A 121,933-nucleotide genomic window follows, 5' to 3' on the forward strand; every position below is an offset into this window, starting at 1 on the left:
TGATGATTCTCTGTTATATTTTATGGTAGGTCCTCCTGATTTCTGATGCTATTAATACTTTTCTTTCCTACCGTGGTTTATCTTTCAATATCTTTTTTTGACCTTGCCTTGCTTATGCTGGATAATATCTGTCTGATATGCTGTCTCCTTAACGTTATGGATGTATATTTCAAAAACTGTTAAATAAAGAGTTAAAAAAAAAATGTACACAGGGCAGCAAAATTTCTTTCCTCCAACCCTGAATGTAATCCTCAACCAACATCCACTGAAACAGAAAAACCCATGTAAGAGAACAAAATAATGTCACAGAAAAACTGCATAATTAAACAGTCTTTAATAAGTTACTTTACTATGATTACAATAATCAAATATATGATTTCCAATCTAAGTTAATTGTGAATAAACAAAAATATAAGAAATCTTTAACCAGTTAATCAAATAATTGCATTATTCAAAATCCCAAGGAATAAAGAATTTAATCAGATTTAGAATTCAATGCACTGAAAATAGACCGTGTAAAACAAAATAAAGGTGCTCCTTGGAGCCTGATGGAATCAATGTAAAGGTCCCCAGTGATTCCTTCAGCTCATTACTGATCCTAACCTCATTCCTGTATCTCAGTACACGATGGGCAGTGTGAGGATTTCCTCAAGCGGATCCAGACCTTGGACTTTTGTTAACTATGGGTTCTGTTTCATTCCATATATAAAGGCCTCTATACTGTCAAATTCAGTAATGGGTGAATAATAATTCCCAGGATTAAATCTGCATGGGACAGACAGGAACATCCCGACAGCCAGATATCCTTCTTGCAGCAAAAGAAAAAATGCCACGAACTGAGTATCAGCAGATCCATGGCTCAAGAATTCTGCAAAACAGAGACCAGTGGATTTTGCCAGTTTTTAAGGGGTCCTAGGAATCAATCTTTGAATCATTTCCCAATGTCATTTAGGAAGACCCTCAAACATCTATTCACTAACCATCACTGGGGCCGATGCAAACCACTGCGCTCAGTTAACGAGCGTCCATTTTCCCAACCCGTGGCTGTGCACCGGTTAGGAACATGGACGCTCGTAAAACTGAGCATCCGTTTTCCTAACCCCCGGACAGCCGACCTCTGCTGGGCGCCCGCTGCGAAGGAGGTGCAAGGGTTGCGCAATCGACCCCTCGTTTAAATATCGCATCGCGCACCCAGAAGAGGCGCGTGGGTGCACGTTAGAAAAGCCGGCACTCAACACAGAGCGCCTCCTTTCAACGCACTTTTATTGCATCTGACTGATTTATTTGGTTACGCTTAAGCGTTAGGAATGAGTACAGAACTGTTCTAAGTTGCTCTGCCATTCTGTTTTGCCTCTTCTTGTAGGGGACAATCCTGCTTCCTCTCATCTGCCTTTACATTGTAATTCATGTTCATTAAAGCAATTGTGTTTGAAGCATAATTTATCTACAGAGATATTTCCTCAATGATAGATCTATAATGATTACTGTTTGCATGCAAACTCCTCCCGGTGCACTTTAGCACAATCCCTTTCATGCTATCAATGCAACATACCTAACAAAGTATGTCATACCTTTCACTGGGCGAACAGTCTAATACATCTCAACCAGCCATTAGTCAAATACATTTTTTTTTTTTTTAAATAATTTGAGTTTCAGCTGCATCTTGAGTCTGCACGTGGTACCTAATGTCCTGAGAAATGTTTGAGTCCAGGTAAGAGTTTGTAAGTTGGCCTCTGACCCTGAAGCAATCTCGCCGTAGAACTGAAATGCATGCTGGGAAACCAGAAATTGTTTTCTGAAAACATTTGACAGATCGCTGTTTTTCAAGGAGTTAACAGAAAAAAAACCCAACTTTTAGAGACTAGATCTTAGTGATAAAGCATTGTGGTAGTGCCATCACTCTACAAGCCGGTGCACATGATACCCCCAACAGTTGTACTCTTCCACTACAAGCAAGCAGGACTGCTGCACATGAGAATATTAAATTGGATACAACTGTAGTAAAAAGATAGAATTAGATTGGCATTTTACTTCAGTCTGGATTGGGAATATATTAAAATTTCCTTTATTGTTTGGCTCACGATGGCCTTTCTACATGACAAAGATTTGCTGTATAGTGCTCTTAAGGCTGACTCAGTGTCTCCTCAAACATGCTGCGGACTTCACAGAGCTCTTTAAAGCCTTCCTCCAGATCATCAGCTGCCTGTCGGATCTTGGCTGCAGATTCTGTTTTTGCCCCTTTGTGCAGATCTATTGCATCTTTGGTAATGTAGATGGCATCCATCACTAGGAAGATCCCTGCTAAAACACCTGTAGCTGCAGCTGCGATTTGGACGCCTCTGGCAGCACTTCCAGCCACTTTTGAGAGCTGCGCCAACCGCACGATCTCCACAGCACTGACAATTCCTCGCCCCACCCTGGGCATTGCCGATATCATGACTGGCTCAAGATCATGCAGTGTGAATTTGGAGAAATTCTCATCATTCCTTATCCGCTCCACTAACTGCTGAATACCCTTCAAGCACTTATCGATATCCTTCATGATCTTCTCGTACTGCTGTAACAGCTCCTCCACTTTCTTCCTGCCCACTTTGTCCTTCACCGTGTCGGAGATGGTGGCTGTGGCACTGGTGACTCCCCCAGCTGCTGCAACCCCAAGTCCCACTCCTGTTACAATCAGAGAGGTCCCGAAGGTGAATGGAGCCAATATGAGGCCAACGATGGTGGTTATACCTCCAGCTGCACTCACGGCGCTTCCGGTGATGCTGGCAACAGTTGCGCCATAATGGAAGCCATCCAGGTTATCGGCAATTTGACGGAGCTCAGCAATGCTCTTCTCAAAGGAATCAGAGTGCTGCTCCATGAGCTTGATAAAGTACCGCATACCGTCCCTCGTTTTATGGGCAGCTTCCACAATATCTATAGGTCAGGAAGGAGAACAAAAGGGTAAATGCAAGCATCTTCTCAAAAGGAGCCACGTGTATAGTATCCTACCTGAAGCACGTTACAGTGTTTATCATCTTCTGCTTTTCCTACAGACACAGAACTAATGTGTAAATCCAAACCCTGCTCATCTATCTTAAACACAGAATATGACGACATATAAAGATGGCAAAGCCCATCAACGCGCACATTATCATACCTACTGCAATACAGCCAGGGCCGGTGTAAGGGCATTCGGCACTCTAGATGAATCGTTAATCTTGCACCCTCCCCCCACACCACCACCTATTTTGGCAGCTTTGGCCCAGCATCCACTTCTCCCTCTCTGCCGTATCCTGCATTCTCTCTTCTGCCCCCTCCCCACAGTGCCCAGAATCCCTTTTCTCTAGTCCTCTATCCAGCATTTCTCTTCTCTTCCCTCCTAGCATCAACGTTTCTCTCCCTGCTCAGCAGCATCACGCCAATATCTGTGCTCCCTTTTTGCAATGCCAAGTATTCTCTTTCTCCACCCCCTACATGTTACTTTCCTGCGCGGGAATACGCGCAGCCGCAGAGACTAAAAAGCCAAACCTCTGCTTAATAAAGCTCCGCCTCCCGGACCTGATTGACAGATCCCATGACAGCATGGCTAATTCATCCTACTATCTACGGAAACACCGTTTACGGTAAGCAAACTTGCTTTTCAGCTTATAGTGATTTAAGTGTGTGTTTTTATTTGTATTATATAACGAGTTATTTTTTAGAGTAACTGTTTTTGAAAAATTTTATCTTGCCTAAGTTTTAAGAGTTGTTGAACTGGAAGAGCAGATGTGAAGGAAGGAGAGCAAGGCCATGAAAATAATAATAATGTAAGCCGGAGAGTATTTCATACATTGGATAAATATAACCGTGTCTGAAAGGCGGAATATTGTTCAAATAATATCTTGTGGTGGAAACCTCCGGATGACATTCTCAGGGGTGGTACATAAGCAGCTTGGGGTTATTTTGTTCACTTGTGTGTTTTTTCTTATGGGGATACTTTAAGGATGTTTTGGAGGCTAACGACTGTGGAACAGGAGTGCGTCCCACCCCACTGTCTGAGATCACAGACCCATAGGAGGCCCAGGCTGCTGATGTGACCCAACTGCAGAGTGCACCATCAGCTCCAAACCCCTGATACCAAGGGAAACTTACCAAACTCATCCGATTCATCCTCCGTGTATTCCCACTCTAGCAGTGCAACCTGCGGGCAGAGAAACGTTCAGTTAATAATCTGCACTGGCGGGCAAAGGGAATATTAACGTGCGGTTATTACAAGACGGAAAGTATATTCAGGTGTGTGTGTGTGTGTGTGTGAGTGTGTGTGTGTGTGTGTGTGTGTGTGTGTGTCTTCCTTTAGTCAGTTATTTTTATACCTTTATCCAGAGTGGATGCAGCCACGCACTCAATACCCCAGCAGAGAACAATAAGAACATAAGAAATTGCCATGCTGGGTCAGACCGAGGGTCCATCAAGCCCAGCATCCTGTTTCCAACAGAGGCCAAAACCAGGCCACAAGAAACTGGCAAGTACCCAAATATTAAAGAAATCTCAAGCTACTATTGCTTATTAATTGACTAGCCATTAAGCCCGTAACAACGGGCAACATTTAAAATAAATTTTTCAGTCCATTTCCTTCCCACACGCTCCCCCTCATTCTCCCCCCCCCCCTCTCACCTCCCCCCTCTAGTCTCCCTCCCCTCACTCTCACCTTCCCCCCTCCGCTCACCCTGTCCTTCCTCCCCCCTCACTCTCTCCTCCCCTCCGCTCACTCTCTCCTCCCCTCCGCTCACCCTCTCCTCCTCTCCCCCGCTCACCCTCTCCTCCCCCCTCCCTCTCCTCCCTCCCCTTCCTCTCTCCTCCCCTCCCCTCAGCTCCGCTCACTCTCTCCTCCCTCCCCTCACTCCCTCCCCCTCTTTCATATGCATATGAGTTCTAGCCCAGAGAACCAATTCTGTCACTGCTGTAAGCAGGCCCAGGTTGTAGGCGCTCTGGACATCCTGGGCTGTCTCGCTTTGGTTTGTAATCTGACAACCCCCTCTGGTGTTATGAATACTTTTCCTATCTTTGTGTCAACGTGCTCTCCCAGATAGCTGTAATGGGATTGCTTGGCTTAGGATATATTCAGACGTTAGGCCTCACTGGACTCTGCGTTCTCAGACCGACCTCACATCACGTGACTGTAACACAACAATGAGAACAGGGGAAGTAAACACCAGAGGTGCAGGCTCTGTGGTGAGGAAGTTAGAATCACAAGAGAATGCAAGTATGTTTTGGGAAATTGTATGTGGTGTCTCTGAAAACATGCAGACGAAAAGGGTAAAACTAAGAGGCAGGGGAGGGAGATGGCAGAGGGAGACAGAGAGAATCCCCTCCTAATAGCAAGTATTTGCACAACATAATTGTAACTATTGTAATTGCTGTTATCTGTATCTACTGCCTTGCTTTCTGGGTTGTAACTTAGCTTTGGTAATAAGACACTGCTTATCCTGGCATCTATAGCTATGCTGTCTCAAGGTGTGAGTGTGATGTGGAGGTTTTGGGTAGCTGCAGGATACTGGCTTTGTTTGTGTTCAGGGCAGAAAATCCTGCGGAGGGGTGCCCACAGGACTGCGCATTGCCCCTGTCAGGAAGGGAGTCTGCTCTTGTGTTTTACACCCACAGAGTGAACCTTTAGCAATAGCCCAGTAACTTAGGGATGACGTTGACTCTTGGGCAATGTTTACCACCAAGTCCAACTTTTCCAACACCTGAAGAGCTCTCAGGCCAATGCAGCAATCTGGACATTAAGATCAGGCTGCGCTGGATTGCAGTGCACAATTTCAATGGTCAGATTAAACATTTTTTTTAAACTCCTGATGCAGCAAGCTAATGATATGCTAATGCATCTGGAGTTTAAAAAAAACAAAAACTAGTGGGTAGCTTGTAAAATGTGTGTTCGGCACAGTCTGAACGCAGATTGTAACTCGAGAAAAGGAGGGGAGTCGTCCCCCACAGGCAGATTGGCTCTGAGTAAGTGGCAGCAGCCGCTGGCACGTGGCCAGATTAATACTGATTTATCCAGCTGTCTGGCAGCGGGAAGCCATTGCCAGATGAGTCAGCACTTATCCGGACATTTTAAAACCTATTTATTTGACTTTTTCTCCCCTTTTTTTAGGGGTTTTAAGTGCCGGCGCAGTAGTGCTGGAAACTTAACTCCAGCTCTGACCCAGGGGTTAAGTTTCCGGTGCTAAGAAAGCTGCGTTGGCCAAATGCAATCTTCTCTGCTTCAGGGAGTTCTGCTTATTGCCCTCATTCACATGGATTTCCACGTCGGGGCGCTAAACAGAAACCCCATTTGGGAACGTGCATTTTCTGCATCAGCAGTAAGTTTTGCACCCAGGAAATGTAGGTTCAGATGCAGGCAGAAAGGTGCGATCAGCTGAATGCGCCTTTCTGCGCTGGCCTGATGGCTCTCCTGCCATGATGTGACTTTGATAAGTCAGGCGTGCAGAGAGCGGTGCATCCGAATCTCTGAACACAAACGCTGCCACCACTACCACTACTCTGGTAAAAGTGCAGGGTGCTGCGGCTAGACCACATGCTAGGGCTCTGAACTGATAATGTTTTTCCTAAAACTGTGAACCAGAGAAAAATTTGCTGTTCCAGTCTGAAAAGTATATGTAGGTATGGCTTGGATAAATCCAACAAAGTCAGAAATTCTCCTTTTCTTTCTGCCAGGATTACTGACCTCGGAGTTTCCATCAGAAACCGAGACACTTAACGACTTGTTCGCTCTTTTCAGATTGAACACTGGGTAGAACGTACTTTCCTTCTTGGGGACCCCAAAATAAAAAAAGTTATCGCCTGTCCCCCTTTTTGTCTGGGGAACTAGAATCACTGCTTTGAGTTACAACAGACGGTCTATTGTTTCTTGCATGGCCGTATCCCAGTCATGAGAATCTGCGGCCATACCGGGCTATAACTTGTTAAGGAACGACAGAAAGGAGACAAAAGGGGTAGGAGAAGCACTTTTATGTCTAAAATAATATCCAAGCAGCCGTACTGCAAGGAAAGTGGGGTAGAGAAGAAGCATTAGGGGCCGTCCTAAAAAAGAGATGACTGTACATCCCTTTTCACTGGAGTGGTGTACAGGCCTCTGACTCAAACGGAAGAACTAGACAGAGATCTGATCAAGGACATTGTAAAGGTGGGAAAGAAGGGAGAAAGCGTTGATTGTTGGTGACTTTAATCTGCCGGACATGGACTGGAGGATCCCTTCTGCAGAATCTAATGGACGTAGAGCGATAGTGGATGGCCCTGCAAGGGGCTCTGTTCAAACAAATGGTAATGGAACCCACGAGGGAGGGAGTTTTACTTGACCAAGTGCTCACTAACGGGGATAATGTGTCTAATGTCTGGGTGGGTGCCCACCTCGGCACCAGTGATCATCAAAGAGTGTGGTCTGAGATTGCAAATAGGATCCGGAGAAGCGTCACAAAGACCCGAGTTTTGAACTTCAAAAAAACAGACTTTGTAGAAATGGGGAAATATCTGGAGGCAGAACTTGAAGACTGGGAGAAAATGGGTGAAGTGGAACAACAGTGGGCCAAACTGAAAGTAGGAATTACAAAGGCAATAAATCTGTATGTCAGAAAAGTAAACAAAAGTAAGAGAAGTAAGAATGCAAACTGTTTAACAAAGGAGGTGGCTGTTGTAATAAGCTTTTAAGAAATATAAAGAATAAAAAAGTGGAACACAGGGAGCATTATCTGGCAAAACTGAGGGAGATGAAAAAAGTAATCAAGAAAGCAAAACGTCAGGTAGAGGAAAGGATTGCCAAGGGGATAAAGCGAGGTGACAAAACATTTTTCAGATACATCAGAGAAAGGAGAAAGGTGCAGAGTGGTATAATGAAACTGAAAGGGGGATAAGGATCAATGGGTGGAGAGAGATGATGAACTAGCAGAAATATTAAACAAATACTTCAGTTTAGTGTTCACTAAGGAAGACCCTGGAGAAGGACTGTCGCTTGTTATCAAGACTCTAGAAGGGGTGGAGTAGATGAAAGTGGACAAAGCCATGGGGCCTGATGAGGTTCACCCCAGAATACTGAGGAAAGTCAGAGATGTGATGGCAGGTCCACTGCACGACCTGTTCAATAGATCCCTGGAAAAGGGTGCAGTGCCTAGTGACTGGAGAAGAGCAGTGGTGGTCCCACTTCACAAGAGAGGGAGCAGAGAAGAGGCTGGTAACTACAGGCCAGTTAGAATCATCTCGGTGGTGGGAAAATTAATGGAGACTCTCCTGAAAGAAAGGATAGGGAACTATCTACAAACCCATGGGTTGCTTGATCAGAAGCAGCATGGATTCACCAGGGGAAGTTCCTGTCAGACCAATCTAATTGATTTCTTTGATTGGGTGACTAGAGAACTGGATCAGGGAAGAGTGCTCGATGTAATTTACTTGGATTTTAGTAAAGCTTTTGATATGGTCCCACATAGAAGACTCATCAACAAAATGAGAAGCTTGGGAGTCAGCTCCAAGATGATGGCGTGGATTACAAACTGGTTGTCGGGTAGATGACAATGGGTGATGGTAAATGGAACCTACTCTGAAGAGAAAATTGTGTTGGAATGCCATAGGGATCGGTGTTGGGACCGGTTCTGTTCAATATCTTTGTGAGCGATATTGCAGAAGGGATAAAAGGTAAAGTTTTTCTATTTGTGGATGATACTAAGATCTGCAACAGAGTGGACATGCCGGAAAGGAGTGGAGACAATTGAGACTGGATTTAAGGAAGCTGGAAGAGTGGTCGAAGATATGGCAGCCGGGATTCAATGCCAAGAAGTGCAGAGTCATGCATCTGGGGTGTGGTAAGATGAAAGAACTGTATGTGTTGTGGGGGTGAAGGGCTGATGTGCACGGAGCAGGAGAGACACCTTGGGGTGATAGTGTCTAACGATCTGAAGTCAACGAAGCAGTGTGACACGACGATTGCCAAAGCCAGAAGAAAGTTGGGCTGCATATACAGAGGAATATCTAGTAAGAGAAAGGAAGTGATGATCCCCTTGTATAGGGCCTTGGTGAGGCCTCACCTGGAGTACTATGTTCAGTTCTGGAGACCGTATCTCAAAGGAGACTGAGACAGGATGGAGGTGGTCCAGAGAAGGGTGACAAAAATGGTGGGTGGTCTCTATCGAATGACTTATGAGGAGAGGTTGAAGAACCTAAATATGTACACCCTGGAGGAAAGGAGGAGCAGGGGTGATATGATACAGACTTTCTGATACTTGAAAGGTTTTAATGATCCAGGAAATATTTCTTCACTGAAGGGTAGTGGATGCCTAGAATGCCCTTCCGGAGGAAGTGGTGAAGACTAAAACTGTGAAGGATTTCAAAGGGGCATGGTATAAACCCTATGGACCCTAAAGACTAGAGAATGGGAATAAATAAAAAAGCTTGGGGGTGACCTGCAGTTGCTACCCTTAACAGAAACATGGGGGTAACCTGCACAGGGCGACAATTACTACCTTGGGAAGCTTGCTGGGCAGACTAGATGGACCATTTTGGTCTTTTTCTGCCGTCATTACTATTTTACTGTGCTTTTCTCTGTGACCTGCACGGGGAAGTCATAAAGGCTTCTATAATCAGTCTTGCCAGATCAAGCGTGTATCCTAGCCCGATTATCTCCAGGACCCATCAGTCCCTTGTTATGTGCAACCACTCTTTGTGGTACCATTTTAAATCGCCCCCCTACTGGTGGGAGGGAGAAGTGCACCATGGATCCAGAAGCACGGTCCTACTGGACCTTGAAATCTTCCCTCTTCTTCTGGTCCACAAAAGGGCTGCAACCTGTAAGCCATCTCACTTTTTGAGAAGTATATGGTCTCCCCAGCTTATACTGCTTGGAGTTACTTGAGAGGTTTGCCTCTGAACCTGTCAGGAAATCTCTGGGGCTTAGATTCCTCCAGCTCTTTCACAAGCTTCTCTGGCTTTTCTGTGAACAGCAGCCACCCTTTAAAGGGAAATCTACTCAGCCTAGCTTTGGATGCTGGGTCCACCATCCAATTTCTGAGCCTGAAGGAGCATCATCTAGCCATAGCTCCTTTTACGAGCTGCTTGGCTGATATCCTTATCAAATGATATAGGGTGTCCACCAGAAAGCCGCCCCCGATTCTAAGCGAGTTACCTCTCCTCTATGCACCTGCAAGTCTTCATTTTCTGATTCTGGCTAGGTCTGCTGAATCCAGAGAGTCATGGTGCAGGCCACATTGCCCTCACATTTGGCTGCCTGCAGAGATAAGCTAGCTAGTTCAAAATCTCTCTCTAACAATGCTTCTACCTTTTGGTCCTGGATGTCCTGTGGTGTTAACTCCTCTTCCAGTGGGATGCTTGTCTTGCGCGCAACTTCCTCTACTGGTACATCCATCTTGGTATCCTAAAGAGAGAAAGAGAATTTGCATTCAGGTAACAATCAAAAAGGACTGAACTTCACAATCTGGGTAAACAAATAAGAGTGGGGGTAGCTTGTTTATTACGGCGGTTACTACCTTAAACCGATTAAGCCTAATACATCACTACACCATATACAGCGTTGCTCTCTGCTTCAACGTTAGGGGGAAAAAAGGATTTACATTCAGACAACAGCCAACAAAGCATCGATCTGTGCAGTCTGGGCAAACAAGCATCGGGGTAACTTGCTGGATGCGGCAACTACTACCCTTAACGATAAGCCTTATGCTCACCATTGATGCAACTCCAACATTGCTCTCTGCATCAATGAAAGGGGATGGCAGGAAATTTGAATCAAACAGTTACCAACAAGGTTGGTGAAACAGATAAGTATGGAAAATAAGTGTGGGAGCTTGCTGGGCAGACTGGATGGGCCGATTGGTCTTTTCCTGCCGTCATTCTCTATGTTTCTCTGAGCCAGCCTCTTGCTATATTGGGTACAGTGTATTCGATGCCTTTTGCATTCTCAGGATGGCATCCAGAAATTCCCACGCAGCCATGATCATCTCCTGAATGGACTTTTTAATTCCTGCTAGGATTGGGTCAGGTCTGAGCCCTGATTCCTTCACCTGGTCCTTAGGTAGTAGGCGTGTGACGCTCTGTCAGTGAGAGGCGTCAGCTCCTCCTTCCTGAATAGTCCGAGACTCACTTCCCCCCCCCCCCCCCGAACGAGGTTAGTTCTCCTTCCTCTGGGTCTTCCCGGTGCTCCCTCTGGGTACTAAGGGACCCCCATTGACCTCGCAGGTGGAAATTCTTGCTTCCAGTCTTACCTCGGCCTTTTGGTGAATGATTCTGTAGGGCTTGGGGGCCAAGTGGGTAAGAACTTGCCTTTGACCCCCAAATTACCAGGCACCCCCATTTCTGAACACCCTTTCATATCCCAATAAGCTTTGTGTATTTTTTGGACAAATTCCAGAGTAAATATTGGGGTTCATGCCTTTTCTGAGGAGACGTTTGCTCTGAGAAATGTCGGCCCCTAGAACCCCCCGATAATTTCCCCCAGCAGCTGCACCTGACCTGAAGGGGTCTCCGCTGCCCAGGGTCTCCTCTCATGCCATCCCAGCCCTTTTTGTCGGCCGCTTTCCCCTTAACCTTTCCCTAAGGATGCAAGGCCGTTGCCACCTCTGGGTGCCTGCTCCATGGCTGGGATGCAAGGCCGTTGCCACCTCTGGGTGCCTGCTCCATGGCTGGGATGCAAGGCCGTTGCCACCTCTGGGTGCCTGCTCCATGGCTGGGATGCAAGGCCGTTGCCACCTCTGGGTGCCTGCTCCATGGCTGGGATGCAAGGCCGTTGCCACCTCTGGGTGCCTGCTCCATGGCTGGGATGCAAGGCCGTTGCCACCTCTGGGTGCCTGCTCCATGGCTGGGATGCAAGGCCGTTGCCACCTCTGGGTGCCTGCTCCATGGCTGGGATGCAAGGCCGTTGCCACCTCTGGGTGCCTGCTCCATGGCTGGGATGCAAGGCCGTTGCCACCTCTGGGTGCCTGCTCCATGGCTGGGATGCAAGGCCGTTGCCACCTCTGGGTGCCTGCTCCATGGCCGGTAACTCCTCCTGTCTTGCTAAACAAAAAGGAGTCTACTGTGCTGTCCTGTCAGCGGGCCCTGCACCACATGCACTTCCTTCCCTGTTCTATCATCCTCGTGCCAGACAAGGCAGCGGGGGGGGGGGGGGCGAGGACAGCCGGAATCAGACAAAGTCATCATGGCGGCCCGCTGCTCGCCACAGTTCAGAGGGCGCTCTCCCTGCTTTTCCTTTTCTGAAACTTTATGCCCCTGCAGCTGAAGACAGACGCTGGAGGCTCCGTTTATCGCTGCATCGTACGTGCATGCGATGAAATGAGAAGGCCGGGTTCAAGGGATCCAACGTTCCACACAGGGGAGGAGGAAGAGCCGGGCTGCCTGTCTTCCAGTCCTTACACTTGGTCTGGGCTGGCTCACTCTTGGGAATCAGCCGAGCTAGGTTGGGGCCCTGAAAGCTGTTCCCTACGTCTTCTGACCACACCGGACACCCGCCGAGTGCTGCATGAAGAGAACTACTGAAGGCTTCTACTACTGCAGCAGGCTACACAGAGGAGAGTCAGCACAGAGACTGCTTCTCTGCCTCCCCCTGCTGGGAGGAGGAACATGCCCCAAGGGTCTGAGCTAGTCTAGCTGGCCGACAAGGAAGCTTAATTTACAGCAGCAACCAATTATAAATGCCCATCTCGCATCTGTCTGTGCCATTCCTCTGCCACAGCTGTGCGAAGTCCTGGACAGCTCAGTGCACTGTGTGAGTAAAGACCAACGTTTACTAAAACAAAAAAACCCCAAAACGGACAAAGCGTTCTTTTATCTTGTTGGAAAAGCTTTGAGAGAGGGTTGTAACTATGCAGTGAACCACTGCAGTCGTTCTATTATGCCTAATACAGAGGAGCTCTGGACATGTTGAAAGGCAACAAGGTGTCCCAGAGGAGTTTGGTATTATCTGTGCAACGTATTCAGAGCTAGGCAGAGATTTCCTGAACCCCAAAATATTACACACACAGACAAATGCTTAAGGAGATACCACATACCGGTGCAGGCGGATAGGGAGTAGAGCCAGGGGTTAGGAGGCAAGGCTGGCAAATTTGCGCACTTGCCTAGGGCAGCAAAAACGCTTGTGCCAGCCTTGGGCATCAGCACCGCTGCTCTCTGGTAAAGACGGCCCCAGCAATGTTTCCAAAATGAACTGCAATACCTGATTCCCCATGGCTTGGCTTCTTGCAAACCTCCTCGTTCCCTGTAAACGCAGGCACTGAAACTGAAAGTCACAGCGAGATCAGTTATCGGTCAGAGAAACGATGACATGAAACTGTAAGCAAACAGCAGAGGGACTGTGTAAGAGGTTGTGCAATGTGCTTATCTGTACTTCTCCTGAGCTCTTAGGGCTTTCTGCCACCCCTCTCAAAGCTCTGCCACCCCTCTCAAAGCTCTGCCACCCCTCTCAAAGCTCTGCCACCCCTCTCAAAGCTCTGCCACCCCTCTCAAAGCTCTGCCACCACAGCGCGCCTGCTGTGACTCGTATGCTACAAGGCAAGCCACATGCATCACTCAGAACAGCAACAGCGACCACTGGGAAGAAGGTAAAATCTGACGTAGCGATGTGGTTTAAGGGGGGCTGCTCCTGGGGTTTGGGCCAGAGCACCTCCTGTGCTCTGGCCCAAACCCCAGGAGCAGCCCCCCTTAAACCACATTGCTTCTTTGGCAGGGACCCCACAGTGGTCCCTGCCAAAGAAGGTCCCACAGTGGTCCTTCTTAAAAGCAGGGACCACAGTGGTGGTCCCTGCTTTTAAGAAGGACCATCTGGGAGGAGGCACCACTCCCTCTCTCAGACTGGGGAGGGTTTTGTCTAGAACAAAGGAGGAGGGATAAAGCTGGAAAATACCAAGAGGCGATTACTGGCGCAGCCAGGATCCACCATTTCTAAGATATTCCAGGTAGATGTTTGGGAAGGGGTTTCCAAGCCCAGCGGTTTCTTCCAGCTTCTTCCTATTGCACCTTCACAACTATCTGAAGACTATTTCCCCCCTCCTACCTAGTCCAGCCTTTGCAATGCTAGTCCTTGGCCGGAGCTCGTGCATGAAGGCTCCGTCTGGAACGCCGACATCATGGATCCTAAATTCAGCCACTAGATGTCACCATTACGCGATGACTGGGACGTCCTCCCCCTCACCAGAGGTCGGGTGTGCTGACTGCCTGGCATCCCCTGCCCCGGCCATGGAAGGCCTCACCCAGGAATCAATCCAGGTCTACTGCAAGGAAGGGACCTAGCACCTGCCGCCAATGAGTCGCTTAAATACCTCCAATGATGGAGATTCTACTACCCTCCTGGGATACGAGCTCCAGTGCTAGACTCCTCTCACAGCTACAACCTGCTTCCAGGGCCAGGCTTTTAAACTAAAAGTGTTAACATAATAAATAGTTTGGCACATTCTGATTTTCAAACAGTAGTGCAGGCTTTCCTGTTACCACCTCCTGATTCCTGTAATTCCCTTTACGTGGCACTTATTTTAGGGGATCACCATGCTCCGGCATTTGCATCAGTTGCCAATAACACAACGAATGCAATTTAAAATTCTGATTTGAGTTTAGAAATCTACTGGTCACAATGCTGTGATTTATTTACGAGGTAAGCTCCCTTGTTGTACCATCGGTTAAACCGGCCCGTTTACACGAGACCCATCACAGAATCTTTTCACTGACAGGTCCGATCCTTTGCAATGTTTTGCAGATGGAGTTTTCCATCCAGCTTGGATTTTGTTTTGTTACAGTTGAAAGCATATCAGGAGGCCTTGGGTCACATCTGAGAGCAGGGGCTTCTCAAACCTGTCCTGGGGACCGCACAGCCAGTCGGGCTGTCAGGACATCCACAATGAATATGCATGAGATAAATTTGCATACCATGGAGTCTCAATGGTCTGTTATGGGCAGAACCGAAGTATTTTAAATAAAATAAGTGTCTCACCTAATCTCCCCTTCCTCTAATTTAAACTCATTACTTCTTGTCCCTTCTCCACTGGAGACAAAGAATATCTGATCCTGGTTCTCTTTTATTTATTCATTCAGATTCCAGTAATTAAATCCAAGGAGCACCTGAACCGGTTCCCTTGATAATGATTTGCTGTTTCTGCTCAAGTTCCTTCAAGGTGTTCTTGCAGTAATGGAAGACACCAGGGGACACCGATCCCCGGGCTGAAAACACCTGTGAGCAGCTGTTGTGTTCCTCCCAGCTCAGATCTGCTCAGGTGAAGGATTCGTCCTTTTCATTTATCACACACAGAGAAAGGAATATGAAGCTCAGAAAGTGTTTTTTCCCCTCCATACTAAGTAAAAGGAAAGATGATTTTAAACTGAGGAAATTTGTGCTGAAACACAGGGAGCAACCAGCCTTGACGCGGAGGGTGAATAGCCAGCCTGATAGGCGTTCGTTTATCTCAGCACCAGAGTCCTTGGCTTGCTGCAGAGAAGGTGCAATCCTCCGAAAGTAAGAAAAATGAAGTTAGTGGCACTGACAGTGAATAAAACAAAAACCTAGAAGAGATGGCAGAAAAGGACCCAATGGCCCATCCAGTCTGCCCAGCAAGTTCCCACAGCCATCAGCCTCCCACAGCCATCAGATACTCAGACTGCCAAGGTCAGGGCTCCCGTTGGTCTCCACTTTTGAGTCCAATTTCCTTTCACCCCCTGCTGTTGAAGCAGACAGCAATGTTGGAGTTGCATTAAATTGGAGTAGGATTAAATGATCAGTTTTCTCAGTGGAAAAGGGTAAACAGTGGAGTGCCTCAGGGATCTGTACTTGGACCGGTGCTTTTCAATATATTTATAAATGATCTGGAAAGGAATATGACGAGTGAGGTTATCAAATTTGCAGATGATACAAAATTGTTCAGAGTAGTTAAATCACAAGCAGATTGTGATACATTACAGGAGGACCTTGCGAGACTGGAAGATTGGGCATCCAAGTGGCAGATGAAATTTAATGTGGACAAGTGCAAGGTGTTGCATATAGGGAAAAATAACCGTTGCTGTAGTTACACGATGTTAGGTTCCATAATACGAGCTACCACCCAGGAAAAAGATCTAGGCGTCATAGTGGATAACACATTGAAATCGTCGGCTCAGTGTGCTGCGGCAGTCAAAAAAGCAAATAGAATGTTGGGAATTATTAGAAAGGGAATGGTGAATAAAACGGAAAATGTCATAATGCCTCTGTATCACTCCATGGTGAGACCGCACCTTGAATACTGTGTACAATTCTGGTCGCCGCATCTCAAAAAAGATATAATTGCGATGGAGAAGGTACAGAGAAGGGCAACCAAAATGATAAGGGGAATGGAACAGCTCCCCTATGAGGAAAGACTAAAGAGGTTAGGACTTTTCAGCTTGGAGAAGAGACGGCTGAGGGGGGATATGATAGAGGTCTTTAAGATCATGAGAGGTCTTGAATGAGTAGATGTGACTCGGTTATTTACACTTTTGAATAATAGAAGGACTAGGGGTCACTCCATGAAGTTAGCAAGTAGCACATTTAAGACTAATCGGAGAAAGTTCTTTTTCACTCAACGCACAATAAAGCTCTGGAATTTGTTGCCAGAGGATGTGGTTAGTGCAGTTAGTGTAGCTGGGTTCAAAAAAGGTTTGGATAAGTTCTTGGAGGAGAAGTCCATTAACGGCTATTAATCAATTTTACTTAGGGAATAGCCACTGCTATTAATTACATCAGTGGCATGGGTTCTTCTTAGTTTTTGGGTACTTGCCAGGTTCTTGTGGCCTGGTTTTGGCCTCTGTTGGAAACAGGATGCTGGGCTTGATGGACCCTTGGTCTGACCCAGCATGGCAGGTTCTTATGTATCAGAAGTGTAGTATCAGGCTTTTTGGTTAAGGGCAGTAACCGCCGCATCAAGCAAGGTACCCCCCTGCTTGTTTGTTTTCGAAGACTGTACAAGTTCAGTGTCCTTGTTGGTTGTCTGAATCCATTTCCACTTTTCCCCCTGCTGCTGGATGGGACAAGCTACGGCAAGTAGAAGGGCAGTGGGCACTTAAACCTTTTCGTAGGAAAATAAAGGTGAGAGGAAAACGAGACAGCTATGGTTTTCTAAAGAAGCTGCTGAAAGGGACTGCAGAAAGACAGGCAATAATCTCTAGAAAAATGAAGAGAAGGGCGATCAAAATGGTGGTGGTGGGGGGGGGGTCTCCATCAAATGACCTATGAGGAGAGGCTGAAGGACCTGAATATGTGCCCCCTGGAGGAGAGGAGATAGGATACAGAGCTTCAGATACCTGAAAGGTTTTAGTGATGCACAATCGACAAATCTTTTCCATTGGAAAGAAATCGGTAGGACTAGGGGTCATGAAATGAAACTCCAGGGAGGACGACTCAGAACCAACGTCAGGAAATATTTCTTCACGGAGAGGGTGGTGGATGCCTGGAATGCCCTTCTGGAGGAGGTGGTGAAGACAAAAACGGTGAAAGATTTCAAAGGGGCATGGGATAAACACTGTGGATCTCTTAAGGTTAGAGGATGGGAATGAGGAAAAGAGCGCATGGGGGTAACTTGCTGGTGAGGTGGTTACTACCCTTAACCAATAAACCTTCATGCTGTTGATGCAACTCTGTCATTGCGTTCTGCTTCAACGGCAGGGGGATATGGATTCAGACAACAACCAACAAGAACCCTGACTTTTACATTCTGGGGGAATAAAATATGCCTGGGGGTAACGTCTTGATGCAGCTGTTACTGCCCTTAACCAATAAGCCTGACACTTTTGATGCAGCTCCAACACTGCTGTCTGCTTCAGCAGCACGAGATAACGGGGAATTGGACTCAGACAGCAATAAACAAGGGCCCTGACTTTTCCAGTCTGGGAAACTGAAAAGTATGGGGGGGGGGGGGGGTGACCTGTTCGCACGGCAGATGCTACCATAAGCTTGTGGGGCAGGCTGGATGGACCGTTTAGTCCTTTTCGGCCGTCATTTCTATGTTCAGAAGCTGGGAAAGCAGTCAAGAGAGCAAAGATTCAAATGGAAGAAAAAAAAAGACCAGGCTATTTTGTTTTTTTAAATATGTTAGTTCTAGGAGAAAGTACAAAAATGGCATTGTGAGACTCTGAGGTGACGGCGAAGAATATGCAGAGGTAGATGAGGAAAAAGCAGAATTGCTTAACAAATTTTTCTATTCAGTGTTCACAGAGGAAAGCTCAAAAGTAGGACCACAGACAAAGGACACAAATAAGATTGGAAGAGAGGTAAACAAACAATTTTCAGAAAAACGTGTTTGTGAGAAGCTAGCTAAACTCAAATTCCTAACGCAATGGGGCCAGATGGGATAAAGCCAAGGGTTTTAAAGAAGCTCTCAGTTCTGGAAGCTTCCTCCTTCAGAATCGGGAGTAGTTCCGGAGGACTGGAGACGGGCGGACGTGGCTCCTCTTCACAGAAGTGGAAGTAAGGAGGAGGCTGGGAACTACAGGTTAGCCTGGCATCCGTGAAGAGTAAATTTATGGATGATTCTGGAATCCAACAGATTACAAGATCCGAGGCAGCGCGGTTTTACTAGAGGTTGGACTTGTCAGACAAATCTGATCAGTTTCTTTGACTGGGTGACCAGAGAATTGGAACAGGAGAGGACGTTAAGATGTGGAGCACTGAATTTCAGTAAAGGCCTTTGCCACGGTTGCACACAGGGGACTTATGAATAAATTGAGCGCCCTTGGCATGGACCCTAAAGTGACTGACTGGGTTATGAACTGGTTGTGTGGGATGCGACAAAGGGTAGTGGTAAATGGAGTTCATTCGAAGGAAAGGGGCGTGGCTAACGGTGTGCTGCAGGGGTCAGGCCTTGGACTGGTGCTTTTCAACATTTTCATAAATGATATAGTGGAAGGACTATCGGGAAAGGTTTGTCTGTTGTAGACGATACCAAAATATGCAACCCTGAAGACAGGCAGGAAGGTGTGGAAAACAAGAGGAAGGATTTAGAAAAGCTTGAGGAGTCTGGCAGCTAAGATTAATGCTAAAGCAGGCAGAGTCATGCATCTGAGCTGCAGTAAGCCAAGGGAGCAGGCTAGGGGGTCAAATTCTTCTATGCACAGAGCAAGCGAGGGATCTGGGGCTGACTGTATCCAATGAGGTGGATAAGGTGACAGCAAAAGCCAAACAGATGTGTGGGTGCAGAGAGAAGAATGGTCATTAGAAGAAAGAAAGTGATATTGCCTGTGTATAAGTCCCGGGTGAGACCTCACTTGGAATAGTGGGTACAGTCCTGGAGACCCCACCTTCGATAGGATATAAACAGGATAGAGTCGGCCCAGAGGGAGGCTACTGAAATGTCAGTGGTCTTTGTTCTAAAGCATATGGGGACAGAAAGCTCTAAATATATAGAGGAACGGTGGGATAGGGGAGATATGATAGACAAATACCTCAGGTGGGTCTCAACAGAAAGGAGAATCTGGGGTCATGACATGAGGGTGAAAGGTGATAGACTGAGAAGTAATCTAAGGAATTATTTCTTTGCAGAAAGGGTGGGGAATGCACTGAGCAGCCTCCCGGTGGAGCTCGTGAAGACAAGGCCAGTTTCTGAATCCAAGAAAGCACGGGACAAACACAGGGGATTTGAAGGAATGGGAGGATTGGAGAGAGGAGCAGTTGTGTGAATAAGCAGACAGGATAGGTGTACGGTCTTGTTTATATACAAATCAAAATGCATTAAAGTAAGATTTGCTTCATTGATCTAAAGGCAGCAGAATGTGAAAAATGGACAAGGGGGTGAAGGCTTTAACAGGGCACTGTAACTGCTTTCAGTTTTGGTTTCCATATCACAGATCAGCAAGACGTTCCTCTCAGAACAAAGGCGTCTACCTTCCAGGAAGCCAAGCATCAACCCCCGCCCCCCAGATGTTCCTGTCAGAAATTTGGGGGGTTTTTGGATGCAGCTTCCTTTGTTCTGAGAGGAACGCCTTGCTGATCTGTGATATGGAAACCAAAACTGAAAGCAGTTACAGTGCCTTGTTAAAGCCTTCACCCCCTTGTACATTTTTCACATTCTGCTGTCTTTAGATCAATGAAGCAAATCTTACTTTAATGCATTTTGATTCCTACATAAACATGATGCGAGAACAAGACCGTGCACCTATCCTGTCTGCTTATTCTCTACAATTCTTTCTCGTGTCCCTCCCTGCTAGGACACCAGATACAAAATGTATAAGCAGGGGGAGAGAGATACAGACCCCACCCCTCCCGCCTGCTGTCGTTTACTAAACAGCAGCATAGAAATGGAATAACAAACAATACCAGGGCTTCCCAACCTTTCACGCCCAAGCCACAAGTACATTAACAAAAGTGTTGTAGGGCACACCAGCCCTCATGGGACACACAATGTGGACAAGATCAAAATCAGAACATGGGAAGCACCGAATGCCCCACCAATCTCTCTTCCAAATTTTAAAACAAAGAGAGGGAGGGGGCAGGGACGCATCTGAACTTGCCACAATGGACCAGCGCCGTCGGCTGGCTCGGTTTGTTACCTGCCAGATCCTCTCCACTCTACTGCTCCCAACACCCAGGCAGGCCGATGCCTGGGACAAGATGCGTGCAGCCAAGCACACGGTTTCACGTTGAGCACGCATTAGGCGAGTGTAATAATAACTGCCGCCAATGCAGCACGGAGGTTAACGCACCTAAAATGCATGCAGATTCCATGCAAGTGAAGACATCATTAGCTATTACTTTCTGATGCAGGGAAGTGAGCTCACAATGCTCAATGCACATTTTTTTAATACAGGGATTTTAACTCCAGCTCTGGAGGTGGGGTACAGGTTACTTACAATCTAGCAGCTAGCGTTGATGAAGGCGTCTTTGGCATTTTGCAGTGTATATTTCGACCACGGACAATACTTCTTGGATTGCCAGAGACAGATGTGGTGTGAAGGTATCATTTGAGCTGAAGGGCAATTTTGCTCCTTTATGAGGACTTTCGTAATGACATAGATCCCTTTCATGGCTCGCGGCCATGCTATACCTGGTTTGGCGAAACTGCTCGGTATTTTACATTTTTTTACCACTGGAAGTTTCCAAAATATAGTTGGCTTAGCGGGCAGGATGGGCCAGTCCTCTTTGTCAAGACACTTCAGTCAAGTACTACAGGCAATGATGAACTGCACAAAGGATTATATCAAGTATCTGGGGCAGCAAAGCACCACTGCATGAGATAAGGCCTAGGTCTTACGACATCACTGGGTTGGGATGCCAAATGTGATTGGTGCTAAAGATTGCAGCCATATTGCTCTCAACCCTCTGTCAGAGCAGGAGATGGTGTTTTGCAACAGAAAGCGCTTCTACACAACGTCAGGTCGTGAGGGATGCATCTCTTACACAAGCCTTTATATAGCCTGCAGGCTTCCAGCACCAGGTGGGGGTGAAAGCATGGTTTTTAAACCCTTTTTTATCCCGCTCCGATTACATCATCATCAGAATACTGCAACGGCCGCACAGGGGATGTGGCTGCACGTGCGTTAGGAAAACGCGTGCTCTATAATCAAGCACACATTTTCTGGTTGCGCTTTACTGCATGAGTCTGAGAATGAGTCACACTCAATGCTCAGTGCATGCTCTCCCCATCTCACTCAGCCTAGGGTTAAGACAGAGGCTGGACGAGTCAAACAAGGAGTCTCAGGCAGGGAAGATGAGGAGGTGCTGTATGCAGCGGGTGCCCCTGCAGGCAGCCCATTAATTACCACACTGCAGGGCTCATGGGGTAGCTAGGAACACGATTACCCATGTTCTCAGAAAGGAGCTCCTACATGTTTTAAGAACCACCACCGTTGTGGCTTGTGGCTGTGAGGCTCTGAGCAGAGCCCAGGTGCTGACCTGGATTGCATCAGGCAGTGGTGACACTTCTGTGGCACAGCTGATCAGGAATGAAGGCACACCGGTTGGGAAACACTGAACTACACACACACACACACAGCAATCTGTAATCCTTTTCCTTCAGAAAGTAGGCAATAATAAAAGGTCCAATCGGGTCACCCAGAAAGCAAAGCAAGAGAGATATGGTACTGAAAGAATAAAGTGACAGGGACTCTTTTAGGAACGCTTCAGATGTAAACTTTACACTCAAATTAAGAAGTGCATACATTTTTATCTAATGTAAACTTTATGTAAAAAGTGTGCCCAAAATCCCCATACAAGCGTCTTGGTGATACAGTCAATTTAAAAAAATAACATTCTTCCCAGAACAGAGAAAACTAAACAATCTGAATCCATACGGTGGAACATCACCCTGTTTGCCCCACAAGCAAAATCAGCCCTTAGAAAGAGGGCCCTCTCTACAGCAGGACCCCATCAATGGAACGCACTGCCACCAGACCTCAGGCAAGAGCAGTGTCCATCTACCTTCAAAAAAAGACTTAAAACATGGCTATTCAGCCTCGCCTTCCCGGACTCCTAATGCTATTCTTCCCATACTCCAGATTCCAGCCTTTATAGTCTCTTAGTTCTGGCAACCTCCGACTGTTTATTCCCCCTCTCTTTCCACCTTAATTGGCTCTCACTTTGTTTCCCACCCACCTTTCCAAAACTTTCCACCGATACATATTTACCAGAAGTTAATTGATAGGATAGGATATGTTCTGCTTACTATATATTAAGTTAAAATTCTTTGCATATTTTGATGCCTTCTTTGTTATGTTGCTCTTTGTTATATGTTATATGTTATTTGTTATATGTTATTTGTTATATGTAACACTCCTAAGCAAATTTTGTTGTTATCATGTAAACCGGTGTGATCTGTATTCGTACAGGAACTTCGGTATAGAAAAAAAATTTAAAAATAAATAAATAACTAAATAAGTGCAACTTTGCTTACAGTTCCAGCTTTTCTTTGAAGACTTAGGCTACTTTACAATTGATCAATACTTCTGGTTTCTCTGAGCGCTCCCTGAAATCGCTGCTATTCTTTCATTGCCCTCCCTCCACCACAGTCTTACAGGCATCCCCCACCCTCCCAGTAACTTCCCATTTCCTGGTTATTTTCTTGCCCTGAGCCGGATCCCAAGACCTGCCCCCCCCCTCCCCCGTGCTTGCAGCCTGTGCACGGATCTCAGCTCCTCCAGCATTTCCTGATCGGGAGCCTGAGGAAAGCCACAGGGTCCGTGAATCATTAGGTTTCCCAGTTACCTTGGCTGGAGCGGAGCCCTCCCTGCTCCTTCCCCCTCTCGGCGCGAGGCTGCCCGGGACTCGCCGTGGGCGGGGCCTCCTCTGACTCACGGAGCCAGGGAAGTCCGAGAGGGCTCAGCCGTGAAAAGCAAACGCTGCCTTTCCAGCTTTCTCGCGGGAGCAGGAGGGCTTGGTTGTTGTTGTTGTTGTTGTTTGTCTTTCTTTGGGCCTGCGGCTGCCACGTTCTGTGTCATAAGGGACGGACGGATTCCGGGCTGGCTTTCCGCCACGTTTTAATTTTAGCAGGAGGTTAGCTCATCGGGTCGCCAGTGTGCCGGGGGCAGGGCGTGAACCTCCCCATCATGGTCAACAGCGTTCAGTCTCAGCCCAAAAAGGCCGAGAAAGCTGAAAACCCTTTTTCATTTTACACTTCACCTTAGCTGAAAGCCTGGTTTTCTGCTACTGTGTCTATGAATTTTTAAGCCAGTTTTAGAGAAGTTGAAACTAGAAGCCTTAGGGCAGTGGTTCTCAACCTTTCTAGTGCCGTGACCCCAAACCAAAAAATAATTTTGGTGGCTACTTCAAAACTGTAATTTTGCTACAGTTATTATTCGGAATGTAAATACCTGATATGCATTATGTATTCTCATTGCTACAAATCAAACATAATTTAAACATAGTGATTAATCACAAAAACAATATTTAATTATATGTTGAAAAATATTTATTACTAATTCCAATAAATAACATTTCACCATGGCATAGCATGGGTTTAAATATAACAACAGTAATATAACAGTAAACAGTGCAATATTTTGCAACAGTAAGCTGCCAAATTCAGTGAGATGGTTGTGGTTGCTTCTTGCTTACCAATTCAGAAATGATTACACACAAAGCACCTTACACTTACACAGTATTGTGTGTATGGTGTGTGTACTGTTTTTACATTATTAACCTTTTTTACACCAGCAGGCTGTCTCGCAGGCTCTCTTGGCTCTCCGCCTCCTAGGCTTCTGTCCTCCGGCGCTTGCTGCGTCCACCCACTGATGACATCAGCAAGCGCCGGACACATGTAATGCGCTGCTATGGACTGTGGAGCGTTCCCCCCGCTTCCCCCACCCCTTAGGCCCCGCACGGATGATGCAATCACGTCTGCGCATGCGCGCAGGCATTCAGTTTGGAACACGCATCCATAACGGCGTGCGTTCCAGCTGAATAGCGCTGCTGCAGATGGTAGCGCGACTTCTCAGCGGCTAAAGCCATCGGAAATATGTATTTTCCGATGGCTTTAGGCGACCCCTGTGTTTTGGTCGTTCGACCCCCGCCGGGGTCGCGACCCACAGGTTGAGAACCGCTGCCTTAGGGATACCAGGGGGTAAAACCAGGACTGGCTCAGCTTCTATTATGACCTGGAGCTTGTCACAACTCGCGTGACAACCAGGGATTGTTTTTCTCCAGGTACTCACTAGTACTTAACTCAGTATGACACAACTCTCCCCCTCCCCCGCATCAGGGGTGGGGGCTACATTAGGGATCAGAATAGCACTTCTCTCCTCTTATCTGTTCACTCAAGCCTCACCTCCTGTTGCCTGCAGCCGCCAGGGAGGAGTAGGGGGGCTGGAGCAGGAAGCAGAGGGCAGTTTTCTCCTGAATGAGATTTGGGCATTGGCCAATAGAGTTGAGACACAAGTCCTGTCTTTCTATGCCACAGGATGGGCCCACAGAACTTCTGCCCTAACTCTATTCACCAATGCAACAAACCTCACTCATCAGAGAAAAGCCCTCTGCTCCCTCCTGCAATTGCCACTCCCCCACAGCTCTCTGTACTCCTGGGGATCAGAAATCAGCTGCTAGCAGGTGAAGTGATAAGCAGTTTTTATTTATTTATTTATTTGAAAGTTTTTGTATACCGACATTCGTTAAGAAAACATCACATCGGTGGGCTGGACGTAAGCAGTGAATCACAAGCTTCAAAGGCAGGGGGATGAAGAAAAGAGGATTTATATTAAGACAACCAACAAGCACTAAATTGTACAGGCTGGGTAAACAAATAAGCGTGGGAATAGCTTGCTTATCGCAGTGGTTACTACCCCTAACCAATTAGGCTTGATACTTTTATGCAGCTCCAGCACTATCTTTGAGGAATTAGTAAAAGAAAGATACTGCAATTTCCTTACTTAATTATCAGATTAAATTTCCTAAGATGATAATGCTCCTGATAAACTCCTGAGTTCCTTATATTACTTTATAAATAATGATTCACAGAAGAGTAGTTTATATTAAAATGTGATGTTTTACTAGGTAATTACCTTTGATTATATATGATATAAACCTTTTGTTTGATGTAAAGGAAAAAATTGATAAATAAAAAAAAAATTTGTTTCGAGAAAACAGCAACATCTGTTACACCTTACACTAACACACGCCACACTAATCGTTTCGCCAGTCCAGGTCCATGTTTCACTTCCATTTTAACATATTCGCTCACTTTTTTCTCCAGAAGATAACTATTTCCTTTACAGATAAAATACACCCACCGCCCTCCTCACACCCCCCACACACATGCCAAATTGATTTACTTCCCACAGCCTCCCAACACACACAAAACCTGACAGAAGTCTGGGAAGCTCCAGCGGGGGGCCAGGACCGGTCCGGGACACATCTCCTGCACTACGGCCATCGGCTGCCAGCAATCAACATGGCGCCGACGGCCCTTTCCCTTACTATGCCACTCGGGGACACCAATGGCGGCAGTAGCCCATGTGACATAGTAAGGGCCCGTCGGCGCCATTTTCAGGACTGGCAGCCGGCGGACCTTTGCCCTTACTATGTCCGAGGACCTACCGCTGCCATTGCTCCTCCCCACTGACATAGTAAGGGCAAAGGGCCGTCGGAACCCGTTTCAGTGCTCGCAGCCAACGGACCAACGCCAATACGTCGCTCCCGGACCACTCCTGAACGCCCGCTCCACCGACTGACATTTTTATCAGGTCTCGGGGGGTCTGGAGGATAGGGGGTGTAATGAATTTATTGTGAATATCTTGGGGAGGGGTCACGAGGGGTGGCAGGTTTCATTCATTCAGCAACTCAGGGGGGGGGGCTACTGTTTTTCGCATGACTGGGGGAGTTGGGGCAGGAGAGTGTGGGGTGGCTAGTTTAAGAGAACTTTTCTCATAGGGTTGTTTTTTGGGGGAAGGGGGAGGTTCACACACAGATACATACACTAAACTTGCACGATCTCGGGAACGCACCAAAATAGCCCTCCCCAGACCACAAAACAAATTTGGAAGTGCAAATTTGGTTAGGCACTCCCCTATTTGGCTACAAAACACGCACAGGCGCCCAGGGACAGACCACATGTAGCACCAACAATTTTAATTTCCCAGGTCTTGGGAGGGGGCAGGAGGGTGGGGGGTTATTATTTGATTTAAAGGGTTGGGATTGGGGGTGGGGGGTTCCCACAGAAATAGAAAGACAAAGGTTTTCTGATCTGACGGGTAGGCAGTAGGCGGGGGGAGATGACAGTGAGGGGAGGGAGAATGAGGGGGGAGGTGAGTGTCAGGGGAGGGAGAATGAGGGGAGAGGGGAGTGTGAGGGGAGAGAGTTGGAGTGGGGACAGGGGAGGGAAGGGGGGGTGAGTGACCAAGGGGGAGGAGGATGAGTGACTGAGGTAAATGAGCAAGGGGAAGGGGGAGGGAGGGTAAAGAACCTGACTCTGCCACTGCAACGCGTGGCCGGGTACCGCTAGTTTTGAATAATTTTGTGTCATTTTCAAATGTGATCACGTCTCTCGTTGTTCCCATTGCCAGGTCATTTACCCTGAGGTATCCCACTAGTCACCTTTCTCTAATAAGAAAACTGACCACTTAGCCCTATCTTTTAACCAGTTCCCAATCCACAATAGGACATTGCCTCCTATCCCATGACGTTTTAACTTCCTCAGAAGTCTCTCATGAGGGATTTTGTCAAATGCTTTCTGGAAATCCAGATACACAGTATATTAGCTGGCTCACCTTTAGCCACATATTTACACCTTCAAAAACATGGAGCAGATTGGTGAGACAAGACCTTCCTTGGCTAAATCCATGCTGGCTTAGTCCCATTAAACTATGAATATCTATATGTTCGGTAATTTTGTTCTTTATGATAGTTTCTACTATTTTGCCCGGCACTGATGTCAGACTCATTGGTCTGTAGTTTCCTGGACCATCCCTGGAACCTTTTTTAAAAATTAGTATTATGTTGGCAATCTTCAGGTACCGTATTCTAAAGATAATATGTCTGCAATTTTATCTTTCAGTTTTTTCCCCACTGTACGATGTATACTATCTGGTCCAGATGATTTGCTATTGTCAATTGGCCTTATTATATCTTCCAGGTTCACTGAGATTTGTTTCAGATCCTATGAATCTTCACCATTAAATATAATTTCTGGCATGGTTATCTCCCTTATATCTTCCTCGATAAAGACTGAAGCAAAAAGTTAATTTAGTCTCTCCGCTATGAACTTGTCTTCACTAAGTGCCACTTTTACTCCTTGATCATCTAGCGGTCCGAGTCCATCGCAGGCTTTCTGCTTCGAATGTACCTGAAAAAGGTTTTTATTATGAGTTTTTGTTTCCAAAGCAAGCTTATTTCAAATTCTCTCTTTGCCTTTCTTATCAATGCAATGCATCTAGCTTGTCAGTGCTTATGTCAGTGCTTCCTTCATTTCGATCCCGTTTCCATTTTTTTGAAAGCTGTTCTTTTAGCTACAGTAGCCTCTCTCACCTCACCTTTTAATAGTAGTTGTTTAGCCTTCTTTCTACTTTTGATAATGAGTGAAATATATCTGCAATGGGCTTCCAAGAGGGTGTTTTTCAACAACTTCCATGCCTAATGTAAACTCTTAACTTGGCAGGTGCTCTTTTCAGTTTTTTCCTAACCATTTTTCTCATAGTCTCCTTCTTGAAAGCTAAAAGCTGTCACAGTATTTAATTATTGGACTTTATATAGTGCTTGTAAACCAAATTATCCAAGCGGTTTACATAATAACATACATAATATAATCAACAATTTAAAAAAAATTGTAAAACCATCTGCATTAAAAAAAAAATACCAAAACATAAAACATTCACAACTATAGAGCCAAACTGCCACTATAGTAAAAGTTCATCTTGCATTTGTTAAACTGTCAAAAGTCTGTGAAAATAATTAGGTCTTTATAACTTTCCCGAATTTCAGGTAGTTGGTTTCTGCTCTTATATCCATGGGATATTAGTGATCTCCCTCAAGTTATTAAGTCAAATTTGGTCACTGTTGCCAAGAGGCCACCAACCATTACCTCTCATACCAAATCCTGTGTTCTACTAAGGAATAGGTCTAAAATGGCAATTCTCTTGTTGGTTCTTGTACCAGCTGCTTCATAAAGCAGTCTTTTATTTCATCTAGGAATGTCACTATCTTATCATGTCTTGATGTGACATTTACCCAGTCAATACTAGGGAAATTGAAATAATCCATTATCACTGCTACTAATTTTCGGGCCGATACAGTAAAGTCCGTGGGAGAGCAGATGAACGCCTGCTCTCTCGGCGCACGCACCGGCCACTCACCGGTGCGCGCGATTCAGTATTCAAACTGTTTTGCTTTTATGTTTCTGTTTTTGTTTATTCTGCTCAATGAGACTTGTTAGCTAATATGTTTACATTACAATGTTAATTTTGATCTAGTTTACCCTGTTCCAAGTTCTACAACCTTGTTCTATGTAATGCCTCTAGGCAAAAATTAATGTTCAGTTTCAATGTAAACCGATGTGATCTGTATTTCATACAGGAACACCGGTATAAAAAAATCTAAAAATAAAATAAATAAATAAATAAATTAGGTGGCGCGGTAGAAACGGGGAAAAGGAGGCGCTAGGGACACTAGCGCGTCCCTAGCGCCTCCTTTTTGACAGGAGCGGCGGCTGTCAGCGGGTTTGACAGCCGACGTTCAATTTTGCCGGCGTTGGTTCTCGAGCCTGCTGACAGCTACGGGCTCGGAAACCGGATGCCGTCAAAATTGAGCGTCCGGTTTTCGGCCCGACAGCCGCGGGCCAAAATTTTTTTTTTTACTTTTTTTACTTTTCGGGACCTCCGACTTAATATCGCCATGATATTAATTCGGAGGGTGCACAGAAAAAGCAGTTTGCATTTGCATGTTGAGGGCACTATTAGGTGCTGCGGGTTGGACGCACGTTTTCCTCCCCTTACTGAATAAGGGGTAAGGGAAAATGCACGTCCAATAGCAGGCTAACAGTGCACTCCGTCGGAGCGCACTGTACTGTATTAGTTTCCTTAATTTCTGTTAGTTTTTCATTGTCTGCCTATTCATTCTGGTCAGATGAACAGCAATACACCCCCAATACTTTTCACATGGATTTTCTATCCATAAGGATTCTACAGTACATTTTGTTTCCTGCAGAAATTGTATCCCGTTTAATTCAATGCCCTCTTTAATATATAGTGCCATCTCTCCACCAGTTTGAACAATCCTGTCATTGTGACTTAATTGTACCCTAGTATCCCACTGTCCCATTGGTTATCCACCTTCAAATAGGTCTCTGAGATGCCAATTATATCTACTTCTTCATTCAGTGCTAGAGTTCCAACTCAACCATCTTATTTTTAAGGCTTCTAGCATTTGTATATAGACATTTCAAATTATGTTGGGGGGGGTTGTATTAACAACCTGCTTTTCAGTTAAGAATTTGGGGTAATTTGGAATCTTTCAAAGCTGTCTGCACATTACTTAGCTCCAAGGCCACTTTTGCATTTATTGCAACTTCTCTATCGGGAAGCCCTACTGTCCCTGTGGTGTTAGTATCCTTGTCTTCTGAGCGACTGTCAGCTTTCCCCTATCATCTCGTTTAAAAGTGCACGCTCTCCTTTTCATAGGTTATTGCCAGCACCCTGGTTTCACCCCGCCCCATCGCTCTCTTCGCCCTCCTTCCTCTCAGGTTGTCCCTATTACTCAATTTTCCTCCACTGTTGTCCCCCTCAAACTCTTCTCCCCCCCTAATGTTGTCCTTATCACCCTCTCCCCTTTTCCCCACCCGGCCTCTGATTCTTCATTTCTCCAAATTCCCAAATCCGTGCAGCCCAATAGGAATGCAGCTACCGCAGCCTTCTAGCCTACGGCGGAAAAAAAAAAAAAAGACCCATGGGGAGAGGATTCTGTATTGCGCAAAGCAGAATTTCCCTTGGCAGGAACCAGGGTCAAGGGGGATCCGGAAGAAACCGGAAGCTGCTTCAGAGGACGGGCTGCCAGGGAAAATGCCCCGATCAAAGATGGCCGCCAACACAGCGCGCCGCTGATTGGACGGAGGTTTCTGCCTGGTAGGAAGTGTCTCGGGGACACATGGCGGCGCCCAGAAGACCCGTCTGCCCCGAATAATTATCCTCATATTCGTAGGACATTCCCGGGAAACCTCGCGCGGATGGCCTTGCTGAGAGGCAGCAGGCGGCTGCTCGGTGCGACTGGCAGGCTGCAGGAAGCCAGCACGGGTAACCTTTTTCTAGCTGTTGATTAGGGGAGCGCTTTCTGCTTGTTTGAAAGCTGATTATAGAGGCTTTTGCGTAAATAAGACCCCCCTGCTCTTCTGCAAGTTAGTGGGAAGGTAACCGGTTATGCCTTTGTTTTCGGGGGGAGGCGGCCTACGGCTGAGAGAACTGTCCTGAAAAATATGAGATCTCAACTGGGAAGCCAAATCGTCCCACTCGGAGCCAAATCTAGCAAAGGATGCAAGATTTCCGGGTGCCTGACCGTCGAGGGGGAAAGGAAATACCTACAGTACCTGAATGTGCCAAAAGATAAAGAAAGCATCGCTCTCCCGGTGCCCCATGTCTTTCTGGCTAGTATTGTTCCTTACCCCTGCCAGAACAGCAAGAGAAGCAAAGGAGAAAAATGAGAATTGGGGGGGGGGAGCTGTATGTAGAGTGCGACAAGCAGGTGATCGTTTAGGGGTAGAGCCGAAGGATGCTCCTGGGGTGGAGCTGGGGCTGAGAGAGAGGAGGAGGAATACTCCTAGAACTGGGGGGTACATGGCTGAAATTTTATCTAGGGCATCTAATACCCTTGGCCTGTTTGGGGTTGAGTAGAAATTCGTGGACCTGACCGTGAATGGAGAGAGTGCTTTTCTTATTCACATTGGGCTACTTTAGTTATGATTTTTTTTAGGTCTGGAAAGTATTGGAGGGGACCTGTACGTTTGTTCCTAGAGGCAGAGGAGGAGCGTTATTTTATTTATTTAGAGAAATTATATTTGGATGAGAGGCTTTTGTATTGGAAGCTGAAATGTGGCACAGGGAATATTGAGGGATTTAATGGTGAAAAGCTGGGGACTATTTAAGGGTGTGGGAGGGCAGAGAGAGGGGATGAGGGGAGTGTGGAAGAGTGGAGAGTCTGTTTTTCACATTCACATAAATGTTCATTTTAGTTAGCATGAATATTTGCTTTAATTGGCGTTTATATTAAGGTCTAGAGGAGGGCTGTACAAATGTCACAGCTAAAGCCGCAGGTGAAATATATGAAAGATTTAAATACATATTTGTAAAATCTTATTTTCAAACTTCATTTTATAGATTTGGATTTAATTATTCACCCTTCCAAACCCATTATTAAAGTGAGCTTCGATTCAGATTCTAAAGTTATTTCTTTGCTCCAGAGGGCTCACAGTCTGTTTGAACTTGAGGCAATGCAGGTTTAAGTGATTTGCCCAAGGTCCCAAGGAACAGCAGTGGGATTTGCACCCTGGTTTATAGCCTCCTGCTGTAACCATTAGGCTGCTCTGGTCCTTGAGGGCCATTGACCGGTTGGGTTTTCAAGATAATCCTAATAAATATGTGTGAAATAGATTTACATATTTATTTATTTAAAACTTTTCTATACCGTCATATAGTAGAGCACCATCACAATGGTTTACAGTTAGGCACAAATATGTGGTTTCTAATTTATCCAAAGGGTGCCATTATTATACGGTTACATAGTTTGATAATATACTCTAAATGGGAAAGGGTGTGATTACCATTTACTATTAACTGTCTTTATAATTTTATACTTAAATTGTGAGAAAATAACAAAAGTAAGCAATACTGCTTTTTCTTGGTGAATTCCTGCTTTGTGTATGTGTTGTTCCGTTACCTCACTGTGAAATGCTTTTTTGAAGAGCCATGTTTTTAAGCCTTTTTTGAAGAGTTTTATTTCTTTCATTAGTCTTAATTCTAGTGGTAATGTGTTCCGTAATAATGGTCCTGCCAAAGATAGTGCTCTCTCTCTAACTTGGGTTAACTTTGCTGTTCTGACTGAGGGTATGGTTAGTAGAGCTTTATTGGCTGATCTGAGGTTTCTTTGGGGGACATGTAGTCGTAATGCGGTGTTTAGCCAGTCCGAGTTTTCGTCGTTTATTAGCTTATGAACTGTGCATAGTGCTTTAAATTGAATTCTCTGTTCTATTGGGAGCCAGTGTAAATCTGCAAGTGTTTGGGTGATATGATCTCTTCTGCCTTTACCAGTAAGTATTCTGGCAGCCGAGTTCTGTAGTATTTGCAGCGGTCTGATAGTGCTGTATGGTAATCCTAAGAAAAGTGTGTTGCAGTAGTCCGTGCTGGCAAATATTAAAGCTTGTAGTACAGTACGAAAGTGTTCCTGATTTAATAAGGGTTTTAGTCTTCTAAGAATCGTTAGTTTGGCGTAGCCTTCTCTTGTTTTTATTGATATGTGTTGCTTAAGGCTCAGTTCCGTGTCTATAATTACTCCTAGGTTTCTAGCTTTATCAGTTAAGTCTATTGATTTGTCATTTTTAAGTCGAATGGGATTTTGAATTCTTTCAATGTTTTTTCGATCAAGATGTATGAATTCTGTTTTTTCAATGTTGATTACTAGTTCCATTTGGTTTAATAGTTGTTTTATTATGTCTAGGTATAGCATTGCGAAGTTTAGAGTTTTTTCAATTGATTCTTCAATTGGTAGAATTAATTGAATGTCGTCAGCATAAATGTAGTGTATGACACCTAGACCAGCCAGTAGGTGGCAGAGGGGGAGCATGTAAATGTTAAATAGAGTTGCTGAAAGTGCTGAGCCCTGGGGGACTCCTGTCTTTAGTGTGATTTTGTCTGATATTGAGTTTTTTTATCTGTACCTGATAGGATCTATTGTTAAGGTAGGAAACAAACCATTTAATTGTTTTGTTTTGTAATCCAATTTCTTCCAGTCTGTTCAATAGTATGTCGTGGTTTACTGTGTCAAATGCTGCAGACAGATCTAGTAGTATCATGATGTAGTGTTTTTTCCACTGTCGAATCCACGCAGTACGGTATCTGATAGTGAGATTAGTAATGTTTCGGTGCTATAGTGTTTTCTGAGCAATGAGCAATTGAGGCAATGTGTGTGCAAATATCTCTCATACATATTCAGTAGGGATATCCTGAAAACCTGACAGTTTGATGGTCCCCCCCGAGGATCAGAGTTGCACACGCTTGCTCTGTGGAAGTAAACAGGACAGATTAGATGGGCCTAGCATCAGGGCTCTCTGTTTCTATGTTAGAGGATTGTATCATCCCAGTAACTGCTCTAGTCTGCATTACATGGTACCAGATTATTATCCCACTGCATGCAGGAACTTGTAGTTGTGATTTACCTTAGAGCAGACCTACAACTGCATGATTTTAATGAGGGTGGGAAAATAACCTTCCAAGACGTGGATGCCCAATATGGGGAGATTGAACATGCGTGTTATTTTTTTCTATACTGAATTTCAGTTGAGTTAGAAACATGGGCCCTGCCTGTGTGGTATGACTTCATCAAAGCATGCAGGGGCTTGGCTTATAAGGTTTCTGTTTTCCCTTGCTTTCTTTTCTTCCAGTTCGCTTCCTGGCAGCTGAGGCTAATGCACGGCTATGTCTTGAAGGTGAAGTGGACACGAAGGAGAATGAGGTGGTGAGCCCCCATTTCGTGAACCGCAACCCACACAATCTGGAGCGCATGGCACTGGCGAGAAAAGACCGTGGTTGGGAGACGGTCTGGCCCAGCCGGGAGTTTTGGCATAGGTGAGTAATTCCTGCTGTCCTGTGTGGTACAATAGTAATACTCCTGCCTCGCGTAGCACAAGCTGAAAAGAAAACCAAGTTTCTGCCAGCCTAGCTAAATGGTGCTGTGAACGAGGCTGCTAAAGCCATAAAGGCATCCTTTAAACAAGTTGGAAAGGCTGTTCTCCTGGGAGTTAGCATCTTTTCTGTCAGCACCGAGGCTCATCTCGTCTGACTGCCTTACCGAGCCAGTCAGCTCTGGGACGCCGGGCAAGGGCCTTGGAACGATGGCTGCATGCGATTGTTGCTTCTGCCACAGCCTCCTCTCTTAGCCGCTCTCCTGGATCTGTGGCCGGGTGCAGGCTCATGGGCTATAGCTGCCCTTGCTGTCTTTGCCTGCACAGCGCCCCCATGTGGCGTGCCCCAGAGTATTACACCAAGGGGGGTCACAGATGGACAAACAAGCCTAGCGCACGTGGTGGGTTTTTGTTTTATTTTTGGGGGGTGGGGGGATGGGGGAGGGCGGATTTCCACAGAAAGAATGCCTAATGAAAAGTAGTATCTAAAGTGGAAAGTAAAAAAGAGAAAATTTCATTAAAACATTTAATCAAGAAAGCCAACAGAGAATTTGAGAAGAAGCCTGCTACATAGGCAAAAAATAACCTTTTTTTCAAGTTGAAAAGTCTGAGGGAGTCAGTTGGACTGTTAGATGACTGTAGGGTAAAAGAGGCCCTCAGGGAGGATGAGGCTGTAGCACAAAACCCAAATTAATTCTTTGCCGTGGTCTTCCCTGCAGAGGATGTAGGGAAATAGCCATTCCTGAGCCTTTCTTTGCAGGCGATGATTCAGAGGAACTGAAACAATTCACCGAGAATTTGGAGAACTGCCAGAGCAAACTGACAAACTAAATAGTAGCAAATTGCCGGTATCTGATGGTATTCACCCCATAGGTTTAAAGGAACTCAAGGTATGAGATTTGAGACTTACTGCTGGCAGCGTGTACCTTATCATTGAAATCTGGCACTACATCTGAAGACTGGAGGGTGGCCAGTAACACCAAGAGGAAATGAGATGAGATTGGTTATTTAATTTGGTTTGAGTTTCATTTGTTTATTGTTTTTTTTTTTGTTTTTTTTTATTTATAGTTTATTAAATTTCTTAAACATTTATACAATGCAAATGAAAATAAGAAGTATTGATTCACATCATCCATAATAATAAAGAAATACATTTCCTCTCAATTATCATTCGGAATCAAAATCTAGTCCACTTAAAGGGGAGCTATTAACAGGAAATTATAATAGGCAAATTATCACATCACATTATGAATCTCTAGGAGGAAGCTATTCATTTATTCAATTAACCTGATAGAAAGTGGTCATTTACTCATCCACCCTTATCAATTAGGAAAGTTTCCAGGTGAGATGGATCTAGAAATATAAATTTATTTCTTTGAAAAGTGACTATACACTTACATGGGAATTTGAGGTAGTAGGTAGCCCCTAGGGACAACACTCTCTGTCTCAAATTCAGAAATAACTTCCGTCTCAGCTGAGTTTCTCTGGAAACATCTGGAAATATATGAATTTTTTGACCACAGAATAGAATATCTTTATTTTTAAAATAATTTTGCAGTACTAAATTTTTTTCATTCTCCAAACTGAATGTCACTAATAGAGTAGCTCTCGTTTGTATGTTATCCATAGAGGTCTCTAAAAATTCAGTTAAATTTGGACTTTCTGAAACTAGAACATCCATTCCCCCTTCTGGGGTTGATGTATCTCTTTTCTTAAGTGGCAAATAATACATTTTAGATACGGTTAGTTCCTTCATTATTCCTAAAATTTCTTTGACATATTTTTTAAACAGTTCTAAGGCCGATATTAATCTAATACATGGGAAGTTTAACAATCTTAGATTATTTTTTCTTAGAACATTCTCGAAACTTTCCAATTTTTTATGAACCATTAAAGAGTCCTTTATGGATGCAGCACTGGTTGCTTGTAAAGTTACTAATTGGCCAGAATGTGTCATATTCTGGGTTTCCAATAACGCTAATTTTTTACTATGATCTTCCAAACTCTTCCTAGTTTCTACAGATAAAGTAGTGGATTGAGCTATGGTAAAGGATAACATCCTTTCCATTTTTGTGACCACTTTCCATACATCAGTCAGGGAGATGTTTTCAGGTGGAGTCTCATCTTCAGGCAATTCAAATTTAGGCAAATCTTGTATCGGTAAAGTCCCATCTTGAGTCCCTGATAATTGAACCCTCAAGTCTGGAGATGTTACTAACAGTAAAGGGGAGCTAAACTCCCTATGTGCTCCCTCATTCATTGGGGTTATAACGGGTAACTGGTTATCGGCGGGACTACTGGGAGTACCGGAGGAGAAAGAGATGTCTGGAATGACATCTCTTGCTGTCTGGCTTACCCTTCTGGTGAGGTGCTGGTCCATTGGGCCTATTACTTCTGTCCTCCTAGGTGTAGATACTGCCATCTTTGCCTTCCTTTTCTTTCCCATCCAAAGTTTTATCCACAAAATATGTCTAATTGACAGACCAACAACGATAAGGAAGGCAATCCAAGAAAAAATCGCCCAGGGGCGCGCCCCTTTGGCGCGCCCCTTTGGCGCGCGGCTTCGGCGCGCCGGCGGCTGTGCGCCGCTCTCCCCGAGGTTAAATAGGGATCCGCGGCGCTTGGATGTCGTCGCTGGTAGGCGGGGCTGACCTCACTCCTCCGAAACGGCGTCCCTCTCAGCCGGGCAGCTTCAGAGCGCACAGGATCTTGCAGCGCGTCTGTCCTCCTCGCTCAGCTCCCCTCATTTGTTTATTGTTTTTAAAAATTATAGTAAGTAAAGTTGTAATAAATTTGGATTTTTTTAATATAAAAAAGTGATGTTGGTTTCAATTTAACTTTAGTATGCCACTCTTAACAATAGGTATGTTTGTGGATGTTGTTTCCTAACTCTGTTGGGTTTTTCCTTAATGGGGAAGAGCCATCACTGCTCTGCCTTACTAATCTATTAGAGCTCTCTGAAGGTGTAATAACATGTAAGTATGGGGGGAAAAAAGTGTGAAACTTGCTGGGCAGACTGGATGGACCGTTTGGTCTTCTCCTGCCGTCATTTCTACGTTTCTATAAGTAAAGGTGAGCTGGTTGATGTCATGTATCTGGATTTTCAGAAGGTATTTGATAAAGTCCCTCGTGAGAGAGTTCATAGGCAATGTAAACTGCAGAAGCACAGGCGAGGAGATGTCCTCCTATTGTGGACTGGTAACTGACTACAGGATGGGAAACAGAGTAGGACTAATTTGTCAATTTTCCCAGTGGGAGAGAGGTGAATATTAAAGTGCCTCAGGGACTAGTGTTTAACTTATTTTATTTATGATTTTGAAAAAGAAGGAATAAGTGATGTATCAGATTTGCAAATGACCAAAATTATTCAAAATAGTTTAAAAAAAAAAAGAACACTAAGCAAAAACAAGCAGACTGTGAAGAATTACAGGAGGACTTTGTGAGACTGGGGAAGCAGTTATTTAAATTGCAAGTGAAATTTAATGTGGTCAAGTGCAAAGTGATGCACATAAGAAAAATAATCCCAACTATATATGTAGCTGGTGCTGGGTTCTGTTATCAGGAGTAACCATCCAGGAAAAGGCTCTTGGGTTTCATAAGGGACACTCATGCATTTGAAATTCTCAATTCAGTATGCGGCAGCTGTCAAAAAACTGATCTCATAATGCCTCTGTATCAATCTGTGGTGCAGTCAGACCTGAGTATTGTGGGCAGTTCTAATCATCTCATCTCAAAAAAAGATGTAGTGGAACTGGGAAAGGTACAGAGAAAAGCGACGCCTACGAGAAAGGGGTGGAATGGCTCCCTTGTGAAGAAAGGCCAAGCAGGTTAGGGCTTTTGTTGGAGAGGGGGATAAGATAGAGGTTTATAAAATCCAGACTGGTGCCAGACATCTAATAGAGAACGGCTTTTATCATTTCCAGTAGTACTAGGATTAGGGCACACTCTGTGAAACTTGACTGGTGGGAGAACATTTTTCAGTCAACGCACAATCGAGATGTGGAGTTTTGTTGTTGGAGGATGTGGTCAAGGCAATGAGCCTAGCTGGAGTTTAGAGCTTTGGACAAGTTCCTGGGAATGAAGTCCATAAAAGAGAAACCCACCACTTATCCCGGGCTCCGACCAAACAGGAACTGGATCTGCCTGGTACTTCTGACTCGGAGGCAGGATGCTGGGCTTGATGGACCTCTTGGTCTGACCCAGCACGGTACATCTTGCTCTTGGTTTCTGGAGGACAGATCTAAAGCAAGATCAACCAAGTCAAATCTAGTCATCGTTTATTTATGGCTTTCTTTTCCAACAGGATAGTCTAAAGTGTGTTACAGTAGTATAGCAGATTAGTGTGTGTATATATAGAATAAAATGATGAGTATCTGTGGGTTCTGATAGTGCAAAAAGGATGTAGGAAATACATCTAGAGTTTTCATAGGGCTCATGCTACTGGTTAGAGCTGAAAACTGCTTCCGAGAGTCAGGTTTTCTAAAGGCTGGGAGATATGCAGTGAAGTCTGCAAGGTGGGCAGATCCTACGAATGCTCCCTTCATAATGTTGATGAGGTGCCTTGTTAGATCTTCCCTTTGGGAAAACAGGATGCAGGCTTAGTGGAGCACTGGTCTGACCCAGCAAGGCATTTCTTATATTCTTAAGCTCATTGGTCATTACTTCTCTCGTCTCCACAGGGATAGAGAGCACCTAATCCATGTTCTACTTCTGTGTCCTCAGGTTACGCTTTGAACGCTCCCAGAACCATGTGACGGGTTTTGTGGAGCACTGTGATGGCCATGTGGTTGTGTCTGCCTCTAGTCGTGAGTGGGCTGTGAAGAAACATCTGTACAGCACCAGGGATGCCACAGCCAGCGAGAATGTGGGGCGTGTGCTGGCGCGGCGCTGCCTGGAGGCAGGAATCAGCTATATGGTGTACCGTGTCATCCCCTGGGAATATCGCCATGAGGGGGCAAGTGTTTTAACAGTCTGTCTTGTCTTTTGTAAACGGATATTTATCACATATTGCATCCACATGCCCCAAGTCATAAAGTGTACTCAGAAACACAAGCTAGTGGTAAAGAATTAGCCTTCTCCATATTTTGCTATCCAGCACTGGCTTGGCATAGCTCTGCAGTATAACCTCGTGTTACTATATACACACAGAATCTCGTTTCTAAAGGAAAGCTCAGAGTGCACCTCATTGTGACTTGAGGTTGTATCATTATCAAGTGTGAACGTCTGAAGTATCTGTAGTTTAATTTCTGGGGTATTTTAACTTTGGTTTTTAACAAAGGAAAGTTGGTTCTTGCCTGCTGATTTTCATTCCTGTAATACCACAGATCAGATCAGACCAGAAAAGTGAGTTTATGTATCCGTACAGCTGTCACTGACGCGTGGGAACAAAAGGCAGCAGCCCGAACGATGCACGCCCAGCAAACCAGAAACCTCTCACGGCACTTTTGGCTCCCACTGTCCTACTGACCCCGGCAGCCCTATAGGTCGACTGCCCCAGCCCTGCGCTGCAGGCCGATTCTCCTGGCTCCAACTTGCTGCTGCTTTATTTATTAAAAATGACAAGCAACAAAAGGGGATACTTCCCTGAACTCAGCCAGCAGTGGGTAGGAGGGGACTTCAGGGTACGAAGAGGAAGTCAGTACATGGACTCTGAGTCCCCGGAAGTAGTGGGCTGCAACAGGGAGGGTCACCAGGCTCAACCCGAGGGCTGGCCCACCAAGGAACCTGACACCTCAGGGAGCAGATCCACATCTCCAAATCTCCCAGACACTAGAATCAGTCAGGACTGCAGGTTTGCACTTCTACCATCTGCTGGAGACAGAGAAATACTGAAGGACTGCAGGTGGCACCTCTACCATCTGCTGGAGACAGAGAAATACTGAAGGACTGCAGGTGGCACTCTCGGTTATGTAGCAGTGCCTCATAATTTTTGTTCTGTCTCATCTGCTGCTAGGGATGCAAAAACCCGCTTGTCTGGACTGAGCTGGGTATGTTCAAGAAGTGTAACTTGAATGCTTGTTCAGTGACAAATCTCTGTTCCCTAGTAGTAAGTGTATACAGTGAGTCAGAACTTGCCTGAGGGATTTGGGTCACAGTTTCTGCTTCACACTTCACCCATCCTAAATGCTCCAGAATGTATTGGAGCCTCTGAGGAACGAGGTGCTTCTAACCAAGTGCATCAGCGTAGAGTCCTGACCAGAGCCACCGCATCTGGTAGTGAGAGGATGAGCATCCTTATCATTTAAGTCCTGTGCAGGTCATGCTAGTCTATCTGGGGCCCATGCTGTGCATTGAGAAGGAAGGAACCATCTGTGCAGACAATTGTCCACAAAACAAAAATCTCAAGAAATCTGTTCTTGGAAATGACAGTGTGAAATAGCCTCGGCAAACAGACGCATGCCTGACAGTAAAGGATATTCTTGTTAATTTTACCCACAATATTCACATATGGTCACCTGGTTGTTAATTCTCTGTGGCTGATTGGTGTGGGGGGGGGGGGCGGGGTGGCCAGAGTTCTGCGCTTTCTTAAAATAATTTGTTCAAATGTCCATGTTTTGCCTTTTGCTTTTTTGACGATTGGATGGGGATGGACCCACAGGTGCAGCGATTCCGGAACGCAATGAAGGAGGGAGGGATTGTGCTGAGTGAGCCCCGGCGCATCTATGAGTGACCCGCGGGAATGCGAGTTCTCGCCGTGCAGCGCTCCACGCCAGAGCCACAGTAAGGAGGAAGTGGTGCAGCAGCCACCAGGAACCAGTCTCATTTTAGTACGGAACGGGGATTTGTATTTTAAAAAAATGTGAGTTTGTATTTGAATAAAACACAGACCAACCACAAAACTGAAAGTGGTGTTAGTTTCCTGGTTGTGGCGGGGGCTAGGTCTTTATACAAGAGAGAGCTTTTTGGGAATGCCTGGGTGTGGTGGTTCTGTGATTGATCCTGCCTAAACATATGAAAAGGCCTTATCACCTTGAAAACCATGGCATTAGCAAGAAAACCCCTAATCCTAGGGGAACTCTGTGCCAAAAACTGTAAAAATATTCTTGCTATTTAATACACAGAATTAAACATTAAAAAAAAAATGTAAAAATTCTGCACACTATTCTTAAATATCTGAGGTCAGGCCTTACCACTCCCTCTGACTTCTGGAACTCCCCTCCAAATCCCTGGTGCAATGCTTGCTGTCTCCTGTACCTCCAGTACAGTGACTGCTTGTGGCTCTTGGTGAGTACCGACATTCGTTCCTGCTCGGGTTGGCGAGTTGAGCGGCCTCCTGTGGGCTAGGCCCTGCACTTGGGCTTTTTTCTTGCACGCTGCAGTGGTCGTTTTTGCACACTCTTGTGGTGCCTGTACTCTGCTGCTCGGGGACCACCGTGAGAGCAGTGCTGCACAGCTCAAACCTAGAGAGCTACAGGCTGCCAAATAGAAGTGACTGCTTTACTGGGGGTGCAGGTATGACTGCCACACCATACCTCACGAATTCTGCAGGAAAAAGTAAATATCTGTGTAAAATAGGAATTCTCTGCAAATTCCACGTTGCACAGTGGGACAGAATTCCCTCAGGTGTAGAGAATTTGGGGGGAGTATTTTGCTTCTTCTGTCCGTTAAAACAGGAATTGTATGACAGTTCTAGCTAGTTGGATCCCAGAACATATCACATTACAAACACGCCTGCAGCCACCTTCCGGATGGATCTTTCTTGTACCAGTAATGAATGAAACCTTAAGAGGGTAGAAGGAAAATGATCTTAATGCATACAGTTGAGTGAACTGTGGAAAAGGGAAATATAAGGACATATAAAGAGCAGGCGATGAAAACACTAGAAACTCCAGCAGAATGCAAGGATTTTAGTGAGCAGAGGTTTGCAAAACAGACAGTGATGATGCAGAATTCATGTCCAGGAAGTCTTGCGCTGGTTGAAACCAATGAAAACACTGCCAATGCAAGTTGTGACTTGTGGGTTATGGGGACTAGCATGGAAAGAAAAATTAAACACCACCCCCCCCCCCCCCCCATTTATTTAGTAACTAGAAATATAGGATAATGCATACCACTGTCCCAGCCTTCTCCTGAAGCCATAGCTAAGCAGTTGCATTTTCAGGCTTCTCATGATGTCTATGCATGAGAGATTTGCATACACTGGAGACCCAGGGCATGAATCTTTCATGCATATTTATCATGGCAATCTTGAAAACCCGAGTGGCTAGGTGCGCTTCCAAGAAAGGGTTTTAAGGCAACATTTTTTGCTACGTTTTCCCCTCAGGGTTTCTCTGTATCCTTCAAATGAGATTCAAAGTGGTCTTTCTTGGGTAATGGATTCCTTCTACCATCCTCCCATACAGACCAGCTTTGTGCAGTGCTTGGGATATTATCGCAGGCACACTTTGACCAGCCTTGACCATGGAAGCCTGTAGCTCTTTCAAAGTTACCATTGGCCTCTTGGTTACCTCTCTAATCAGTCTCCATCTTGCTCAATCCTCAAGTTTGGCAGGATAACTTGGGATGACCCTTCCTCTTCTTAATAATCACCTTGATCATACACTAATGAATAGGCAGGGACTTTGCAAGTCTTTGTGCCCATTCCCAGATCTGAGTCTTTGTCCTGGAGTTCATTTGACAGCTGCTTGGTGCTCATGATTGGGTCTTTGCTTGAAATGAATTACCCAACAGAATCAACCGCCAGGAACTGCTGAGTTTATCCTCTCCTCATGTGAAGTAGGACAGTTTAACACAGGAGGGGCTGATTTTGAAGGTGATTGGTTACAGCAGAACTTTACATATTTGGGATTATTACAGCAGTAAAAGAGTGGTGGACACTTACCCAACCAAGCCATTCTATGTTTTTATTTCCATTTCATTTGCTAAGCTATTATGGAATATATTTTTCACTTGTGTAGTTGGATGTATGGAACAAATGCTGTTTTGATGCATTTTACATTGAAGCTGTAAGGCAACACAATGTTTAAAGGGATAGACACCTTTTTATAGACACTTTGTATGCACATTCTCACTCTGTGGCCCTTAACCTTTCTATGCATTGGTGTCTGCTGAAAGCGAGAGAGGAGCAGTGGTGGCCTGGCTTGCACAGATCAGCAAAGATTCGGGAAAGTTGGTTTGGCCCGAAGATAAAGCTGGCAATGACAGCCTTGGCCGCCGTAGCCCAAGCAAAGAAGGGAGCAGTTGAGCTTCTGCTGAAACCCGAGCAAAACAAAAAGTCAGCTCTTCCCTCTGAAATAAGCGGAGCACTCGTGGGTCATCCCCCTCCAGAGGGGGGGCAGGGGGCAGGCCTCACCAAATCCGCATCCAGATCCTGACTTGGTGTCACCGGTGAACCCGGACGGATCCTGCGCCTCAGGAACAAGAGCTTGGCGGATGGTAGGAAAGAACTGGTGGTCTTACTAAAGGAAAATTGGGCCTTACCTGCTAATTTCCGTTCCTTAGTACCAGGATTCCAGGGTATAGGGCACAGTTCATTCAAACGTCTGTCTCTATCTGCTGGAGGGGAGGCAAAACCCAGGAGTCTGGACTGATCTGGGTACGTACAGGGAAAGAGGGGTTGGTAGCCAAAGCTAGGGGGAGGGAAGAGAAAGGGGGAGAGGGTCAAGCCTTGTATGGGGCAGAGAGAGAAAACTGGGTGTTCAGCTGGGGGAGAAGGGTGAGAGGGAAGCTAGTGGTCTCGCTGGGGGAGTGGGGAGAGAGAACATGGTTGTGCCTAGTGGGGGGTGGGGGGGGAGGTGGAAGAGATAGAAGAGGGGAGAAGCAGGGAAAGGGGGGGGGGATGGTGAGTGAACTGGGGTGATAAGACATGGAGAAGGGATTCAAGCCCTACGGGAAAGTGGGCTGGGGCAGGATGAGAGTAATATGGAGAGGCCAAGTCTTATGACAGGAAAAGTCTGCACAAAACATTTTTCAGCTTTGATTAATAACTTCTATATTGCATTCTATATTAATTAATATGCAGACGGTGATTACAGTGTGTTTATTTGCCTGAAGGCTGCAGAATTTTTAAATGTTATGCACAGGAGTAGATCTTGTCATGTGCATCGCAGCACTGGGTGCTTCCACCACCCGATGCCCATCCCCTTGATTTCTTAAACAACCTTTGACCATTTCTCTAATGCTGCTACATTTTGGCATCCCCCCCCACTCGCCTTCAAGTTTCTTGCATGCTCAAAAGCCCCAAGGATGAGAGTTGAAAGCCTGGATGAAAATACTATAAGGCAAAAGATGTAATTCTGCATGAAAAAGAAAAATGAATTTACTTTTAAGTCTAGGAAAACAAATTTGACAACAGCTGCTTATCAACTGCCAGTTTTAATCAGGAAGATGAAATCTATGCAGCAATTCATGAAGACATTGTAAGAACATAAGAAGATGCCATACTGGTCAGACCAAGGGTCCATCAAGCCCAGCATCCTGTTTCCAACAGAGGCCAAACCCGGCCACAAGAACCTGGCAAGTACCCAAAAACTAAGTCTATTCCATGTTACCATTGCTAATGGCAGTGGCTATTCTCTAAGTGAACTTAATAGCAGGTAAGGGACTTCTCCTCCAAGAACTTATCCAATCCTTTTTTAAACCCAGTTACACTAACTGCACTAACCACATCCTCTGGCAACAAATTCCAGAGCTTTATTGTGCATTGAGTGAAAAAGAATTTTCTCCGATTAGTTTTAAATGTGCCCCATGCTAACTTCATGGAGTGCCCCCTAGTCTTTCTATTATCCGAAAGAGTAAATAACCGATTCACATTTACCTGTTCTAGACCTCTCATGATTTTAAACACCTCTATCATATCCCCCCTCAGTCGTCTCTTCTCCAAGCTGAACAGCCCTAACTTCTTTAGTCTTTCCTCATAGGGGAGTTGTTCCATTCCCCTTATCATTTTGGTTGCCTTTCTCTGTACCTTCTCCATCGCAATTATATCTTTTTTGAGATGCGGCGACCAGAATTGTACACAGTATTCAAGGTGCGGTCTCACCATGGAGCGATACAGAGGCATTATGACATTTTCCGTTTTATTCACCATTCCCTTTCTAATAATTCCCAACATTCTGTTTGCTTTTTTGACTGCTGCAGCACATTGATCCGACGATTTCAATGGGTTATCCACTATGACGCCTAGATCTCTTTCTTGGGTTGTAGCACCTAATATGGAACCCAACATTGTGTAATTATAGCATGGGTTATTTTTCCCTATATGCATCACCTTGCACTTATCCACATTAAATGGAAGGCTTGGCTCTACAAGAAGGTGTTGCTTCCTAGCTCTGTAACGCAGTGGTTTCCAACCCTATTCTCATGCCACGCCTGACGATCGGCTTACGTGGTGTAGTGGACAGGGGTTGTTTCTTCCGTCTGGGCCTCATGCTGGCGGGGCTTTGTTACCCACAAAATCTCGGAGCGCTAAGCAACTGCAGAATTTCCCGAACAGCAGCAGCAGCAGCATGGACAGGGGCACCGCTCCCCCCCCCCCCCCCCCAATCATTCTCGCCCTTACCCTCCTTCGTGCAATCGTCTTGCTGCCACCCCCGCACAATTCATCATCTACCCCTTACCCAGTGGTGACTTCTGCCAGGTCATCGGCCTGGAGCCTTTTTGCATTTGCGTCTATTCCCAATAATCCCCCCCCCCCCCCCCCCCCCCGGAATCACTCCAGCTCCCTGATCGTCCGCCTCTCCTGGAAAAAAAACCCCCCCAAACTGTCAGCAAATGGGTAACGTTAACTGCAGCCGGCAGAAGGCACCGAGCTTGTCAGTTCCACGGGAACCACACAGGATCCGGGGGGGTCTGCAGAAGCCCCGCGCGGTTCAGTCTGCGAAAGGCGGCGGCGGCGGCAGCAGCAGCAAAGACTTCCGCCCGCCCCAGCTGCCGTGCACTACTCGGGAAAGGCGCATTTGCGTCACACGAGCGTCGTGACGTCACGCAGCAGCTTTTGGAGTGGCTGTTGCTTCTTTCAATGGAGGAATGTGGGCGTGGCATGGGACCTGTACGTCTGAAAAGTGGGCAGGGTCAGCGGGGTGATCTGCTGCAGAAATGGTCAGGGGTGTGGTCTGGTTACGCGGGAGTGCTCCGCGCGTGCGTAGTAGGGCAGTGTAGTAACCGCGTGGCTAGGAAAGCTCTTGTAGTACTTTAAGCTTCTTGTTTTGGATCTTTCCCTTTTTCTCTTTATATTTGGGGGTTTTTTTCCCCCTCCCTTGCCTTTATGTTTGTATCTGGGATGTTTCTCTTTTCTGCCTTCCTTAACTATCTGCAGTTGTCTTCCTAACTCTAAAATCAAATGGATATCAGCGGCAGTCAGCTGGAGGAAGCCCTTCCAGCTCTTCAGGGGCGAATTGAGGATTGTGATTTCTTGGGTGAGGAAGAAACGTAAAGTCCTTATTCTCACTACCCCACATTATATGTGTTTGTGTACGAATTTAGCTGAAGCCGCCATAAAAGAAACAAGATCTTTTGCAGCCCTTCTCGTCTGCTCTGACATTGCCTGATCCTGGATTATGCTCTTTTCACCAGGCAGAGCAGTCCTGATTTTCTTACTCCAGGTATTAGGCATTAGACAGCCAGGACCAAATCTGGATTTGCTAATAGGTACATTAGGGTGGTGTCTAGGGTGGCAAAAATGTTGGGGGCCAGCAGGCTGGAGATTTGCTGATCTCGGTAGAGAGCAACCTTCTGTTTCATGCTGTAGCCCCCTCCCCTCATTGCAGAGAACAGGAATAAAAAATGAATTGCTCTACTCTTTTCAACCCCTGTCCACACATGAGACTTAACCTGGTTAATATAATATGGCCTTCAACTTTGGTAGTTCTCTTACATTTAACTCTCTTGTATAAGTTAATTTCTACCTTCTATCTTGCTCTCCTCATTCATTACATAGAACTGTCAATTATCTCAAGTTTATTGTTATCTCAAGTTTACTGTTATCTGTAAACACTGCTGTGATTACCTGTATCTTGCCTTCCTCATACCTTGTACAGAATTGTTATTTATCTCAAGTTTAATTATCTGTAAACATTGCTGCTATTGCATAGCGCTCTGGTGAGTTTTTGTTGAATGTAAACCGATGTGATGTTACTAAACGATTATCTGTATATAAAAGCCTCAAATAAATAAATAATAATAAATAAAAGGGGTAGGCCCAGAGCACACACAGAGAGCAAAGTAGAACTCGAGCATGCCTATGCCCATTATGGCTTCAGCCATGGGCACCATAGTGCTGCACCTCCAACCCACTGCATGGCAGGCCAGTGGTGCAGGAGGAGTGTGCTCAGTCTGCTGGACTCCTGCACCCGCAGTGCTGCTGACGGCCGCTTCCGAGCACTGGCAGGAGGCCGGAGAGAAGAGGCTATTGAGGAGGAAGAGAAGGAGCAGCAGCCAGGGACCCCTGCAGCAGAAAACACCCTATGCTCCCTAATCCAGCCCTTCTTCCTCTAATTCAGGGAAATGACAGGAAGAGCTGAGCCGGGAGCAGAGCAAAGAAGGCTGTGCCTTAGACCTGCTTTGTTGCCCCTTGTCCGGGAAGGGAAAAGGGGCAACAGTATCAATAGTGCCTAAGGACAGCAAAATCCTAAATCTGCCACTGATCGGGACTCTAGTAAGATCTCATGGTGACGTGTTTCTGATGCTTGTAGTTTTAACTAATAGCAGTTTATAAAAAATCTGTCCGAAAGTGATTTCTCTTATGTGATAGCATAGATGCGCAGCATGTGCTGTGTGGGAGAGCTTGATTTGGTGCATTTTATTTAGGGAATGTATAGAAACTGGTTCTGTGGAGGGGAGGATTGTGAATTATGCTTAGTGCTGTAAAACTAACCACCTAGCATCCTTCTCTTCTAGTGATTAGAAATTTGCTAGTAGATATGTGAGAATTTGACTCCTCTCACGTCAGGCCGATACAGTACAGTGCGCTCCGGAGTGCACTGTTAACCCGCCACTGGACGCGCATTTTCCCTTACCCCTTAGTAAGGGGCCGAAAACGCGCTTCCAATCTGCCGAACCTAATAGCGCCCGCAACATGCAAATGCATGTTGATGGCCCTATTAGGTATTCCCGCGCGATTCACAAACCAAAATGTGCAGCCAAGCCACACATTTTGCTTTCAGAAATTAGCGCCTACCCAAAGGTAGGCGCTAATTTCTTCGGGCACCGGGAAAGTGCACAGAAAAGCAGTAAAAACTGCTTTTCTGTGCACCCTCTGACTTAATATCATGGTGATATTAAGTCGGAGGTCCCGAAACTTTCCAAAAGGAAGAAAAAAAAATTTAAGTTGGCCGGCGGCTGTCAGGTCGAAAACCGGACGCTCAATTTTGCCGGCGTCCAGTTTCCGAGCCCGTGGCTGTCAGCGGGCCCGAGAACAGACGCCGGCAAAATTGAGCCTCTGCTGTCAAACCCGCTGACAGCCGCTGCTCCTTTTGCCCGTTTTTACCGCCAGGCCTCATTTAAATACAGAATTGCGTGCACAGGCGAGTGGCCTGTGCGCGTGCCGGGAGAGCGGGTGTTCGCCTGCTCTCCCGCGGACTTTACTGTATCGGCCCGATAGTCTTATGGCTAGCAGTAAGAAAAAAACCGGCTTGTTCTTTTGTGACTCGAATGGATGGGGAGTTGCATTTTATCTGTGGTAATTACTGCACTTTTACTTGCGTTTGGGAGAGAGGTTTCTGGGGTAGGATTGAAACAGGCCTAGCTTTAGTATTTTCAAAAGGGTGTGTGTCTTACATGGGTGGGAGGAGAGGGCTGGCACTCTCTTAGGCGGTTTTCAAAGAAAAGGAGGTGCCTTCTTTTTACTTTGAAAATTGTTTAATTGCCCCTAAAATGTATTGGATTGTTTATTGGAGGCCCGATGGTTGTGGAGCGTTGTCAGTTTTGGGTTTCATATACGGTTTCCTTAAGGGCACGTTGAATCTGTATCCCCAAGCTCAGGATTTCACAAGTTTTCCTGTGTTAATGTGATAACTCTGGGCTTTGATCTCTGCAGTAAATGAGGAGTCTGTGACGAGGCCTCCCTAACACTTTGCTCTTCTCTCTGTTCTTTTCCGGAGTAGCGATGGACATGGAATTCACAGGGCTCCATTCAGTGTCGCCCCTCGACCTGCAGCCCAGGTGAGGAAGTTCTTGTTTCTCCAGTGCTGCTGCTGTAATCCCTGCTGCGGTGTGTGAGAAACCTGCCAGCAGCTCCACTAAAAGAAATGTCTTCATATTTACAATATTTAAAAAGATTCAGTTGTAATAAAGGAATGGTGGAAGGGCAGGGAATCTGTGGATAGCTTGCACCTGTTGAAATCCCAGCCTCTGCCTGCAGGGGGCAGTGCGGGTGACTTCTTGAAAATATTTACTGCCTTAACAAAATGGGTTTGTGTTGACAGTCTCTTCGATTCGGCGGATGATTGGTACAGAAAGGTGAGGTCTAGTGTCCAGAAATTCACCGTGTGTCAAATTGGTGAGTCCTTCCCCCTCCCGCTCCCTGTCCCTCTCAGTCCATGAGCTGTCAAATTGCCCTCTTCCCCGGTCCATGTGCCACAGGATCCTTTCTCCTCCAGCCAGCTCTGTAAGCAGGGAGTCCCCAAAGAACGGATGGTGTAGCGACTCCTAACTTCAGTTTGCGTCTCCTTGTCGGATTCCTGAACCCTGTTGACAGTAAAGCTGAGAGTTTCCCTGGGAGCCCGGGATTTGCAGGTTCCTTGATTCCTGCTTGAAGGTCTGGTCTCTGGGGGAAGGGTTTTGGCCAGTCCTGGATTTCTGATTCTATGTGCGGTCATGGCGTCTTTTTTTTCTTTTGAGATGAGCTCTGTGGTTACTAAGAGACACAAACCCAGGACTGGACTAAATCTCCCCCCAGGCAGCCCTGGGATTCTGCCTCTTACTAAGCTGAATAAGATTTCTTGCTCACGGTTTCCATCGCCGACCTTCTCGGACCCCTCTTCTGCATGGGCGCTTTGCTACAATTTGTAAAGCAGTGGTGGGCTGCACGTCCAGTCGTGGTCTTTTGGGATGTCTGGGCTGTGTTTTGCTGGGGATTTTCCCCGAGGTTTGCCAGGACCGTGTCGCAGCTGGGTTTGTTCCTCATTTCCCGGTAGTTAAGGGCGGTAGGGACAGACGGACAGTTCTTGTATTTGTTTTATTTATTTTAAACCATTTGTAATCTCTTTGTTCTCCCCACAGGGTTGTCGATGTTTTTTAAACAGAACTCAAACCGGTGAGTTGATTTTCCTACATAAACGATGTAGACGTGGCTCTGCTGGGGCCGAGGGCCCTAGGATGCTGCGACTTCATTGTTTCTCTGTGATATGCGCCTTTGTCTGACTTTTTCTTTTCTTTTCTTGCCTCAGGTTCCTCTCCTACTCCTACAATTTCTTCCTCTTCCCCCTGACATTCGGCTGTATGGATTCTGAATTTTGTGTCCAGAGCAGCAGTGTCCAGTTCCTGAATGAGTTTGGCTTTGACTTTAATAAGGTAAAGTTTCTCTGAGTGACCGTGCATCCGCCTGCTCGTGGGCAGCGGTGGCTGTGGGGAGTTGGAGCTCTGTGGGACCCCGTGCTGCGTTGGTTATGGCGGGGCCTCTGCAAAACGGGCTTTTCAGCTCCCTCTGTGGTCAGTCATGGTTGGCGCCGGGCTGCAGATCTTAGAATGGTTTCCGTCAGGAGAGTGGTGTGTCCAGAGACACTCGGCTGATGCTTGGAGCCTTGAGCCAGGTCTTGAATCGGTGACCTCTTGCATTTAATCTTCAGGTAAAGATGACCGCCCCTCCTGACTCTGTACTGCTGTAAAAGTGCCACCAGGAGCCTCACGCTCGCTAGCTTTGAGTTTCTTTTTGTTCTGTTGGTTCTGAGTTCAAAGGTCATTTCTCTGATGGCTCTTGCTCACCTGACTAAGTCATCTTAAAGTTTTGAGATATTTTAAATTTATATGAATTCACATCATGGCTGCACCGAGGAATTCTGTTCAGAATCCATTGGCCATCTAGCTGCCTTGCTGTCTTTTATGGCCTTCAGTCTCTTCCGTTTATAGTACAGCAGTGATTGAGAGAGAAGAGTAACCGTGAGGTGGCACTGTTCCCTGTACGTACCAGGATCAGTCCAGACTGCTGGGTTATGCCTCCCCTCCAGCAGATGGAGTCAGAGAAAAGCTGAAAAGCACCCCCTAGATATACCGGTGTGCCACCTGCAATCCCTCAGTATCTCTCTGACTCCAGCAGATTGAGAGGCATAACCTGCAGTCCTGACCCTTGAAAGCAGTGCAGTGCATTCCCAGTACGTACCCAGATCAGTCCAGACCCTGGGTTTTGCCTCCCTGCCAGCAGATGGAGACAGAAAGTTTCACTGCCACTGTACATAACCCCGTGTGCCACCTGCAGTCCCTCAGTATTTCTCTATCTCCAGCAGATGGTAGAGGGTATAAAACCTGCAGTCTGGAGAGAGAGAAAAAAACAAGATACAATTTCTGGATCCTCTCAGGGGGTTGTGAGGTCCTGGTGGGGCCATCCCCCCTGGTTTGAGATGCTCAAGCAGGGGCTGGTGACCCTTCTGATAGCTCGGTCCGGAGATCCGTGGGGTGGACATCTGGTGGTCCAGATCCCTCATCCCCATGAGAACGGTGAACCTGCTGGCAGTTCTGCATTGCAAGCCCAGTGGAGCAGGGAAATATCCCTTTTATACGGGTTGTCCTGGGCTGGGTTGATGAAGTTTGGCGAAAGGAGACAGACATAGCCAGTAGTTTGGCTTCTTTCTGATCTGCCGTGCGGCCTGCGCTCCTGGATCCTGAACCTCCGCACCAAAGGTTTTAATTTGCTTATGCGCCAAGCTTGTTTAGCAGATGAGACAGCAGGAGTTGCTGGCTCTCAACCCCCAATCTCCAAGGATGCTCGGCCGGTCAAGAGGCCTGAGCTGTTGAGAAGCTCTTCAGGCCTTTCATTTTCAGTGCTGGATGTTGAACAGATCTGGGCCTAAATGCGCTGAAGGCGCAGGCAGGCTTTGCTTAGCTGTGCAGTAGGCCGCGGCAGCAGTTCCTTTCCCATGAACGTAGGCGAATGCATGCATTCTCACCGCGTGGCGGTTGCATGCACGGGTTCCTGTACGCGTAAGGCTGCGGCCTAGACAAGCACGTATTTTACGCAGTTCTTTGTGCGCGTACGAACACGGCCTATACAAGCGCATATTCGTGTCCTTGTGCGCTTACAATCGTGACCCAGCCTTGAGTGCATATTTGCGCGTGTCCTGGAGAGGTGCTCGCGTACACCCAGGTGGTGTTGGTGTGCATGCAGGAGGCCGCCTAGAGCCGAAGTTCAGGAGAGCGAGACGCCGGGGACGGACAGTTCCAAGCCCCTCGCTATCTGTGAGGCTCGCTGTCTGATAGCAGTTCAGCTTTCACTCTGTGTCAGCGCTCAAAGCAATTTGACTACTACAGCTTTTGCCCATGTTGGGGCATCCCCTCAGCCTATGGCGTCTCTGGAGGGGGTGGTCCGTTATCCTCCCTTGTTCCCGAGAGAGGTTGGGCCTCTGGACTCCAGTAGAGACCCATCCTCCTCCTCCTCCTGGGAATGCTTCCAGGGCCTGCAGACCTTTCTGCACGAGTGCCCAGTGAAGGCAAAGCAACCTCGTATGTAGGGATCGCATGCTCGGGCCTCCCATTTGTCAGTCACGGAGGACAAATGCCGCAGGGAGGCTGTCCCTGGTAATGTTCAAGGAGATGTGGATCATGAGACGTTGGCGGGTTCCAATGGGGAATTGGCGTTCTCACTTCTAGAAGAGAGAGAAATTGCTGGTGATTGAGAGCAGCTGCAGACTCTACTCAGATTTTATTCTTTTTTTCACAGAGATGTCTTGGTGAGTCTGGCTCAGACCCTGAACACTCTTAATGTGGCCGGAGGTCGATCTTAAGTTAACCATCCTGTTTATTTCCCCCCCCCCCCCCCGTATTCAAGTAAAGAGATATTGGATTTAAAGAAGGTAAATGCGGCTCAAGGTTCCCCGTTTCTGCATGGAAACTCTTGAGGTTCGTCATAGCGGCAGAATGCAAGGGGAGCGTTCCTGGCATCTCTCGCCTTGACAGAGGCGAGAGGCACATAGCCCTCAGGCCGGAGCACCAGACATTCCTTAGGTTCCTGGCCCTAAGGGAACACTTCCAGTTTCAAGCCCTTCCCGTCGGCTGGCGATGGCTCCGTGTACCTTCACCTGGGTGATGATGGTGGGGGTGACTGCCTTGCAAAAGGAGAGGGTGTGTTGGCGCATCCGTGTCGGGACGATTGGCTCATTCGTGCAAAATCAAATGACTTCTGTCGAAAATCGGTACAAAAGATACCGATGTGCTTGAAGTCTCTAGGATGGGTGGTGAGCCTAGCAACGAGTTTGTTTTTAATATTTAAATTTTTATTGTGGAAAAGCAGCAAATGAAGTGCATCTATAATCAGAACAATCCAAAACCCACAGTTCCATGAGTTCTTCTCCCTTCCTCAGTCCCCTATTCCCCCAAAGACAGCATCATCCTATGTTGAATATTCTTTCGTATTACATCACCTAGAGTAGTTAAACTTAACTGTGAATTATTTATTACTGTACAAAATTGTATCTCATTATTATATCACCCCGGCCTCACTTACTTTCCTTCCTCTGAGCCCCAAGCATTCCCCATCATCCTCTTGCTTCTGAGAGGAGACGACTGAGATGGAGGTGATATTACGAAGCTGTTATTTCTACCTTATTGCAAGCTAGGAGACCCTCTACATCGTTGATATAAGTGTGAATCTGGAGGATCTTCAAGTCCTGGCCTGTTGTTGTTGATGGAGTGCAACTTCAGCCTGTTCAGGTTATGGAATTGCATAGTTTGGCTTTCTACAGAAAGGGACTGGCCTTTAACTCTCTAAAAGTTCAGGTAGTGACATTAGGTTGTCTCTGGGGTAAGGTGCAAGGGTATTCTCTGTCTGCACGTCCAGATGTTACACGGTTCCTTCGGGGAGCTAAGAACTTGTATCCTCGGGTGCGGAACACTTATCTGTCTTGGAATCTGAATTTAGTCCTTAGAGGATTGTGTGAGGCTTGGTTTGAATCACTAAAGAGAACAATGGTTAAGGACTTGACTCTTTAAAATGGGTTTCTTGGTGGCAGTTTGTTCAGCCAGGAGAATTTTGGAGCTCCAGGCACTGCCGTGTCAAGATCCCTTTCTACAGATGTCTGATTCAGGGGTATCTTTATGCATGGTGCCTTCTTTTTGGCCTGAGGTGGTCTCTGTGTTCCATCTTAGACAGCTTTTCTGGATTTGGATTCCTGTTTGCCTCACGCAGGGGGAGCTTAGGCTCTTAGATGGCAGGCATGCATTATTGATGTATCTAAAGGTCACTTATGATTTCTGTGTTTGTTTGTTTATTATTGCTTATATTCTGCCCCTTCACCACTTGTAGATCGGATCACTTCTTTGTACCGTGGAGTAGTCCAAGTAAGGCGTCTAAGGCTACAATTGTGCAGTGGCCGATTGAAGCGATCAAACAGACTTTTGGGGTTTGGGGGCGCACTTGACACGTTCTCAGGCAACTTCTTGGGCTGAGTCACAACAGGTATTGCCGCATGAAGTTTGCTGAGCGGCTACTAGGAAGTCGTTGCCCACTTTTGCTAGGCGTTATCGCTGGTTGTCAGGGTTCCGGCTCCCATGTGATTTGAGTGTTCTAGGAGTGGAACTCTCCTGGTCCCACCTGAGTTAAGGGGGAGCGTAGGCACATCCCAGGAGTCTGGATTGATCGGAAAATTGGTTCTTACCTGCTAATTTTTGTTCCTGTAGTACCACAGAGCAGCCTAGAGACCTGCCCATTTACTGGGGGGGATAGTCCGCCGCTCGTGCTGTTACTTTGTATATAGTGCGGAGTTGTTGGGTTTTCAATGCCAATCGTTTATGTTAAATTTGGGAAATGAGTTTTCTATTGTCTGGGCAACTTCACCTTCTTCCAGCTCTTTGGAGGAGAGTAAGTTTGCTTAGCAATTTATGATTGTTGCTGTCGGCTTGGGTACAGGTCAAATACTGAGGGACTGCAGGCGGCAGACTGGGTTATGTACAGTGTCAGTGAAACTTTCTCTGTCTCCATCTGCTGGTGGGGAGGAAAAACACAGGAGTCTGGACTGATCTGTGCTACTACAGGAACGAAAATTAGCAGGAGTAGCCTAGTGGTTAGAGCAGCGGGCTATGATCCGGGGAGACCGGTGTTAAGTCCTGCTGTCGGTCCTCGTGACCTTGGGCGTCATTTTACCCTCCGTTGCCTCAGGTACAAAAACTTAGATTGTGAGCCCTCTGGGGACGGGGAAATACCTACAGTGCCTGAATGTAATCTTCTTTGAAGCGCCAAAAATGGAATATAAAAATCTAAACAATCACAAACTCTGGAGGTCATAGGTTTGTCCCTTCCTTTCTGTTCTGGGATGTGGAAGGCTTGTGTCTCATCCTTCTGTTTTTACTCGTTCATCAGTTCCCCCTCTCTCTACGCATGTCTTACCCTTTCTCTTCCTTTGTCTTGGGGCAGTTCCTGAAGAACGGCATACCATACCTGAATGAGGAGCAGGAGCAGAGGTTGTGGCGGGAGCTCCTGGCTGGAAAGGGGTACACCCACAGGTAAGGGAGAGCAGTGACGGTTTGTGGCTTCATTGTCGATCCCTGCTTGCCCTGCCAAGGCAGGAGAACTTCGCAAGCACCGTGCTGGGACATCACCCGTTAAAGTGCAGTTCGATGCTTCCATGTGCATATAACGCAGTATTCACAACCAGCGTCTCTGCGTGGCTGGCATGGCTTCCCCTTTATTCTAACTTAAATACATAACATTAGCAGCCACAGTTTTTATTGTTAATAAATGTTACAATGGTCATAACTTGGCAGCTTTGTTAAAGACCTCAGATGAATCTCTAGCGAAACTATCGACTTGAATGGTCTCTTTGGTGCTCAAGCCTGATAGACTCTGGTTACTTCAGCTTTTCTTTAGCCATCCTGAGGAGTTATTTTTAAAGCTGACGATTAGGGCTTTCCCCAATGTATCCAGAGCTGCTCAGAAAAAAAATGAAGGCAGTTTTTACTGCTAAAGCCTGAAGTTATTCAACTTGGGGCATTATTTATATGGAAATGTTGTATAAAATACAAAAACGTTTCCTAGTCAACTGATTTTCTTTTCAAGTGATAAAGCTGGACAGGGAAGGATAAGCGTAAGACCCTTAGTGTACAACATGCCTTTTGTAACTGTGATATGAAGAGAGAGTCCCTGTTGCATTGCGTTTCTGCAGTCTTATTCATTTTCTGCAGTTGTGATATTGACCCCCCCTTGTACTGTGGACTGCTCTATGAGTTGGGGATATTAATATTGATCTTAGTCTTTATGGCTTAACTCAAGTTGAGAGAGAGAATTTTTCTTAAAGATGTTTATTTAAATGCTTATTACATTAAAAAAAGAAAAAAAAGAGGCCCCAGTGGGCCAGGCTGTGTGCCCTGGGTGGGGCTTACGTTTCCTGCAGTGGGGTCCACATAGGGCAGGTTTTATTACTGTGATAATGCCCACCCTTCCAATGAGTCCTTAGGGTGATTAATTCCTGCTTTTCTTCTTTATTCTTCCTGCAGTACTTTACACAAGGACAAATTGAAAGAGGTGATCAACGATGTGACTTGTTGGGAGGCAACAGCACGTGAGGGCGACTCCATGAGCCTGTACAACCTCAAAGGTAAGACTTTTCAGCACGCTGGGCTCATTTCATCTTATGCCCCCTTCAGGGGTGAGGGGCCTTCCCAGCATGCCCTGCTCTCACATCCTGTGCCCCCTTCAGGGGTGGGGAGCATAAGAACATAAGAAAATGCCATACTGGGTCAGACCAAGGGTCCATCAAGCCCAGCATCCTGTTTCCAACAGAGACCAAACCAGGCCACAAGAACCTGGCAAGTACCCAAAAACTAAGTCTATTCCATGTAACCATTGCTAATGGCAGTGGCTATTCTCTAAGTGAACTTAATAGCAGGTAATGGACTTCTCCTCCAAGAACTTATCCAATCCTTTTTTAAACACAGCTATACTAACTGCACTAACCACATCCTCTGGTAACAAATTCCAGAGTTTAATTGTGCGTTGAGTGAAAAAGAACTTTCTCTGATTAGTTTTAAATGTGCCCCATGCTAACTTCATGGAGTGCCCCCTAGTCTTTCTATTGTCCGAAAGAGTAAATAATCGATTCACATCTACCCGTTCTAGACCTCTCATGATTTTAAACACCTCTATCATATCCCCCCTCAGTCGTCTCTTCTCCAAGCTGAAAAGTCCTAACCTCTTTAGTCTTTCCTCATAGGGGAGCTGTTCCATTCCCCTTATCATTTTGGTTGCCCTTCTCTATATGTTCTCCAGTCTCACAAGGTCCTCCTGCAATTTATCACAATCTGCTTGTGATTTAACTACTCTGAACAATTTTGTATCATCTGCAAATTTGATTATCTCACTCGTCGTATTTCTTTCCAGATCATTTATAAATATATTGAACAGTAAGGGCCCCAACACAGAACCCTGAGGTACTCCACTGTCCACTCCCTTCCACTGAGAACATTGTCCATTTAATCCTACTCTCTGTTTCCTGTCTTTTAGCCAGTTTGCAATCCACGAAAGGACATCGCCACCTATCCATGACTTTTTACTTTTCCTAGAAGCCTCTCATGAGGAACTTTATCAAATGCCTTCTGAAAATCCAAGTATACTATATCTACCGGTTCACCTTTATCCACATGTTTATTAACTCCTTCAAAAAAGTGAAGCAGATTTGTGAGGCAAGACTTGCCCTGGGTAAAGCCATGCTGACTTTGTTCCATTAAACCATGTCTTTCTATATGTTCTGTGATTTTGATGTTTAGAACACTTTCCACTATTTTTCCTGGCACTGAAGTCAGGCTAACCGGTCTGTAGTTTACCGGATCGCCCCTGGAGCCATTTTTAAATATTGGGGTTACATTTGCTATCCTCCAGTCTTCAGGTACAATGGATGATTTTAATGATAGGTTACAAATTTTTACTAATAGGTCTGAAATTTCATTTTTTAGATCTTTCAGAACTCTGGGGTGTATACCATCCGGTCCAGGTGATTTACTACTCTTCAGTTTGTCAATCAGGCCTACCACATCTTCTAGGTTCACCGTGATTTGGTTCAGTCCATCTGAATCATTACCCATGAAAACCTTCTCCAGTACGGGTATCTCCCCAACATCCTCTTCAGTAAACACCGAAGCAAAGAAATCATTTAATCTTTCCGCAATAGCCTTATCTTCTCTAAGTGCCCCTTTAACCCCCTCGATCATCTCATGGTCCAACTGACTCCCTCACAGGCTTTCTGCTTCGGGTATATTTAAAAAAGTTTTTACTGTGAGGTTTTGCCTCTGCGGCCAACTTCTTTTCAAATTCTCTCTTAGCCTGTCTTATCAATGTCTTACATTTAACTTGCCAATGTTTATGCTTTATCCTATTTTCTTCTGTTGGATCCTTCTTCCAATTTTTGAATGAAGATCTTTTGGCTAAAATAACTTTTTCACCTCCCCTTTTAACCATGCTGGTAATCGTTTTGCCTTCTTTCCACCTTTCTTAATGTGTGGAATACATCTGGACCTTGCTTCTAGGATGATATTTTTTAACAATGACCACGCCTCTTGCACACTTTTTACCTTTGAAATGGCCAAAGCAGAATCGCCCAGGCCTGCTTTGCCAGACATTCAGCCTGTAACAGCTGTAATGAGCATTGCCCGCCATCTGAGATGTGAAGGCCCAGCTTGTGGCACCCTGCCCCCACCCCACCTGCTGGTACTGCCGATCCAGCCTTCAGCAGGGCACTGCCGGAGGACTCCCCATCGCACCAGCATCCTACACCAGAGGGTGGAGCTCTGTGCCCACAAATCTTTGCCCCAACCTAGCGGAGAGGGGGGTGAATGGAAGGCAGGTGGCACTCGATTCCCTGGACTTGACAAAGCCTCACCATCCAGATGTTATATTGTCTGGTGTGAAACCTCTTTTGTAAGGAAGCCATTGGGGAGCAATAGTTGAATAAGCCACAAATTGCTCCATAGACCCCCAGGACTGTCTGAGAGGACTCTCAAGGAAAAGTTCTCAGCCTGCTCCTCTCTTTAGCTATTCTAACCCTAAAGATTTAAGGAAAGAATAAAGAAATGCCGGCAAGCTCCGCGCTGGGAGGTGATTGTCTGCTGCTCACCTGCTGTGCCACATTTGGGGTCCCTCTCTGCACATTAAGAATGCATTTTCTCTTCTGATAGGTTTCCAGATGTTGGTGGTACAGTTGGTCCTGAGGCAGGCTCTTCCGGACGTTTGGACCATGCCTGTGGGGGAAAACGAGGTGATGTATCCATGGAGGCACAGGGTGGTGATCATGGAGAGGCAGTGCGAGTTGCTGGGGTTAGGTAGAGGGGGCCCCCTTTTTCTTTCTCGGACAGACCACTAGGCCCCGAGGGGGGGGCAGTTCTGCTGCTGCTCCTCATGTCACAGGCCTTCCTACTACCCCCAGATCTGCTCCTTCCTGTGACTGCATTTTCAGCTTTTGTCCCTTACCCAATGGTGCTCCTTCATCTCAGTGGGGTGCCCACGTTTGCCTAGCTTTGCCCCACAGCTGGTTTTAGAGGGGGGCAGGGAAGATGTTACCCTACGCCAGGAACAATTGTGTTTAAAGGACCTCCTTCCTGTTCCTACCCAGATCAGTCCAGACTCCGGGGTTTTGCCTCCCTTCCATCAGATGGAGACAGTTTTGCTGACACTGCCACATAACCTGGTGTTGCCACCTGCAGTTTGGAAATTAGGTTTTAGCTTTAAAAGAAAGATTGTAAGACTGTTTCCTCCCAGGAGGTTTGACAGGTCCTGGTGGGGACCATCCCTCCCAGTACTGAGGTGGACGAGCAGGAGGTCGGGGACCCTTGTACAGCTCTGTCCTTTCACCACCGGGGGTAGACGGCTGGTGGGGGCCAGTTCCCTCAGGAGGATTTGCGGAAGTAGCTATTGCTGTTGTCCGTCCTTTAAAGTTTAAAAAAATAATTTTTTTCCTTTTTGTCAGACCACACAGGAAGGAGATTTTGAGCGTCAGCCTTGCACAGGTGGCTCTGCTGCAGCGGCTTTTGCAGCATTTCCTGGGGTCCTTTTTGGCAGCCGACTGCACACGCGGTCAGGGCAGGCTGGAATCGTGGCACACGGCAGTAAGTGCACTGCATGCAGCGAAGCACGTGTGCAGCTCTTCCGTGCCAGCCTGCGTCCCCGCTGCCTGTCTGGGGGGGAACGGCTGCAACTGTGTCGGGGAAGCAGCAAGGACTTAGAGAGCTGTGATGTGCATCAGGTGAGACCGCGGGCCCCTTCCTGGTTAGCGTGGGAACGGTGGCCATTTTGTCTTCATTTGCTGCTGCTTCAGAAACGGTGGGGAGGGGGATTTTCCTCTGCCATTGTCCTCAGCTGCTCAGAACCCCTTGGAGAGCCCGGGGGGCGCAGTGTGAGGATGAGGACCTCCTGGGAGAGAATTCAGACGATTCCGCAGCTTTCTCATCGGACTTTGTGCTTCTGATGCACAAAGCACATTTGACCAGGAAAGCTTCAGGACGGCAGGTTTCTAGGCAGGGAGGGTCTCTGGACCTACAGCCCAAGAAAAGGTCCAGGGTTTTGCGGGCTAACAGTAAGACACGGGTTTGGCGAGTTCTTGGTATGTCCACACAGTTCAAATGCTGCAGACAAGGTCTCGGAGGCTTTGGAGGAAGAGGCTTCTCCAAAAGAGGACCCTCCTGAGGCAACTTTCTCCAGGATCCAGAAGAGGGGCTAAGACAAGCCCCCACTGTAGAGGGGGGACGATCCAAAGTGGTTCATCTTTTCCACAGGGAAGAGCTGTAGCCCTTGATCTCCCCGGTGTCCTTAAAGAACTGGGGATAAAGCTTCTGAGAGAAGAATCCGATCAGGAAGAGGTGGATCCGGTCATGGATGGCTTAAGAGGTCCAGCGAAAGCTTTCCCCTTCCATAAGTCAGTTAAGAAGTTAGTGGTCAGGGAGTGGGATACCCCGAGACTGGTTTGAAGGTTGGTAGGGCAATGGATAAGTTATGTCCTTTGCCAGAGGACACGCTTTAGCTTTTGAGATTTCCAAAGGTGGATTCCTCAGTGTCTGCGGTCACTAAGACAACAACTATTCCAGTAGCCGGTTCTGCAGCATTGAAGGATACGCAGGACAGGAAGCTGGAAGTCCATCCCAAAAAGACTTTTGAGGTGTCTGCCTTAGGCATCCGTGCCGCGGTGTGCAGCGGTTTTATGCTTTGCGCTGGGTACAGCAGCAGAAGGCTGAAAAAGCAATGTCTGCACCAGAGGTGAAGCAGGCGGAGCAGCTAGAGGCCTCATCAGAACGTCTTCCAGACCTATGTCCGCGGTCTCAGCCAGACCACTCCTTTGGTTGCGAAACTGGCAACCAAAGGATGTTTGGTCCAAGTCTCAGTTAGGAGTGTTGCCTTTAAAAGGAAACTGCTCTTTGGGGAGGACTTGGAGTAGCTAATGCAATATTGGGGAGAGAATAAAGGGCATAGATTGCCTGAGGATGAGCCAAAAGGGGGGAAAAGATCTTTTCCTACATGTTCTCAGTTCAGGGTTCATAGGCCTTCGTCGAGAGCCCAGGGTCAAGGGACTGGAAGACAGCAGTCCTGGAACCGGTCCTTTCGAGGTCGAAAGCCGAACAAAGATGGTTCCAGCCAGGGTGCTTGTGGAGCCAAGGCTGGTCCACTCCTCGGTTCCTGCTATAGGAGGTCGTTTGAATCTCTTTATGAGGAGTGGGCCAAGATCATGACAAACCAGTGGATCTTAAGTGTGATAAGACACGGTTACTCTTTAGAATTTACTCCTCTGTTAAAGGACTTGTTCATGATCTCCCCTTGCGCTTCCATGGCTAAAAGGCTGGGGGCCATTGTTCCCGTCCCCGAAATGGAGCAAAGGTCAGGAAGGTATTCCATTTATTTCGTGGTTCCAAATACGGAGGGGACTTTCAGCCCAATTTTGGACTTAAAGAAGGTAAATGTGGCGCTCAAAGTTCCTGGTTTTCAGATGTGGACCCTGTGCTCGATCTTTGCAGCAGTGCGCAAAGGGGAGTTCTTAGCTTCCCTGGATTTGACCGAGGCTTGCTTTCACATAGCAATCTGACCAAATCTCCAGAGGTTCCTGCGGGTCATGATCTTCGGGACACATTTTCAATTTTGCACCTTTTCGTTCGGGTTGGTGACTGCTCCGAGAATCTTCAGCAAAGTGATGATCGTGGTAGCAGCGGCTCTCAGGAAGGTGGGCATTCTAGGTCACCAATATCTGGACAATTGGCTCATTCAAGCAAAGTTCGAGGATATTTGCAGGCAGGTAGTGGCTTTGGTGCTTCAGCAGTTGAGATACCTGGGTTGGGTAGTAAATGTGTCACTCATATTACTCCTACTCAAATGTTGGAGTTCCTGGGGGATGCTTCGATACCAGGATTGGGTATCAAAGCATCCCCCAGGATTGGGTTTCTCACCATGGACTGCATTTGTAAATTGCTGAGGTAGATTCGCAGATTTAGAGAGCTGGGCCCAGGGTCTGGGATTATCTGCAGGTTCTAGGTTCCATGGCTTCAACTTTAGAGCTGGTTCCTTGGACGTTTGCTCATGTGCGGCCTCTGCAGAGGGTGTTGCTTTCCTGGTGGGATCTGTTATTGGAACAGTTTCATCTTCTGCTACCTCTAATGGAGCTAGCCAGGTCTAGTCTGTCACGGTGGTTTGGTTGGGACCAGTTAAGTCGTGGAATGGACTTGGGGGTTCCGAATTGGATATTAGTTACCCCCGATGCCAGTCTCTCCAGATGGGGAGCTGTATGCCAGACTCTGTTGGCACAGGACCAGTGGACAACTGAGGAGGCATTGTGGTCTATCAGTTGGTAGAGAAGAGAGTGGGGCAGTTTGTATTGTGTGCCTTTCTGCTTCTTATGTGATCCGCCAGTAAGGATCTTATTGGACAATGCGATAATGGTGGCTTACATCAACTAGCAGGTGGTACCAAGAGTCGGACTGTGGCTCAGGAAGCCCAGGAGCTACTTTGCTGGTCAGAGCAGCATCTGGCATTACTGGCGGCATCTCACACATCCAGGGTAAACAAATGTGCAGGCAGATTTTCTCAGCCGGAACGGATGGATCCGGGAGAGTGGGAGTTGTCGAAGGAAACCATGCATCTTATCCTTTGCAGTTGGGACATGCTCCAGATGGACTTGATGGCATCTCAGAGAAATTCCAAATCGCCGCGCTTCTTCAGTCAGAGAAGAGAGTGTGGAGCAGAAGGGGTCGATGCCTTGTTGCTTCCATGGCCTCGGGATATTCTTCGTACATGTTTCTGCCTTGGCTGCTGGTGGGTGAAATATTGTGGCAAGTAGAGATTCCTCCGAGAGGTGATTCTACTGGCACCAGAGTGGCCGAGTCAGCCCTCGTTTACAGAGCTGGTCAATCTAGTGGTGGATGGCCTGTTGTGGTGCAGCCAAATACCAAACCACCTTCACCAAATTTTCAGATCAGGTGGCTTGTTTCTGTCTCGCGGCTTGGGCTTTTGAGAGGAAGTGTTTAAGGTGGAAAGGGTGTTCAGAGGATGTCATTTTCACTCTGCTGCAAGCTAGGAATCCTTCCACGTCCTTAGCGTATGTGAGGATTGGGAGAGTTTTTGAGTCTTGATGCACAGAGCAGGGTGTTAAACCTATTCAAGCATCCGTAGCGCACATTTTAATCTGCTCCCTCAGAGTAAAGGTGGCGGCGTTGGGCTGTTTTTGAGGCAAGGTGCAGGGAGCAGCCTTAGCTGCGTATCCTTATATGGTGCGTTTTCTCTAGGGGGGGGGGGGGGCAAAGCATTTGCATCTTCAGGTGCATAAGTTGTGTCCTTCGTGGAGTCTTAACTTGGTTCTTAAGGGGATATGTACAGCTCTGTTTGAGCCTCTTAGAAGGGCAACTATGAAAGAACTCACCTTAAAGGTTGTTTTTCTGGTGGTAGTCTGTTCCACCCGAAGAATTTCGGAGCTTCAGGCTTTGCCATGTAGGGATCCCTTTTGAGGATTTTAGATTCTGGAATATTGTTTGTAAGGTTCCTTCCTTCTGAAGGTGGTGTAGGCATTCCATTTGAGTCAATCGGTAGAGCTTTCGGCCTTTCCAAACCTGGATGTGGCAACGCCACACGAGAGAGTTGAGACTCTTTGATGTAAAGCGGGTGTTTTTGTGGTATCTTAAGGTCACTAATAGTTTCCAGGTGTCGTATCATTTTTTGTGCTATGGAGTGGTACAAAAAAGGGACATAAAACTTCAAAATCCACCATAGTACTGTGGTTGAAGAAAGCGATAGGTTCAGCATGCATACATCTGTCAAGGACGTCTTATTCCTGAGGGTTTAAGGGCTCACTCTACTCTGTTGCAAGCGTCATCTTGGGCCGAACGTCAGCAGATATTGCCATGAGATTTGTAGGGCGAACTACTTGGAAGTAGTTGCACGCTTTCATCAGGCATTGTCATTTGGATGTCATGGCTCTGGAAGCCATGGGCTTTGGGGAAAGTGTGCTTCGAGCAGGACTCTCACCGTCCCACCCTGTTTATGGAAGCTTGGGTACATCCCAGGAGTCTGGACTGATCTGGGTATGAATAGGAAAGGAAAATTGGTTCTTCCCTACTAAGTTTTGTTCCTGGAATACCACAGATCAGTCCAGAGTCCCACCCATTTGTTAGGAGAATAGGAGAGTCTGCGCGATCTATTATTGTAAGTAGGCTGAAGAATTGCAAAGGTTTTGTTTAGATCTTTCCTGTTATTAATGTTGGAAAGGTTTTTCCATTGCAATGTTCCACTTCCTACTGCTCGTTCAGGGGGTGTGATTATGTAGTTATGTATGCTGGTATCTTGTCTTGGGAACAGGTCAATACTGATGGACTGCAGGTGGCACACTAGGTTAATGTGGCAGTGTCAGCAAAACTTTCTCTGTCTCCATCTGCTGGAAGGGAGGCAAAACCCAGGAGTCTGGACTGATGTGTGGTATTCCAGGAACGAAAATTAAGAGGTAGTAACCAATTTTCCTTTCGACTTCTGTCTCGAGCCAAAACCCCTCAACTTTAAAGAGTACGTCTTCTCCTCCTGCATCAATGTAGGCTACAGTTCCCATTCCTGCTGCTGAGATCAGGCTGGGACTTCAAATCTGGCATTTATTATAAAGAAGGGAGACATGGATGGGGGTTGGGCACAGGGAAGGGTTCTGCTGAAACTGCTACAGCAGTAGTAACTAGGGAGAAGGCAGGGCCAGCGGAAGCGCTAGGCCTGGGCATCGGCCACTAGGGGGTGCGAGCAGCATCGTGCAAAGAGGAATGGAGATTCGGTGAGCCGCGCACTGCTCATGGGCCAGAAAAGCGAGAGGTAGGAGTTAGGGCCACAACTGGGGGGGGCGCAAGGCAGAAGGTGCCTATGGCACTTAATCCCCTTGCACCGGTCCTGGGAGAAGGGGAGAGATGTGGATGTTTGATATGGAAAGAGAGAACATAGGTTTCTTTATTTTAGGACTGTTTTTTTCTAGCAGAATATTCTGAGTCGTGTAGCTTGGCATTGAATCCACAAGGCGGAACTAGTCTCCTGGTTCTTTCTGTCCTCTTTTCATCTCATTCACTTCAGCGCAGTTCTCTCTCCCAGTTTCTGCTTTGTTTCCAGTTCACTGACCTTAAACTATAATTGATCCTGGTGCCCTCTTGTGTACCAGCACCTTAACATAGGGAGATGTGAGTGAATTCCCAGTCACATCACCTTAAGTGTTGCTTTTTCGCAGGTGGGCAGTCCAGACAGGCTGTATTGTCTTTCTGCCATCATGTTTCTATGCGAACTAGTGTTTGATATTGGCACTAGTTTCACAAGTTCTGGTGCTTTGATCATAGGTGTTGGTGCGTAAGGTGAATTGGCGGCGGCGGCAGCAGCTGGAGGACTCCTCTCTTGATCCATGCAGCAAGAAGCGCATACTCCTCTCAGCTCGGGGTTTCACCACCCTTTTCCACACTATTGTTAGCGCAAAGAAGGTACTAGCCTATTGTGCTGAGCATGATATGTAAACAGTTGCAGCCAGCGGCACACTGCACACAGTGGTAATGGAGTGACTGAGAGACCTAGGTTCTAATACCATCATTTACATGCTTAAACCTCCATGTTTAATCTTAAATTGTCTGCACAGTCATGTATGCACTCTTTATTTCTTCTTTATTTCCCTAATATCTTCTAATTCTCTCATTCTCACTCTTACTGTATTTTATTTCATTCTTAAGATAATGCACTTTCTGTTGTCTCTCTCTCTTTGCCTAGCAGTTTCAGGAAATTTTCCTGGCATGACATTTCTTACCTGTTATCAGACATAAAGAAATTGACATTCAAAGGCATTTATCTGGATAACTTTTGAGTTATATGGATAAATGCCAAGTTTTGAATATTGTTACCACTTATTAGGATAAATGTGTCTGGTGTGCTGTTGGTAAATATTGCTCTTGTTATTGATGGTTTAATAAAAAAAAACATGGAATTGAAATAAAAAAAAATGTCCGGATAAATGGAAGATGTTTTGGGGCAGTACTTGTTAAGACAAATAACTTATCTGGCTAGCTTGATATTTGGAGTTAGTTGGATATGTTATCTGGATAATTCTATATGTTACTATGGTAATGTATTATCGAAAATAACAAAATGTGGCATCAATGTTATTAAACACATAGTACAAAAGATGCCTCGATTATAAATCAAAATTACATTTTTATTTATGAATAGTTCATACACCAGTGAAAAAAAACGGTACAGACACTATCAAAAACATACATGTACAGGGGCGTGGCCTGACACCAATGTGAGCGGACGTGCGGCGACTCGGCTCCTCTCCCCACGGACTCTACAACCCCTAATTTCAGCTATTTTTTGCTCGTTTTTGGCCGTAAATTGCCTCCTTACCGTTCGTTTACACAGCGGTGAGTCCGGCTATGGCTAATAAAAGAAAACCCACGGATCTTCGCCAGTTCTCGTACAGCAAAACGGCCCTGGAGGGGGAACAAGATGGCGCCGCTGGAGAGAGCCCGGAGCGGGCCGACCTAGAGGACGCTGGCGAAGCTATTACCGTGCCGGATAACTCGGAGGGGCCAGACGCAGCCCCCCTCCTTACTAGGGAGGAGGCCCGGCGCTGGTTCAGCGAACTTCGCAGCGATTTGAAACAATACAAGGCGGACATTATGGCCTCTGTGGCGGATCTTAGAGAGGACTTAGCAGTCATGGGCAATCGCGTTGATGACGCAGAAAACAGGATTGACGCCCATGGGGACGCGATAAATACGCTGGTGACTCGTCAAGATGCAACAAATACAGATATTAAAGCATTGCAGGACAAAATCGAGGACATGGACAATAGAAGTAGGAGGAATAATCTAAGAATCAGAGGGGTTCCTGAGTCCTCTGAATTCACTGACGCTAAACAAGTGGCTGTGCAAGTGTGCAGTTTTCTCCTACAAAATGGTGGTGAGGACGGCTCTACAGGGGAGGAGGCACCACTAACAGTGAGTCTGGAACGAGCACATCGTGCCCTGGGCCCCCGCAGGGATAATTTCCCTAGGGACATAGTGCTGTGCCTCACCAGTTTCCCAGTGAAGGAACGCATATATGCTAGGGCCCGCCAGTTGAAATCCATTCTATGGCAAAATCATCAGATTTCTATTTTCCAAGATCTGGCGCCCTCCACGTTAAAAAAACGCTATGAACTGCGAGAGGTCACCGCGGCCCTGCGGGCCAAAGACATTCGTTACCGGTGGACATATCCCTTTGGTCTTATGTTTCAACACCAAGGGGTCTCTCATAGGATCACGTCCGTGGCCGAGGCTGGGGAAGTTCTCGCCAAGGCTCAAATCCCGGTTTCTCTCTCCAGTACGCCGGCGGTGGCCGCAGCTCCACTCCGGGATCAGACACCTCGATGGGAAAGAGCCGGCAAAGGAGGGAAGAGGCTTCGCCGCCAGACTGAAGACAACAGGCCACAAGCGCAGGGCCAGGGCTGATATCCAGACAGCGCTTAGCTCCCCTTACTTTAGCCGGGATGGCCCGGTTTGATCTTGGCTTACAAGACGGGTCTGATTGCTTTCCAGGGCAATTACCTGGTTTTCAGGATTTCTCCTTAGTTTGATTGGATGCAGTTTTGGTGTTATATTACTGTTTATGGTTTACATGCACTTACTATGTTATATAACTTGTTGCATAGGGGGTTTTACATACATGTTTTCTCTCTCTGATGTTCATGGGGTCCGTGGGGGGGGGGGGGAGGGGGTTGAAGTCGGATGTGCTTGTCTCGGATTGGGCAGCCACGTGCTCCCTGGCGAGCATTATCCCACAGCGAGTCTGGGGATACCGTAGGACTTCAGGGGATGGGGACTGACCAATTGGGGGTAACTGGGGAAGAGGACATATGGAAGTCTTACACCACATTATATTATGGGGATTATGGCCACCATGGGACCGGGAACAATGGGTATACTCGCATATGGGAGGGAGAGTGTATCTGGCATCTCTTTCTGATTAACCATGGCGTCTAAATTGTTGTCCCTTAATGTTAAGGGCCTTAACACTCCCAGAAAGCGTCTCTTGCTCAAGAGGGAGCTTCAGCGGCAATCCGCAGGGATTGTTTTCGTTCAAGAAACGCATGTCCGAAAGCATCATGAGCGCCTTCTCCAATTCCAACAGTATCCCACTTCTTATTGGGCAGCCAGTACAGCAGCACATAAATATGCTGGAGTTGGAATCCTGATTTCCTCTTCCTGCATTCATGAGCTGCTCTCCGTTGTGAGTGACCCTAATGGTAGATATCTATTGCTTAAAATCAAACAAGACAAGCGTATTTGTACATTATTAAATGTTTATTTTCCCAATAGTAATCAGGTGCCGTTTATAGATCACCTGCATACCCTCTTGCAGACACATGCGGAGGGGGATTTGATAGTAGGTGGCGATTTTAATTTTGTTCTGGATCCTGTTAGGGACTCTAGTTCGGGCAAGACAACTCAGTCAGCCACACGACAAGCCTGGCGGAGCCTTATGGAAGCCTGGTGTCTAGTTGATATCTGGAGGGAGAGACATTTACATTCGAGATCTTACACGTTCTACTCCTGCCCACATCACTCATATACACGCATTGATTATGTTTTCATCTCCACCACCATGCAAAACAGGGTCCAGAAGGCCGATATAGACCCCATTACTTGGTCTGACCATGCGCCAGTTTGGCTACTGTACGGTATGGGAGATGCGGGTGCGGGTCATCGGCCGTGGCGACTCAATGATACCCTCCTTAAAGATCCTTCTTTTGTCTCTATTGTTGACAAGCACTTACGGGATTTTTTTATTGAAAATCAGACGGAGGGTATGTCACCATTGACGGTATGGGAATGCTCTAAGGCGGTCATACGGGGGGTCTGTATCTCCAGGGCGGCCTACTGTAATAGGGAGCGAGAGGCCCGCAGAACCCAACTGCTTTTAGATCTCACTTCTCTCACCCAGCGGCATAGCAGATCCCACTCGGAGAAATTGTACCAGAAGATAATTGCCGTGCGTGGCCAATTACGGTCCCTCGAGGACGCGGCTATTAGCCATCACTTAACCATTTTGAAACAAAACCATTTTGAGGGAGGTAACAAGGCGGGCAAATACTTAGCTCGTCAATTGAGGGTCGCCCAAGCCCAAACGGTGGTTGCTAAAGTTACCAATGCTGGTGGTACGCTGGTCACCTCTTCAGAAGAGATCCGGCATGCTTTCACTGATTTTTACGCGCATTTATATGCCCAGGGTGGTAGTGCCCCCGTAGAGGCCATACAGGCTTATTTGGAGACTACTGACTTGCCCCATCTGTCCTCCCTCCAGCAACAGTTGTTGGACAAGCCCATCACTCAGATGGAAGTTGAGGCGGCTATCAAAAAAATGAAACCTGGAAAAGCCCCGGGGCTGGATGGCTTTACGGGGTTATATTATAAAAAATTCACTTCCACGTTAGCCAGTCCCCTCACGCAAGCGTTTAACTCTCTACTGGACGGCTCAAAGTTCACCCTTGACGCTAATACTGCGGGGATAACCGTGCTCGCCAAACCGGGTCGTGATCCCACACAATGCAGTTCCTATAGGCCTATATCTTTGATTAATTTAGATTTAAAGGTATTGGCTAGGGTTTTAGCTGCACGGCTGAATGGGGTGCTTCCAGAACTCATTCATAATGATCAAGTGGGCTTCATACCCGGCCGCTTGGCCGCAGATAATGTCCGCCGTATCGTGGATATTATCGATTTAGTGCACCATGAAGGCTTGCCGGCGATACTTTTAGCATTGGACGCCGAAAAGGCGTTTGACCTGGTGAGGTGGGAGTTCCTATTCCAGGTGCTTCATAAAATTGGATTTGGGGATTCTTTTATCTCCTGGGTTCGCCAGATGTATGACCGCCCTCGTGCTAGGGTTAAGGTTAATGGTGGGTATGGTCCCTCGTTCGAGATCCAGAGGGGAACTAGACAGGGGTGTCCTTTGTCCCCACTTTTATTTGCCTTATTTTTGGAACCCCTGGCGCAAAGTATTAGACATTCAGATACTGTTCAAGGGGTGGTGAAGGGACACACTCAGTTTAAAATATCTCTTTTCGCGGATGATATCCTTTTTACCCTTACTGATCCCGGCAGGTCCCTTCGGGGGGTGATGGAGGAGCTGGGACGCTTTACGGCTCTCTCCGGTATGAAAATTAATTTTGATAAGTCCGAAATACTCAACCTCACCCTCCCTGTCCCTGATGCCACTGCACTGCAGGCGGATTTTCCATTTAAATGGGCCTCTAACTCACTTAAGTATTTGGGGGTACGGCTGGGGGCCCGCACTGACTCCTTGTATGATCTAAACTATAAACCTCTTGCGGATACCATCCAGGCAGATTTAGACAAATGGGCGGAGCTTAGTCACTCCTGGTTGGGCAGGCTGGCCATCGTCAAAATGAATGTCCTTCCCCGTTTTCTGTATTTTTTCACCACTATACCTCTTTTTCTACCAGCCAAATTACTTAAAAATTGGCAACAGATGTTGGGTTACTTTATTTGGAGACGGCGTCCTCCTAGGATTGCTCGAGTTATGCTATTTCAGCCTAAAATTAGAGGTGGCCTACAATTCCCGAACCTGATGTGGTACTATGGTGCGGCGCAATTGCGGGCACTAGTGGCGTTTCATGGTACTAGGGATGTGCCCCAGTGGGTCCATTTGGAACAAGCTTTACTGGGGTCCTTCCCTATTTCTGCTCTCCCATGGCAGCCCCGTTCCTCATGGGGGGGGATAGTTTACGAACCCTTTGCCTTACGCACCACTTTGCGCCTCTGGAGGATGTGGGGGCCATTGTTGGTGGGCAGGGAGCACTTCTCTATGATGACTCATGTATTCTCTAATCTTATTTTGCCTCTTCGGGATTGCTCCAAGGCTCACCAGCAGTGGTTTCAGGCTGGTGTGCGTACTTTGGGGCATGTTTATAAGCAGGATGCTGTGGTAACACAGGACTATTTACGTCAAGCTCATGCTTTGGATCCTCTTGACTTTCTCCTCTATGCAAAGGTATCTCATTTTTTGAGAAAGGGGGTGCGAGAGGGATCTATCCGGACTAGAGGTACTCTCTTTGACACAATGTGCAAAAATGCGTCCTCCATAAGGGGAGTGATCTCCAAAATTTACGCTCTTATCAATGGCAGAAAATTGGACCGGGTAAGGCACCGGACTTTGTGGGAATTGGACTTTAATCAGACTTTGGACGACGAGGAGTGGGAACAGATTTACACCTCCGCCTATAAGTGCTCGATCTCCACAGGTCTACAGGAAAATTGCTACAAAATGATTTATAGGTGGCATTTTACTCCGGTTGCGCTACACAAATTTGCTCCTGACATACCTGACACTTGCTGGCGTGGGTGCCCGGATAAAGGCACTTACTTCCATATCTGGTGGACATGTCATAAGATTCGCAAGTGCTGGGGAGCGGTGCTTGATTGGGTGGCTCAGCTCATCAATGTGCGCCTTCCTGTTGAACCCTGGCATGCTCTATTGGGCGCTCCGCTTCCGGATGTCCCCCCTTCTACTCATCGGCTAGTACTACAAGTGTTTATTGCCACGAGATCCGAAATTGCGCTTCACTGGAAACGGGTGGACGCTCCATCGTTGGCTACCATCCAGCAGCGTCTGTACTCCTATTATCAGTTGTATCGTCTCACGGCTCTCCATCAGGACCGTCTTCTACACTTCCGGAAAATTTGGGACCCTTATACTCGCTGGTTGGAGCAGTTGGGTGACTCCGGGACATAAGTGGTGCGTTTCTGAGCTATTACATGGGGTCCTCCGTATGGGGGCCCAGGACACTCAGGTGCTTGGGTCAAGCTGCCTGGTTCATTACGGGTTAATTTTCAGTTCCATGAAGGTCTCCTTTGGTGGTCTCTTGTAAATATGCTTTCTGGTGACACCATTAATCCATTATCTTCTCTTTTTGTACCCTTGGCTGTGAGCCCTTCTTCCACATATTTCTGTTACTCTGATTTCTATGTTCCTTTTTTTTGGTGTTACAGTGGTGTATTACATCCTCTATAATATGCTTTTTGCGGAATTGGTCAGGGGGGTGGGGGGTATGGGGGGGCGAGGGGTTGTGATGTTGGGGTATATCATGGAGCCAATTGATGTTTTTTCTTTCTGTTCCACTGTTACTGGAGGTTTGACCCACATTATGTTTTTCATTTTGCTCACCATGTATTATGTTTCCTACCTGGTACTGCTTTTTCATGGTTCCTAATAAAAATCGTTTAAATATAAAAAAAAAAAAACATACATGTACCACCTCCCCACTAAAAATAACCTAATCTCAATCCTAGCTAAGACCTTAATTTCAATGACCAAATGTCATCATCTTGGGGGATAAGTCAAACCCTTAAAACCATACTTATCCTAAAAATACAGCTTCATCAGTAGATATTATCCCAGTAAACATTATAACTTATTGTGCTATAGATAATCCTAAATGTATTAAGATTTGAATTTTCTTAAATGAAATAATATAAAAATAATTATTACAAGACAATGTCATATAAAAACTATAGTCCATGACTTCAAAAAGATAATAAATAAATATATGCACTGCCACGCTTGATTTCACCTCCGTATTTTAACTACCGTAGCACCCTAAAGTGATCGCTGCAACACATCAACAGACTGTATAAATGTATGCTCTTATATTGGCCAATTGCATCATAAATCCATCAGTGATTTGAACTAATACTAACCTACAACCTTGTTCACCATTATTTGCTCTTCACATCACTTAGGACAAACGCTTCATGTTGCCTGAAACCAACCACATTCATCATAACCTGCCAAGAGGACCCAATTATTTAAAAACTCCCATTAATGGGAGAAATCACTATAACTACTTATTTGTTCCTCAGATTTCCAACAGGATCTCCCTCATTACAACAGTTTTCAAAAGCACCACGCGTACAGAGTACACGAACATTACTAACCTCCTCCGGCTTCGCCCCTATGTACACGTTACGTCCTGTAGCAGCAGCGTCTCCATTGTTGTACTCAAAATGAATGTCTTACTAAAAAATATTCAGTTATTCAACTCTACCATGTAACACTTACATAAGTGCTCGCTTTCGGTGAATCCACCGCACCGCCAGCTTCTAAAACAGCCGCGCATGAGAACTGGTTGATAAGTGCGGCTATAAAGATTGTCAAAGTAAGACCCGCCCCCTACATCACATGACTGCTGAACCATTGGCTACTGTCTGTTGCCAATCAAAGCAAGTCGCTCCCTCCATTCTAGGGCCCTAGTTGGGATTGGGATTAGGTTATTTTTAGTTTGGGGGGGGGGGGGGTGGTACATGTATGTTCTTGATAGCGTCTGTACTGTTTGTTATTGTTGTATAAACTAAATTATATTCATAAATAAAAGTGTAATTTGGTTTGATTTATAATGGAGGCAACTCTTGGATTTTGTGTGATTCTAAATGTTGCCAAGAGCGAGGTTGAAGTAATCCGGGTAACGTGTTCCTGGATAACTTTACCTTAAGCCAGTTAAGTAGATACCATGTTAAATAATAATAAATAAATAAACCTAGTGAGCCTGCTGGCCCCTCCTGCCCAAGCCTTTCTAGATCTATATGCTGAGGGGCTTTTTGTTTGCAGGGTTAGTTACTTCACAAAGTGCTTTTTTTGTTTCCTCTGTAGCCAATAGTTGGACACAATATGCTGATGGACCTTCTGCATCTTCATGACAAGTTTTACAGACCCCTGCCAGGTATATTCCCTACAACCTTGCCTCACCCCGTCAGCTCATGGGACCTGATCAGACATCCAGTCTGTTGTCTCTTTGCGCGACGCTATCATTTGGATGTGGGGGCTTCAGTTTATTCTTCCTTTGCCAAGAGTGTTCTCGTAAATACAGATAATTTCTAATTTGTTTGAAGAGGTTTACAAAGTTTTTCAATAATTTTTTGCCGTGTTTAGGGCATTGCAATTTCTACGTTATGCTTTGGTACAGATCTATACCGAGGACCTGCAGAAGGTACTAGGCTTTGAGGCAGTGCCAGTTTAACTTTCTCTGTCTCCATCTGCTGGCAAGGATGCATAACCCAGGAGCCTGGACTGATCCGTGGTATTACAGAAACGAAAATTAGCAAGTAAGAACCAATTTTCTTTTCTATCACATAGGGAATGGCCACTACTTAACACTAAGTCTGCTTAGTTAATGACAGTTTATAGACTTCTCCATTAGGAACTTATCCAAACCTTTTTTAAACTGAGCTATGCTAACAGCCTAAATCACATCCTCTGGTATTGAATTCCATAGCTTAATTGTGCTTTTGAGTGAAAAAATATTTTCTCTGATTTTGTTTTGAATGTGCTACTTACTAAATTCATGGAGCACCCTGTAGTCTTTGTGCATATTTTATTTTGGGGAGGCCATGATATGCTCTCTTCTCCCTTCCATTGGGAGGGAGAGGTAGGGACAGGGGTAGTGCACACTGTTAGAGAGCAGCGGTAAGTCCCACACTTCCTTCCTTCTCCTTGGAGGAAGGGATTGCAATGCTCCTGGGCCTAAGATCGGCCTTGCATTTCCCTCTGCTGAGGATTTAAAACCCTCCAAAGATGAAATAAAAAGAAACAACATTTTTGGGCCTGCACACCCCTAATGAAGTCCAGAAGGATTTCGTTAGGGACAGCACAAGGTTTGAGGTGAGCAGGAGCACTGAATACGATCAGCAGATTGTATGCGGCACTCCCTGTCTTATGAATGGAGATTCATTCCTGTCATGGAATGTGCAAAGCAAACCCATTTCAAAACATTACCCTGAATTATGTGCAGCCCACTCAAATCTTCCTGTGGGGATTTTCTGTAAATCTCTTCCCTAGCTAATTTCTAATGCTTTGATTGTTTCATCTCAGAAAGTTACAGTGAGTTCAAGAAGAACATTCACACATTGTTTCCTGTTCTCATTGACACCAAGACCCTGACACGAGCAGTATGGAAGGTGAGTGACAGAACTGCAGGACTGAGGTGCAGTGCCAGAGCTGTGTGTGGGCTTAGTACTGGAATAACAGCAGGGGGTGCTGCAGGGCAGGAGTGAGGTGCACTGGGAGAGCTGTGTGCGGGGCTCACCATTAGAATAGTAGGAGGAGCTGCAGGGCAGGAGTGAGGTGCACTGGGAGAGCTGTGTGCGGGGCTCACCATTAGAATAGTAGGAGGAGCTGCAGGGCAGGAGTGAGGTGCACTGGGAGAGCTGTGTGCGGGGCTCACCATTAGAATAGTAGGAGGAGCTGCAGGGCAGGAGTGAGGTGCACTGGGAGAGCTGTGTGCGGGGCTCACCATTAGAATAGTAGGAGGAGCTGCAGGGCAGGAGTGAGGTGCACTGGGAGAGCTGTGTGCGGGGCTCACTATTGGAATAGCAGGGGGTGCTGCAGGGCAGGAGCTGTGTGCAGGACTCACTATTGGAATAGTAGGAGGTGCTGCAGGGCAGGAGTGAGGTGCACTGGGAGAGCTGTGTGCGGGGCTCACTATGGGGCGGATTTTCAGAGCCCTGCTCGCGTAAATCCGCCCAAAACCGGGCGGATTTACGCGAGCAGGGCCCTGCGCGCCGGGAAGCCTATTTTACATAGGCCTCCCGGCGCGCGCAGAGCCCCGGGACTCGCGTAAGTCCCGGGGTTCTCGGAGGGGGGCGTGTCGGGGGGCGGGCCCGGTCGTCGCGGCGTTCCGGGGGCGTGTCGGCAGCGTTTTGGGGGCGGGTACGGGGGCGTGGCTACGGCCCGGGGGCGTGGCCGCGCCCTCCGTACCCGCCCCCAGGTCGCGGCCCGGCGCGCAGGAGGCCCGCTGGCGCGCGGGGATTTACGTCTCCCTCCGGGAGGCGTAAATCCCCCGACAAAGGTAAGGGGGGGGTGTAGACAGGGCCGGGTGGGTGGGTTAGGTAGGGGAAGGGAGGGTAAGGTGAGGGGAGGGCAAAGGAAAGTTCCCTCCGAGGCCGCTCCGATTTCGGAGCGGCCTTGGAGGGAACGGGGGGAGGCAGCGCGGCTCGGCGCGCGCAGGCTATACAAAATCGATAGCCTTGCGCGCGCCGATCCAGGATTTTAGTGGATACGCGCGGCTCCGCGCGTATCTACTAAAATCCAGCGTACTTTTGCTTGAGTCTGATGCGCAAGCAAAAGTAGGCTGATCGCGCTTCTTTTAAAATCTACCCCTATTGGAATAGCAGGGGGTGCTGCAGGGCAGGAGTGAGGTGCACTGGGAGAGCTGTGTGCGGGGCTCACTATTGGAATAGCAGGGGGTGCTGCAGGGCAGGAGCTGTGTGCAGGACTCACTATTGGAATAGTAGGAGGTGCTGCAGGGCAGGAGTGAGGTGCACTGGGAGAGCTGTGTGCGGGGCTCACTATTGGAATAGCAGGGGGTGCTGCAGGGCAGGAGCTGTGTGCAGGACTCACTATTGGAATAGTAGGAGGTGCTGCAGGGCAGGAGTGAGGTGCACTGGGAGAGCTGTGTGCGGGGCTCACTATTGGAATAGTAGGAGGTGCTGCAGGGCAGGAATGAGGTGCACTGGGAGAGCTGTGTGCGGGGCTCACTATTGGAATAGTAGGAGGTGCTGCAGGGCAGGAGTGAGGTGCACTGGGAGAGCTGTGTGCGGGGCTCACTATTGGAATAGTAGGAGGTGCTGCAGGGCAGGAGTGAGGTGCACTGGGAGAGCTGTGTGCGGGGCTCACTATTGGAATAGTAGGAGGTGCTGCAGGGCAGGAGCTGTGTGCGGGGCTCACTATTGGAATAGTAGGAGGTGCTGCAGGGCAGGAATGAGGTGCACTGGGAGAGCTGTGTGCAGGGCTCACTATTGGAATAGTAGGAGGTGCTGCAGGGGAGGAATGAGGTGCACTGGGAGAGCTGTGTGCAGGGCTCACTATTGGAATAGTAGGAGGTGCTGCAGGGCAGGAGTGAGGTGCCCTGGGAGAGCTGTGTGCAGGGCTCACTATTGGAATAGTAGGAGGTGCTGCAGGGCAGGAATGAGGTGCACTGGGAGAGCTGTGTGCAGGGCTCACTATTGGAATAGTAGGAGGTGCTGCAGGGCAGGAGCTGTGTGCAGGGCTCACTATTGGAATAGTAGGAGGTGCTGCAGGGCAGGAGCTGTGTGCAGGGCTCACTATTGGAATAGTAGGAGGTGCTGCAGGGCAGGAGCTGTGTGCAGGGCTCACTATTGGAATAGTAGGAGGTGCTGCAGGGCAGGAGCTGTGTGCAGGGCTCACTATTGGAATAGTAGGAGGTGCTGCAGGGCAGGAGCTGTGTGCAGGGCTCACTATTGGAATAGTAGGAGGTGCTGCAGGGCAGGAGCTGTGTGCAGGGCTCACTATTGGAATAGTAGGAGGTGCTGCAGGGCAGGAGCTGTGTGCAGGGCTCACTATTGGAATAGTAGGAGGTGCTGCAGGGCAGGAGCTGTGTGCAGGGCTCACTATTGGAATAGTAGGAGGTGCTGCAGGGCAGGAGCTGTGTGCAGGGCTCACTATTGGAATAGTAGGAGGTGCTGCAGGGCAGGAGCTGTGTGCAGGGCTCACTATTGGAATAGTAGGAGGTGCTGCAGGGCAGGAGCTGTGTGCAGGGCTCACTATTGGAATAGTAGGAGGTGCTGCAGGGCAGGAATGAGGTGCCCTGGGAGAGCTGTGTGCGGAGCTCATTATTGGAATAATAGGGGGTGCTGCAGGGCAGGTGCCTTGGCAAAGCTGTGTGTGGGAATATTTTTGCCTTTTTCAGGAATTCCAGTATCCCCGGGCTGCAAACCTTTCACAAGTCTTTGATGTCCTGAACAGGTGAATGTTTTACATATTAAGGTAGAATTCCAGTCTTCTCGCTTTTTATGTGACCTTGGCTGGGCACTTAACTTCCCCTTAGCTCTGCTCACTACTGCTCTGTCTCTGTCTGAGAGGGAGGGGCTTCTGGACAGACTTTCTGCAATGTGACGAGAGGGCTGTGAGACTGGGGAGGGACTGCAGGCAGCTCACTCGACGCATTGATTTCAGATTGTCCTGAAAAATGAGCAGAAACTTTGTTTCAGGTACAAACGTAGATCGCAAGCCCTCTCTGGGGACAGGGACCTGCCTATAGTAGCTGAAGGCGACTCGTCTTGAGCTACCCGTGGAAAGGCTGTGATAAATCCATGACCTTGGGGAATATCTCGTGCTCTCTCTCTCTCCTTTTATTGCTTTTTGCCGGTCTTGTCCTCTTTCTGTCTCTCATATAATGCTGTCTCTTACTCGCTTTTACTTCCTCTGAGCCCATTAGCCAGCGGCTAAGTCTGATGCTGATTCAGTAGCCTAGGGGTGGGGAGGGCAGGGAGATCGATGGATGAAATTGAAACTAATGCAGCCTTCCTCCTCTTCTCTTCACAGCGAAGTGAACCCTGCGAGCCCATCCTGCCCCCTCATCGAGCACGCACCCGAGTGCACGAAATATGGTACGGAGAAGCAGGTTTCCCATCGGGCCGGGCTCACCGTCTCTGGCTGTGCTGATTCCCTGCAGCCTCCAGGCAGAGCAGAGTGGCAGCAACGTCCCTTAAAGAGACAGTGTCCATGTTCTGAGGGTCAGCGGATCTGGGCTCATCACTAAAGTGAACGATAAGTGGTGAAAATTGAATAATTAAAGGGTTACCTTACTCGGGTATCTCCAGAAACCAATTTAAAAAGATGTTAGTAACCGTCTGACCCGTGCAAGCTAAATACTAACCAAGAATACCTGCAGCCTGCCTACTTTTCCACCAGGATAAAAAAAAAATGTAGTTTGTTTGTTTTTTTGATGGATTTTAAAAATGACTTTCTCTAAGACCCTCTCCCCACCTGTCCGTGCTGTATTCCTGCTTTACATGTATCTGTTCAATTCTTGCTTGGTGTTTATAAGATGGTTCAGCACTGCAGCTCCTGATTTACTGAGACATTTTCAGAAACAACTCCTTAGGAGTGAAACAATCAGAAATGGGAGGGGGGAAGGATCTGAATTCCATTTTTCTCCTCCCTCTGAAGACCCCTTTCCTGTTTATACCATCTCGGTCCAGATTCCTGGGCTTTGCCTCCCTACCAACAGATGGAGACAGAGAAGTAAAGCTTTACAGAGACTGCAGTGCTTATGTTAATCTGCCACCTGCAGTCTCAGTATTTCTCTATTTCTAGAGGTGTGAAACCTGCAGTCTGACGTCACCAAAAAGAAAGATAGGAGCTGTCCTCCCGGCTGGTCCATCCTCCCTGCTAAAGGCGGACGAGCAGGAGGGGGTTGATGATCCTTTTTGGAGCTGATATCCTGATCCATGGAGGGGCTTGGACAGCTGGAGGTTCATTTCCTTCCTTGTCCCGGATAGCCCTTCCTTTCCAGCAAGTTCCTCTGCAACAGATCTAAGGAAAGCATTTATTTTGTTTTCTTCATAAAGTTAAAAAAAAAAAAAAGTTGAGGGCAGGCGTTGGGATTCATCGAGAGGACAGCACCATTCCCCGCAGGTGATCGGTGACCACCACTTAAGGCGCAGGGGGTGTCCAGTTGATCAGTATTGTCCCATCGGTGAGGGGGGCCGATTGCGCTAGTGCAGGGTAGGCGGCACGTGTGGCTCGGGCAAGAATGGCGCCGATTAAAGAATTGTGGCAAGAACTGCTGCTCATGCAGGGGGAGCTCGTGGGCGCAACTGACTTCAGGGCTGTGCCTCCGGGGGAGGGGGCAGCTCAAGGGGATCTGCTTTGGCGCCGTCTGGGAAGAGAACGACGTGATCGGGGGGGGGGAAGCACCACATGTGCATCTGCAAGCGTGGGAAGGGCGGCCATTTTTTGTTTCAGAGGCGTCTGCGTGGAAGGCCGTGGGAGATGCTGGGTGTTTCAAGTCCCCCAATGGCACAGGGGGACTCTGAGAGCATTGAGGACCGCCAGGAGGAGTCGCTGGCGTTTTCATCTCCATAAGGCTTTTCTTGCTAGAGAGAAGCGATCTTGACCCCAAAAGGGCTCAGGTCCAGTAAAGAGGCCAAAGTTGGACACACACAGAAGGGATATGTGATTCCCTGTATGTTCCCGGATCAGTCCAGACAGTGGGTTGTGTCTCCCTTCCAGCAGATGGAGTCAGAGAAAAGCTTGAAGGGTGCTCTCTTATAGCCTGGAGCGCCCTCTGCGTCTTCAGTATTTCTCTGACTCCAGCAGATGAAGGTTGCAGAACATGGGGTTCCCCATTTTAGCTACAGCAGGATAGAAGTTTAGATTTCTCTCTCTCATTCCTTCTTAAATTCTTTCACTGTCTGGATGGAAGGCAAATTACTGTTTGAGGATCTTAAACAACTCATCAAATCCCTGGGAGAGAACAAGGTGCATAAGCTGCCGAAGGATTGCCCTTGGACCTCCAGGAAGTTCAATTCTACTAGAAGCCGATTCCGGGGTCAGTGGCGTTTTTGACCGTCAAGACCGGCCTCTCAAAGACCTCCTTCCTCACGGTCGCAGTCCTGGTCTCATTCCTTTCGTGGTCGAAGACCAGCTAGAGACAGCCTCCCTCAGGGGGCCTCTTCCAAGTCTTCCCAATGAAGAATTGCCGGCCCACTCTTCGACCCCCAGGATAGGGGGACATCTCTCCCTCTTCTACAAGGAGTGGGTCAAAATTACCTCAGACCGATGGGTTCTGGATATTCTACAGCATGGCTACGCTTTAGAATTTGCTTGACCCCTAAAGGACGGGTTTCTCTTCTCTCCCTGCGGCCCAGTGAAGAAACAACATGTAGCTCGACCGGCTCATGGACTTAGGTGCCATCCTCCTGGTGCCCCCGAAGGAGCAAGGGTTAGACCATTATTCAGTCTACTTCGTCATCTCCAAAAAGGAAGACTCCTTCCGTCCAATCCTGGATCTCAAGATGGCCTCAGGATACCACATTTCAGGATGGAGACGTTATGCTCCATAATAGAGGCGGTACACCGTGGAGAATTCCTAGCCTCCTTGGACTTGATGGAGGCTTATCTCCACATCCCCATCCTCAAGGAACATCAACGCTTCCTTCGCTTCAAAATCCTCTGTCATCATTTTCAATTTCAGGCCCTACCCATTGGCCTAGTGACCGTTCCCCGCACCTTCACCAAGGGTCATTTTGGTGGTGGCAGCAGCCCTACGGAGGGAGGGGATTTTAGTTCACCTCTACCTGGATGACTGGCTCATTCGAGCGAGGTCCCTGGACCTTTGCCAGTGGGAGGTTGACAGTCTTGCAGCTTCTCCACTCTCTCGGATGGGTTGTCAATTTTGCCAAGTGCAGCCTTACTCCCTCTCAGACGCTCTACTTCTTAGGAGCAAAGTTCGATACCAATTTGGGCAAAGTCTTCCTGTGTCAGGACCGTACTCTGTCGCTTATCTCTCAGGTACAGCGCTTCCGTTGCCTTTCACTCCCCACAGCATGGGACTATCTCCAGGTCCTGGGCTTGATGGCTTCAACTATAGATTTGGTTCCTTGGGCCTTTGTGCATATGTGTCCTTTTGCAGAGGGCATTACTCTCCCACAGGAAGCCAGTGTCTCAGGAGTTCCAAGCACTCCTCCTGCTGCTGGAAGTTGCCAAGGACAGCCTGAGCTGATGGCTCAGTCTGGATCACTTGCTGCCGGGCGTGGACTTGGAGATCCCACAATGGGTGATCATCACCACAGATGCCAGCCTCTCTGGATGGGGAGCTGTGTGTCAAATGCAGTCGGCACAGGGACGATGGACGTCAGTGCAAGCGACATGGCTGATCAATTGTCTCGAAACCAGAGCGGTTCAACTTGCTTTGAAGCATTTCTTCCCCCTAGTTCATTGCCAAGCAGTAAGGATACTCTGTCAATGCCACTACGGTAGCGTACATCAGCCGTCAAGGAGGAACAAAGAGCCGCCATGTCTTTCAGGAGATGGACAAGTTAATGGCGTGGGTGGCACTCCACCTCTCCCGCCTGGCGGCGTCCCACATAGCAGGAGAGGGCAATGTCCAAGCGGATTTCTTAAGTCGTCAACACACAGATCCCGGAGAATGGGAACTCTCCAAGAAAGCAGTGGCTCTCCTCTTCGCCCGGTGGGGGACTCACCAGCTGGATCTGATGGCCACTCAAAAGAAAGTGAAGGCTCCGCGCTTCTTCAGTCACAGAAGGAAGCACGGCGTGGAAGGAGTGGATGCCCTAGTCCTCCCATGGCCGCGAAACCTTCTTTCTTTGCTTATATGAGGTTATGGAGAGTGTTCGAGACGTGCCTTGAGGGCATTGTGCCTGCTCAGGCTTCGGTTTTGCATATTTTGGCATTTTTGCAGAAGGGTCTGATGAAGGGCTTGGCCTTTAATTCCGTTAGAGTACAGGTAGTGGCCTTGGGCTGTTTTCAGGGTAAGGTGCAGGGGGTGTCCTTGGCAGCACATCCAGATGTAATTTGCTTCCTCAGGGGAGTGAAGCATTTGCATCCTCCAGTGAGACGGGCATGTCCCTCGTGGAACCTTAACCTGATGCTACGAGTGTTCTGTGGAGCTCCATTTGAACCGTTAACAAGGGCATCCTTAAAGGATCTTAACCTGAAAATAATTTGTTGGTGGCTATTTGCTCGACCAGAAAGATTTCGACGCTTCAGGCCTTACTGTGTATAGATCAGTTTCTGCAGATTTCAGAGCCAGGAGTATCCTTACGCACAGTAACTTCATTCTTGCCGAAGATAGTCTCTCACCTCAGTAAGACAGTGGAGCTTCTTGCCTTTTCAGATTTGGATCCGACAATGCCTCACGCCAGGGAGCTTCATTTATTAGACACACAGCTGGTATTATTGAAATATCTCAAGATCCCCCAACTATTTTCGGAAGTTCGGATCACTTGTTCATCCTGTGGAATGGACGAAAGGAAGGAAGGAAGGCTTCTCAGGCTGCGATTGCATGTTTGGTTGAAAGAGGCAATTGAATCAGTTTACACTAGCAAAGGTTGATCGTTCCTGAGGGACTTCGAGCCCACTCAGCTAGAGCATGGGCTGAATGTCAGCTAGGGTCCTCCCAGGAGATCGGTTGGGTAGCTACATGGACTTCACTACGTTCTTTGACCAGATATTACCAGCTGGATGTCCGGGTGCCAGAATCAGCTGGCTTTGGGGAGAGCGTACTGCCAGAGGGTCTGTCACGTTCCCGCCCAGTGTAGGGGAGCTTGGGTGCATCATGAATTGATCTGGAGTATGAACAGGAAAAGAAAATTGGTTCTTAACAGCTAATGTTTGTTCCTGGAATACCGCAGACCAGTCCAGAGCCCGGCCCGTCTTTAGTATGTAAATTATTGGTTGGCAAGTTCTATCATTTATATTTGCCAATAGAGCTCCCGTTTTAAAAGGGTTCTGTTCTCCCCCTGCTTGGGGAGAACAGAGAAGTTAGTAGTTACTGTTTTTCATCTTGGCTTGGGTACAGGACAGATGAGGGGCTGCAGGTGGCACACTCGGTTATGTAGCAGGGTCAGTAAAGCTTTTCTTCTCTGTCTCCACCTGCTGGTAGGGAGGCAAAACCCCCATGTGTCTGGACTATAATATTCCTGGAACAAAAATTAGTAGGTAAGAACCAATTTCCAGTGCTTTTCTAAATGCTTTCCTCTGTTTCAGTGGCAAGTAGATGTCCTCACGAAGCAGCCTATGACGCATTCCTCTGTGGATCAGGTAGGCGTGGGGGGGGGGGGCACTATTTGCTACGGCCTGGGTGAGGTTACTTGGGGTGTAGGGGGGTTTGCTTAGACCAGGGATGGGCAGTATTTGCATTCCTGGCCGGTGCTTACTGTTAGTCTGGGCATAGCTTCAGCCCTGAAGTGGTTAAAACCCTCCCCCTAGATAAACAGAAGGATGTTCCCGATGATGGCGCATGCCAGGCTGGCCAGTGAGTTCGTACCCAAGGGAGAGCTGAGGTTGCTTACTCAGTCTGACCTTTGCTCCATTGTGCCCGTGAACTTGCTGTCTCCAGTTTAGAGAAACTGGAACAAGGTTGGGGTGAGACCAGGACCGGCTCACTGGGCCCATGATGGTGACCCTCTTCAGAAGGGTCATTTTATGCAGCAGCCGCATAGCAAGGGTTTTTTTTTAATTTCTACCTTGCTAGTTTCCTTCTGTTCCTCTTGAGCTTCCAGCTCAATCAGTGCGCTGGGCTACAGCGCCATGAGCCTTTATTTGCACCTATCCCATTTTTGTTTTTTTTTCCCTCCCGTTTGAACCCCCATCCAACTCACTCGGCCCATGCATTACAGCAACCAGAGACCATGCACCAGGGCTCTTCCCAGAACCCTGCAGTCATGGGCTGTGAGCACTGCTTCCACACCAGCATCCTCGGCGCGGGCATTGAGCCTGGGTTTCTCTGCACGAGCCTGCACAGCGTTGCTCCTGAGCCACAGAACAGTAAGCGACAGAGGCTCGTCCCTTCCTGGCACTTCCATGCTGGGATCCCTCTTCTGCAATGTGTATTTAATGAGCTTCCATGCTTTCTGAAACCCCTGTCCCATGCTTAAGGTGCCTAACCGCAATCCATCTTGTAACAAATCCCGATTAAGCAGTGCTTCCTTGTTTCTGCTCAGTGAGCTCACTCGTAGCAGAAAGTTCTTGACTCTGTTTCTTGTCTTTAAGTGCTCATCAAGGTGTCGCACTTACTGCTGGTGGCAGGACAGGGGTGAGTATGGGAAGATAACCGTGATGGGGGAGAGGAGGTCTGAGTACATATTCCCCTATATCTTGGGCAAGCTTGGGGTGGGGGGCTGAATGGAAAACTGGTTGGAAGAGTTAAGGTGTGACTGGTGCCCTTCGGATCCTAAAGCAGACATTGCTTGTGGAGGTGGAGGACGGTCTTACCTGGTTTGGATATTACCTGGAACCTCCTCGCCTAGCTGTAGCCACTCAAGGCCAACGCTTGGCTTGCCAGTTCAGTGCTTTACGAGAAGAATCTGGGATGTGAGGCAGGGCCAGAAACCTCTTTCATTCATAGCCTTTCTCCTCCTGTCTCAAAAGCGTGATCATCTTGTACGTGGGCATCATATTTTGCAGTTAGACAGTGCCTCCTGCGGGGCGATAGGCTGGGACTGGAGGAGCTCCTGCTTGCTTTGACTTTTTTTTTCCCCCTCTTTAATTGTGTCTTGTCCTTTCTCACCCTGATCAGTGAAACAGAAGAGCTGAATCGTTCCTTTTCCCAGTACATGATGATAATTTCCGAGCACGTGAACCAGGTGAACGTGATCCGTGCTGGATTGTCGTGCATTGTAAGTGACCCCGCCCTTCCCCGCAGACTTGCCTGCCCGTTCCGTAGAAAGCGTCCTCGCCACCTAAACTGTGTGAAATCAAACTTTGGCAGAACTTCTCAGGACCGGACCCCTGCCGCCGGCGACCACCTCTGCTGCTGTTGACGGTGCGTGGTTGGCCCGACGTGGATGAGGAGCAGGTTTACCACGAGTTTCTCCCCTTTTGCAGAGTGGACGTGAAGCGACTCAGGGGGCCCCAGTTTCTGCTGCTCGCCACCAAGTTCAAAAGGTAACGGAGCGATCCCAAATCTTCTGCACGTGTGCTCGCGCTCTCTCTCTCCGGGATCCCTCCCTGCTGTTAACCCAGTGCTCTTCCTGCAGGGCTCGCCCCCCTTACCCATACTTGGGCTCGGCTATCGTTGTCCGTCTTGCTTTCTCCTCCCTCATCCTGCGCTCTCCTCACACTTGTAACTGTCATCTTCTCGCTTGTGCTTACAAACAGGGAGGTATCTCTCGCACCAAGATTTCCTTTGTACCTAATGCTGGAGCTGCATTCCTGAGAGTGGTCCTGTGGCTGACCACGTGCTGCTGTAAAAGCAGTCTCTCTCCTCTCTCCCTCCTCCTCTCTCTCTCTCTCTTCCTCCTTCTCTCTCTCTTCTCTCTCTCTCTTCCTCCTTCTCTCTCTCTTCTCTCTCTCTCTCTCTCCTCTCTCCCTTCTCCTCTCTCCCTTCTCCTCTCTCTCTCTCCTCTCTCTCTTCCTCCTCTCTCTCTCCTCTCTCCCTCCTTCTCTCTCTCTCCTCTCTCCCTCCTTCTCTCTCTCTTCTCTCTCCCTCCTCCCTCCTTCTCTCTCTCTCTCTCTCCCCCTCTCCATTCCCAGGTGCTCTGAGTGCAGCTTCAGTGGCACTTACTGCAGCGCTGTCCCGGGGACGATGTTATCAAAGCCATTTACCTCAGCTGGGTAGTGCCTGCCTTTATAAATGGCTAATAGTGCACATGGGCTTCACAGAACAATAAGAGATGGCAGCTTGTCTCTTCCCAGCACTTCCATGCTGGGATCCCTCTTCAGTGGTGTGTATTTACGTCATTTCTGAAACACTTCCTGTCCCTTGCGTGTAGGGCACCTAACGGCAATCCAGCTTATAAGGGGGAATTTAGATGGAGGGAGAAAAACGGCATAACCCTTTCCAAGGTGCACAAGCTGGCCCCTCTCAGCCGCCCTCACAAAAGTGCAGATGAAAGGCACTTGGGCATCATGAACATCCATGTTACACGTGTGTTTACTAAGGGAAAGAGCCTGCATGGTTTCCCTCTGAAAACGAAGCTAAAATGTGCTTCCATCTCATCCTGCTACTCCAGTCCAGCCCTTGACACGTGGGTTGTTTCCCCTGTTAGCAGAGGGAGACAGACACCACTGGTTTTCTTCTGTGACATCGTAGCCACTGTTTAGGGGGTGCCAAGAAGCAGGAATCCGGTATTTTCTGCTTCCAGCAGACGGTAGAGCTCGGGTTAGTTCAGGTAACATTGCATCTGGAGGCGGTGCGCGTGTCCCAACTTGTGGTTCAGGTACTAGAAGACTTGGGCTGGTGGTCAATTTTGCCAAAAGCAATCTTCAACCATATGGTCCCTGAAGTACTGGGAAGCGAGCTTCGAGACTCAGAGTGGACAGGTTTTCCCTACGGGCGAGAGATCAAGATGGTTCAGCAGGTTCAGAAATTGCTGGATTTCCCCGTTCCCCCTGCTTGGGATTATTTACAGGTGCTCAGGCTGATGGCGGCGACCCTCAATTTGGTTCCTTGGCCCAGAGCTCACATGCGCCCATGCCAGATGTTGTTCTTGTCCTGCAGTCCCAGGACTACAGGATATGGCTCCCTTTGAGTCTGTCAGTGCACGAATTGCTCCACTGGTGGCTACTGACCTCGCATCTGTTGAGCAGGATCAGACTGGTCACCCTGTCTTGGGTCCTGGTAATGACTGATGCAAGTTTCTCAGGTTGGGGAACTCATTGCTGGAATCAGGTGGCTCAGGGTCTCTGGACTCAGGAGGAAGCTTCATGGTCCATCAACCAGCCGGAGGCCAGGGCCATTCATTTAGCACTACTACATTTTCCTCTCGTTGATTCAGGGGAGAGCTTTCGAGTTCTTTCGGACAATGCGACAGTAGTGTAGCGTATGTGAAGCGTCAGGGAGGAACCAGGAGTCTGGGGTTCTCCGCAGAGGCATCTCTTCTTTTCCCCTGGGCGGAGGAGAATCTGCGGTTACTGTTGGTGGCACATATTGCTGGGCAGGAGTATGTGCAAGTGGATTTCCTCAGTCAAACGTTGTTGGACCCCAGGGAATGAGAGCTAAGTCCAGAGGCCTTGTGCATGATATGCCATTGGTGGGGGTCGCCTGCAGGTGGAATGCAACCCATTGGAATGCAAAACTGAGTTGCTTTTTCAGTTGATGTAGAGAGCAGGGGTCTATGGGAACTGATGACCTATATAGCCTTGGCCAGCAGGGGGAGCTAATTTGTCTTTCCTCTGTGGGCCCTCATAGGCAAGTTGCTGCGAAGACTAGAGATGGAATGCAATGGGTCATTCTGGGTGAGCTGGATTGGCCATGAAGACCCTGGTGCACAGATCTTGTCTGCAAGTGGACAAGCCCTTATGTCTCGTGGGATCACCTGGACTGTTGGTCAGGGACCAGTAGTTATGGATGATCCAGCTCCAGTTTGTTTTACAGCCTGGCTCTTGTATGGTGATAGCTTTGCAAAAAGGGATATTCTTCCATGATTTCTACTCTGTTGAAGGCATGAAAGTGGTCCACTTCACTGGCTTACATTCACTTTTGGTGATTATTTGAAGTATTGTGCTAGACCAGAAGAGAGTCCCTCTGGTGGTCACTATTCCATGTATTTTGACTTTCCTCCAAGATGGCCTGGATAAGGGGCTTGCCTTGAATTCCCTGAAGGTGCAGGTAGTGGCTATTTCATGTTACCGAGGACAATTGGGTGGTGTAGCCAAAACTGCTTGACCGGATGTTTCTTGGTTTCTGAGGGGCGTTAAGAGGTTGCGGCTGCCCATTGTTCCTCCTTGGGACCTTAATCTGGTCTTGAGGGCTCTGAGAGGGCCTCCTTTTGAACCGTTGAGGCAGATCTCCTTAAAAGATCTGTCCTGGAAGGCAGCTTTTCTGGTGGCAGTTTGCTCCGCGGGGTGGATTTTGGAGCTCCAAGCTTTGTCTTGTCGGGATCAGTTTCTTATGATGCTGTAGCCTTTGACCTGATGCCATCCTTTCTCCCAAAGGTAAATGCCGTGTTAATCTCCCATCTTTTTCCCAGGAAGAATGTGAAGCTAAATATTGGTCTCTGTTTTGATGTTTGAAGGCTTTTTCTTCAATATTTGGAGGTGACCAATGCCTTTCGCAAGACCGACAAGACTGTTTTGTTCTGTTTGGGGGACTGCAGAAGGAGGAGACTACTTCCAAAGCTACTCTGGCTCCCTGGATAAAAGTGACTTTTGTGTCAGATTATGTCCTGAAGGGCAAGAAGCCCCCAGAGTTGGTTCAGGCACCCTCCACCTGGGCGCGGTCAGCGTCTTGGGCTCTTTTGCCAGCAGACATTTGCAGAGTGGCCACTTGGTCCTCGTTGCCTGCCTTCACGAAGCATTATTGACTGGATGTTTTTTGGCGAGGGAGAATGTGGCATGTGGTGCTGGGGTTCTCCAGGCAGCTGTTGCTTCTGCCCACCCATGTAGGTTAGAGCTTTGGTATTTCCCACTTGCCAAGGGCTGGACTGGTGTAGCAGGACTAAAGGAAAGGAAATTGAGGTAAGAAAGGTTCTCCATGTTAAAACCACCCACATGCTCTGCCGCTACATGCTGTTTGGAAATTGCCCCCAGTATTATACTTTTCCTGTTCTTGCTGCTTGAGAAGAGATCCAGCAGCCTGCTTGCCATCCTTCCCTCTTGGTTTGGACACATTGTGTCTGTGGCTCATCCAGAGGATGGGGAGAAGCAAGGCCTGGCCTGCTTTGTGGTCATGTGCAGCCTCCTTTTGGGCCTGGCCTTACACTGCCTTTTGGTTTCTTCTTTCCTCTTCAGCATCCGGGTGATACAGCAGGAGTATAAGAGCCACCCCAACTTGCGGCTGCAGGTGTATCGCTACTGGAGACACTCGCCCTTCGTCTGCTGCGTGTTCAGGTGAATCCAACCGACTCATCGTCTGGCCTTCTGTGAGCAGTGCAGGCGGTTTCACGCCCTCCTGCAGCATGACGGGAGACTCCGCAGCCCCTCCCACATGATTCTATATCTGAGCAGCACAGGCTCTTCTGTCCCCAAGGAGTCCTCTCTCTCAGGCTGTAGCAAAGAGCAGATTCTCAGCCTGATCCGTAGCTGTATAAACACTGCACTGCTCTCATTCATGGTGCAGTCAGGGGCTAGCCTTGAGCAGGGGGCTGTAAGTTAGCATGACTTCAGAGGGGCTTCTTGGTGATGAGCCAGGAAACCCACGTTCAGGTCCTGCCCTTGGCGCTCATTGTGACCTTGGGCAAGTTATTTTATCTCCCTGTATCTCAGAAGCTCATTTTGACTGTATCCAGAGCAGGAGTTCACTGTGCCTATGTGTAATAGGTTGTATGGAGGGTGATCAGATTTTGTAGCTAGCTTGCATGCAATTGCAAGCTCGCCTTCAAAGGGAAACCCCCATGCAGGGTTTCCCTTTGAAAACTCAGCCTGCTAGAGTGATGATAGTACTTTAGAAATTTAAATTCCTGTACATGCCCAGATCACTTCAGACAACTGGGTTTATGCATCTGTACCAGCAGATGGAGGCAGAGAACAAAACTTTGGGACACTACTGCATAACCGAGAGTGCCAGCTGCAGTCCCTCAGTATTTTTCTGTCTCCAGCAGATGGTAGAGGTGCCAGCTGCAGTCCCTCAGTATTTTTCTGTCTCCAGCAGATGGTAGAGGTGCCAGCTGCAGTCCCTCAGTATTTTTCTGTCTCCAGCAGATGGTAGATATGCAAAACCTGCAGTCCTGACTGAGAGTTGGAATTTTATCGTTGGAGCCGCTCCTAGAGTTGTTAGATTCTTTTGTAGGCCGTCCCTTGAGAGGAGCTGGGCAAACGGGGGGGTTGGACGCCCCTGGCTGCGCTAGCACGTGGCACTGGAGGCTCTGATAGCCAGGGGACTGGCTCCCTCCGAGTCTCTGTGCTTACCTTCTGCCCACTGCTGCCTCTGTAAAGGGAAATACCCTTTTTGTTTCTCTAGGATTAAGTTTGTATTTAAAAAAAAAAAAAAAAAAAGAGCAGAGAAGAAGGGGAGTTCAGCGGCTTGTGAGGTCAGGAGGTTTGGCTGTCTGTGCACATCAGGGCGGTTAGACAGCGAGTGCTGTCACGGTCCACAGGAGGAGTTGGGGTAAGTGCCACGTTTAGTAGTTCTTTTCCCCAGTGGGGAAACTATGATGGTAAGGCTGGAATTTGGGGCGTTCCTCGGCCTGCCGTGGCTCTGACGCACTGCTTTCAAGCGAGCAGGCCTGACAGGCTCCCTCGTGGTGCAGCCTGCTTGTTAGTGGTGCCTTTTTGTCCACTTGGAGATACGACCACGGGCGCAATGGCATCAAAACTGTGGAGTGCAGGGCCTGCGGGCGCTCGTCAGCCTTTCTCAATCCCCAGTCCCTCTACACAGGCTGTACTTTGGGAGCGGAGCGTTCCTCTGCTGGAGGGGAGGGGGTCAAAGTTGAGAGAGGCTTCCCGTGCTTCGGGAGCTACGATTATAGTGCTGTGGGGGTGGGGTCCTCCCCTCCTGCCGGGCCTGCGGAGGATCGTGGTCTGGGGGCTGTTCCAGGCCGGGACACCGGTTCTTCTCCCTCTCCTCTTTTTCCTGCAGTGCAGGATGCTGAGGGTGACCAGGAGGAGGGAGCAGATCCTGGGGACAATCTCCTCCCTCAGGGGGTGGATAATACGAAGGATTTCTCTCCAGAATTTGTCCTGCTACTCCATAGAGCCTTCCTGGCTAGGAAGGGAGTGGGAGTCAGGATATCCAGGATGCAGCGCTCCGTCTCACCCAAAAGACAGAGGATGGCTTCGGTGGGCGTTTTGGAGGATGTCTTGAAGTGCCCGGGGCTGCGCCGTGCTGGAATGAATGAACTCTCCAGGGACCTGGATGAGTTGGATGAGACCAGCATCTCCGCAGGAGGTGGATCTGGACAGGAATCCCGAGGAAAGGCAGCTGCCGGATCCTGATTTGCATAAGGATAATCTGGATCTCGATGAGACCGTTCCGGAGGGGGATGACCCTTGGGTGGTCTGGTTGTTTAAGAAAGAACTGCAGCACCTCACTCCTCAAGTGTTTGGAGGAATTAGGGGTTAAACGGGCACAGGAGGAGTTGGGTAATGAAGGTGTCAGTCCAGTCCTGGATGGACTGCAGGGCCCATTTACGGCCTTTCCTTTGCCTAAGAAGATACAGAAGCTGATCAGCCAAGAGTGGGATTTCCCGGCAGCCGGCTTAAAGGTCGGTAGGGCCATGGCAAAACTCTATCCTGGAGGAATATTTGGAGCACTTAAAGACTCCTAAGGTAGATGTGGCATTCTCGGCTGTAACCAAGACGACCACAATTCCAGTTGCGGGTTCGGCTGCGCTTAAGGATGTGCAGGACCGCAAGTTGGAGATTCAGTTGAATCACATGTTTGAAGTGTCTGCCTTAAGCCTTCGAGCCATGGTGTGTGCCAGCATGATGTAGCAGGCCTGTTTATGCTGGATTCAGAAGGAGCAGGAGCCTAGTGGGACGTTTAGTCCCATTCAGTCAGCTTGGCTGGAAGCTGATGTGGCTGATGCGCTATACAATTTGATGCATACCTCTGCCAGGAATGCGGTTTTGGGGCGCTAGCTTCTTTGGTTACGCAATTGGCCGATTTGTCGTCCAAGGCCCAGCTGTGAAATCTCCCCTTTAAGGGAAAGATTGCTGTTTGGGGAGGAGTTAGATCAGCTGATGAAGTCCCTCAGAGAATCCAAGGGAAACAGGCTGCTCGAGGATAAGAAAAGTTCTAAGAAGGTATTTGGGATTCAAGGAGGTTTCGTCCCAGAGGGGCTGCAACCTTAGGGTCGAAGCAATCGTTGGGGCACCAGCAAATCCTCCAGAGGCACCTCCGGTCAGGGATCTAAAGGCAGTAAGGCCTCACAATGAAGCCAGGCCCGTCCACTCCTTGCTGGAAGCGGTAGGGGGCAGGTTGTCCCGCTTTTACGAGGAGTGGACCGATAGCACAGAGGACCAGTGGGTGCTAGAGGTCTTAAGACAGGGTTACGCCTTAGAATTTTCACGCCTGGTCAGAGAGATCTTTCTGGAGTCCCACTGTTCATCTTACAATAAAAGGGTTGCAGTGGAACAGACTCTGCAAAGGTTGTTAAGCTTAGAGGCTATTACTCCGCTTCCACTGAGTGAACAGGGACAGGGGAGGTACTCCATTTATTTCTTAGTGTCAAAGAAAGAGGGAACTTTCCGTTTCATTTTGGATTTACAAAAGGTAAATGTAGCCTTGCGAGTACCACATTTCCAGGAGGAGACACTACGTACTGTAATAGCAGCGGTCCAAAAAGGAGAATTCCTTGCATCCCTAGATCTGACCAAAGCCTATCTGCATATTCCCATTCGGGAAGACCATCAAAAGTTTCTCCGTTTCATGGTGTTGGGGATGACACTTCCGTTTTTGGGCTTTGCCCTTTGGTTTAGCTACAGCTCCCTGAACCTTCACAAAGGTGTGATGGTAGTTGTGGCAGCAGCCCTGGAGACTGGAAGGGATTCTAGTACATCCATATCTGGACAATTGGTTTATTTGGGCAAAGATGGAGGAAGAGTGCGTTTGGTCAGTGTAGTGCATGATGAACATCTTCAGTTCTCGGGGGTGGGTGAACAATGCGGCGAAGAGTCACCTGCTTCTATCCCAGACTTTGAAGTATCTAGGCACCTGTTTTGATACCTGTCAAGGCAGGGTGATCCTGATTGTTGACGGGCTGACGAAGTTGCAAGTGCAGAGACTTGAGTTTTTCAGTGCCAAAACTTTGGGACTACCTACAGATTCTGGGCTCCATGGCCTCCATGTTGGATTTGGTTCCGTGGGCATTTGCTCACATGCGGCCTTTGCAAGGAGCGCTGTTGTCTAGGTGGAACCCTTGTTGGAAGAATATCATCTGCTGTTGCCTCTGCAAGGAGACTCCAGATCCAGTCTTTCATGGTGGCTATCGAGGAACAATCTGGAGAAAGGAGTGGATCTGGAGCCTGCGGACTTGGGTGGTGGTCACCAGAGATACCAGCCTCAAGGGCTGTGGAGTAGTGTGCCTGGGTCGGTCTGTCCAGGGGCTTTGGTCAACAGCAGAAGCGTCTTGGTCAATCAATTGTCTGGAGACTAGGGTGGTATGCAGAGCAGGGATGGATGGTGAGAGTGTTCTCAGACAATGTGACAACAGTAGCATACATCAATCAACAAAGAGGAACAAAGAGTTGCGCTGTTGCTCAGGAGACTCAATTTTTGTTTGTGTGGGCTGAGTAGCATCTCGAGGGGATTGCGGTCTCACATGTTGCAGGAGTGGATAACATACAGTGGATTTCCTCAACAGGTAACAGCTAGATTTCGGGGAGTGGGAACTGTCCTCAGAAGCTTGTAATCACTTTTGTGCCAGGTGGGGTCTCACTCAGTTGGATCTCATGTCAACGCGAGCCAAGGCAAGATTCTTCAGTCATCGAAGGGAGCCTGGATCGGTAGAACTCTATGCTCTGATATGCCCAGGGCCAACTGGGATTCTGCTGTATGTATTTCCCCCATTGCCACTCATTGGTCAAGTATTGAGGTGCATTGAGGTGCACCCAGGGACCGTGGTGCTAGTGGCGCCAGAGTGGCCTCGTCATCCTTGGTTCACGGACCTTGTGTATCTGGCGATCAGGCCTCTGCGTTTGGCTCATCTGCCAGACCTGCTGCGGCAAAAACCCATATTTTCAGGTTGGGAGGATCACGTTTGTCTCTCGGCTTGTCTTTTGAGAGGCGATGGTTGCACCTGAAGGGAAATTCTGAATCACTGATCTCCACTATGCTTCAGGTTAGGAGACATTCTACGACTTTGGCGTATGGTAGAGTTTGGAAGGTTTTTGAGTCCTGGTGACTTCAACAGGATCTGGACCCATTGTCAGTGGGAATTCTGCACATTTTGTCCTTTCTTCAACAAGGCTTGTCCAAAGGCCTAGCCTGTAGTTCGTTTCGCTTTCAGGTGTTGGCATTGGGTTGTCTTCGGGGCAAATTCCAGGGTAGGTCTTTGACCACTCATCCCGATGTCGTGCGTTTTCTGAAGGGGGCTAAGCATTTGTGACCTCCGGTTCGAAAGGTGTGTCTGAATTGGAACCTCAGTGTGGTTTTATGGGTTCTCTGCAGTGTGCACCCTTTGAGCCCTTAAGACTGTCCTTTGTGAAGGATTTGACATTGAAGACAGTTTTCCTGGTGGCTGTTTGCTCGGCCCGGTGGATTCCAAACTTCAGGTGATTTCTTTTCGGGATCCATTTATGCATATTGCAGAGGACAGGATAACCATACGTACGGTTCCCTCCTTTTTGCCGAACATGGTGCCTTCCTTTCATGTGAATCAGATGGTTGAGCTGCCGGCCTTTCCGGATTGATTGCATGGATCTCCGCAGGATAGAGATCTGCATCTCCTGGATGTGCATCACATGCTGTTGCGTTATTAAAGTCACTAATAATTTTCAGAGGTCAGATCACCTGTTTGTGTTCGGTGGAGCAAGAAGAGGGGAGAGAGCCTCTAAGGCTACGATTTCTAGATGGCTGAAGGAGACCATTTGTTCAGCCTATATCCATAAAGGTCGTGAAATTCCGGCAAGTCTCAAGGTGCATTTGACTTGGGTACAAGCAACCTCCTGGGTGGAGTGTCAGTTGGTGTTTCCTCAGGAGATGTAGGGCTGCGGTGTGGTCTTCGTTACATACTTTAACCAAGCATTACCTTTTGGATGTTCGAGCGCAAGAGGATGCATATTTTGGTGAGAGTGTTCTGTGTGTGTAGGTCTTTTGAGTTCCCGCCCACTGTAGGGCTGTGTTGATACATCCCACTTGTCTGGACTGATCTGAGTATGTAAAGGAAAGGAAATTGGTTCTTACCTGCTAATTTTCATTCCAGAAACCCACCCGCTGTTGTGGCTGAAAGACTAAATTTCCTGGTGAAGGTTAGCCAGTGTGCATCAGGGGCCTTTTGTTGTTTCACCGGTAACTTTTTTTAATTATTTATTTTTTTTTATTTCCTTTTCTGAGCAAGCAGTTAGCAGGACGTTGCCTGATATTATTTGGCTTGTCAGTTCAGGGGTTTCCAACCCTAGGTTATATTTTTGTCCCGTTTGCTCTAAAGAGGGGGGGGGGGGGGAATGGGGTCTACTCTTGGCTTGGGTACGGGTTAATACTGAGGGACCGCAGTAGCACACTCTTTATGTAGCAGTGCTTCAAAGTTTTGTTCTCTGTCTCCATCTGCTGGTAGGGATGCATAAGCTCACTTGTCTGGAATGATCTGTGGTATTACAGGAATGAAAATTAGCAGGTAAGAACCAATTTTCCTTTCCCTTTGTTAGGGCAATTTAAATGCAGCCATTGTGAATATTTCCAGAGTAACACAGGAAAGCCATAAAGGTTTTCTTTCTTTGAGACAAAATACTTTAGCTATGGAAGCAACGATTAAGATTTCCTTGCAAGTGCATTGTTAGATGAATAACGATTGCTCTGGAACAGCTTTGGTCTTTTTTAGATTCCAAAAGATTAACATCTTCCTCTGTTCCAAATGTTACGCAGTGAGGTTAATTTATTGTATTATTATTAGAGAACAGGCTCATGCGATTTCCTTAAAGTTTTACTTTCGTCTCCCATTCTATTTCTGCTTCCTCAGTCGAGCTGTTTGACCTAGTATTGGAATGGTTTCCTGTATTCTCTTAGTTGTAAATGTTCCAAGTGTTTCCTAATACAAAGGAAGTTTAAGTTTTACCTCGTCTTATGAAAAATGTAAAGAATAGGCGGCCAGCCATGGAAACTGGGTCCAAACGTTGGAAAGTACACAGAGGAAAGTATGTGCAGGACTGTGAAAATGCAAGCTCCACTCTTACTTACCCTGCCCCATTTCACCATGGGTCACTTCCCCGTAGTATCCAAACGACCTATTTCCTGTTTTATCAGTGGAAATGGTTTTGAATTGTGAATATCCCTGGGTCTTGGTTTTATATACGAAAGTACACATGAAAAGAAATTTTTTAAAAAAGAAATCCTGTTACAAGGAGCCTTCCAGGCAATGGCGTTGGGGACCAGTCTCTGGAGTCCTTCCTCGGCACTCTGCCAGACCTTGCAGCCGTGGTCAGCTCCCGTGGCGGCAGCAGCAGCTTGGCACCACTGCAGGTGTCAGGAAATCATTTATCAATGTTTGACACACTGTAGAAACAGCACAGGAGACTTCATGCAGTGAGAAATACAATGAAATCAAATGTACGGTAGAGAAACCATTCCAAGCAGACAGACTGTGGTTAGGACGAAATGCAGGCTGCTTTCTGCCCCTCTGTAAGCCTGCATATAAGGCACAGTGGACTTAACTGGGCCCAGCCTCACCACTTTCATACGTGGGCATGGTCGATGGCCTCCTCCACATGTACAGTGCTGCTCTTCAGGTCCTTGCCCTCTATAACCTGTGCTTCTCCATACGTGCAATAGACGCTGTCTTTTTTCTCCTTACTCACTAACCCGCTGCTTTTCCTCCTCAGCGCGTGCAGTGTCATCCTCGCCTGGTCTGCTGCGGCCTTTATTCTCGGGCGATCCGTTCCCCTCCGACTCTAGGACCAGGACGCCTCCCTGGAGCAATCCCACCAGATGATTCTTGTCTTCTTTGGCCCTGGATTGTACTGTTCTGCATTCAGTAAAAGCACTTGAGAAGTGGTGAAAGTGTCTGTGTTTTGGGTTTCAAGGCCTGGAGCCCATCGTGCACCAGCAGGGACTCTGCTGTGGGAGTGAATGTTCCTGACCTGTGCCCACACTTCTTCTTTCTCACTGTCTGGAGCAGACACGCTGCCTCTCTGAGTATTTAACAATACAACAAGCTGTCTTCTGTTTTTAGAAACAGGACAGGTGTAGCTCTGCTTTTAGAAAAGCCGTTAGTCTGTAAAGGTACCACCCGTGTCGCTCATTTTTGCTGTGAAAGGTTTAACAGGGCCGTACCCGTGGAAGTCTGCGAAACATGACATGGACCTAATTCAATCTGTTGTGGTGGAACAGGAGCCCCCTGCAGCCATGGGACCCTCTGCTCCAGCTTGTCCTGTCTACCCCGGCTCTCGGCCGTCGACATGAGACACAGGAGAGACAGGCTCGGGTCCAGTGGCGCTGTCCACCTTTTCCAGGGTGGGGGGAGGGGGAAAGGAAACATTCAGAGAGGTTCCAGGCAGGAAATCACCACGGGTGGGGGGATCCCCCGGAGCTGAGGTTCCTGGAGAGCTAAGCAGGGCCGTTTCAAGATGGTGGCCCTCTCCCCCATGAATAATGCACAATTTCCGATTGCAAACAGATGAAGTGATTCTGTGGGTTAGAGAATCAAAACTGGGGTCAGTTACAGGGTTTATGTGCTCCTCGTACACGCAGCGCTGTAGCGGTTTTTAATCAGAAGTCTGTCTTATCCTCTCTGATCAAGATTCAGTGCTTTTGTTCTTAATAATTGAAGTGAAAACATTTAAAAAGAGTTTTTATAATGTACAAAAGGATGGACATCCACCAGGACGAAAACGTGGCGTAAAGGTCATCTTTGGTAGACCACCAGCCTCTAATACGCATGCCAACATCTTAAAAACATTTTTAATGTGTAATTGAAAAACCGAAAACATTGAATCTGGAGCGGACAGGATCAGATGGCCTTGCATTATTCATGTATATTCCTTATTAGGATGATAAGTGTTTTGATTCTTGACTTTAGGGATGCAAAGTATTAACCATTTAAAAGATTATGGGAAGTAAAGTCTTGCCATTTAATCACTTAAATGTTTGATATCTGCTACCATGAGCCAGGCATCCATTCAGATTGGCCCATGGCTGACTTACAGGTTCCTCTGTCTTGCATGGCTTCCCATGTTAGGGGGTGCATTTTTCGAAACACATCCGTTCTTTCAAACTTCTTGAATGGCCTTGCTTCTCCACATAACTTTATCTGTTGATGTTTGCCTTGAAGATTCCCGAACCTGAGGCACCCGCAGGGGCAAAACATGGATAAGGTGAGAGGCCTGAGATGAGGTGGGGGGTGGTGGGAGGCAGTGACGGATTCAGAATTTTGCCGCGGTCCCTCCTTCACCCTTCCGGACAAGGCACAACGCAGCAGAAGATCTAAGGCACAACCTTCTTTGCTGTGCTCTCTCTGCTCCAGCCCTGCCTTCTTTCATGTCCCTGAATGATAGGAAACGGGCTGGATTAGGGAGCAGAGGGTCCTGCTGTGTGCTCTGGCCTTAGCTCTCACCTCCTGGTCCCTGCCCTGAACAGGAGCGGAAGGGCTGGAATAGAGAGTAGAGCGGTTTTTCTACGCCCGTTCCCTTCCAGCCTCCCGGTGCACCGAGAGGAGAGAGGGGCTGGATTAGGGAGCAGAGGGTCCTGCTGTGTGCTCTGGCCTTAGCTCTCACCTCCTGGTCCCTGCCCTGAACAGGAGCGGAAGGGCTGGAATAGAGAGTAGAGCGGTTTTTTCTACGCCCGTTCCCTTCCAGCCTCCCGGTGCACCGAGAGGAGAGAGGGGCTGGATTAGGGAGCAGAGGGTCCTGCTGTGTGCTCTGGCCTTAGCTCTCACCTCCTGGTCCCTGCCCTGAACAGGAGCGGAAGGGCTGGAATAGAGAGTAGAGCGGTTTTTCTACGCCCGTTCCCTTCCAGCCTCCCCGTGCACCGAGAGGAGAGAGGGGCTGGATTAGGGAGCAGAGGGTCCTGCTGTGTGCTCTGGCCTTAGCTCTCACCCCCTGTTCTCTGCCCTGAACAGGAGTGGAAGGGCTGGAATAGAGAGTAGAGCAGTTTTTCTATGCACGTTCCCTTCCAGCCTCCCCGTGCACCGAGAGGAGAGAGGGGCTGGAGTAGGGAGCAGAAGGCTGTTCTCTGCAGAGTGTGATACTCAGCACCATTGGGAGGCAGCAAATCTGCATCTGGCCCTGCTGGCCTCCAGGTGTTTGGCACCTTAGGCACAGACCCTACTGTGCCTATTGGGAAATCCAGGCCTGGTGGCATGAAGATGGATCGGGACTCCCCTTTCAGGATGACAGTGGACACATTTGAGAAGTTAAGTGACTCTCTTGTCTCAGTGATGATTGGTATAGGTGGAGATTGTTTAAATAAGATTTTGAAAATGTTTTTCAAACATCCTTATAAAAGTTTGTCTTTGTTCCACTGTTTGAGCAAACATTTGTCACGTGTTATGGACAGCTGTGGTTGATTCAGTTAAGTTTCTATCCTGACCTTCGAGCCTTTGATATTTTTTTTTCTGTATTCTGTCTGTTATTGTTTATCTGTTTTTTACTTCTTTTTTTTGTATTTACACTTTAGGGCAAACACATATATTAGCCCATATACCACATGGCCACAATTACAATCCGAGTCTTGGTTTTTTTTTAACCCGAGAGCCTGATGCTGGATGACTCCACTCCGGTCCCTGCAATGCTGCTTGCTTGTGAATGGCAGGGAGGGAGTGGAGACAAGTGTCAGGCTGTCGAATTAAGAGATCCTTTCTCTTGCGTGACTGTTAAAAAAAAGATATTTAACACCATCACCATCCGGTTCAAAAAGAGGTCAGTGGGGTATGTGTATGTATCCAATCTGTTATCAAATCCCCCACAGGAACAACAGCAAACTTGGTCTCAGCATTGCTAAGGGGTGGCTACCCTGAAACAAATAGGCTTGCCTCCCCAGTTTGAAACATTGGTTCCCTGTACGTACCCGGATCAGTCCAGACAATGGGTTTTGGGTTATGCCTCCCATCCAGCAGATGTAAGTAAGAGAGAGAGCATGTGTGTCTGTGTGTGATTAGGAGCCTGTGTGTGAGAGAGAGAGAACATGTGTGTAAGTGTGTGACTGGAAGCCTGTATGTGTGAAGACAGACAGCATATATGTAAATGTGTGATTAAAAGCCTATATAAGTGAGAGAAAAAGCATGTGTATATGTGCATGAGGGAGAGCTTATGTAAGTGAGTGAGAGAGCGCCAGTATATGAGAGAGCGCTTGTGTGTGACTGAGAGAGAGGAGAAAATTCCAAGCAAACCATCCCTCCTGCAATGCAAAACAATCTCAGGGCACCTGGATATCAAATGTTCCCAGTTATGCAGAGCAAAGCATTTTTTTATCCTTATTTTTCATTATTGGGCCTTTGTGTCTGCTATTTTGAAATATTTTGTTGGTATCTGGAAATGTTTTATATGAGTTTTTAATTATTGGATATTCCACTCATCAGCTGTTTCGAAATATGTTCTTTTTGTTAGTACTGCTGATGATTTTATATTTCTTGATTTGTTTTATAAGGATGGGTGATGTTTCTTTTTTCCTTTGTTACACTGCATACAGAGACTCTGGCTTGTTGCAGTTTCCAGTTCAGTTTTTGTCTGCATGCTTCTTGTTATGCGTTTTGGTCTCTTTATTCTATGTTAGGTGAGGGTCAGCACATGTGATTCAGGTGAGGTTTTCTGCTGGCGTGTAGTTTCTGTGTAGGGCTCTATAGCAGCCTGACTTGGTCCGTTTTCCTAATAGGAGGTGTATTGGTGTCTTAAGGCCTGGTATAATATATTCAGTGTTGCCTTTCTAAGGTAAGGTGCTTACGGTATGAGTGCAGGAAGTTGGTGTTTTGGTGTGGGAGGTTTACTTTTATGCAATTTCTGTTCAGACAGAGTACTTCTGTTTCCCTTGTGTCATTCTTAATAGTAACAATAATACTGTACCTTTATTTTTTATTTTCCCCCGTGAATTGTAATGAGCACTGTCACCCATGAATATACTTCATTAATGTTTTCTGAGTGGGCTTTATGGGAAAACTTTACATTTAGCTTATAGCTGATTATGCAAAAAAATCAAAACAACAAAACTAGCAGACACGCAGGGCAATCCTCTCATCCCCCAAAATAACAAAAATGGATGTTGGGACACAGTGCCTGATTTCCCCCAACTCCCCAAATTAATTTTTAAAAAGTCATGGGTCATAATGGCCCAAGGCCCTCTCCCCATTCAACGCCCAGCTCCTGATCCCGTCCTCCCCCTCCCCTCCGGTCACACTGGGAACCGCCACCCTTCCCCCTACCAGAGGTCCAGTGCTGAGTGTTACAGGCTGCCTGCAGTAGTGCTCTTGCCACAAAGCAGGTAGCGTATGTCAGCGTTGCTGTCAGTCTTTCCTGGAAGAAGCAGACAGCACGCAAGAGAAATAATTTTGGTTGACCATGACTGCTGGGTACAAAAACTAACAGCACTGCATCCTTTCCCTCCATCTGTACGCCTAATGAGCTCCTGGTTGCATCACGTCGGTGCATGACAATATTGTCTGCTGGTGACTTTTCACTGCCAAGGGATATAAAATGTTTAAAAAAGAGTGCCTTGCTCTTTGTGCGTAGTTCCTGCTCCAAGATGATTTTCACGTTAGGAAAGCGGCTGTAACGAGCATCCTGTGCACTGGGCTCTGCTCATAAGGGAGATTGCATTTTCAGAAGAATTGAGCAAGTGGAGCCAAGGGAGAAGAACAGAAGGTGCTGATCCGATTGGTCAAGCCTGGGTGAGGGGGCGGGAACACCGGAGATCTCGGTCCTGCTCCCTCTAGTCTGGTGCTCTAAGCACTGTGCCTGGGATAAGGAGAGGTAAGTGCTGTGGGGGTAAGGGGGGGGGGGGGTGTCGGACAGCATCTCCGGTCCTGGAAAACAAAGCTAACCCAGCAGAGACCTAAAACGTAAGGGAGACCGTTGCGTTTTATGGGCATTGATATATAGCACAAGTTGTAAATGCATTTTTGTACATGAGGTAGGAGAGGCTGACACAGAGGAACAATTCTCCAAATGCTGCAGATTGCTGCAAAGTCTGAGTCACCAATTTCCAACGAGAGAGCATGCATGCAAAAAATGGGGAAAAAGGGCACGCAGAGATCTGAAGCTACTTCTTCCCTGGAAACCAACAAGCGTAGTTTAGAAACTCCAAACCTAAATGCGCTGTTGCTTCCTCCGACCTGACTTCGCCTCTGATCCACCTCCGGGTGCGAGTCCAGGCACTGTCGATCCGTCCACACATCTGCATCCAGAGCAAGCAATTTTCAGACATTCCTTTTATTGCCCTTCAGATTGTAATTCAAAGAAGTCATTAGTGGAGACAGCAAAGACCAAACCAAGGAGTGGTGAGAGAGAGAGCAGTATCAGGTTTGTCTGGCCACGCACACGTTGCCCACGCTCCCTCGTGAGGTTGGAAGGCTTCCCATCTCCCTCAGCTCACTCCCGACAGCCTGATCCAGTCTCCATTTAAACTTCTGGAGTTGTAGTTCTGATTTCCATAAGAAAAGTAGGATACGTATCCCATGTATGCATGGATCAGCCTCTCCAGGTTAACCTGGCTGGGGGAGTGACCCTAATTCTGATGCAGAGTTTGCTTGCAAACCCTGCAAAAGACACAGAGAGAGCAGAGTGCGAGTGCTGACAAAGCCCATATGAGACCAGCGTTTGATAAGCAGAGGAAACGCTGTGTCGTCTTTTCTCCTTGCTATGATGCATTTGGGAATTTTATTAATTGTTGCTAAAATGTTTTTAGTATCAAATTATCTGGGCAAATGTTTTAAAGTTCAGTTACCAAACTGTTTTTGTTTTTTTAGACTGTGATGTAGTGTCGCTGACATCCAGCCAGTCTCTACAGATTCTGCAAAAGGAACAGGGCTCGTTCTGGGCTGTACTTCTACCATCAGGGCTGAGGCCTCCACACAATAACTCAGAATGGTAAAAACAAACAAACAAACCCCATACGAAACCAAAGACCCCTTAACCAAGCTCCAAGCTCTAACCTCATATCTGGCAGGTCCTGGGTACCGTGGCCAGGCTGGATTTATTTTATTTATTTATTTATTTAAGGATTTATATACCGGAGGTTCCTGTATAATATACATATCACCCCGGTTTACAATGAACAGTAACTATCGCTTCAAGTTAGCGGTTTACAATGAACATAGTTAATCCAAGAAACAGAAAAAAAATATATATATAACAATGCTAACAATTAATAAATAACAATTAATAAATGAACAGAAAAAAAATATATATATTACAATGCTAACAATTAATAAATAATTAATAAATGAAAATAAATGCAATAACAATTAATATTTAATTAATAAATAAACAAATATCAATGAAAAATGGCAATAAAAAATGACAATAAATAAAATACAATAGCAGTTAGTAAAATAACATGAGGGATCTGTTAGCCTTGTTCCTCTGCTTCCCCGAGTGGCGGTCTGCCTTGTCCCTCAGTGCTGATGATTTCGTGCTCCAGCCCCTGGAGCCATCTGTCCACCCCCCCTTGCTGTGCCTGTTTGACCTTTCCTTCCCTGCCACTTTCAGCCGGCCGGTATTTATTCCTGCCTCTTACCCTTTGCTTGACATCGTCTCCAGTGGTCCCTGGCTGTTTCCCTGCCTCCATCTTGGGCCTTGTGTGGGGGTGCAGTGCAAAGATCCCAAATTACACTGTGACAAAGTTCCCTTACTTGCACCCAAAGTCATTTCTGAATCATTATTGATTTATTTCTCAAATGTGCCCACACCGTGTATAGCAATGATAATGGTGGGATTTTTCTAATCCGATGGTTTCATCTTACCAGATCTTTAGCTGTCTCATTTGCAATCATATCTGCTATTTCAAAGGCTGATTCAGAGCTGATATTTGTTTTTATGATTGAGTAAAACATCTAATGTTTCTTGGATTTTATTTCCTATACTGTGTTTTAGGTTTATCTTTCTTATGCATAACAGTTATTATATTTTTCATATGTTTTCTTAAAGGAATTTAGCTGTTTAGATACAGGCTAACAAGAAGAGTAGAGGACTAATACAGATAAGACAAAAAGAGAGTTACAATCTGGATTGGGTTTATTTTTCAGCTTGCTGAGCACAGAAAATGACAAAGCAAAGATAAATCGGGCATGCTAGAACATGTTACTGTGCAAAAATATATTATTTCTAAATAGAGCACAGCTATGAAAATCCACAGTTATACATACACTCCTCTAATCTCACCACACTTTTCCTACTCAGCATCACTGGTACTGCAAGCATGGGTTTCGCTAGCGCTGACAATCCCATCCCGACAAATGAAGAAGGAAGGGAGCAGAGAAAGACACAGAAAGTAACATTGGACCATGACAACAAGAACAGAGAAAAATCCTTATCAAGCCAGGCAGGATTCCATGAGAAGAACTCTGTTTTCTGTGCAATAAGCTTTTCACAAATACTCCCAGAACTTATGGGTGGAAGAACCAGCATTCTAAAAGACAGTTAAACCCAAAATTGACTCACTCATACTATCACAGAGTATGAGCCCTTTGGCTGTGTGGGTGGTTGATACAGGTGGACATGGTTGGGCCCGAGCTGACAGCAGGTGGGCAAGTTTTGGGCTAGGCCCACACTGACAGTAGGTGCAAATGCTCTGGGCTGGGACTGAGATGAAAGCTTCACGTATACCAGCCTCTTCCCCAGCAGGTGGTTGAGCGCTTGGGTTCTGAGGCCAACAGGACTTGGTGAATGTCCACACCAGAGGAGCAGTACAAGGGTCAGGAGGGACAGTGGTCAGATGACATCAATGTCCAGGCAAGGGTAGAGGTAGGCGGTGGACAGGCAGGGTCAATATCCAAGCAAAGGTCAAGGCCGGTGGAGATTGGGCTGAGACAGAATCCAGGTGAAGACTGAGGCATGAGAGATCAGTCCAAGGAGGACAAGGATGAGAACAAAGAGGACTGGAGCAAGGTGAGGAACCAGGACAAGGCAAAGATAAGACCAGGAGGAGGAAGCAGGGCAAGGCATAGGCTGGAGGGCAAGGCAGGAGCTGCAATGAAACAGGGCACTGGAACAAGACTTAAGAGCAAGGCAAGGCACGGGAGTGAGGCAAAGGATCTGCTAGCAACAAGCACTGCGGATACAGAAGGACTTGTTACTGAGATGTTATCTGGCAGTCATGTTATGGTTGAAATGGTCCACCGGGCTGACATCATAAGGGAGGCACTGAGCTCCCACCGCGGGGCCTAGAAATAGAGGCCATGTGTGCCTAAAGGAGGATGGAGAAGGCCTGGCATTAGTGGCATCTCGGGGCCTGGAGCAAGATGGTGGTAAGATGCGCTGGCCACAGGGTGGAGGCTGCAGCCGATGTGACATTACACAAGCATTTCTCAAAAATTTAAGTTCTTGTACACTCCAGCAAAAACATACATACAATCGCAGGGCCCAGCGCGTCCATTAGGCGAAACTAGGTGGTCGCCTATGACGCCGACCAGTAGGGGGCGCCACGGCAAAGAGCAGCCATGTAGTGGCACGAGCACTCCGCTCGCGGCAAAGAAAAGTACAGATTCGTCAGGCCGTGAGCAGCGAGGCGAAGCAGCTAGGAGGCGGAGCGACCAGGGCAGGCGCAAGGCAGAAGGTTCGCCTAGGGTGCCTACTACCCTTGCACCAGTCCCTGTGCCCAGGGACGTGAACCCTGAGGGGTGGGAGATACGAGTAGTCATATACTGGCCCCTCAACTAGCAGGGAAGCCTGCCTGACATTTCAGAAGAAATTGTAGCCAGCTGCAGTGAAACTCAAACTCCAGATATGGAGGTGAACCTAAAAGACCTTACACTTGCCCTGCGATTACTAGGGGAGTCTGCCTAGTATCCCATGGCCATGCCCTGTGTATCTGGGGAAACCCTAAAATTCCTAAAATCTAAAAGTAAATTTGTCTCTCTGCTGGTTCAGTTTTTTTTCCCCTTGACAAGGAGCAACTTGGTCACTCCCTCCGTTTGTTTTAAAATGTACCTTTGCATGTAGAGTGACCAAGTAGCTCCTTGTCAAGGGAAATAAAAACTGACCCAGCTCCTGATTTGCCCCAGTGCATGCAATGAGACACAGTTCTGCTTTTCTTATGGAACTAAGCAGAGAAATCAGAGCTACGTTTCTATGAATGCAATGAGGTAAAACCAGGATTGTCCTCCCTTGACATGGAGCTATATGGTCACCCTAGCTAAGCTGCAGCTCAGCAACTCACAGAAACACTATATCATAGGGGGGAAATGTGCTATAGGTGTACTGCACTGTGTTATCACTATGATAGTTTAAATCAAGCTTATTGTAGTATACAGTGCTATATAAGTTAAAGAAAGACTAAGGAAATGTTATAGCGTGCAATGCTATCTACACATAAAGTGCAAAGGCCACCTTCATCTTCACCTGCAGTGGCAGTATGGCATGGCCCTCTGTCCTTCTGAGGGCCTCAGTCATTCATTTGCTCTAATTATTACCTGGTAATCTAATTCTTGTATCTTTTTAGATTCATCAAAAGAGAAGAGAGCTTGGGCGAGAGAAAAAAGGTGCAACTTTCATCAAAGGCAGAGGATCTACGGCCTGAAAAAAGCTCATCCAATGGGAAGGCATCGTGCAAACCAAATTTAGGAACCTTAGTGGTCTCTCAATTGAGGAAAGAGGAACTTCTCATTACCACAGGCAGCGGATATGTTGCACTCCTCAGTCACGTTTTTTCTGAGCTCTGGGCACCAAAGGTTGGGCCGCAGTCATTAGGAGCTGTGTGGACTGTTACCCTTTTAATCTGCCAATTTGATCTTGATCGCTAGAGGGTGCTGGAGCTCACACAACTCATATTTATTTATTTATTTCAAGTATCTATATCTGGAACAGTGTGAAGATTTTACTATTTCCTTTGAGAAGACCATGAAATATCTATCCACCACTGCGGCGACACTAGAAACCTGGACAGCTGGGAAAAATCAATCCATGGAGTACACAGGCTCTCACAAAGTCATCCTGCTTATTATTCCTTTGTTCATTTCTACCTGTGGATCCCTCGGAAATGGTATTGTCATTTGGTTCCTCAGTTTCAGGATCAAGAGGAACCCCTTCACCGTCTACATCCTGAACCTGGCCGTGGCAGATATAAGTATCCTTCTTGGCATTTCCATCTTCCGCTTAGTCTTGCTCCTGAATCCAATGTTTCGGTCCCTAACATTCTTTCACAAAAATGCTAACACATTTCTGATTCTAGCAATGATGCTTGCCTTTGCCTACAACACCAGCCTTTACCTCCTGACATCCATCAGTGTAGAGAGATGTCTGTCTGTCCTGTACCCGATCTGGTACCGCTGCCGGCGCCCGAAGCAGCAGTCCGCTGTTGTGTGTGCCATCCTGTGGATACTCTCGTGCTTAGTCACTTTGATCGAATATATTGTCTGCGATGAACGTTCCACCTTGTCCGGTGACGTGGACTTCATGATTGTTGAACACAGCCAGTGTCAAGCAGTCTTCATCTTGGTCTGCATCTTGAGTTTCCTGATCTTTACTCCCCTTATGGTGTTGTCCAGTTTGATCTTGCTTGTCAAGATCAAGCGGAACTCCTGGAGACATCACTCCTCCAAGCTCTACATAGTCATTATGGCCACAGTGGTCTTATTCTTACTCTTTGCCTTGCCCATGAGAATTCTTATGCTGCTGAGCTATGAGAACAGGACCTTACCTCCCGCTATCATCTTTGACATCTCAGCCTTGTTCTGCTCCATCAACAGTGCAGCTAACCCCTTTGTCTATTTCTTTGTGGGCAGTCAGGGTCAGAAGAATGGACTAAGCCTTCGGATCATGCTTCAGAGGGTCTTTAGGGAGGAGGCAGAGCCTAGACAGCAGGAAGTAGGGATCACGACTGGCAACACAACAGAGGCAGAGGTGTGAGGTCCCTGATTTCAAGAGTAAATCACTTCCTACTCTTTCCTAATGTCCCTCCTCTTGCTTTTTCTCCTTCCCAATGACCTTCCATGTGCCCTTTGTCCTTCTCCCCTTCTTTTCAGTAATCTTCCATTTCTCTTCGCCTTTCTCCTGTCCCTCTCAGTGCCTCTCTTTCACTCTCTCCCCCTGTGCTATCAGGGACAGTGTAGTCTGAGGGAAGGGCTTCCTTGTGCATTTGCATGGGGTGAGAACGAGCAGCGGCACAAGAGGTCCTGATGGCCACCACAATTTCAAAGAAACATCAACACTGTAAATCATTTTATCTGCACAGCACATCTGTTGGGTGTATAATTAAGTGCACTAAGGGCCCTATTTACTAATATGCATTCAGACGCCACCATTTCCTTCCCAGAACGCTTACTGAAGTGCAGCGAGTCCTGCAGTTTAAGTCCTATATTTGAACCTGGAATGTGCGATGCTGTGGCTGGAACATGTGGGGTCAATTTTAAAAGGAGCGCGCTCATGTGGGGGTGGCCCGCGACTCGTGCACACAAAGGGGGAGGGGGAATTTACAAAGCAACGTGCGGACTGGGAGGGGACTTTCCTACACCTAATTCTATCCTTCCTCCCTCTTCCCCTCTCCTCCCCTCCCCTACACCTCCCCTAACTATCCCTAATTTTTTTTATTTTAATACTTGCTGCTCCTCTGGAGCAGAAGTAATCTGTGCGCGCCGGCCAGCTGCCCTGCCCTGTCCAGACTGCGCCTCCCGGGCTGCGCCTTTTCTCTCGGCCGGCACTTCTGCGCTTACTGGGGTTTACGCACGCTCTTGCAGAGCAAAGGGGAGCTTGGGTCGGGCGGCCGCTGTTTTAAATTGCAGCCCTGGTAGAGACTCTGTAAGGAAAGGGGGAGGGATCAGGGGGAAAGGAGCTGGAGCCCAGCACGGGGAATGCTTTTTTGTGTTATGGAGGGGCGGGGCCATGAGCTGGGGGAAATCCCACAGGGGGAGGGACCAAGAGACTTCTGTTTTGGAAGGGTGGTGACAATGTGGCCGAAGGATTTTAATCTGGTGGGAGATGGGGATGTGAGGAAAGTCACTTTGGAGTAGAGGAGTAGCCCTAGTGGGTAGAGGAGCCGCCTACAAAACAGAGACTGACAGGTGTCAAATCCCACAGCTGCCCCTTGTGACCTTGCACAAACTTGTAGGCTGCTTCGAAGATGTCGCACATGAGAACTCTTCTACGCACACGGCTCACAAAGGTTTAAAGGGAACAGTGGTCAGGGCGAAAGACTGAGCTGAGCACCACCGAAAGGTTTGGCCAATCATGGCAGCTTCTCGTATGGTAACCAATTCCTCACTCATAGGGGAGAGCGAGAACGGGTTACCCTATGAGAAACTGAAGAATGTGGAGAGAGACGGAGAGAGAAAAGTCCACGAGCAGAGGGATGCAGAAGCTTGCTGAAGAAGAGGTAGGGGGAAGAGAGCACATCCTGTGGAGACTGAATGGGAATGGAGGTGGGGGGAGGGTTGGCAGATGGAGGGGGTTGACCAGAAGCCTGTGGAAGAAGGAAGGGATGGCTGAGTCGTTGCGGGAGAAGGGGAGCAGAGAAGTCTGCTGAGGCAAGGGTTTCAGCAGTTACCCATGTTCATTTTTTTTTATAACTTGAGTACTGCCCATCTCCTCCAGCAGTCAGCAGGGCAGCCTCGCTCCTGGGAGCTGCCTCGTCTAATGCTGCTGCCGTTCAAGCCTTCCTGCTTCAGGAAGCGCCATTAGAAGAGGCGGCCGCTAGCCAACAGGCCGGGGTGGAGTTACAGATAGGCAGAGCAGTCAAATGACTGTGAGCCGCTGCCCAGCCGTGCGAGTCGCTTGTTTTACAGCAGCTGTAGTTCTGTGCCATGTAGTGGAGGGTGCAGCCAGCTGTGCGCATCCCTGAGGGCAGCCGGGGAGTACATCCACCACTGCCAGCAGGAGATGCAGCTATACACCCCCTCTGAAGAAAAAACCAGCCGGGGAGTACATCCACCACTGCCAGCAGGAGGTGCAGCTATACACCCCCTCTGAAGAAAAAACCAGCCGGGGAGTACATCCACCACTGCCAGCAGGAGGTGCAGCTATACACCCCCTCTGAAGAAAAAACCAGCCGGGGAGTACATCCACCACTGCCAGCAGGAGGTGCAGCTATACACCCCCTCTGAAGAAAAAACCAGCCGGGGAGTACATCCACCACTGCCAGCAGGAGGTGCAGCTATACACCCCCTCTGAAGAAAAAACCAGCCGGGGAGTACATCCACCACCGCCAGCAGGAGGTGCAGCTATACACCCCCTCTGAAGAAAAAACCAGCCGGGGAGTACATCCACCACCGCCAGCAGGAGGTGCAGCTATACACCCCCTCTGAAGAAAAAACCAGCCGGGGAGTACATCCACCACTGCCAGCAGGAGGTGCAGCTATACACCCCCTCTGAAGAAAAAACCAGCCGGGGAGTACATCCACCACTGCCAGCAGGAGGTGCAGCTATACACCCCCTCTGAAGAAAAAACCAGCCGGGGAGTACATCCACCACTGCCAGCAGGAGATGCAGCTATACACCCCCTCTGAAGAAAAAACCAGCTGGGGAGTACATCCACCACTGCCAGCAGGAGGTGCAGCTATACACCCCCTCTGAAGAAAAAACCAGCTGGGGAGTACATCCACCACTGCCAGCAGGAGGTGCAGCTATACACCCCCTCTGAAGAAAAAACCAGCCGGGGAGTACATCCACCACTGCCAGCAGGAGATGCAGCTATACACCCCCTCTGAAGAAAAAACCAGCCGGGGAGTACATCCACCACCGCCAGCAGGAGGTGCAGCTATACACCCCCTCTGAAGAAAAAACCGGCTGCAAGTTGCAGGGAGTGGGACACTCTGGCATCTTGGTAGCTTACAGACCTAGGGGCGCTCAGCCGCGCGCACTGTATAACCCGCCGTCGGATGCGGGTTAAATAAGTGCTAATCCACCCCCTAATGCAATAGGGGGCTTAGCGCCTATTTAACGTGCGTCAGAAGCGCAATGAACGAGTTAGCGCTCATCACATTCAAATGCACGAGAATGAGGCTATTACTCATTCACTCCCAATGCAAAAAGATAAATGAGCGGGCGCCATGCGTGTGCTAAGAAAGCGGGCACTGAAACGTCAGCGCCCGCCTTCCGCAAATTTTATTGCATCGGCCCCACAGCTACCGGTAGCTTCTAACGATAAGGAACTGGGGAGGGTGCAGTCAGAAACTCATTCATGTCCAAAGAGATGGTAGGGGGTTAACGGATGGGACGCGAATGCAAAAAACGTTTGTTTCATTTGGGGTCGGATTTTCTTTTTTTTTTTTTTTCGTTATTGGGGTTTTTATGATGTTCACTTCATTTTGTTTTGTGTATGGTTTGTAGTGTGCACTGTTGCAGATACAGTACACATCACATGCATTTAGGATGCAATATATGCAAATAACACGCACTAAGATTCCTCGTGCATTAACCCTGCCCCTCTAACCACCTTCCCGTTTGTCCCAGTCCTCCCCCTCAACCCCAAATCCCTCATCTGCCGTATCTGATCCAAAGGGGACAGGACTGATCCCCAGTGGCTCCTGCCCCTCCCATGCCGTACTTACCTGAGGCTGGCACCCGACTGCATCAGAGACACAGGCTCCCCTCTCCCTGAATTACAGAGATCACATGTCCTGCAGCCAGAGCTGGAACCATTCTCTTTCCTCTTTGCTGTATAAGAAGGTTTGGTTTTTTTCCAGAGTTCCCATTGCCTTATGAAAATGAGATTAGGTGGCTTTAGGAAAGGTTTCCGCTTCAGGTGAGCACTTTCTCGCTGGGAATGTGCCACTCAGGCGAGGTGCTCTCAGCTCTGTCATTCCAGGGACCTCCCGCGAGAGAGAGCTTCTTACTTCTCTATTGCATCCCAGACTCCTCTTCCGGAGAGAGAATTGGGATCTTCTCAGTCTCTCTAGAGAGCACTCGGTTCCTCGGCTCCTCTCTTTCCCAAAGAATGGAACTTGACCTGTGGGGGAGGGGACGTCTCTCCCACACCTTTTAATGGATTAGACCACTTCAGTCTTTTTACAAAGCGAAGCACCACACTGGACCAGATCATTTACAGCTAGGGCCACGTGGCATTATTAAACTTTTAATATGGCCAGGGGGTGTCCTTACATCAGTATGTAATCATTTTGTGTATACTTTGCTGTCCATGTCTGGTTTCTCTGTGAACGTCTGTAAGTATACGCTCGGAAGTACTTCAAACATTACAGTGTCTTGTTATGTCTTTGTTATTAAAAAGTTTAATATCTGTAAATTTACATTTACATTGGTAAGCAAAGACAAAAAAAAAAGCAGAGGGAGCTGTTTATGAACAGAACAGCAGCATCATAGGATTTGCCAGGCTGACCAAGCTGTCTTTGTTTTGTCTGACCTTGGCCCTGATGTAATAAGCTGTGCTCGGTTGTGTGCACATTTTTCTGTTCCTGAGATAACATGGAATTTAGAACACAGAAAATGTGCACATAAATGTGAGTAAAACTGTCCAAAAATGAGCACTCTTCCATGCAAATCCCATGCAAATGAAGCATTAGCTATTTCTCCTCAGCGCAGAGAAGTGCACTGGCTTAATTCAGTGGGACTGGCAGAGCTGGATGGGGGGAGATGGCAGAGCGAATGTAATACATCCCTCTATTGCTTTATAAACTGCTTTGAAGGAACTATCTTTCTCTGTGTTATCTTTGGGGATTGGGGGCTGTTTTACCCCCAACTCCGTATGAGGAGAACCTAGAAGACCAGCAAAGCCAGGGCCTGCTGGGAGCCGAACCCAGGCAGTTACGTGCGGATGGCGGGCTCCAGGGATATCTGGGTCTCGCGGAAGGCCTGAACCCAAGACGCGGAGCGGCACCCAGGGCAGCCGGAGCGCTGAGCCTTCACACTAGGTATTCTGAGAGTTGGTTGTTAACAATTTTCTCCATGAGGTTGGCGATCGGGCGGAAGTTAGCAAAGTCAGCTGGATTCAGGTTGGGTTTTTTTTAGTAATGGTTTGAGGGAGGCAAGTTTAAGAGGGTCTGGTACTAGTCCTGCGAGAGGGAGCAGTTCATGATTTCTGCTAGTGGCTTGGCAATTGTTTTAGGGATTGTGAGCAGTAGTTTGGTGGGGATATGGTCTGTTGGATGGGAAGAGGGTTTCATGTTTTTGAGTATAGTTTCAATTTCGAGTGAAGATGTGGGTTCGAAAGACTCAAAGGTTGCTTTCTGGCTGTTGGTGGTGGAGTATGGGGGTGGGGGCTGAATATTTGCAGAGGTGAGTGGGGCTAAGAGATTGAAGATTTTTGTGTGTGTGTGTGAAGGAGGCAGAGTGTGTGTGTAGTGAAGGGAGTCAGTGAGAGTGAGTGCATGTTTATGTGGGTGGGTGAGGAGCAATGTGTGTGGGTGAGTGAGAGCACATTTTGTGGGTGGGTGAGGAGCAATGTGTGTGGGTGAGTGAGAGCACATTTTGTGGGTGGGTGAGGAGCAGTGTGTGTGGGTGAGAGCACATTTTGTGTGTGGGTGAGAGACAGCATGTATATATGGATGAATGGGAGGGCATGTGTGTGTGTGTGTGTGTGTGTGGGTGGGTGAGAGAAAGAAAACCAATGTGTGTGCAACAACTCTTCCCCTTCTTCTCTGCCTGCTAATCCATGACAATCTTGGGACATCTGGAAATCAAAAGTTCCCAGGTATGGACAGCAGGCAATTTTTTTAAAATCCTTACTAATTTTAAGTATTGGGTATTATTTGATGTGTCTGTTTTGAAATATTTTATGGGTGTTTGGAACATTTTTATATGAGCTTTTAATTGTTTGATGTTATTCTTTTTGTCAATTGTGTTGAATTATTCTTTTTATTGGTATGGTTGCTGCTTTGGTCCTCTGACTGTGGGGTTTAATTGCCAATGTAATTGCCCGCCCTACCCCCCCTTCCCCACTCACAAAGTTGTAAGGGAGACTCCGGCCCTCGGCTCTAATGTGGCCCTCTTTAAAAAAAAAAAAAAAAAAAAAAAAAAAGGTTTGCCCACCCCTGTTGTAGGTGGATCACAACATTAATAACATAAAACATGGACGTGTACATAAAATGTTGACCACGTGACTAAAAAAGCACAGACCTGATCCATAAAGTTTAATAGCAGCTCAAACAGCATTTAAAAGACCCGCTAGAACACAATAAACTTATTAATCTAGAGCGCAGGGGATGCCTGACTGAACCAGAAGGTGTTGAGCAGCTTCCTAAAACTTAAAAGAGGTCAGAATCTTCCCCAGTCTGACCAGAAACAAACAGAGCAAGATGCAATGCCATACCACATCCTGAGCAATTTAATTCAGAATTGACACGGGAGCTCAGATGCTCTCACAGAAAGCCGGAAATAGTACGAGCAAAAAGGCTGAAGACGAGAACTGGTGACCCAATGTTCTCACTCTAGAGAGCACCTCTAATTACCATGGCCATTTCCGTAAGAGCTCTCTGCAGTTGTAATGCGTTATCACAGGCTATTTGTTTTGCTAAGTGGATAAAGCATGATATCGTAGCATTACGACAAGATGTCCAAGAAAATTGCTCTTGGGTCCTAGGCAAAGCTCCCCACAACCTGCAGAGACAGAGGAGTAGAGTGGAATGGCACAAGGATGGTGAGCATGTTTGGTTAGCTTTTCCTTCAGATATCTTTGCTGTAAAGTTTTCTTCTCCCTTTCCCTCTCCCCAGTACTTTCTCTCTGCCCCCTCCTTCTCTGCTCCTCTGGGCTTGTGTCTCCTCTCATGACCTCGGTCTTTTTACAACTGGGATGTCCTTACATTAGGAGGTCTCTTTCATTTTTTTTGTTTTAATTTGTAACAGTTTAGAATTAAAGTGCAAGTCAGAAACTGAAAGAGAAATAGAAGTGTACATTTACCCTGTAACAACCAAACAAGAGGTGATAAAAAGCAGGAGCGAAAAGAAAATTAGTTAAATGTACACCTCGATTAGTCGGCAAGACCAGGAAAGAATATTCAGAGATTTATAAACAGAATGATCTTGTAACAGGAACTCTGAAACTAAATGACGGCTGGATATGCATTTGTACTGTAGTGCGCCTTTTATCCAAAGTGCTACTTAATTTAATAATGAAGAATTACCGTAGAAAATGGGGCTGAGTTTACACTTAATTAGGTTCACGCAAAGGGGAATTTTAGCAGAGTATTCAGTCTGTGTATGGGAACTTTAATGATCATGGATTAGATAGGACCACTCAGCTGAGCTGTACAATGCCAGCTCATTAGTTTAGTATTGACGAACAAGAACCTTGCCCCCTTCCCTTAGGATGTTGCTTCAGCGCCTCACTCAGGGGCCGATGTAATAAGCTGCACTGAAGCTGCCGCAGGTTTGTGCGGGCGTTTTCCCGGGGATGTAATAAGGGTTTTGTGTGCGGGGGAAAAAAGCACATACAAATGCGCTCATAGACCCGCGGTTTTTCCTGCGTGAATGCATGGTAATAGCACGCAAAGGAGGCGATTAGCTAATCATAGGCATTGCAAAGAGCCGTGTTAGTGCTAGTGCGGGTTTTTTAATGCGGGTTTTTTTACCGCCATGGTCAGGACACAAGTTAAGTGTCAGCGCTGAGTCGGGGGGGCCTATTTCAGCGTCCGAGCATCCTGAAAACCACCTAGCTGAGCGCCTATCTCGGCGTCCAAGTGGCCAGCCTAGCTAGGCGCTTTTCTGGGCGTCGGAACGTATAGATTCACGACCAAGAAAGTGTCTAACTCCTCGAGGCCTGAGCGGCAACAGTGGCCAGGCGCCCAGAAAGGCTAGGCGCTTTACTAGGTCGCGAATGTATGCCGTTGGGCGCCCAGAAAGGTGCCTAGCTCCGTTGCCACTCGGGCGCTGAGCTAGGTGCTTACTTGGTCACGCCCGAGCGGTAATGGAAGCTAGGCGCCCGATCGTGCAGATATGCGAGCAACTAAGTGCCTAGATGAGCGCCCAAATAGCAAGGTATGCTAGGTGCCTTTCTGGGTGCCCGATCATGCAGAATTTTCTGCCATGAACGGAGCATGAGGGGCACCTGGCTAAGCGCTCTCGGCTTCCGAGTGGCCAGCTTTTCATGGCGTCCGAGGTAGGCGCTTCCCTGGGCGGACAGAGACACGGCCAGAAGAGCGGCAAGCTTGTTCTGAATTATCATCATACTTTCACTTAATAGAGAGACCCATTCGGTTGCTCACTCGCTTTTATCACGGATTATCAGCACGGGATTTTGAGCGCAGATGCGGCCGCTTATTACATGGGCCCTGTCCCACGCTTTGGGACGCTCATTTTTCCGTGGATTTCTGCGCGCAAGTCGTTTGCATAATTTATCTTTTTTTTTTTTTTTTTACATCCCGCGGAAGCAGTGGCTTCAGCCCCGCGCGGTGATCAAAACCCGCGCACATAACGAGCGCCTGTTTTGCCGCGGGTCTTATTACGTCGGCCCCCAGAGAGAAGAGCCACCTCTTCGCGCCACGTTAGTAAATGTTTTTCATGAGTGACTCCCCTCGCACCATGGGAGGCACTGGTTTAATGCTGGCTCAGAGTGCTGGGGCATTCTTTCGGTTCTAGCTATTAAGGAAGAATGACCCCTCCCCTCTTGTAGCAGCCATTGTTCCTTGGAGGTCCCTCCTCCGAGGGCCATTTACACATTTCCAGAAAGCAAAATGAAGAAAATAATGATTTTTCTGTTTCCCCATTGTGAACAGGACCCAGTGAGAGAAGTACAACCCCTCTGGGAGGAAACGGTCAGCGCGGCCTCCTCTCCTGGGGACATCACCGTTTGGGAACTGAGCACAGTGTCCTTTAACATGACTGAGAAAGGACAGCATAATGAGACCTCAGAGGATGGTTTGCACGTGTTCATCCTCTCCCGGCAGCTCGTGCTAGTCTGCCTCTGCCTGCTCATCTCCCTGCTGGGACTGGTGGGGAATGGAATTGTCTTTCGGTTCCTGTGCTTCCAGATCAAACAAAACAAATTCACCGTCTACATCTTGAATCTGACGCTGGTCGATCTGCTCATGCTGAGCTCCTTCTCCGTCCTGTACCTCTACATCCTGTCTTTCTTTCCTGGGTCAGGATATTCGGAACAGGAATTTCAAAGTCACATTTTACCTCTCCACATTTTTATTGTCTTCGGATACTTTAATGGCTTGCTTCTCCTGACAGCCATTAGCGTAGAAAGGTATCTGGCCATCCTGTTCCCGATCTGGTACCACTGCCAACGCCCAAAGCACCAATCCGCCATTGTGTGTGCCCTGCTGTGGATGCTTTCCTGCACGCTGACGGCAGTGGATTATTTTTTCTGTGATTTTGATATGGTCACTAGGTCTTTAGGATGCACAGCTGTCAACATCATTACCGCCACTTTATCCTTCCTGGTGGTCACTCCGCTCATGATTTTTTCCAACCTAATGCTCTTTGTTAAGATCTGGAAACGTCGCCAGCAACGTTCTCCACCAAAGCTCTACATTGTTATCGTGGCTTCAGTCCTCACCTTCCTTGTCTTTACTCTGTCTGCTCAGCTGTGGAACTATTTCATCTATTTTAGGGTTATTACCGTAGACAAAGATTCTGTCAAAAGTTATTTCTATTGGACTGTCTTGAGCTGCTCCATCAACAGTACGGCCAACCCCTTCATCTACTTCCTGGTGGGCAGGCAGAAGGAACGGGGGGCCCAGGGATTCATCAAATTGGCTCTTCAGAGGGTCTTCAAGGAAGAGACAGATATCCCCAAGAGAGAAGAGGGAACCCTCGCCTCAAACACAGCAGAGAGTAATCTGTAAATGTTTGGACATTTCAGGGTTTCAAGGCTGCAGAAAAAGTTGCAAAATACTGGAAGGAATTTACAATACAATATTTTCCAGAGAGAGGGAGAGAACTGCTAAGGGAAAGGAGACAATAATCCGAAACCTCTGCATAGGCACAATCAAACTCTTCTATATGTGCTTACAGAGAGTCTACAAGGGGGTTAAGAATATTTTTTGTGTCGTTTAGCACCCCTCAATCATTTTGAAAAGTTGGCTCCTACGGTCGGACAGTGGTTTGTCTAAAACCCTGCTGCTCACCACTGCATCCATTTCTTAATGTAATGGAGGATGGGCCCAACTAGTACCGGTTTACTGGGGCTTCCAAGGCAAGGTCCCAAGAAAGAAATGCAATCCCTGGGCCGAGGTCCTAATGAAGGAGTCCAAAGAAGCACTTCAGTTCCATGGGCTTCCTATGTTCACGCTCCGGGATTCCCTGTCGGGATTGTTCTCCAAGGATTGTTATTACAGTAATAGGAAGAGTGAAAACCATGCCAGACGATGAGTGTCAGGGGCAGCTCGAGGCAAAATCTGCTGCCTGAAGCGAAGGATGAGGTGCGCTCCCCCTCCCCCTCCTCCCCCAAAAGGAACAGCACAGCTCAAATCATCAAGAGGGCCAAGGGTGGGGGGGTCTCTTTGTAGTTTGACCCTTTGAATGATCTGAAATGCTGCAGAAGGGGGAAAGCAGGGGGTCCCGGAGGAGTTCCCAGAGAAGCGACAGACAGCGATAACCTTTCTAGGAAGCTGCCGCCCTGCCTCCCACCTTTTCCCCAGCAGTTGCCCCCTGGAGAAGTGGGAGATGGGTGAATGGTGGTAGTGGGGGGGGGGGGTGTCTATGTGTAGGGCCAGTCCAAGGATATTAAGTTACCCCGAGCGATCCTTACATCCCACTCTCCCAAGCCCTCACCACTCACACAATTAAAAATGATGCACTTACAACAGATTTTACATGAAAAGGGACTTCCGAGGTAAAAATAACACAACTGTAGCAGTGCATGCAGATAAAACACTTGAGAGCCAATGTAAGAAGCTGCGTAGAAGCTGCCGCGGGTTTGTGCGCACATTTGTACGCGCGTTTTCCTGTGCAAAGCCTTACCTGGGGATGTAATAAAGGTTTTGTGCGTGGGATAAAAGCGCATACGAACACACTTACTGACCCGCGTTTTTTTTCTGCCCGAATGCATGCTCACGGCGCGCAAAGGAGGCGATTACCTAATCCTAGGCAATGCAGGGAGCTGGGGCAATGCTAGTGCGGGGTTTTTTTTTTTTACCGCCGTGATCAGGGCACGAGTTAAGTGACAGCGCCGAATCGGGAGGGGGGGCCATTTTATTCCATTGCTTGTGGTGTGGCTGTGTGCCCCGTGCGGCTCTGGCGTGGTTTCTGTGGTGGGGGTTTCTGATTCTGTCCAGCTGTTCCTGATGCTGTGGTACATCCGGCGGGTTGGCCAAAGGATGACAGCAGCAGCAGAAGGTCTGGCAGGTGACAGAGGTCGCGGCGTCAGAGCGGCCAGCTTAGCCAGGTGCTTTCCTTGGCGTCCGAGCACAGCTGAGCTCCTGTCTCGCTGCCGTGCCAGGTGTGAATAAAACATTTGCCATTTTTTCTGCAGCACAAAATTAATTGAAATCTTAAAAAAATACATTCCAGGCTCCTGCTTTCACTATTAGGGAGGCCCGTTCACTCGTTCACTTTTATGTGCGGATCATCGGTACGTACATTTCTTCATGAGGCGTGCATTTGTTTGCGCAAATCATTTGCATTATTTATTTATTTTTTACATCCCACGGAAGTGGCAGCTTTAGCCACGCGTGGTGATCAAAACCCGCGCTCATAACCTCCGCCTGTTGTGCCGCGGGTCTTATTACATCTGCCTATTGGAACCCATGTGGTATTTGTCCTATTGTAAAGCAGGTTGGGTGTGGGCTTGGCCCTCAGAAACCCATAAGTAAACTCAATTATAATACTGCAAACATATCATACCAAAACAGCACTAACTGCCAGGATGCACACGGTAACAACCCTACCTATGAAAAGACAATACTGCAAATATTACGCCAGGTCCCAGAACTCCAATACACCTCCCATTAGGAAAGCAGAACGAGTTAAACTGCTGTAGATCCTTACACAGAAACTAAACACATCTAAAGAAACTGCGCAGATACCTCACCTCGATCACACATGCAGAATACAGACCCTCACCAAATACATAATAAAGTGACCATAAAGTATAAATAGAAACGTGCAGACAAACTGAACTGGAAACCACAAGAAAAAGAGAAACATCACCATTCCTCATAAAACATAACACATCAATCATAATAATAAAACCATACTAATATAAAGAATACATATTTCAAAACAGCTGACAGACCATAATTCAACAAATAAACTCATAAACATTTTTAAAGTTCTCAAAAACCAATAAAACATATCCAAACATCAGGCACTTCAAACACTGTCCAACAATTAAAACCAATAAGATTTTATAAAAATTCCCTGCTCTCCATGCATGGAAATGTTTGATTTCCAGTCACCCTGAGATTGCTGTGGATTAGAGGGGGAGGTGCGGCACACAAACTTTGTTCTCTCTCACATACACATACTCTCTAACACACGTACATTCTCACACTCTCTCAGATGTTTGCTCACACACACACTCACACTCACTCACTCTTCTTCCCCTCTCACATACACATACTCTCTAACACACGTACATTCTCACACTCTCTCAGATGTTTGCTCACACACACACACTCACTCACTCTTCTTCCCCTCTCACATACACATACTCTCTAACACACGTACATTCTCACACTCTCTCAGATGTTTGCTCACACACTCACTCACTCTTCTTCCCCTCTCACATACACATACTCTCTAACACACGTACATTCTCACACTCTCTCAGATGTTTGCTCACACACTCACACTCACTTACTCACTCATTCTTCTTCCCCTCTGGAACTCACAAGCAGCAGCTTCCGCCTTCAGCCCTTACAGCCGCTGGGACTCCTTTTTCTTCCCGAGGCGTGGGCTTATGCAGCGCCTGATCCTTTCTTCTGGCCACGCATGCTGGCACTTCTCCTTACGGCTGCAGCGATTGTGCCTCCTCCTTCCCACCTGGACAGGTCTATAAATTCCTCCAACCGGCCCATGCAGATGGGAAGAAGAAGGA

General features: G+C 47.5%; 5 protein-coding genes across 8 annotated transcripts; 4 read left to right on the forward strand and 1 right to left on the reverse strand.

Annotated features, from left to right (window-relative positions):
• Positions 1-315: 315 nt before the first annotated feature.
• On the reverse strand, positions 316-23,351 carry LOC115075055 (apolipoprotein L3-like). 3 transcript variants are annotated; one of them, XM_029575196.1, is made up of 5 exons: positions 23,144-23,351; positions 13,172-13,234; positions 10,286-10,381; positions 4,117-4,165; positions 316-2,919 (listed from the first exon to the last, which is right to left on the reverse strand). In XM_029575196.1, the coding sequence occupies exons 2-5, from the start codon at positions 13,181-13,183 to the stop codon at positions 2,123-2,125; spliced, it is 954 nt and encodes a 317-aa protein (XP_029431056.1). In that variant the 5' UTR covers positions 13,184-13,234; positions 23,144-23,351; the 3' UTR covers positions 316-2,122. The 3 variants fall into 3 exon arrangements, with proteins under 3 accessions (XP_029431056.1, XP_029431057.1, XP_029431058.1); XM_029575197.1 differs by lacking the exon at positions 13,172-13,234 and having other exon boundaries at positions 23,144-23,350; XM_029575198.1 differs by lacking the exons at positions 13,172-13,234; positions 23,144-23,351 and adding an exon at positions 13,008-13,145.
• A 7,039-nt stretch (positions 23,352-30,390) lies between these two features.
• Positions 30,391-41,089, forward strand: MRPL18 (mitochondrial ribosomal protein L18). Its single transcript, XM_029575443.1, has 4 exons — positions 30,391-30,648; positions 34,005-34,188; positions 38,967-39,198; positions 40,843-41,089. Exons 1-4 carry the CDS (start codon positions 30,582-30,584, stop codon positions 40,912-40,914), a joined length of 555 nt encoding a protein of 184 aa, XP_029431303.1. The 5' UTR covers positions 30,391-30,581; the 3' UTR covers positions 40,915-41,089.
• A 5,165-nt stretch (positions 41,090-46,254) lies between these two features.
• PNLDC1 (PARN like, ribonuclease domain containing 1) lies at positions 46,255-97,915 on the forward strand. Of its 2 annotated transcripts, XM_029575437.1 has the most exons (19): positions 46,255-46,600; positions 49,286-49,343; positions 49,607-49,680; positions 50,403-50,436; positions 50,570-50,693; positions 55,741-55,829; positions 56,820-56,920; positions 59,493-59,572; positions 66,141-66,278; positions 74,497-74,566; positions 75,715-75,800; positions 78,551-78,606; positions 79,186-79,250; positions 84,376-84,429; positions 85,381-85,423; positions 85,907-86,006; positions 86,099-86,274; positions 90,061-90,159; positions 97,744-97,915. In XM_029575437.1, exons 1-19 carry the CDS (start codon positions 46,525-46,527, stop codon positions 97,814-97,816), a joined length of 1,596 nt encoding a protein of 531 aa, XP_029431297.1. In that variant the 5' UTR covers positions 46,255-46,524; the 3' UTR covers positions 97,817-97,915. The 2 variants fall into 2 exon arrangements, with proteins under 2 accessions (XP_029431297.1, XP_029431298.1); XM_029575438.1 differs by lacking the exon at positions 46,255-46,600 and having other exon boundaries at positions 49,607-49,640.
• A 9,617-nt stretch (positions 97,916-107,532) lies between these two features.
• On the forward strand, positions 107,533-109,196 carry MAS1 (MAS1 proto-oncogene, G protein-coupled receptor). Its single transcript, XM_029575427.1, has one exon. The coding sequence runs from the start codon at positions 107,905-107,907 to the stop codon at positions 108,910-108,912; it is 1,008 nt and encodes a 335-aa protein (XP_029431287.1). The 5' UTR covers positions 107,533-107,904; the 3' UTR covers positions 108,913-109,196.
• An 8,424-nt stretch (positions 109,197-117,620) lies between these two features.
• LOC115075320 (mas-related G-protein coupled receptor member H-like) lies at positions 117,621-118,739 on the forward strand. The gene has a single exon (XM_029575614.1). It carries the CDS (start codon positions 117,621-117,623, stop codon positions 118,737-118,739), a length of 1,119 nt encoding a protein of 372 aa, XP_029431474.1.
• Positions 118,740-121,933: the final 3,194 nt, after the last annotated feature.

The sequence above is a fragment of the Rhinatrema bivittatum genome, chromosome 13 (genome assembly GCF_901001135.1).
Source record: "Rhinatrema bivittatum chromosome 13, aRhiBiv1.1, whole genome shotgun sequence".
NCBI classification, from domain to species: Eukaryota; Metazoa; Chordata; class Amphibia; order Gymnophiona; family Rhinatrematidae; genus Rhinatrema; species Rhinatrema bivittatum.

What these genes read in the sequence shown, in the direction of transcription:
- LOC115075320 (XM_029575614.1), top strand. Translation starts at nt 117,621, where the DNA reads ATGAAGAAAATAATGATTTTTCTGTTTCCCCATTGTGAACAGGACCCA.
- LOC115075055 (XM_029575196.1), bottom strand. An exon ending in AGGACATCCAGGACCAAAAG is followed by an intron (nt 4,166 to 10,285) that starts GTAGAAGCATTG and finishes CTCTGCCCGCAG; the next exon opens with GTTGCACTGCTAGAGTGGGA. An exon ending in GGATGAATCGGATGAGTTTG is followed by an intron (nt 2,920 to 4,116) that starts GTAAGTTTCCCT and finishes CCTGACCTATAG; the next exon opens with ATATTGTGGAAGCTGCCCAT.
- PNLDC1 (XM_029575437.1), top strand. Translation starts at nt 46,525, where the DNA reads ATGGATATCAGCGGCAGTCAGCTGGAGGAAGCCCTTCCAGCTCTTCAG. An exon ending in TTGGCTTTGACTTTAATAAG is followed by an intron (nt 50,694 to 55,740) that starts GTAAAGTTTCTC and finishes GTCTTGGGGCAG; the next exon opens with TTCCTGAAGAACGGCATACC. An exon ending in CTATTGTTAGCGCAAAGAAG is followed by an intron (nt 66,279 to 74,496) that starts GTACTAGCCTAT and finishes TTTCCTCTGTAG; the next exon opens with CCAATAGTTGGACACAATAT.
- MRPL18 (XM_029575443.1), top strand. Translation starts at nt 30,582, where the DNA reads ATGGCCTTGCTGAGAGGCAGCAGGCGGCTGCTCGGTGCGACTGGCAGG. An exon ending in AGCCGGGAGTTTTGGCATAG is followed by an intron (nt 34,189 to 38,966) that starts GTGAGTAATTCC and finishes CTGTGTCCTCAG; the next exon opens with GTTACGCTTTGAACGCTCCC. An exon ending in GGGAATATCGCCATGAGGGG is followed by an intron (nt 39,199 to 40,842) that starts GCAAGTGTTTTA and finishes ATGGACCCACAG; the next exon opens with GTGCAGCGATTCCGGAACGC.
- MAS1 (XM_029575427.1), top strand. Translation starts at nt 107,905, where the DNA reads ATGAAATATCTATCCACCACTGCGGCGACACTAGAAACCTGGACAGCT.